This window comes from Mobula hypostoma, chromosome 11 (genome assembly GCF_963921235.1).
Source record: "Mobula hypostoma chromosome 11, sMobHyp1.1, whole genome shotgun sequence".
In the NCBI taxonomy this organism is placed as follows: Eukaryota; Metazoa; Chordata; class Chondrichthyes; order Myliobatiformes; family Myliobatidae; genus Mobula; species Mobula hypostoma.
In genome coordinates, this window is record NC_086107.1 from 60,030,059 (window position 1) to 60,169,334 (window position 139,276).

Sequence of the window (139,276 nt, forward strand, 5' to 3'; positions counted from 1 at the left end):
AACCAGAGAGTATTAAGTACCTGGAACACAGTGTGAGAGTGGAAGAAGATACAACAGCAATGTTTAGACAGGAACATGAACATATGGGGTATGGAGGGAATACAGATCATATGCAGACATACAGAATTAGTTTGAACTGGCATCGTGGTCAGCAAAGGGCCTGTTCAAAACATACAAAATGCTGGAGGAACTCAGCAGGTCAGGCAGCATCTATGGACACGAATAAACAGTCGATGTTTTGGGCCAAGACCTTTCATCAAGACGGGAAAGTCACCTGAATAAAAAGGTGGGGGGAGGGGAAGGAGGCATATATAGAAGGTGACAGGTGAAACCAGCTGGGTGGGGAAGGTAAATGGCTAGAGAAAAAGGTATCTGATAGGAGAGGAGAGTGCACCATGGGAAAAAGGGAACAAGAGGGGGTACCAGCGGGAGGAGATAGGCAAGTGAGACAAAGAGGTGAGAGGCCAGTGTGGGGATTAGAAGAAGAGGGAAGGGAGAGGGAAAAAGAAAACAAAAGAAAACAAATTACAGGAAAGAGAAATCAATGTTCATGCCATCAGTTGGAGGCTACCCAAATGGAATATGAGGTGTTGCTCCTCCACCCCGAGGGTGGCTTCATTGTGGTAAACGAGGAGGCCGTAGACTGACATGTCGGAACAGGAATCAGGACAGGAATAAAAATGGTTGGCCAGCGGGAAATTCCGCATTTTTCAGATGGATCGGAGACGCTCGACAAAGCGGACCCTCAGTTTATGTCGGGTCTCTCCAATGTAGAGCTGGCTGCATCGGGAGCACAGGACACAATTAACAAATTCCCAGGTGAAGTGTTGCCTCACCTGGAAAGACAGTCTGAAGCCCTGAGTGGAGATGAGGTAGGAGGAGAATAGGCAGATGTAGCGTTTCTCTCACTTGCAGGGACATGCACTAGGAGGGAGAATAGCAGGGAGGATAAATGGACAAGGGAATCATGGAGGAACGATCCCTGCGGAAAGCAGAGAGTGGGGGGGGGTAAAGATGTGCTCGGTGGTAGAATTGCATTGAAAATGGTGGAAGTTGTGGAGAATGATGTGCTAGATGCAGAAGCTCATGGGGTGATAGGTGAGGAAAAGTGGAACTCTATCCCTGTTAAGGCGGAGGGAAGATGGGGTGAGCACGGATGACCAGGAAATGTAGAAGATGCAGGTTAGACCAGCATCAACGAAGGAGAAAGGGAAACCCCATTCTTTGAAGGAGGAGAACATCTCTGATGTCCTGGAAAGGAAAGCTTCATCCTGGGAACTGATGTGGCAGAGATGAAGAAACTGAGAAAAGGGAATAGCATTTTTACAGGAGACAGGGTGGGAAGAGTTACAGTCACGATAGCCGTGGGCATTGAAAGCTTTATAAAAGATGTCAGTAGACAGTTTGTATCCAGAGATGGAGACGGGGAGATTTAGAAAGGGGAGAGAGCTGTCAGAAATGGACCGTGAATTTAAGCCAGAGTGGAAGTTGGAGGCAGAGTTGCTGAAATTGACAAGGGCCTGTTCTATGTTCTATTACACTGGAATATTAGTAATAATTAAAAATTTAGATAAAATTGTAAGTAATAAAAATGACGAAGTCAGTAACTGAGAATCCTGCTTGTAAACAACATTGTCCAATGTCAGAGATAAGTACCTTACCAAGCGAACTCCTAGATTACAGCAGGTGAGATTGCTTTGTCAACCATGTTTCTTTAATTACTGTCCTTTTGTAGTGCCTTACCCTTGAGTGGAATCTAGGAGACTAATATGAGCTGCCACCTGAATTAAGACCTTAGATTAAAAATACAGATGCCTAAAACCCCTCTGTCCAATTGTTTAATTCACGGCCCTAAAAAACATTTTTGCACACGTTTGGCTAGGCTACTGATCGTTTCCAGATTGCTTAGAGATAATCAGGAAATTGGCCCAGGCACTTCCGGACATAACTCAAGGCTAAGGGGTGCCTGGCATCAGATCAATTGTGCAGTTAACAGCATCACAACAGAGCACACAAAATAGCCCTCTTCCAAACAGGTATAAGTTGTAGCTTGCAGGGAAAACCTATGACCTTCTTTATTAATTCATGATCTTATAGAAAATCACATCACAGTATTTAGAAGTGAGTTACACACAACCTGACGTATCAACGTTCGATTCATCGCACCTTCCCCTCCTCTGATCACAGATCATTGTTGTTCTTACAATCACGTGATTTACTTACAGTAATTACTGGCCTACTGATCGGCTGCAAAGGCTTGAGACGACTCACAGCTCAGGAGTCAAATGGAACAGAGAGTGAGCATATGCACACTGGAGAAGGTCCTAATTTCTCTCATTTTCCTCACCCTTATGGCAACCTTCCTCGCCACTAAGCTGTGATTCAATGGAGAATGCTCCATAAACTCTGCCTCACTTTCCAATGTGCAACATAGCAATGCTGCAGCAGCTCCAAGCTCTGTAGACTGGACCCAACAGGAGCCACTGAAATCCACTTCAGCACAGGCTAAACACCAGAATGCTATTTTAGCCAACTTCACAAACATTTTGGAATAGCAGAGTGATTATCAGTGCCACTCACAGTACAAGCTTAATGCACCAAAAGAGGATGAAATCGAATTTCTAGTCAATAATTCTCTTAAATTCAAACTTTCACACAAGTCATTTAAAGAGAGAACTGTTCCCTTTCCCAACCTCAAGATGACTCAATGCACATTACAGCCAATTAAATACTTTTGTGTTGTGGTTGTTATCAGAATAAAACAACACATAACGGCTAATATACACACAGCACGAAATTACAAAAAGCAGCAATGAAAAATAACCAAAAGGCATATAGATAGAGGCTCAATACTAAGTATTGGCTCAGGCATATGAGAACTTCCAACCCTTCTCAGAAATGATGTTGATGAATCAATATATCCTTAAAACAATGTCAGTGTTGTTACATTTTCTGACATAGGACTGGTTCAAATCCAGCTCATTTCTCCAACTTTGAACAATTCACGTTTTCTTACTGTCTGTATCAGAGCTTGCCATCATTTTGGGTCAGCTTTCTCCTCTGCAGACTCTCCTCAGTCCACCAATCATTTCAGAATCCTTTCTCACCACTCCCTTTCTTCTCTTCATAATGGCCATGTCATTTCTCTTCTCTCAGTCCAGATGCAGGGTTTTGGCCCGAAGCTTTGACTATTCTATAACTCTCATAGATCCTACTCAACCCATCGAGCTCCTCAACAGCAGTTCATTTGTTGCTCCAGATCCCTAAATCTGCAGTTTCCAAAGAAGGTTAACGTTCTTGTACAACACCACCCCCCATTACTCTATTAGGACTCACTATATGAAATATTCTCTTTGTTCTATTCATCCCTCCTACTGAAAACTAATCCTTCTCCGGATTCTGATGCAATCTGAACCAACACTTTGCCTCCACAGATGCTGCATGACCTGCTAAGTTCCTCCAGCTGTTGTTCTTTTGCTTCAGATTCCGGTTTCTCATGTCTCCTGAAGCACTAGCTCTTTCTCACTTTGAAAAGAGTGTTCCAGTGTTTTGTGTGCTTATTTCAGATTTGCAACATCTGGACTCCTTTTGTTTTTTTTTTATCAATCTGCATCAGAGCCAAGGGCCTTGTAGATCAAACATTGTGCTTCCACAATAGCTGACACATCACAAAACAGAACAATATCTGTGGTTTTCTTTGGTCATTCCTGCCTCGCTATACAATACTTGGTCCATTTATGCAGTCAATTCTTCTTTGAAATGGTTGAAAATGGTTAAAATCCTCAATGGGCATGTTAAAATTGTTAATCACTCATTCAATTAAGAGATCAGGATCATTGTAAACGTACAGTCCTTACTGTAAAGTGGTTGGATAAAGAGAAGATCGCAGTGATTCTGATACCATTAGCTTCATGAAAAGCTTATATTGATTTCCTGCTTTTTATTAATGCTGTTTTGTCACAATATACAATCTTGTCATTATGCATGACCTCAATTAGATCAATTACCTCAATGCGGGGCGGCACAGTAGCGTAGTGGGTAGCACAATGTTTTACAGTACAGGCGACCCAGGTTCAATTCCCGCTGCTGCTGGTATGGAGTTTGTACGCACGGGTTTCCTTCAGGCGCTCCAGTATCCTCCCACAGTCCAAAGACCTACTGGTTGGTAGCTTACGTGGTCATTGTAAATTGTCCTGTGATTAGGCTAGGATTAAATCAGGGGATTGCTAAGCAGCGTGGCTCAAAGGGCCGGACGAGCTCATTCTACACTGTATCTCAATAAATAAACAAATAAATAAGAAACTCCCAAATATAAAAAATAGCTCACATTTTAAACAAGGATGATGTGTTGAGCTGGAATGCAACAGCAAAGAAATTAAACATTTGCTCAAAGTCTACAAATGAAATTCTACACTTAGAGAGGATTAACACCTAAACAAAGTTCTCCAGATCTTAAATTAAATCAGACTTCCGTGGTATTTGACTAATCTTGAATTTATCATTTTCCCCTGAAATGTGTAGGTCATCCCATTGCTGAGTAGACACAAGCCCAACAGGAGTATAAGTGCTGCTCTCACAATTCAATGTTTTGAAGCTTTCTCACTGCTGACTGAAACAGTCCTGGCACTGTTCTGAATCACTTCCTCTCTTTCTATCAGACAGAACATCGGCTTGGCTTAGTATTATGTCCCAGTGGGAAAGCACTGCAGTTTAACTAAAGACTAGGTGCTTCTGAATCATTCGGCTTGAGTTGTGCAAACATTAATCAACATCTCAGCACAGCAATGTCCGCTTTCTTTTTCATACTACTTCCAAAGAACTGAAGAAAAAAAGAAATGCCATTTATGTTGTGGCTTTCATGACCTCAAATCATCCTAATGCATTTTACAGCCAATGAAGTACGTGAAATGTCGTCAATTCTTTACTGCAAAAATGAGATAATGTCTAGATAAGTGTTCTTTTGTGCTGTTGAGATAAATATTGACCTAGATACTGAGCAAAACCCTGCTCCTTCAAAAATACTGCCAGATATTTTTAAATTCACTTGAATTTCTATCTGAAAGAGATTCTTGGCAAGCATTCAACTCAACGTAAGGGCAGATTGGGCCATGTGCTCAATACTCCATTGGGACTTGAACCCACAACCTTGACTCAGGTGAGAGTCCCAATAAATCAACCTCTAATATCAATGAACTCTTTGCCTCCACAGATACTGCCTGACTCGTGCCACTCCACCAGCAGTTTGTTTTTTCTTGCTCTGTTGACAACTGCCCTGTTAATGAACCAGAAAGAGGTAAATGTGATGACAGAGTAGATACACAGAAAGAAGTTCATCAGACCACCAGGAATGGAAATTTCAGACAATTACCAGGCAGAGTAATGGAGTTGAGGGTTAGGAAACACTTGAGAATAATGAACGTACTTGTGCTTCTGCAGGCCATCTGAATCTTCTGTTGTTGTTCAGAAAAGAAAAAATTCAGTGCAGCAGAAGACGGATGTTTAATGCTCCGTGTGTTATTTGCTCACTTCTTGCTGTTTGTGCGAATTGTTCTTTTCAATGAGCGTGGGTGCCCGTTGGTCCTGTGTGGGGTTTTTCTTTACACAGGTTCTATGAAGTTTCTTTGTTTCATGGCTGTCTGTGGGAACCTTCAGGGTTGTATATTGTATACACACTTTGAAAATAAATATACTTTGAATCTTTCACAGTGAAACTAGCAGTTTCATGACTCATTAATTTGTGCAGCAGATTGTATTTCTTTTTCCCTTCATTTGCTTACAGAAACAGATAGTAGAAGATGAACAAACTTCGTGTCTGAAATCAGGGAAGCTTACTACTACTGATATGTGCTTTGCACTGACACAAATTAAATATCATTCACAAAGCTACAGGACACATTAATTTGAAATGATAAAAAGGACAAATATGAGCTATGACAGGATTTGGAGTCCCTCTCTTGACAAAAAAAGGCAAAGAAATAATGTGACAGCATTCTTGTGTAATGATTACATAATCTTTTTAATGCTATCATGAATTGCTTCAGATACAATCACTGTCAAAGCAATGCATTGTCCACCACATTTCTGAATCAATGGCTGTAAAAAAAATTGTCTCCATCCAGTTATGTGAGGACATTAGTTCCATCTGCTGTGATCAGTTCGATCCAGTCTATGAGACGTGTTTATGTTGCAGTCTGAAAACAGTCTTAAAAAACTAACACATCAGCATATCTAAGATATGGGCTGAATGTTTGTAATTATTTCTCGATCTAGGATGGGATTGTTTGTGAAAGTGCTCTACAAGACTCTGAAATTAGTTGAATAAAGACATTAATCTTACTTTCCAGTTTAACTAATTGCTGTTGTAACTGGATGGTCAAGAAACTAATCATTTTAGTCTGAAATAGATGTGGAAGCAGCAGCAAAGTGTCCCAATCTATACTTGCAAATGCCTCTAGCTACCAAAGAGAGTACACAAGTGGAACCACAACAAGCCATGTGAGTACATTTTGTCCAGATGAAATCCATGACTGGTAACCTTGGACTAGTTTAAGTATTTTAGAATGCAGTGGAGAATTCTACCACAGTTTAATTTCTGTTTGTGAGGTAAAAGTTACTCACTGACGATTTGTTTTAGGAAAAACAGTCAATTCCTGTTCTGCAGCCAGGAAGTAGAAGAGTTGAAATTTGAGGTGATTCTGTTTCTCAGGAATTTCAGTAGAGGACAGTAATCAGCTTGCAGTCAGGCACATAGTTCTGAGACCTGCTGTGAGATTTAAACGCAGGGTGGCCCAATAGCCGTGGACACACTCTTTGGGATTTGAAGGGTTGCCCAAGGCATAACTCACAGGACCTCTGTTTGGAGCAATTTGCCATATTATTTTCCTTGTTTACATTACTTTCCTGGCAAAAGTTAAAACTAAACTGTCTTGCAAAATTCTTGTGGGAATAAGAAAAAAACTGCAAGTGCTGGAAATCTAAAATAAACACCACAAAAAAACGGAATCACACTGCCAGTCCATCAACATCTGAAGAAGAAAGAGATTAATATTTCAAAATGTCAAATGTAACTAACCCACTGCTTCAGATGCTTAAAGATGAATTCCCTCTTGAAGAAGATAATTTTTAGTGGAGGTAAGGCATCTGTTGATGAAGGCTTGCTAGTGCAGTGGCTGGTCCTCACAGCCTCAGGGACCCTTTCTCAATCCTGAACTCCAGTGCCACATTCTCTTCTGTGCAACCTTGTGAATCTCCGTCCACGATGCAAAATCTTGCTGATAGATCACCCTTTTAGTGTAGGTTGATGGTGGGAAAATAGAAGTGAAGTTAAGGGCATATGTCAGAGAGAATAAGTTGCAGAGAAAAAAGGAAAAGAGGAAGTGGAATTTATGGGATTGTTCTCCTGAGAAGTGACGAGGATATGATAGACTGAATGGCCTCCACCTGCACTGTTTTATTATATTTAATTAACTAGTGTAATCAGTTTCTATAACTGGGAACCAACATGCATCACCATTTCTTCTGAATGTACGTTAAACATTAGCTATTATATTTTCTGTCACCTGACAGTTTTATTGGTTCACAACTAAGTAGAAAACTATAAGTCCTAGCTGAAGAATAACTTTTTCTGCTGGTTAACAATGTCATAACCACCTCCCTTAGAGACATTTTGGGAGGAGTAATGAAGAGGGAGGCTAATGACCTGTGTGCATGTGTGTGCGTGTGCACGTGAGTGTGCAGTTCATGCAGCAGAGCCTGAATCTTCCTGCCATGGGTCCAAAACCGCACACTGTAAAGACCGGGTGGCATTCTGAGTGCAAGCTGCAACCCACAGGAGAGGAATTCAAGTGCTGGCATTTTCCACACTGTGGAAGCTAGTCATCTCCAAACAGAGGGACTCCCCAAGAAGAAGACAATGAAACTGGCATAGCACCATTGTTCTAAAATAGGCCAAAGTGCAAGAAAATATTGAGGAATGTCAGGCACAAATCAAGTTTCATAAGTCTTCTGTGCTGTTTGGAAAGATACTAGGTAAGCAATATCTTTCTCAGAAGACACCATGAAATCTAAATAACTGCCAACTCGATTCTCTGGATCTTCAAGGTGATTAATCACATTGATGTAATTAGTAAATTACTCTGTAACAAAGTCATTTTCAACTATGTAAAATGGAATTGTTCACAGCTGATAGACCAGATATTGGTTGTAAACTAGCTTTATTAGCACAAGTGTACTAGGTTACTGTATATTAAGGAATAGTTTTAACGTAAAATTTAATTGTTTTACATATTAAATTCAAAGCACTATCCAAAAAAGCTGGTTCATAGCATATTTTATGTTTGGTCACATCCAAATGCATTTGAAACTTGAGAAACTTTCTTCATCCAGATTGCTGATTGAGCCCAAATGCAAGCTGTTGGCTTGATCATTTAACCGACCGTAAATTTGATCATAAAAAAACAAACTGATCATTGTAGGTCAACACGACTGTGACTAACATCCAATATATCTTTTATTTTAGAGATTTATGACTCAAAGAGCAATGGCAGCATGGGCCAGTAATAATATGCTGTCCCATGGGTCATGTCTATCACTTTTCCCACTCTGTAGTGGCTGGTCTCAAGTAGGGACATTGCAGAATGGTGCTCAGCAGGGGCCAAATCCTCACCCACAGGAAGCAGAGGGTAGAAATCAAAGGCAACTCTACAAAGTTCTTTTGTATCCTCCCAGCAGCTGATTTTAAAGTACTCCTGGAATACATCCGGGAATAGATCACCTACTCACAATCCCAACAACAAACATGTGTTACACAAGGTAAGAGGAACCTGGTCAAGCCATAGAAATGTATCAGGAAGACATCTCTCAGCCAAACCAACGACTGAAGAGGACTTTATATCTCAAGATTTAAAAGATACTATAGACAATAACTGAAATGTAAATAACTGCAGTAACCAGTTCAGCAATTATTGACACAGGAGCTCCAACCAGTAGAGAATCATCAGATGGGACCTTAAATTGTAAACACACCCACCTGTTCAGGTGAGTGGAAGATAACCTATGATTTGAAGATCTCCAGCCAAAAGTTATCCCTTAAACACCACTAATACAGATAATCATTTATCATTGCTGTTTGTTCAACAGTGCAGAGTGTAAATTAGCTGGTGCATTTCTTAGACAGAAAACTCCACTTACAAATGTGCTTTGGGACACCGCGCAGATATTAATAATAAGTTTATACGTACAATTTTTTCTTTACTCTTTTGGCTTGAACACCAATGCCCTTGAATAGCAAAATTCTACAAAAAAAATGGATATAGCCCAGTTGATCATGGGTAAACCCTCCCAACCATTGAGCACATCTACACGAAACACTGTCACAGAAAAGCAGCATCCATCATCAGGGACTCCCACTACCCAAGACATGCTCTCTCCTCGCTGCTGCCATCAGGAAAAATGTACAAGAGCCTTAGGACTTGCACCACCAAGTTTAGGAACAGTTATTACCCCTCAACCATCGGGCTCTTGAACATAAGGGATAACTTCACTTGCCCCAACATTGAAATGTTACCATAACCATGGGCTCACTTTCAGGAACTGTTCATCTCATGTTCTCGAGATTTATTGCTTATTTACTTATATTATTGTTTCTTCTTCTTGCAGTTGCACAGTTTGTTGTCTTCTGCACTCTAGCTGAATGCCCTAGTTAGCGGCCGTCCATTGATCCTGTTATAGTTACTATTCTATAGATTTGTTGAATATGCCCACAAGAAAATAAATTTCAGGGTTATATATGGTAACATATATGTACACCGATAATAAAAGTTACTTTGAACTTACAACTGCATATTAACTCTAAGGTAGAACATTTTTACCTAAATATGGTCCCTTCATTTTACTTGCGGTACAACTGTGTGAATGGCATTAAAGAACACTGAAAAATAAGCTCCCAAAAACAAGAGGTCACCCGGATTTTTCTGCTGCCAGTCCTGCATAGAAGCCTCTCAATTCCTTATGTGTGTAGTGATCCAAAATTGACATGAGAAAAACATTTTAAGAAATGAAAGTGATAAAAATCTGGAATGTACTGCCATAATTGGTATTCAAGGTAGTTTCAGGTATGCAGTTCAAAAAGGAGCAGGATAAGTGCCTGAAAGCTGGAATTGCAGGGCCAAGGAGAGTACTCTGCGGTATGGAGCAACTGGATTGCTCCTTCATAGAGATGCCATAGACATAATAAGCCCAATGGCTGTTTTCTGTACAGTACCCTTGCTGGTTTGGGTTTAGCCCACCACTGAAATCACATGTGCATTGTAGAATCTGCCTGTTAAACCTTGTGCTTGAACAGTAACTCCATTCATTGCAATAGAAAGGAACAGCTATAAAGGTGAATTGCACTTGTTTAATTGAACTTAAGTGTTGTTAATTGCAATAATAATTAATTTTAATTAATAGCTTTTAATTCCTTTTCTCTCACAGAAGCGGCTCATCTCACCGAGTTCCCCCAGCAGATTGTTTGTTGCCACTATCCAGCTGAGATTTTCTTTGGAGGCACAAAAGACTGCAAATGTGGGAATCTGGAACAATAAATAAAAACAAACTTCTGGAGCAATTTTGAATTTTGATGCAGGGCCCCGGCCCACAGCATCCACCATTTCTTCTGGGGGAATTTTGAATCTTCATGCAGGGTCCTGGCCAAAACATCCAGTATTTCTTCTGGAGGGATTTTGAGTCTTCATGCCAAGCCCCGGTCCAGAGCATTCATCATTTCTTCTGAAGGAATTTTTTTGAGCCTTGATACAGGGTCCTGGCCCAAAACATCCATTTGCTTCTACAGATGCTGCTTAACCTGCTGAGCTCGTCCAGCAGTTTATTTTTTGCTTTTTTTTCATCATTTATTTATTTTTATTTATTGAGATATAGCGCGGAATAGGCCTTTCCAGCCCTTCGAGTTGTGCCACCAGCAACCCCCAGTTTAACCCTAGCCAAATCACGTGACAATTTACAATGACCAAGTAATCTACTATCAGGAACGCCTTTGGACTGTGGGAGGAAACCAGAGCAACCGGACGAAACTCAAGCAGTCACAGGGAGAACGTACAAACTCCTTACGGGCAGCAAAAGGCATTGAACCCAAGTCACCTGTCCTGTAAAGCATTGTGCTACCACTACCCTACGATTCTCTGAGTGTGGGCTGTTCTGCTCTTTCCCATGACGGGATGTACAGTTAAAAAGGCTTTGTGTCTTATGAGGCTGCACTACTGAGAAGCTGCACTCTGCAATGAATTTCTCCACTAATCGGAACCCATTCAAGAAAAGCCTGTGCCAATAGACATAAGTGGCAAACATATGCAGCTTACTAATGGAAGACATTCTGGACTTCTCTACTTTATTTTCCAATTCTGATAAAGGGTCTTCAGCAGATTCTCTCTTCACAACCACAGATTAACCTATTGTGTTTTCAGCATCTTTCACATTTTCAACTGTCTGTCTATCTAGGTACCATATCCGATGCAGACATTGGTGACCATGGTTTTCCATTTAGACCTATCCCTCGTTCTTTGGATGACTTCCATTTCCTTGATGTGTAGCCACCTGGCTAGGCTTTTGATGTACATAAGCCGAGGTCTTCCTCTAGGTTTGCTCCCCTCAATCTTTCCAGAGAGTATGAGTTTTTCTAGTTCATCTTTCCGCATGATGTTTCCTAGGAATCCGAGTTGTCTTTCTCTTATTGTTGGTATGAGTGATCTACCTGCTTAGGTTCTTCTGATAACTTCTTCATTTGATGTGTGTGTGATCCATGATATTTTTAACATTCTCCTGTAGAACCATAATTCAGCTGCTTCTAGTCTCTTTTCCATTGCTGGGGAAATGGTCCAGCATTCACTTCCATAAGTCAGGATAGCATGGTCATCTCCAGAAAGACAAACATCCCATAATGTGTGATCAAGATTGGAAATACAAACATCAAACAAGTCAACAAATTCAGATATCTTGGCAGCCTAATAACAAGTGATGGCAGGTGCAACACAGATATCAAATACAGAATAGCAATGGCGAAAGAAGCTTTCCAAAAAATGAAGACCATATTAAAGATAGAAAGATGAGCATGTACACTAAAAACTGAATACTGCGGTGCTACATTTATTCTATACTGAAATTTTCAACAGATCTTGAATTTCATACTTTATGTTTCATTGTTTTCAATACGTAGATTGTATCAGGTTATCTCTAGAAACTACCCAACAAATTACTAACCACAATGATATGAACATAATGTAAATAGATATAAATATGTGCTTGTCAAACTATCTGTGCAACATCTATAACTGATGAGCTACATTTTCTTCAAGTTAAACATCAGAAAAGTTGATAGTTTTGCCTTCAGTTTGTCCTCCCTGTGAAGCAGGCTGCTCACATTTGAATCAAACAGAATTTTCGACCATATTTCTTTTCATCACAACAGCAGCCCACGTTCACCTCCAGCATTCCTCATTCTGTTCCTGACATAGCCCACCTGCCATTGTAAACGTAAAACATATGGGTTTCGTTCCTTCAGACTGAACTATTTCAATGCACTGTTAATCAGACCTTCAGCTTCTTCCATCCAGAGCACTTTCAGCAAAGACTCTAATACCCAGAGGTCGAACACACACCAATTCCTGTTCAGTTATCAAACCTGCCATCAGCTCTTCAAATTCTAAATTCACATCACTTTTAAATCCCTCTGTTGCCTTTTTCTGGTACAGCACCCTGCTCTGCAATCTGCCAACAACTCTGCATTGCTCCAACTCTGCTGGCATGCATACCTCCACATGACTGGCAGGTGTATCTATAGTCGTCAAGAAGTAAAATTCTGGAATTCCCAACCCTAGCCTCTTCACCCCTCTTTGCTGCATTAAGATATTTTTTAAAATTCCACTCTAACATTCCTCCAATGTGTCTCACTCAGTCTGTGGCTCTCAAATATCTCAGCACACCTTCATATACTAGTTGCCACTTAAATGCAGGCTGTCATTGTTGGTGCTTAGATATATTGCTTTAATGCCAATCTCTCTACCTCTGACGTAAACAAGGAAAATAAATCACTGGCTTAGACATGATTGCCAAGAAGTCTGAAGCAGCACACAGCAGGTGAACTTGACTAGCTGCTGAACCGCACAGCTCAGTTAGGAACACACACAAAAAAAAAATCAAAGAATGCACTGTCTGGAAGATACATATGTTTAACAAATCCTGCGGCATACAGTTTATAGTGCATGGAGTTGCTGTGTGGTTCTTTTCATGTGCTGCTCTACTCTTTGGGGCCTCAGAGGCGTCTGGACCTGTTTTAGTTGGTTACAAAATGTTCTGGTAATTAAAAATAGTCCTATGAGAATGGTGTCACATTGCTTCAATGCCTGCTAACACAATACAGTTTTTCCCTCTTGACTGTAAAGCACCTCCTTATTTTATAGCACAAATCTAAAAAAGTAATTTTTTCATTAAAATAGTTCAGTGTTTAAAAAAACACAAATAATGTTGATAAAACAATCAATCTGTTCTTTTTAGATTCTTCTTTTTGAATCTGTATGCACTGCACATGAAAAGAACTTATTAACTTAATACTCCAAAAGAATATTGCTGCCCCAAAACTATTTACAAAGCCAAATATCTTACTTGCAAGCACTTTATGCCACATGCTAGCAATGCTATCACAATTGAAGTTTCCTGTATATGTTGATATTTTTTTTTAAAATACCAAAATCTGTCTTTTGGCTTTCATTTTGAATTCTCTTGAACTGCTTTTTCTGTCCTTTTGCATTTACACTTTGGGTGAACTTCTTTGCTTTCTTTGTCAAACTTTCTAGAGCATAGTTGGATAAATAACCACACAATACAGAAACAGCATAGAACCTGCTTTTATCCTAATTCTGATCCAAAGATGGTCCCCAAATTCCTTTGCAGACTTTGGCTGTTAACACGACTTGTCTAACAAATTCACAATCAGGGCCAGAAGCAGATCGGATTCAACTTTCCAATCTGTCTACACCCGATGCACAAAGCAATTCAGGCCACAAATTATACATTGTCTTCCAGCACCACATAAGACAGGTGGGAGAAAGAACAGCAAGTCTGAATAATGTGGAGAACCTCTCAATGGGGGGGACATCTTTGGCAGAACACATTTTTGGCCATTCTGCCAAAAGAGCTTGCTTTTCTGAGAGCACCTGCAGATTTTCACCTCAAATGCCCCTTCCACACAATTAAGGCTTCTCATAAAATGATGTAGTGTTGCTTCTAAACATGTCCTTAACTAACACGATTACAGAGAAGTGACAGCAGGAGAGGAACAGTCAGTATTGAAGGGGGATGCAGTCTAATCCAACATCTCCTCCTCCTCATAAAATAACCTAGCAGTCCACATGCTGGCACAGAGGAAACATGCGCATAGAACTGTTACAGCACAGGAGGGAACTGAGTCTACCCCTGCTCTCTCCCTCTTTCAAGCCACATACTCACTCTCTCTGCATACTTATGCTATTTTCCTCAAATATCTATCCAACTTCTTTCAAAAGTCCTGATTGACTCTGTTTTTAGTATCCTCAGAGCATGACAGATCATCATTCTCTGCAGGAATTTCACAGATTCCACTGTTCTGCATTCCTGAATTTGTTGGTCTACATTTTAAACGTACATCCCTGGTCCCTGCACCATTCCCAAATGGGGACATTTCCCTCCCTTTACCTTTTCTATACACATTGTGAAAATATTAAAAATCCTCTTAAAATTCTTGATTACAAAGGGAGTAATCCAAACTTCTACTAGAAATGCCTCAATCAGGAACACATTCTAGTGCAACCTTCAGCTCCTTCCTAAAGTTCTGGCACCAGAACCAGAGGCAATAAATCAGTTTTGGTCCAATTAGCATCTTGCATTTATGACTGTCATAAAATAGTCATATCCTCAAATGACACGAACACAGAAGAACAGTAACAAAAGGCAGTCATTCTGTCCCACAGCACATTCAGCCAATCAACCTGATATAGATAAAAGCTTGTGCAGATGCTGAAATCTGAAATGGAAAATAACACTCAGCAGGTCAAGCAGCATCTGTGGAAACAAAAGGTTTAAGTCAACATTTTGGGTGAAGACCTTACATCAGGACTGAGAGAGCAGAGGAAAGGAGGGAGGGGGTGAGCATGAGAAGAATAGAGGCTGATAGGTGGAACCAGGTAGGACGGGAAAGATGGAACCAGGTGAGGGAGGTGGGGGTGGAAGAGGTGAACAAAAGAAGAAGAAAATGAGGTGGACAGTCAGCCTGTGTGGGAGGAGCGTACTGGGGATGTGGTTTACCTGAAATTGGAATATCCAATGTTCATACCATCGGGTCGTCAGCTACCAAAGCAGAGTAAGATTTTGTTCTCCCTATCTGTACTTGACCTCTCTGTAGCAAGGAAGTAGACCAAGGACAAATTGACATGGATTGCAACCAATAGTTCAAGTTGGGTTTCACCAGTGCAGAGGAGACCACACTGCCAGCATCAAATGCAGCAGACTAGATAAGGAGAGGTGCCGGTGAACCTCAGCCTCACCTGGAAGGATTCCTGGATGGAGATGAGGGAGCAAGTGAAGTGAAGGTACATCTCCTACAGATGCAGGGAATGGGGTGGGCAGGGTAGGGAGGGATGAGCAGACAAGGGAGTAACAAAGAAACATGAGAAACTGTTTCAGAGTTTTGTTTACAACGACTACGTAAAATAAAACTTAATTGAATCAGCTCACCATATCTTTCATAGTAGATGTAAAACAACACCCACTTCCTCCAACTATCAAAATGATTTTCTCACTATGCTTCATTCAAGTTTAAACACATACAAGCATTTTCTTGCTTTTAAATGAGTTCTTCAGTGCCACCTGTCACAGACCTACTCAAACTGTCCTGTTGCCAAATGGCTCCCCCTGCTGATAAAAGCTATCTTCTTTTTCATTCCCACCCTACCCCAACTAAAACATCTTTCCCATTTCTTATTCTTGGCTGTGATTTTTTTTTTCTTCTTTCAGCATAGAAAAGTTCTGAAGATCTTCACCTCCTTAAAATGGTTCCATGACAGAAAATGCATAATGCTAGTTGGAAGCTACGCAAGTGGCTTTTCACTGGATGAGGTTCAGACTTAATAATACCACAGGACTCTGGTTGCTATTTGTTTTGTGTGTTTTGATAGAGACAGCCAAATATTATAAGTATTGTACTCCATCTTTCAAATAAGTGTACTTTTAATTGCAGCAATGTCACATTTATGAACTATCTATAAAAATGAGGTATAAAAGCTGCCATCCTCTTCACTGCTCCAACAGCTCCAGTCTGTACCACAGCTTAATAATGTGTTCCCGCCAGAGCCTCAACTTGTCACACATTGACACACAATCTCCTTTCAGCAACAAGCATAATCTTTAAGATCTCAACATTAACTGCAGTTCAGTGATTAACAATCCATTCAGTCCCTGCCCCACACCCAACACCCAGTTCCATTGGAGCAGCAGTTCATATAAACAGCAGGGCAGACATTCTAATTCACGGAGGCCACCATGATCACCCCAAACACGACCTGCCGAAAAAAATATATTTTCTATCCACAGCAAGTGAACATTCTTGGAGGACAAACAAGTACCCTGCAATCAACCCAACAACAGGGCTTCATTAGGCCATGGGCAATTAAAAAAAGCAAGGAATATGAATACCTGCTTCCTATATCTTGGCTTAACTGCAAGAATGAACATCCTGTTCAAACAATGGACCATAATATTCTGTCCCAAATAAAAGCTTCTGGGTGACACTTTGGAATTACATTTGTTTTCTGTCAAGGAGCTGGACTGGTTAGAGGGTAAAAATTCAAAACAGTGATGATAGTTGCTGCTTCTAACGTCATAAATCCATTTGTTTCTATTTTATCTGTTTTGTTACTATTCCACATTGATTAAAAAAAGTTCAAATCTAAGGAATACTCGTCCTCTTTGCTCTGCTTTACCAACTCCATGACTATTTTCCAAATTCCATAACATTCACAGATTCTTTCTATTTAAAATGCAGGTCACCATCCCCTTTCTATCCAACTCCTTCAAATTTTCCAATGCAACTCATCTGCAAAATCCCATCCCAAATTTTACCAAGATTCATTTTGTTTTATCAAACATCAAATCTTACTGTAATATTTACTATTTCAGGATGTTCCAAGAATGTGCTGTCAAAGCACATGAACCACACATTATGTTCAAGAACTTAACATTTTCATTTCAAATTTATCAAATCACTGGAAGACCTTTCACCTAAAAACTACTTAATGTCCTCCATTTACCTTCCGTTTCCTTTATCATTTAGCATGGGCCTTAAAATAGGCAAAAGAGTCAACGAGTGAACATGCAAAACCAATGCCACTCCTTCAAGATTAGCAACATTTTGATATTTTGCCTCTGAATAATTGATCAGAAATCCCAGAAAACTAACAAAGTCCTTCCTGATAAGTGCACAGTAATACAGTGCTCTCATGAATTCTGTATTGTCCAGCATATCATTAATATAAAACAGAGTATGCAAACACATATTTAAGTAGAATGACAGCACAGGCTTAAGAGTGCTATAGTAAAGACATTTTGGGGGTAATTTAGATAGAGCAGAAATGACAATTTTGTAATCAGTAGTAAAATGCTTTAAACAAATAACCAAAACTTGGTGAACAGAAATGCGTTCAAACAATGATTTTCTTATTTTAAATGGAAGGAAACTAAGACAGAAATGTGTTCCAAATATTCCACAATATAGTTATCAAATTGGCTTCAAGTGCTTTGGATTAGGACTTACATCACAGGTACATCATCCAAAGTCACCCTCAAGTCCTGGTGGCTGCCTAGATTATATGTAGATGCCTGAACCATTCATCTGTTTTCTGTCAGGTTTGTTGTGTTCTGAAGAGCTACACACACAATAAGTACTTCAGTAGGAAATAGCCCAGCTGATCTTTCACCTTGAGAGAAAAGTTTTGCAGTCAACTTCAATGTTCCCTCTAAACTGCATGAGTGTGCAGCCGCGCAATAACCGAAATGCTCCTATGCACATAACCTTTGTTGCCGCACAGCTGGAATTTTCTTTAATATAATGTGCTACGCAGTTTTCAGGCCATGTAAAAATTTCCTGCTCAGAGCAATGGTTCGTCCATGCAGCTGTAAAAAAAAACAATTGGAGGGAACGTTGGTAAACTTCCCAGCAAACTACTTGACAAACTGGTACTGACCGAATTTCTTCTATATAAATGTTTTCCTGATGTCAAGTTTCTCTTTGTTAATTATTACTTTGACTTCACTAGCCAATCAAAGCCAGTCAGCACTCATTTAATTTTCTAATGACACCATTTATAGATTATTAGTCAATCTGCTGTTCACTGAGATCATAGGCACATGCCAGGCCCTGAGATCATAAATTGTAAAGTCAAGCTGTTCTCAAAGCTTGAGGGGTTATCAACTGAGACTGTCTGATGTTAGACTGAATGTCAAAATCTCCACAACACTCAGCCCTATAACATAATCCATATGGTCAACTTTGGTAGCTGCTGTGGTGGTCGGAACATAGAGAACTGATAAGAGGGAATCCTTTGTAATGAGAGAAGACGGTCACCATGATCTATTATAGTGCATGTTTGTGTATCTCCATGGCAACTCACCACATTAATCACTTCACAATTACTCACTGGCCTTTCATTCCTAATTAAGGGTGTTTGGGAATTCTACCAGTTGTGGATGATGAAGCCAGCAAACATGTCAACCATGTAAAAAATCTTTCAGAATATCTGATAAGCCATTGCAAGACTGCATGAATCATTAAAGGTATTACAGTAACCATATTCAAACTAAAACTTAACCATTTCAAAAATAATAATTGAAGATACTGGCTCTCAATGTTCCTGCTTAATTGTGTGTATGTTATAGGTCTAGTTCTTTATATTTATATAATGTATTTCAATACACAGTTGAATACAGCACTATAAACTAATCATTACTCTCAAATCTCGTGATTCAGTTTTGAGTAAATCTACATTCAATATTTAAGTACGCATTATATTCCACTGACTGAAGGTCTATCCAATTTAAAAGTGTTTTTTTTTGAAAAGGTCATTTGACGACAAGTATTTCTGCCGCATCAAAGCAAGATAAGCAGTATAATCCCTAAAGCCCATTTCAAGAGAGTCTGGACAAACTGCTAAGAAAATAATTGCAAAATTATATTTTAAACTGCTGAACTACCTTAAAGTCTACTGATAGGAAAAAGCCATCCATCTATCGCAGGCTCACAGCAGTGATCAAAACCCCATGTAAGAGTGAAGGCAAGAAAATTCCATCTTTCTAGAGCCTATCATGGTATCAGAATTGCCCAAAGCACTGTACAGCTCATAAGGTAATTCTAAAGGATTGCCACTGTGTATTGTACAGAACAGGAGGTAAGTGACACACACACCGTGATGAGATAATGACAAGATAATCATTTTACATTTGATGATTCAGGCATACTGGCCAAAATATTGGGGAACCCCCCCCCCCCCCCACAACTCAACAGTTCTCCTTCAGAATAATGCTGCGGGTACTTTGACACCTATCTGATAGGGTAGATGGGGTCATGGGTTCAGGGTTTCAGTTGAAAAAATAACATATTTGATAGTGCCAGATTCTAATGCTCGAAAGTGTTAGCTGAATAAAGCAACCATCAATTTAAACAGATTATACAGTCCATTTACACAGTGTTAAAATTATTATTCAGGCATCAAGGCTCCCCTATTCTTCTGATTGAGATAAACTTATATCTATTCTAGAAAGGTGGTGATGAAAGTTCAAAGTAAATTTATTATCGAAGTATGAATACTGTATGTTACCATACACTACTTTGAGATTCATTTTCATGCAGGCATTTACAGGAAATTTATAATCAATATAATTTATAAAAAGCTACACATAAACAAAGACTGACAAACAACCTATGTACAAAAGACATACTGTACTGTGCAAATAAAAAATACTGAGAACATGAGTTGTACAGAAACCTTGAATATGAGTCTGTACGTCATAGAATCAGTTCAGAGTAGTGGTGATTGAAGTTATCCATGCCAGTTCAGGAGTCTAATGAACTCCTCAACTTGGTTGGGTGGGACCTAAGGGTTCTGCACCTTCTTTCCAATAGTCACCAACAACAAGCCTAATAGGATGTCAACAGCATGATTACCAGATCATGTCACAGGCTGGATATTCTGTTTCACCTCAAAGCATTTTTTTACCACTTTATCTGTCAGTCTTTGCATGTTTGTGTATATTTTTATATATATTCTATTGCTTTTTTTTTGCTTGGCGGGTTATGAGCAGTTTAAAACTAATTCAACTTAATTGGCAACTCATCCACCAAGGTGCGTTGTCACTTTTTGCACCCAGGCAGCAGAATGCACCATCTACAAAATTCACTGCAACTGTCTTCTAAAACTGCATTCCCAATAGTTAGAACAAGGGAAGCCTCTCATACTGCATCCTGCAAACTCTCTGCCACATCATTCTGACTAATAAATATATCATGATTCTTTTGCTTCTTCACTGGTTCAAAATCTTCAAATTCCATCCCTTGCAGCAGTCCATGAGAACCTTCACCTTAAGTACTACTCTAGTTTATTGCAGCTCAGCACCAATGCTCCCTCTAAGGTGTATGTACACACATCTTCTGTGACTAGCACACAAAGAAATTTAAACTGTGCACAATAGGTTGGCATGTTAAATATACTTCACGGTCATACTCAATCACATTTCCTTTTCGGTTTCTGATGCAGACAGTGTTGGCAATGTGGAGTTTGCAAATATTTGTCTGCAGATTTTAGAACTGGCGAATTTATACTGTTTATATTCAAGAAATTATTGATTCACTATGTTGAATTCCAAAGATGTAAAGGTGTGAAGTGCAAAAGCACTGCTCGTTCCTTTAACGCGGAATGTCTTAATGGAACAGTAGAAACTGCTACACCAAAAGCTCAAGAGGTCAGGAACATGCAGCTATGAGAAATATTTATGTACAATACAGAAACTGGTGTTACCTGCACATACTGTCACGGTACAAAAGTTGCTGGAGAATTTGCAAGTGGGAAGAAGTGGAGTGATACTTGGAAGCTTAACTTTTTAAAAGTATCATTTAGCAAGCAAATCACATATGGACTGTGTGCAAAAGCTCTGGTGAGAAAGTCCTTCATTACTCACTACAGGTCTGTTATGTATGTTTTGTGAGACAGCAGATAAACGAGAGTGAAAACAATCAAACCCAGAAGAGATCAAAGTCATTATTGACAGTGTTTTGCTAGCTGTTAAAATGAATACCTCTATATGTAAAATTCAGTGTGCACATGTTGTTGTCTCTGTGCAAAAAACTGCACAGCATAAGATTATTGTGCATACAGGTCATTACAAATTAGAGGAAACATTGCTCAGCACCAGCTTCAAGGGCAATTCAAGACAAGTATTAAGTGTTAAGTCTTTCCAGCAATGAAGATTTTTTTTTGACAGAAGCACTAGCTCCCAAAGACTAAAGTACTTCCTGAGCCTCTGGACACCTACAGAAAAATAATGATTAGTTCCAAATCCTCAAAGGTCATGAAAACAGGAATCATGCTCAGCATTGAAACAGCAGCACCTTCACCTTCTCAACTAAGAAAACTGCTTGGCAGGTTCCACCTAGATCAACTTTTATGCACATCATCTACCTATAAAACGCCACAGGTAACCCAGCCCTGCAAGCAGCAAGGAATTCTTCAAAAGAAAAGCCCTAAAAATGGTGCACTGATCAAATGTTACTAATATTCATCTAATATCATTTAACTTTTCCTAACCCACAATCTCTATCTCAAGTGATAAAGGAAGTGAGAATTATGATAACACCACCACTTATAAGTTCTTCTTCAACTTGCAAAACATCCTGAATTGGAAATGTCACATTGCCACCAAAGTTCTCACCAACAGTTGCGTAGAAAATTAATACCTCTACCAGAAGAGCTGCAGTGGTCTGAAAAGCCACTTCAATATTATCTTTTCAAGGGCAATTATGGATGGGCAATAAATGCTGTATTTGTCAGCCATGGCCATACCACAAAAAATGAATATAAAAAGTCAGCCCAGCTACATTACAATTGATTATTATATGCATTATTTTAATCAGACTTAAGCAATAACAGTAATTAAACTTTACCAACATTCAACCAACAAAAATAAAAGCAAGTGCTTCTACACGTAACATTAACCCCCGACCTGGTGCATCTAATGATTAAGTGCTGACCATTGTATTTACCGAGAGTTCTCCTCCATGATCCTGACTGCAGTTTACATATTGCCAAAGGCTGACGTTAAGCAGGCCACAAGGTACTGAAAACTATCATCAGCAAACAAGAAACAGCCTATGCTGATGCTTTTCAATTCATTATCTGGAACTTCAATCAGGTTTGTTTGGAGAAATCTCTGCCCAATTATCAACATATCACCTGCAGGGGTCCTAACACTCTCAACTACTGCTACACTATCATAAGGAATGCCCACCATTCAATTTCTAGACCACATTTTGGGAAATCTGATCATTTGGCTGTCCTCCTTCTACCTGCATACAGGCAGAAGCTAACGATCAAAGCTCCAAAAGAGGTGGCCGCAGAAGGTAGAGGAGCAGCTATGGGACCCCTTTAAGTTGGTGGACTGGGCCATGTTCAAGGACTCATCAGAAGATCTGAATGAATACATTACAGTTGTCAAGGACTTTGTAAAAACAGCCTAGACGAATGTGTTCCCACAAGATCATTTAAACTCTTCCCTAACCAGAAGTCCTGGCTGAACCATGTGATCTGCAATCTGTTGAGGGCCAGATCAGTGGCATTCAGGTCTGACGACTGAGTAAAATATAAGAGGTCCAGGTATGATCTCCAGAAAGCCATGTCATGTGTGAAGTGGCAATTCTGGACCAAATTTGAATTACTGAAGGATGCTCAAGGGCTGTGGCAGGACTTGAATGCTATCACTCCTGAGAAGTGAAACCAAGCGACATAGGTGACAACAAGGTTTCGTTCCCAGATAAGCTCAATGCCTTTTATGCTCACTTTGGCCAACAAAATATGGAGGCACCTTCACAACCTCACACAGCCCCATGATGTGAGTTTTTGTGGCCAACGTGATACCATCCTTCAGGAAGGTAAACTCACAGAAAGCATCCAGTTCAGACATTTTACCTGGCCAAGTACTAATGTCTCCTGCTGATCAACTGTTAGCTAGGATCTTTAAACTCTCACTTCACAGTCTGAGATACCCAGCTGCTTCAAGCAAGCTTCATTTACACCGGTGCCTAAGAAGAACGTGGTATCCTGACTCAATGACTATCATCCAGTAGCACTTACATCTACTGTGATGAATTGCTTTGCGAGGTTGGTGATGAAATACATCTGCCTGAGAAGTGACTTGGATCTGCTCCGATTTGCCTACCATCACAGCAGGTCAACAGCAGATATAATTTCATTGGCTCTTCACACAATCCAGCTGGACAATGAAGATGCATACATTAGGATGCTCTTCTTTGAATACAACTCAGCATTCTACACTATCATCCTCAAAACTATCAATAAGCTTCAAGACCTAGGCCTCAATACCTCCATGAGTAACTGGATCTTCAATTTCCTCACTTGCAGAGCCTAGTCAATTCAGATTGGCAACTTCTCCTCCACAATCATCATCAACGTAGGTGCACCACAAGGGTCTGTGCTAAACTGCCTGTTCCATTCAGTTTATACTTACAACTTTGAGGCTAAGCACAGCTCCAATGGCATACTTTAAGTGTGCTGACAACACAGCTGTCATTGCCCAAATCAAACTTGCTGATGTGTCAGCATATAGGAGTGAGATTGAAAATCTAGTTGAGTGGTGCCACAACAACAACTTCTCACTCAAAGTCAGCACAAACAAGGAGTTAATTATTGACTTCAGGAGGAGGAGAATGAAGGTCCAAAAGCCAGTCCTCAACAGGGGATCAGAGTTAGAGAGGGTTAGCAACAATGTTTCCACTAAGGTGTGCACGTGTGTGCATGCACACACATCTTGTGACATGTTAAGTATATTTCACGATCATACCCAATCACATTTCCTTTTCCAGTTTTTGAAGTAGATGGTGTTGACAACATGGAGTTTGCGATGATTTGCCTGCAGATTTTAGAACTGGCTCAACAGTACATCCCAAAGCTCAGCTATTTAAATGACCATTCAAGACATTCATAGGAACAATGACGAATCCGTGGAAGTCAGCCCGTAATTGATTGTCAGCTGACCAATAGCTGTTGATTGGTTCGGCTCATCATTAACACCCTTTTTACATGCTTTTCCTATCTTCCATTGCACATCCTACAAACGTATTCACTCGCCCCCCCCCCCCCGAAAGTTTTCATGTTGTTTTACAACATTGAATCACAGTGGATTTAATTTGGCTTTTTTTGACACTGATCAACAGAAAAAGACTCCTGTCAAAGTGAAAACAGACCTCTACAAAGTGATCTAAATTAATTACAAATATAAAACACAAAATAATTGATTACATATTCACCCCCTTCTAGTCAATATTTAGTAGAAGCACCTTTGGCAGCAATTACAGCCTCAAGTCTGTGTGGATAAGTCTCTATCAGCTTTGCACATCTGGACACTGCAATTTTTCCCCACAAAACTGCTCAGGCTCTGTCAGATTGCATGGGGATTGTGAGTGAACAGCCCTTTTCAAGGCCAGCCACATATTCTCAATTGGATTGAGGTCTGGACTCTGATTGGGCCACTCCAGGAAATTAACTTTGTTGTTTTTAAGCCATTCCTGTGTAGCTTTGGTTTTATGCTCGGGGTCATTGTCTTGCTGGAAAACAAATCTTCCCCCAAGTCGCAGTTCTCTTGCAGACTGCGTCAGGTTTTCCTCCAGGATTTCCCTGTATTTTGCTGCATTCATTTTACCCTCTACCTTCACAAGCCTTCCAGGGCCTGCTGCCGTGAAGATAGAGGGTAAAATGAATGCAGTCTGATGACCAAGATGCTCAATTTTGGTTTCATCAGAGAATAGAACCATCTTTCAACTGATTCAGAGTCTCCCACATGCCTTCTGGCAAACTCTAGCTGAGATTTAATTTAAGGTTTTTATAACAGCGGCTTTCTCTTTGCCACTCTCCCATAAAGCTGTAACTGTTGAGGCACCCAGACAATAGTTGCTGTATGTGCAGTCTCTCCCATCTCAGCCTCTGAAGCTTGTAACTCCTCCAGAGTTGTCATAGGTCCCTTGGTGTCCTCCCTCACCAGTTCCCTTCTTGCATGTTCACTCATTTTTTGAGGATGGCCTGCTCTAGGCAGATTTACAGCCGTGCTATATTCCTTCCATTTCTTGATGATTGACTTAACTGTATTCCAAGGGATAATCAGTGACTTGGAAATTTTCTTGTATCCATCTCCTGAACTGTGCTTTTCAATAACCTTTTCATGGAGTTTCTTGCAGTCACCTTGACTACACACAGGTCTCCAACACAGATCTCAATTTAACTTTGACTTGAAAGAGTCTTTTTCTGTTGTTCAGTGTCAAATAAAAGCAAAACTAAATCCACTGTGATTCAATCTTGTAAAACAATAAAACATTAAAACTTCCAAGTGAGGTGAATACTTCTTATTGGTATTGTATACTGTTTTTATTGAAGACTATTGATTCACTATGTCGAATTCCAAAGCAAAGGGCATGAAGCACAAAAGAACTGCTAGTTCATTTAAAGCAAAATGGCTTTATGAAACAGTAGAAACTGCTACACCAAAGTTCATGAGGTCAGGAATGTGCAGCTTACAAGAAACATTTATGTACAATACAAAAAATGGTGTTACCTGCATATATTGTCATGACGCAAACGTTGCTGAAGAATTTGCAAGTGGAAGAAATGGAGTGATATTTGGAAGCTTGATTTTTTAAAGCTTCATTTAACAAGCAAATCACATATGGATGGTGTGCAAAGGCTCCAGGGAGAAAATCTTTCATTACCTGCTACAGGCCTGCTATGTATGTTTTGTGAGAGTGCAGATGAATTAGAATGAAAATGATCAAACTCAATGGAGATCAAAGTTCTAATTGACAGTGTTTTGCTAGCTGTTAAAATGAATACCTCATATATAAAATTCAGTGCACACGTTGTTGTCACTGGGCAAAAAATTGCACAGCACAATATTTTTGCACACACTGGTCATTACTAATTTGAGGAACCATCAGTCAGCAACTTTAAATTCCTCAGTATTATCATTTCAGAGGATCTATCCTGGGTCTAGCACACAAGTGTCATTACAAAGAAAGCACAGCAATGCCTCTACTTTCTAAGAAGTTTGCAAAGGTCCAGCATGTTATCAAAAACTTTGACAAACCTCTAAAGATGTGTGGTCGAGGGTATATTGACTGGCTACATCATGACGTGGTATGGAAATAGCAATGCCCTTGAAGGGAAAAGTCTACAAAAAGTAGTGGATACAGCCGATTCCATCACAGTTAAAGCCCTCCCCACCATTGAGCACATCTACATAGAAAGCTGTCACAGGAAAGCAGCATCTGTCATCAAGGACCCCACTCTCCAGACCATGCTCTCATTTCGCTGCTGCCAGCAGGAAGGAGGTCCAAGAGCCTCAGGACCCACACCACCAGGTTTAGGAACAGTTACAGTATTATCCCTCAACCATCAGGCTCTTGAACCAGATGGGATAACTTCACTCACCCCATCACTGAACTGTTCTCACAACCCACAGACTCATCTTCAAGGACTCTTCACCTCATGGTCTCGATATTTATTGCTTATTTATTATTATTATTATTATTTCTTTGTTTTATTTCATTTTATCTGTGCAGAGTTTGTCATCTTTTGCACTTTGGTTGACCATCCTGTTGGGTGAAGTCTTTCATGTATTTACTGTGAATGCTCACAAGCAAATAAACCTCAGGTTTGTATATGCTGACATATTTGTACTTGGATAATAAAGTTACTTTGAACTTTTCAAGTTCTTATCAGCTGTACCATTCACCCAGGGAATGGGTACAGTTTAGGAAGAGTTCATAATCCCAGGGAGAACACGTAGAGCATCAGAAATACAGACTGAACCTGAGTTACTGGCTGACAGGCAGTAATCCTGCTGGGAGCCACTGGACAGCCCCTATTGCCCTCTTAGGTAAGACACCATTTCTGTTTATTCCATCTAAGCCACACATATTTTTAGCATCTCAATCTATTTTCCCCTCAGTACTTGTTCCATAGAAAACAGTCCTAACTCCATTCCCCTTGTAACTATAAATATCAAGCCTGAGCTCTTGTATATCTCCTCTGCACCTATAATTCTGCTACTTCTACCTTGTAATGTGGTAACTAGAATTTTGCACAATACTTTAATAGCAGTCTAAACAGTATTTGACGTGGATGTCAAGCAGTGCTTCCCAACCCTTTTTAGCCCAACTCCCTCCTAAAGTGCCTTCTACTTGCCAATGCCCTCTTACAATATACTTTCCAGTGCTCCTAAGAGTGCAAAAGCAGGTCTACCATATGCTAACATGAGAAAAATGGTTCTGCTTTAAATTTTGTCTTTAAACCTACCTTACTCTGTACCTGTGTGCTGTACAGCAGCTTCAATATCAGTATGATCCTTGAGCTCACCGGAACTCAGCAGGCCAGGCAGCATCTATGAAAAAGTACAGTTGGCGTTTCAGGCCGAAACCCTTTGGTAGGACCTTTACCTGGCATCCATTTTGAAAACAGTAGTGAGCACATCTGATACAGCAGGCATTATTAATCTTTCACCAACTGAATAAGATTTCCCATACTTTGTTATCAATTTGGAAATGTTATAAGAAGCAATGAGACCACCATCAAGATCATTTTTAGCTTTTTTGGCAAATGACTCAAGTGTGCAACATTTTTCAGATGCTCATTCGTCTTCTGGAACTCTGTAATACCCTATGTAGCCTTTTCAGGGTGTCTTTTGCGAAAATATTCCTGCAATCTCGATAGTTTCATGGCTTCATTAGACAATGCAGTACTGCAAATAAGACACATGGGGCGTGACTGCTCTGATAGGAACGGAATAAAACCATACTCCAGGTATGCAACGTTTTGTTGTTTGTTTCTTAGCATTCAAATTAGAATTAGAATAAGATTAGAATTCAAAGCTTCACCACCTTCAGACTCATAGGGATCGCACCGTTGAGGTAGCCTATTGAATGTTGACAACAGAGCAAGTTGACATGGATGGAACTATGGCAGTGGCATGCAAAGGAACGGTGAGGTGAAGATGAAGATGATTACAACAGCAAAAATTACATCGACACGGATTCAGATTGGAATCTGTATGTTAGTCAGGATAGACCTGGTGTTCAGCAAGGTACCCTTATACTATTCCAGTTAGAGTGATTGACCAATCACGTAAGGTTTCAATCTCCAAAGACAGATCTTGACTGCACATATGAAGGTCCTTTTGAACACCTCAAGAGGAATCCTCAGGGTCGGCAGGTTCACTGATTGGCTCTATTTCACTGTTTGGTTCCAGACAGTGCTGTATTGTTGCACGACCTGTTTTCCATAGATCTGTAGGGAAAGTTGAGAGGCTGTATTTGACATACCAACTGTTAAATTGCATGAACTTGTTCCGTGCCACAAGTCAAGGGGAACTGATAGGCACCCTGGTTGCTAATTTATGCATCCCCAATGACGTCTGTTGGTAAGGTCGGATGAGATTACTGAGTTTCAGACATGTTGTGACAATGAGTGCTCACCGCCTGCAAAGCTATGGCTCTTCCTGCGTTTCAGTGCCTCATCCTTTTTTTTTTGGAAGTGTCTGCTCTACTAATGATCGGTCAGGTCTCGGGCCTCAAGTTAGGGTGCTGCTTACTGTCTTCTGACGACCTCTATTTTCCCTTATGCCCCCTTAGGACATGTAACCACCCCCACTGGGAATCACCGATCTAAAATAACTACCCTGTACTTGTAATCTTTGCCTTGGCCAATAAAGACAACCTTCTGTCCTGCACAGTTGCCTTCTACTTCTTTAGAAGTATGCTTGCTTATTCTAGCAAACAACACACATCAAAGTTGCTGGTGAACGCAGCAGGCCAGGCAGCATCTGTAGGAAGAGGTGCAGTCGATGTTTCAGGCCGAGACCCTTCGTCAGGACTAACTCTCGGCCTGAAACGTCGACTGCACCTCTTCCTACAGATGCTGCCTGGCCTGCTGCGTTCACCAGCAACTTTGATGTGTGTTGCTTGAATTTCCAGCATCTGCAGAATTCCTGTTGTTTGTATTCTAGCAAACAAATGGGTTACTGCATTGATGCTCCTGTTACCCATTTATTAGTCCTGAGAGCAGAGGTTCCTCAATTTTTTTTAGTACCTGCTCAAGAGTAAATTGAACAATGACAGGAAGAAAGGAGACACAAGAGTCTGCACCAGAAACAAGTTGTTGGAGAAACTCAGCGGGTCAGACAGCATCTATTCTATTAAAGACACATGCAACCCTGAAATGTTGACTATCCTTTGCCTCCATAATTGTGATGAGACCTGCAGATTGTTGTTTTTCTTTTAATTTTTGCTATTGAAAGAAAGGATGTTGATAACAATGTGACTTCAAAATTCTTATCCTTGTTTTCCAATCCTCCAATGTGCCGGATTTGTCCCTGTGATGGCTCCAGCTCCATAACCCTGACAGATATTGATGCATCACCAGTTCAGACCTGCAGATTATCCTGTATAAAACCACTCCACTATTAATGGCCTTGACATCAGAATTACCTTGCAATATGTTCAGAAAGGCAATTTTAACTTATCAGGTAAATATGTTTCAAATATTCCATAGGAAGATCAAGTGCTCGTTGTATTTCATTCCCCAAGTACCACAGCTTTGGCGAGAACATCTGAAATAGCATGGACTATTGAGGAAGGGAGCACTTGCCTTGTCACACTGTTCAGCAGTGAGATTCATGGGACAGGGTATTTGCCTTTCAAGTGGAAGTAAAAGCCATATCTAAAAGTACAACAGTGTGCATATCCAGCACTACCAAGTAATTGGAACACCATCAAATGTGCCTATTATGACAACTCATGCTGGGATTTAGTACAAATGTGTTCATGCATTTTTGCTTTCAACCTTTATTCAATACTTAAGACAGCTGCTAAAACAAGAATGTACAGATAAAATTTATAACTTGCTTTTCCCTCAAAAATATAGTGTACAAAGTTAGCCAATAAATTCCTTGGCAAGCATGATTTTTTTTTTATAATGCAGCTGATCTTAGAGTAATTTCATTTCTTTTCCATGCACCCCCACCAAATATCAAACTCTCTTCTTAACAAATTAGCCCAGACTGCTGGTGCCCATATACTACCTTACATACACCCATTCACAGATAGACTGTGCTCAATGCATGTATCTTGAGCCAAATTTTCAATAACAGAAATCATCACTCATTCAAAGCCCACAACAGAGCTCAACACCACAGCATTATAAGAATCAAGACCAACTACTTGAGGGTTTCTTAAGCAATATTAACTGAAATGTATAATGTCCACAGGAGTTACCCTTCATGATGAACAGCATCTGAAAAATAATATATTTCTTCTAAGAAAAATGTAAGTACAATTTTCAAAGGGTTGTCTCTCTTAAAGTCCAAACCATTCAGTGACACCACCTCGTCGAGGATCTGCTTTCTGCTTCTGTTTTTCATCTTCCAAAAACTTATTTTGGATTTCTTCCAGAGATCCTGGTTCAGGAGTTTGATCCTTCCGAGGAAAAATGTCTGGAAAATTGAAAGTCTGACCTCCAGCCTATATAAAAAAAAGAAAAGCATTGGAATGTTAAATGGTTACGTAAGGCCAATAGTCGAGTAAATAACAGATATGCAGCAAATTGGATGTCTGCACAAAGGGATTCACATTCCTTTAAGTAGTGCAACCATGTTGATGTCAAAGCCAAGAAAGCTAACCAACACTTCTACTTCTTCAGCAGGCTAAAGGGATTAGGCTTGTCCCTGTCCACCTTAACCATTTTTAATGATGCACTACAGAAAGCATTCCCTCTAGATGCACAATAGCTTGGTACGACAACCAATCTGCATCTCAGTAAAGCAGCCAGCATAATCAAAGACCACCCCACACCACCCCCGCCAGAGTAGAAGATAAAAAAGCCTGAAAGCATGTACTACCAGGTTCAAAGACAACTTCTACTCTGCTGTTATAAAACTAATAAATAGTTCCCCAATACAGTAAGATGGACTCTTGACTTCACAACCTACCACATTATGATATTGCACTTTATTGATTACCTACACTGCACTTTCTCTGTAGTTGTTAGACTTTATTCTGCATTATTATTGTTTTACATTGTTCTATTTCAATACACTGTGTAATAATTTGTTCCCTATGAACAGTGTACAAGACAAAATTTTCACTGTATCTTGGTAAATTTGACAATAATAAACCAATACCAATTCAGGAGAGACAGTACAATAACAATTCCTAATATGGAGGACTTCTGTTTAAGATAATAGAACAAACAACAACACCAACATGGTATGGTTCAGTATTTAAACAGCAGGCACACTGAGGCAGAGATGGGATCAGACCCTGGTTATATTTATTAACACCTAACAACAGAACTGTGTGGACTGAAATCTCACCATCTTAGAAGCCACAAGTGCAGCTACATCTTTTAAAATGACAGCTAGTCAAAATAGTTTCATTCATAAATTCAGTTCTCCATGACATAACTTGAACTGTTTAGACATCACCCTTTGACCTTCAGCTTGCCCACCTACATCTGCCAAGATATGCTCTGGAATTTTCTTTGTAACTTTTTTCAAAAGATCCTTCTTTAAGATAAACTTAAAACGTATTCATATCAATGCTTTTGGCAATACTTCCAAATACTCTCATGGTTTAATTTTTATTTTGGTCAATGACATCTTTGTGAAGTGTCATTGATAAGGTTCTATAAATTAAGTCATTAAAACTATTGACTTAACATATCCAGGAACAGGAGATAGTGTGAAGATTGTTAAAAGTAAACCAAGTAATTTCTGGACAATTTCTTGGGGCCACTTACAAAGCAAAGATAATGGCAAGAAAGTTTCAGAAAATGGGGACACATGAGTGAATTCAACTACATAACTCTGGCAAGTATAACAAATTAAAGGTAGATTATGTTCAGTAAGATCCATCGCCTCACACAAGTTTGCTTAGAGACAGTTCACCTGGAGACATGCATAGGAGGAAAGAGTTAGATTGATCGCAGAGTAATTTTATATAGGTCAGCACAACATTGAAGGCAAAAGGGCCTGTACTGTTCACTGTCCTTTCCAGAAGTGCCTGACAGTCACAATGTATTTTTCCCCCAATTTTAAAGCTGCTTATCCAATTAAATCTGTCTCTTATAATTTATGTTGGTTGAGAAGTGGTCATCTGCTTGCATCTAAAACATATTGAACTAAAAATTAGATATAGTAGCCCACTGTGTAAACTAGTGGATGTGCTAAATAGCACAAAGTCCGGTAGCACTTGTACATTTTGCCAATAGAATTTCTATTCATTAGTAATTCATGATATGTCTCTGCTCCAAATGGGTTTTGGGTAATATTTGCAGTCAGATGCATTGAAGAGGAAGGAATGTTTCAGTGGAACAGAACTTGCCACCAAATTTCGCAAATGCTTTTTATTTCTGGAGTCAAGTAAACTACAGCTATCTTTCATTAATAGCTATAAATCAATAAAAGTTCATCCTGCTGAAGTACATATATTAAAATAGGTTTAATACAGTACATAATACATCAGATACATTTATGTCACTACCCTGTTAATTATACAGCTGTTTCAATATTAATGCTATTGCACAACAGCCTGATTCTGGAACACTTTCCAATTCATTCCAGTAAATATTCATTTTTGCAGTCATGCAAACTCTATTCAACTCTTGAGCATGTGATAAATGTGTTTTGGGAGAATCCACAGAAGCATAAGAGAAAACCAAGTAATTTCTGCACAATTTCTCAAAGCCAATTACAGGAAAACAAAGATAATGGCAATGAAATATCAGGAAGTGAGAACAATTAAGAGTAAAGAAAATCAGCCACATAAAATTGGTAAGTATATCAAATTAACAGTTTATATGTTGAATTATATCCTTATTAGGTGATATTTAAATATTAACCGGCAGCTTAAGAAGTTAAAAACAAAACATGTTCAAGGTCAAATTTACCATGAATGAATTTAAGGAATGTCCTTATTAACAGACCTATCTCGACTTAAAATTACCTTAATTTCACTGTTTTGCATTGTTATCCGAGTATTTAACTAACCTTTCTGACAATCAGAAAACAGGAGATACTTGTGACCTGCTGCTAGCTAATTTGAAAAAGTAGAGATTTTCAAACAACAATTAGACTTAGAAATTTAAATTCTGAGTCCTAAATGCTCAACCAAAACTAGCTAAGTATTGCACTGCAATTTATTTTTTTTAAACTCATCCCGGGCAAGCACGTGGTATTGTCTGATCCTTTAAGTGTTCTGTATTAAGAGCTTGGTGTAATTTTGAGCTCTCAAAAGGATAAGATGAGGGTGAATTAAAATAAACATTGTAGAAAGATCAACTTTACCACCAATCATCATCAGGAGTGGAATGTTGTCCTAGTTTTGTTACTGGACAAGCAAACTGAAAGTTTGGATAAATTTTTCAAGAGTTTAAAATACAAATTCAAGATAATGAATACTTCTTTCCTATTACTCAGTTCCTGTAATAACACAATTTGCCCATGGCAGGTTTAAACTTTTTCAGTCAGTTCAATGGTTAGTTCCCATAAAAACATAATAAATTATAAAAATGGATCATGATTGGCACAGACATGGTCGGCTGAAAGGTCTGTACAATTCTAAGTTCTAAAGTGTGACTTCATAGTCAGATGTTACTAGAAGCATTGGGTTTTAATAATTATCATCTCCTATGTCCCCAGGTTGTAAACTACCTACCACATTTTATCAGAAACGAACAGCAATAGCAGTAAAGCTAAAACCAGCCCAAACACCAAAGCAACTAACATCTCCTCTTGAAATGATTAATGAATAAACTCTGAATGTACTTCTCCTCTTCAGTCATTCTTGAAGGTCACTTTAAGGAGCAGCCAGCTGATCCATAATAATTACCTGTTCTAACAATAACTTCGAGGTAGGGACTTGCAGAGGTTCACTTCATCCTCTTAACTATTGGAGCTAGGTGAAAATAGAAGCCAATGCTTTATCAAAACTTCAAATGCTGTGAAAATTCACCTTAAATAATAAGCCTGACAGACGGAGGTAATTTAACTTAGGAACAGAAAATGTTGGAAATACTTGGGCCAGGCAACATCTGACCAGTTTAACATTTTAGAATAATGCTTTTCATCAGAAATGAGAATATTTATTTCAAGATACAGCATGGAAAAGGACCTTCCAACCGAACTACCCAGCAAGCCACCGACAACGACGATTTAAACCTAACCTAATCACAGTGACCAAACAACCAATCCGGTAGGTCTTTGGACTGTGGAAGGAAACTGAAGCACCCGGAAAAAACACACAAATTCCACGGAGAGGACACAGAGAGACTCCTTACAGAGGGCAGTGGGATTGAACTCCGACGTCCTGAGCTGTAATAGTGTGGCACGAACTGATGCGTGACTGTGACGCTCCACTATAGAATAGTTATAAATAAAACAATTACAACTTGCAGAGAAATGGGGAGAGCTTAGAGAACAAAAGAAAAGTTCTCTGATTTGTTGAACCAAGAGATTCAGTAGTATAAGTGGTGTTGGCACTGACTGGACACAATTGACCTTCCCCTCACCTTTCAAGATTCCAAGCAGAATATTCTCCTAAGATGGTTGAGTCCATTCTCCTCTAATACCCATTCCCCTCTCCACAGCATCTTCCCATGCGACCATAGAAAATGTTGTCTCTTCTATTTCCATCATCCAGAGATCCAAACACTCCTGAAGCTGAAGCAGTTTTGTACCTCTTCTAACATTTACTAATTAGCGTGGTCTCCTCAATACTGGGCAAACAAATGCAGACTGGGGGATCATTCCACAGAACATGACCAGGCAGGGTCAATTGGTGACTCTGAGCTTGTCACCTGTCAATCTATTTTCCACTTTGACCTTTATCTTTGGCCTCTTACACAATCCCAACAAAGCTCAAAGAACAACATCAATGGCGCTTAACAGCGACTCCTTTGAGCTCATCTGCGGAAACAGGTTAATTTCTACCTTTAATGCATCTCTTTTTCCTGTTAAGTATGGATGGAGTTGTATCAGAGACCCTGACAAGAAGTTACATTCAGACTTCAGTTCTTTGTAGTGGTGGGACGCGTTCCCAGGGGCTCAGGACTAGACGATTTTTTAAATCTCAAGAAAGTGGCCTTGAAAATAAACGTGTCTATGTGGTTCAAAGGTTTCAAAGGTACCTTTAATGTCAGAGAAATGTATACAATATACATACTGAAATGCGTTTTCTTCGCAACCATCCACGAAAGCAGAACAGTGCCCCAAAGAATAGAACATAGAACAGTACAGCACATTACAGGCCCTTTGGCCCACAATGTTGTGCCGACCCTCAAACCCTGCCTCCCATATAACCCCCCCACCTTAAATTCCTCCATATACCTGAACGATAGTCAAATGTTAGAAGCCCAAAGTCCATCCCCCCCCCGCAGCTCCCCCCTCCCGCGTATAAGCAGCAGCAAGCAACAATCTCCCCTTCCCCCACTGGCATGACCTTGCGCCCCTGTAGACCAGCTGATTTGATGACGCTGCTGCTGCTGCTGAAACAGTGCATCAGCTGTCGGAAAATCAGACTCTCTCTCTTCAGCAGGTTCATCAATTAATTAAGGTAGCAAATAATACTTGAGCCTTTATTGCAAGGGAGCTGAAGTACAAGGCTTTTGATGAAATCAGACCTGGAGTATTGCCTGCGCTTTACCCATTTGAATGTTCACTGGCTTGACTCCTATGAGGAAGGTTAGAGCACATAGTCCCTATAATCATGCAGTTTAGAAGGATGAAATGAAAAATATGCTTATGGGGCTTGAAGAGGTAGCTGCTGAACTGCTAACTTCCCGAGTAGCAAATCTAATTCTGATTTCAGAAGAAAACCAGAAAACCAGAATTTCAACACTTAGAACTAATGAAGAGAAAATGCATTAAGGTTTTTGAATCTTTGGGATTCTCTAACCCAAATGGTTGAACATGCTCCATCTCTGATTATATTGATTCTAAAAATTAATAGATTTTTGGGCAATACAGGCTGGATTGAGGCTTTTAGCCTTTTGGAGGAAAGTGGAATTGATGTGGAAATTTATTCATGGTTTCACTGAATGGTGAGAAAAGACTGATTGCCTATTCTTGTTAACACTCTCAGCAGCCACTATATTAGGCACACACCTGTACACCTGCTTGTTAATGCAATTATCTAAATGGCCAATCATGTGTCAGTATCTCAATGCATTAAAGCAAGCAGACATGAACAAAAGGTTCAGTTGTGGTTCAGATCAAACATCAGAATGGGGAAGAAATGTAATCTAAGTGACTATGACCATGGAATGATTGTTTGCGTCAGATGGGATGGTTTGAGTATTTCAGTAACTGCTAATCTTGGAATTTTCACACACAACAGTTTCTAGAATTTACAGAGAATCGTGCGAAAAGAAAAAAATCATCTCGTGTGCAGCAGTACCGTGGGTGTAAGCACCTTGTTGATGACAGAAGTCAGACAGGAGAATGGCCAGACTGGGTCAAGTTGACAGGAAGGAGTCGGTAACCCAAAAAACCATGTTTTACAACAGCGGTGTGCAGAAGAGCTTTTCTGAACATGCAACATGTCAAACCTTGAAGTGGATGGGTGACAGCAGCAGAAGACAATGAACATACACTTAGTGACCATCTTATTAAGTATAGGCGATATCTAATAAAGTGGCCACTGAGTAAATTTTGACGTTGTGCATGGATCACACATATAATAATTTCTTGACATATGCAAATTTTAGTATAATAGATGACTCTTTAGGGCATGTGACTTAAACTTACTAAACTATTTTCCGCTACAAGTAGCACACTATTTCTGTGCATAGGAATACATGTACCAAAAAACCTGCAATGCACTTCAGGAAGCGAATTGTTTTGCTCAATGACCCACTTTCCAGATACATCCCTTTCATAAATCAAGGAATGATTGCATTAAAACATGAAGACAAACTGACATGGGAGTTTCAGTAAACAGTGAAGAGGATTAGAAAGCATTCTGTTGGCAAAGCTATAGAAGTTATGTTCTTTAAGGTGACATCACTCTCAAAGGATACAATTCTTTGTTAAAATTTACCATAAGGAAAACTCAAAATAGCCCCGTCATATTAATGCAGCACCTTTTCGCAAAGTGTCCCAGGATGCTTCACCGAACATTACAAGCGACTCCCACATTAAAGGTATTTGGGCCATGGAAATTCAGCATCACAGAATTCATGTCAATATCCAAAAATTTTGAAATATGGTGTATATAATGCACTCTCACAGAATTTATAATGTACAAAATTTATTTTTTCCTCTCTGTTCTTGACATATGCACAGGTGACACTGCTTTGTGTTATGAAAAAATGTGACAAAGACCATTTCCTGAGAAAGCAAAATACATGTGGTGGTTGGATGTACTTGCTAACAATCACATTTAGCTAAGACAGGTCTAAAACACAAGTTAAAGAAAAAGAATGTTCAAATGGTAGAGTGCTTTAAAGAGAGTAATTCCACTACCTGTACTCTTAGTAGTTCAATGCAAACCATGAATAGTAGGTGGAAGAAGGAGATGCACAAGGAGTCTCAGTGGATAAGGCTAGAGGTAGTTTTGAGGACAGCAGACATCCCACCTCTCCCGGAAGTTTCAGGAGTCTCCCACGTATCAATAGTGGCTCCCTGATGCCCGCAGATTATATACAATATCCCGGAAATTGATTTTTTTGAGAGAGAGCGAGCGAGCGCAAGTGAGAGCGGCCACCAGAGAGTGCAAGAGAGCGCGCGCGAGCAAGAAAGCAAGCGCGAGAGAGTGTGACAAGAGAGAGCACGCGAGAGCGAGTGACAGAGCAAGAGCAAGAAAGCATGTGCGAGAGTGAGCGCGAGTGAGAGCGACCACAAGAGAGAGTGTGAGAGCGAGAGAGAGAGAGAGAGCAAGAGCGAGAAAGCAAGCGCAAGAGAGATGAGCGAAAGAGCAAGAGCAAGAGAGTTCCAAAAAGTCAGAGTGGCAGAGTGTTCCAAAAAAAGAAAATATAAAACGTACGTCACCCCAGACTACCCTAAAGTGTACCCTGCCTAATAGGGGTCAAAATAATGACAGTGTTGCTCGCTGCACTGTTTGCAACAGTGACTTTTCTATTGCCCGTGGTGAGTTAAGACTGTAAAAGACATGTTGAGGTTAGTTTAACAGGTGTCATTCGTTCATTAGCATAGCTAACGTTATTTAAACTAGCTGGTTAGCTGCTAAGGAGCCATTCTATTGCAGACATCCCACCTCTCCCAGAAGTTCCGGGAGTCTCCCGCAAAGTGATGGTACTACCTCCCTGAAATGAGTTTTTGCAGGGTGGGATGTCTGGGACAGGATGCAACAAGCCAGAAGGTAGTTCAATCAACTTAATGCATCGACATACATCAGTGACTACAAATGGTTGTAACATCATGGACATTGGCTACAGTTGGGGCTTGTAGTCTGCAATGGAAGTCTGAGGCATACCTAAACCCAGAAGGCTTGATAGATAGCAAACTACAACACTCTAAACCAAAACTAAGTCCTCAGAACTGAACTCCGGGGCAGCCCGGATGGAGTAGGCCCAAAGCCTCGCTTATCAGTTCATCGTATTAGCGGGCACAGAGCATCGCAGCCACAGCAGTCTTCACAGCCTCAGAGAAAGGAGCGACCATTGCGGAGAACAAGCTAAATCAGCTCACACCCCGGATCCCAACACCCGGTCTTTTCCATCTACCTGGGCCAACATTTAAATTGGCCAAACAGAACAATGAAAGGCTCTGGCATGCCAGAGAAGGGAGAGAACATCATGGACGATGAGCGAAAATGCCTCTCATCTCCAATCAGAGCCAGCAGTTAAATTGCCTTAACAGCAAATTGTACCTCGCATGAGGACCAGGCTGCAGCAAACAAATCCACCCAGCGTCTCACCTCACCATCGCTTGCCCCTTCACTGTTTGCGGCGATAATTTAACATAAAATTATCTCAGGAAAGGTATTTTCAGTTTTTTTTTGTTGTATTTCTGATCTTTTTACCGCTAGAAGACCCATCATACGCATTTGGTAGCACCATCTTAACCAGAAGTTTAAGAAGTGTTACTGTTCGCTTCAACTGTTTGCATGATTTGTATTTTTTTCTTTCTTTTGTGCATCGGGTGTTGGTCTTTTATTTTTATCTTTACTCTCTTTTTTTTCTTTAATTGGGTTCTTTTGGGTTTCTTGCTTTGTGCCCACCTGTGAGCAAGTAAATCTCAAGGTTGTATAATTTATACATTCTCTGATAAAAAAATATACTTGAATCTTGAGAAAGCAGTATCAGGAAACTCAGCAAGTCTATGTGAGTGATGGGGTGTGAATTCGCATAAAGGTAACAGAGCTTTGGATGATAATCTGAGCAATTTAAAACAGCAATCTTCCAAGTCCTTCCCATTACAGGTACTTGAACTTCAATTTCTTAGGTTAAAATATGGTCGGGGAGGACAGGGAGGAATGAAGCAGTAAACAGAATCAGAGCAACACACACAAAATGTTGGAGGAACTCAGCAAGCCAGGTAGCATCAGTGGAAAAAAGCACAGTTGAGGTTTTGGGTCAAAACAAAATCAAAGATTTGTACAGCACAAAACAAGTCCTTATGGCTAACCTCAACAATGTCAACCATGATGCCATTATACCTGAACCCCATTTGTCCACATTAATCCAAAATCCCTTTACTCTCTGCCACCCACCCTGATTTGCTCCACTCCTTCTAGCACCTTTTCCTTCGTGATGCAGACATACCCCTGAATATCAGCGTACCCTTCCTTTACCTCTCCAGGATCTTTCTTCCTAGTGAATACCAATGAGAAGTATCCATTTAGAATCTCAACAATACTCCCTAGCTCCGTGCTTAAATTATCCCTCTGGCCCCTTGATTGACCTTTGTTGGTTAATGTCTTGCTTCTGACATCCTCATAAAAGGATTACGACTTCCTTAACCTTTCTCACTAAGATCATTTTGTCTTCCTAATTCAAGTTTTCTCCTACATCCCCTGTAAACATCAAGTTTGAAAACAGTTTAAAAACAATTCCCTACAGCGGACATACAATGCAACACAAAATGCTCGAGGAACTCAGCGGGTCAGGCAGCATCTATGGAAATAAATTAACAGTCAACGTTTTGGGCTGAGACTCTTCATCAGGACTGGAAAGGTAGGGAGAAGAACAGAACAAAGAGAATTGAAAAACAGTGATAGAAGTTTAGTAAGTCCCCGCCATCCACCATGTCATAACCTAACTCAATCAGCAATGGAAAGCATGAAAAGATGTAGCTCACTCAGGTTAGCCAATCGGCGGCAGTTTGATGTTTTGAGCAGCAGTCCATCAGCAACTGGGATTAACAAGAACAAATTAAAATAAGGTGGGGCAAACGAAGCAGCCATTGCTGAAGACGACAGTGAAGAGAGGTTATTTAGGCTTCAGCGAGGAAGATGCTTGAGTGAGAAAAGGTGAAAAAGCTGCAGGTAGGTTTTTTCCTCAGTTTATTTATTGGTTCCTTCATTATATTTGCTCAGTTAGAACGGTAGGGATGTGGGAAAGCAGGGAGACCTCCAGCGTCCTTGATGACTACACCTGCGAGAAGTGCATCCAGCTGCAGCTTCCTACAATCCGCATTAAAGAGTTGGAGCTGGAACTGGATGAACTCCAGATCATTCAGGAGGCAGAGAGGGTGATAGATAGGACATAGAAAGAGGTAATTACACACAAGGTGCAGGACCCAGGTCAGGCAGAGGTAAGGGGTTAAGCAGACTGTGCAGAGTACCACAATGTCCATCCACCTCAACAACACTTTGGATACTGCTGGGGGGAAGGTTGTGAGAGTGTGGAACAAGCTGCCAGTGCAAGTGGTGCATATGAGCTCAATTTCAATGTTTAAGAGACGTTTGGATAGGTCCACGGATGGCAGGGGTATGAAGGGTTATGGTCCAGGTGCAGGTCAATGAGAGTAGGCAGTTTAGCCTGGATTAGATGGGCCAAAGGGCCTGCTTCTGTGCTGGTACTTCTCCGTGACTATTTATTTATATATTTATTAGGATACAGCGTGGAATAGGCCCTTTGAGCCACACCGCCCAACATTCCCCCAATCTAATCCCAGCCTGATCATTGGACGTTTACAACTACCAAGGAAATGACAATTTACAATGATGAAGGAAACGCACATGGTCACTGGGAGAAAGTACAAACTCTTTACAGACAGCAGTGGGAATCAAACTCAGGTTGCTGGCATTGTACTAACTTTTTTTTATTGCTTAACATTCTTCGGAATAGGATTAATGTCTGCAGATCAATGGCTGTCTGTTACATTTGCTAAAGCACTTAAAAATAAAACTAAAATTATAGTTTGCTACCAGTCTCCTTGACGTTCAGTAAAATCTAACCTACAAAGTAATGCTAGTCTTCCACAGCACCTTCAGGATTAAAAAAAAAGTCAATCCACACTACATGCTGCATGATGAACCTGAGCTAAATTATATAAAATTTTGGGGCAGGAAGGTTTAATAGAGCTGTTAGCAAGGGTTTAAACTAATTTGGCAGGGGGATTGGAACCGGAATGATAGAGTGGAGGAAAGGAAAAACAGAAATAAATCTAAGATAGTGAGCAGTAAAGATGTCAGGAAAGACAGGCAGGTGATGGGGCAAATTTGTAGCCATTGGGATGAGTTGTAGTGCAATAAAGTTGCAGTAAAATCAAAGCAAAAAGTACCAAATACTGGTCTTAAGGTGTTATACTTAAATGCACGCAGCATAAGGAATAAGGTGGATGATCTTGTCGTACAGCTACAGATTGGCAGGTATGATACTGTGGCTATCACTGAGATGTGGCTAAAGGATGCATGTCTCTGGGAGTTGAACGTCCAAGGATACACAGTGTATTCGAAGGATAGGAAGGTAGGCAGAGGGGGAGGCGTAGCTTTATTGGTAAGAAATGATACTAAATCATTAGAAAGAGGTGATATAGGATCGGAAGGTGCAGAATCTTTATGGGTTAAGCTAAGAAATCGCAGGGGTAAAAGGACCCTGACGGCAGTTATATACAGGCCTCCAAACAGCTGCAGTGATGTGGACTACAAATTACAACAGGAAATAGAAAAGGCTTGTCAGAAGGACAGTGTTATGATAATTGTGGGGGATTTTAACATGTGAGTGGTTTGGGAAAATCAGGTCGGCCCTGGATCTCAAGAGAGAGAATTTGTAGAATGTCTACGAGATGGCTTTTTAGAACAGCTTGTTGTTAAGCCCACTAGGGGATCGGCTGTACTGGATTGGGTATTGTGTAATGAACCGGAGGTGATTAGAGAGACTGAGGTGAAGGAACCCTTAGGAGGCAGTGATCATAACATGATTGAGTTCACTGTGAAATTTGAAAAAGAGAAGCCGAAATCTGATGTGTCGGTATTTCAGTGGAGTAAAGGAAATTATAGTGGCATGAGAGAGGTACTGGCCAAAGTTGACTGGAAAGGGACACTGGCAGGAAGGACGGCAGAGCAGCAGTGGCTGAAGTTTATGCGAGAAGTGAGGAAGGTGCAAGACAGGTATATTCCAAAAAAGAACGAATTTTCAAATGGAAAAAGGATGCAACCGTGGCTGACAAGAGAAGTCAAAGCCAAAGTTAAAGCAAAGGAGAGGGCATACAAGGATGCAAAAGTTAGTGGGAAGACAGAGGATTGGGAAGTTTTTAAAACCTTACAAAAGGAAACCAAGAAGGTCATTAAGAGAGAAAAGATTAACTATGAAAGGAAGCTAGCAAATAATATCAGAGGATACTAAAAGGTTTTTCAAGTATATAAAGAGCAAAAGACAGTTGAGAGTAGATATAGGACCGATAGAAAATGATGCTGGAGAAATTGTAATGGGAGATAAGGAGATGGCGGAGGAACCGAACGAGTATTTTGCATCAGTCTTCACTGAGGAAGACATCAGCAGTATACCGGACACTCAAGGGTGACAGGGAAGAGAAGTGTGCGCAGTCACAATTACGACAGAGAAAGTACTCAGGAAGCTGAATAGTCTAAAGGTAGACAGATCTCCCGGACTAGATGGAATGCACCCTCGTGTAGCTGTGGAGATTGCGGAGGCATTAGCGATGATCTTTCAAAAGTCGATAGATTCTGGCATGGTTCCGGAGGACTGGAAGATCGCAAATGTGTCAGATGTGTCTGAGGATGTTCTATGAGTCTGTGGTGGCCAGTGCTATCATGTTTGCTGTTGTGTGCTGGGGCAGCAGGCTGAGGGTAGCAGACACCAACAGGATCAACAAACTCATTCGTAAGGCCAGTGATGTTGTGGGGATAGAACTGGACTCTCTCACGGTAGTGTCCGAAAAGAGGATGCTGTCTAATTTGCATGCCATCTTGGACAATGTCTCCCATCCACTACATAATGTACTGGGTGGGCACAGGAGTACATTCAGCCAGAGACTCATTCCACTGAGATGCAACACAGAGCGTCATAGGAAGTCATTCCTGGCTGTGGCCATCAAACTTTACAACTCCTCCCTTGGAGGGTCAGACACTCTGAGCCAATAGGCTGGTCCTGGACTTATTTCATAATTTACTGGCATAATTTACATATTACTATTTAACTATTTATGGTTTTATTACTATTTATTATTTATGGTGCAACTGTAACGAAAACCAATTTCCCCCGGGATCAATAAAGTATGACTATGACTATGTCACTCCGCTATTTAAGAAGGGGGCAAGGAAGCAAAAAGGAAATTATAGACCTGTTAGCTTGACATGGGTGGTTGGGAAGTTGTTGGAGTCGATTTTCAAGGATGAGGTTACAGAGTACCTGGAGGCATATGACAAGATAGGCAGAACGCAGCATGGATTCCTTAAAGGAAAATCCTGCCCGACAAACCTATTACAATTTTTTGAGGGAATTACAAGTAGGCTAGACAAGGGAGATGCAGTGTATGTTGTATATTTGGATTTTCAGAAGGCCTTTGACAAGGTGCCACACATGAGGCTACTTAACAAGAGCCCATGGAATTAGAGGAAAGTTACATATGTGGATAGAATGTTGGCTGATTGGCAGGAAACGGAGAGTGGGAATAAAGGGATCCTATTCTGGTTGGCTGCCGGTTACCAGTGGTGTTCCACAGGGATCAGTGTTGGGGCCGCTTCTTTTTACATTGTACATCAACGATTTGGATTATGGAATAGAGGGCTTTATGGTTAAGCTTGCTGATGATACGAAGATAGGTGGAGGGGCCGGTAGTGCTGAGGAAACAGAGAGTCTGCAGAGAGACTTGGATAGATTGGAAGAATGGGCAAAGAAGTGGCAAATGAAATACAATGTTGGAAAGTGTATGGTTAGGCACTTTCGCAGAAGAAATAAACGGGCAGACTATTATTTAAATGGGGAGAGAATTCAAAGTTCTGAGATGCAACTGGACTTGGGAGTCCTCGTACAGGAGACCCTTAAGTTAACCTCCAGGTTGAGTCGGTGGTGAAGAAGGCGAATGCAATGTTGGCATTCATTTCTAGAGGAACAGAGTATAGGAGCAGGGATGTGATGTTGAGGCTCTATAAGGCATTGGTGAGACCTCACTTGGAGTACTGTGGGCAGTTTTGGTCTCCTTATTTGAGAAAGGATGTGCTGACGTTGGAGAGGATACAGAGAAGATTCACTGGAATGATTCCAAGAATGAGAGGGTTAACATATGAGGAACGTTTGTCCGCTCTTGGACTGTATTCCTTGGAGTTTAGAAGAATGAGGGGAGACCTCATAGAAACATTTTGAATGTTGAAAGGCATGGACAGACTGGATGTGGCAAAGCTGTTTCCCATGATGGGGGAGTCTAGTACGAGAGGGCACGACTTAAGGATTGAAGGGCGCCCATTCAGACCAGAGATGTGAAGAAATTTTTTTAGCCAGAGGGTGGTGAATCTATAGAATTTGTTGCCACGGGCGGCAGTGGAGGCCAAGTCATTGGGTGTATTTAAGGCAGAGATTGATAGGTATCTGAGTAGCCAGGGCATCAAAGGTTACGGTGAGAAGGCGGGGAAGTGGGACTAAATGGCAGAATGGATCAGCTCATGATAAAATGGCGGAGCAGACTCGATGGGCCAAATGGCCGACTTCTGCTCCTTTGTCTTATGGTCTTATGGTCTAAAATATAATTTACTAAAAATGGACTGAAACCAAAGGCCATTTATAAACATTGTCAAGCCCAGGCCTGCCACAGTATGTGGACAGGTGTTATTAAAACTGGGGCTGTTTTGAAGAGGAGGAAAGATAACAGCTAATGAAGCACGTCAAAACAAACTAGTTAGAGATGCGTGACATTCCACAAGACAACTGGTAAGAAACTGTGTATGGTTCGTTACTTAATTTAGTTGTCTAAAAGTCACAAAGCAGAATCTAAATTATTTTAGTGCAAAAAAAAATTGCTCATCAGTTCCATAATGTCACCCAAAATACATTTGTGGTTTGTTAAGTAAATGCATTCCATGTAACCAGGAAAAAAAAACAAACTTCAGAATCAATACCCACTTTGTGTTTGTTAATGCAGGGACAAAAAAACAGGTAAAATTACCAAACAGTGCTGTGCTTTGAAAGTAGGGAATAATAGCCACAGATCTTACTCCTGCTGCCTACTTCATTAAAATAGATGCTACTAAAAGTGTACTTTAGCGGACATCCAATAAAGGCAGGATTGCATTTGCCTCTGACATTTTCTACAGGTCAATAACCTGTCCCTTCACTGTTCAGTTCACAAGTTAATCATTGTAAGTTAAAGCAAAGTACCAGAACTCAGTTTAGCAGCTGAAGTAATATGCTTTCATAATATTCAAAACTTAACTTCTGGGAACAGAAAACAATTTTAAAAATTAAAGATGGAAAAATTGTATGGCTCACAGAAACAAAACTTTTTGGCTCATAGTTTTACTTTCCTTAACTACAGGTTTTATCGATTATCCTGCAGGTTTCCACATATGACTCTGAACAGAAAACAGTGGATTATTTCATAATTTGAGTCACACATTACTGATATCAGTAGCACATCAATAGTATTTTGGCACATCTCTTAATTTTTAAAACAAAATCCTTCTGAAACATGAAAATTTGTGCATCTTAAAAACTCTCCTCATTTGTGCACTGCTTTGATCAGTTAATATCAGGTAAAGCATGAGAAAGGATTCATACTTTAAGACAGCGGTCCCCAACCACTGGGCCGTAAAGTTTGTGATACCGGGCCGCGAGAAAACGATATGAGTCAGCTGCACCTTTCCTCATTCCCTGTCATGCACTGTCGAACTTGAACATAGGGTTGCCGGGACATCCCATATATTGGGCTAAGTTGGTTTGTCCGAGACGGGACTGCCCTTATCCCATATTTAGCCTGCTAAGGTAGAGCGTTCCTATGAAACCTTTTGTGTGGAAATGGCATAAAGCGAAGAAGCAATTACCAGTTATTTATATGGGAAAAATTTGTGAGCGTTCCCAAACCCAAAAAATAACCTACCAAATCATACCAAATAACACACAAAACCTAAAATAACACCAACATATAGTACAAGCAGGAATGATATGATAAATACACAGCCTATATAAAGTAGAAATAACGTATGTACAGCGTAGTCGGGACGATTAAGCCAAAATCGATTTGTGGGAAAAAAATTGGCACGTACGCGCTTGCGCATGTCACATGTGCGTACATCAAGCATGCGCACACAGGTGCCCGCGCAAAGCTTCATGGTCATGGTAGTCTTTTTAGGGTAAACACAAGTGTCCTGTCAACACACACAAAAATTGCTGGTGAACGGAGTAGGCCAGGCAGTATCTATAGAAAGAGGTACAGTCGACGTTTCGGGTCGCGACCCTTCGTCAGGATTTGACTGCTACTTTTGTCCCTTATTTGGAAGTGAGAAAGTTGGCAACTCTAACTGTAAAAGACATGCTGAGGTGAGTTTAACCCTACTTGAACAACCCCCCGCCCCGGTGGGCCGGTCTGCAAGAATATCATCAATGTTAAACCGGTCCGCGGTGTAAAAAAGGTTGGGGATCCCTGCTTTAAGATACTCCAAATTTTTGCAATAAAATAGCCGTTCGCTTATAAGTTAATGAAGAACAGTGAGACCCAAAATAAACTAAATAATTTGATTTAGATGTAAGAGCTCAATTCCCCATTATGTAGAAAGTAGAGAATGCTGAAATGCTCAAGGTGCAGTCTTAGATCTGAGATTTTAAATTGAGGCTCCATCTTCCTTCACTAAATGCAAATAATCAAACAGCACTGGTTTCCGGTTTAAGATGGCGCTGGTGAGGCATGTGGCATTGCTACCATGCAGTCCAAGGGCCTGATATTTGGGTCATCACGTGCACGAGTAGTCCATTAGTTCTGATGGCTTAGCATCACCGAGGCCGGACAAGGGGAGCAACGTTATCCCATAAGCCCAGCGACTACTTATCAGTGGCAAACAAAAGGAAGTGTTATTGATAACTTTTTTTCTGGTAAGATCATAATAAACAATCACTGCAACCAATGGAGAGGTGAATAAAGGCAAAGCTGAGTTGAGAGTTGAAGCGAGCAGGTGCAAGGTGACATTGAGGCAGATTCAAGACAAGTGGAGGTAAGGCAGAATCAAAGCCTGTCCACCTAAACTGAGGTTTAATTGATCTAAGCGCCAGGCTGATTTGGAAAGGTCAGATACAAGCCAAAACATGGCAGCGGAGTCCAGGCCCAAAGTGTACTGAAGCAACAGGACCCAGGTCCCAGAGCAAGGAATGAGCCAACATTTGGATAATTTAAACACTGGGCCAAATGGATTGAAAAGGCAAGGTGTTGGAACCAGAGGCGAGGGTCAGACTGGTTCTACTTGCTGCTCCACGATGTTTACTCAGCTCTGTGCTGAACTGATGCTGAGGTTGTGGCCTGCTCTGGGCTTCGTCTGTGGGTTCACTTTCATTATGAATGCTATTTGCTTACTTATATTGTTTGCACAATTTTTTTTCTTCTCTGCACACTCAGTGTTGGACAGTCTTTGTTTATGGGTTCTTTGGGTTTCTTTGTTTTGTGGCTGCCTGTAAAGAGATGAATCTCAAGGTTGTAAACATACTTCGATAATAAAAGTACTTTGAACTTTGGCCAGTACTACTTCTTCAATGAATATCACTAAAGCAACTGATCTGGTCATTTACTTCACACTTCACTGCTGTTTGCAAAACCTCAATGTGCTCAAATATGTTATGGAGTTTGCTACATTTTAAAGCAAATACATTTTTCAAAAATATAATTTCTCATAAAGAGATCTGAGGTATGTAAAAGTTGTGAAAGATGCTATATAAATGCATATATTTTCTATAATCCAAATTTGTGAAATATATAAAATTTTGCATAATCTCACTGAGTAATGTGTAAAATTAAAATGGGATTTACTAATCCATAAATAATGCCAGTTAACAGAGTTTAACTGCCCTTTCTCAGTTAGAAAAATTGAAATCAGACAAAAAACTACCCAAAGCTAAATCCAGCATATACAAAGAAAGGAAAAAGAAAAATAGAATTAAGTTTCAAAGGCAAATAAAACAGTAAAACAGCAGAACGAGGAGGATAGGGCCCACTAAAGCCCAAAATGAAAATTTACACCTGGATACTGAGGGCGCTGTTACTTTGCCTCTGTCCTTGGAAAAGGGTCTTCCGAAGATAGTTGAGTTACGAGGCAAAAACTGATGGCATAAAAGGTATTAGAGAAGCTGGATAACTTATTATAGATAAATCCACATCATTAGATGGATCTCATCATAGAATTTTGAAGAAAATATGTAAGTCTGCAGACTTATCAGGAGAATGGGCAAAGAAGGAGCAGATGAAATACAGTGTAGGGCAGTATAGGGTCATGCACTTGGGTAGGAAGAATAAAGGAATCATCTATTTTCTAAATGGGGAGCAGATTTTGAAATCAGAGGTGCAAAGGGAATTGTGAGTCCTAATCCTAAATGTTAACTTGCAGGTTGAATAGGTAGTAAGGAAGACTAATACAATGTTAGCATTTATTTCATTCATATAAAAGTACTCTATAGATGTAATACTGACACTTTATAAGGCATTGGGAAGACCGCATCTGGAATATTGTAAGCAGTTTTGGGCCCACTATCTATGGACGGGTGTGCTGGAATTGGAGAGGGTCCAGAGGAGGTTTACAAGAATGAGCCAGGACTGAAAGGGTTGACATATGAGGAACACACGGTGGCTCCCAGCCTGTTCTCGCTGGAGTTTTGAAGAATGAGAAACTAATCAGGTATTGAAAGGCCTGGATACAGTGGACAAGAAGAGGATATTTCCACATGGTACAGCCTCAGAATATGAGGATATTCCTTAAAACAGAGATAAGAAGAAATTTATTTCGCCAAAGGGTTGTGAATCTGTGGCTGTGGAGGCCAAGTTATTGAGTATATTTAAGTGGAGATTGATAGGTTTTTTTAATTACTAAGGGCATCAAAGGTTGCAGGTAAAAGTCAGAAGAATGAAGTTGAGATGGAAAATAAATCAGCAGTGATTGAATGGTGGAACACACTCGATTGCCTCAATGGCTATACCTTATGGTCTTAAACTGCAGGGCACTGCCTAGAATCTTGCAATGCCCTTTACGTGCAGGGGTGACATCAGAGGACACCAATCTTTTTTTGAAACAAAGGAATCAGGATTAATTCCCCAATTACAGACCATTCAAATTAACCGTAGCACTGTGTGTCAATCCTAATGCAGGGTTTCGACCCAAAACGTTGACAGTTCCTTTCCCCCGTCCCCACCCCACAGAAGTTGCTCAACTCGCTGACTCCTCCAGCAAGTTGCTTGTGTTCCAGGCTGCAACATCCGCACTCCACAATCTCCAGTATCCCCACAGATATTTTGTACGTACATGGAGAACAACCAAGGAGAGGGCACAATTCTAAGATTCTAAATGAGCTTCCAGGAACACACTTCAGAAAACTAAGCAATCAATGCATCCATACAGCAAGAACCCAAACACCATCCAAAGGGTGATAAGTAAAAAACTGCACCACACAGAGCATTCAGTGACCACCTCCAACAAGCTTCCCCATCAATAGTGGAATTCCCGTGTCACTTAAAGACACATACAATCTACTGAATTACCTAACACACATCACAATCTGTACCACTAAGGAAGATATAGATATCAGGTTCATAGGAACTGACTTGCAAGTGTATCACTATTTCTTCATAGTTGTTGAGTTTTAATCCTAGTGCTTCCTACCCACACTGCTGGAGTACTTTCATCAGAAGAACTTGCTACAGTTCTGAAAAGCAGCACACCACCATCACCTGAAGTACAATTAGAAATGGGCACTAAATGCTGGCCTTGCCAGTGTTGCCCACTTTCCAGAAATTAACTTTAAAATTATGTCAATGAAAACCATAGTACGCTACCTTACATACAGTATATTTTATGCACTCTACCCCATTATGCAACTAAAAAGGGATATCCCATTATCTTCCTTAGATATAAAACACAAATCACAAGACAATAGTTCCAACTGAAGCTGACTGAAATCCTACACTGTTGCGTTTAACATTCAATATAATGGAAGGGCCTGTTGGTGACTTTAGTCAATTGAGAACTTACTATAATTTATCACAGCTGCCAAACTCTAAACAGACTACAAAAAGCCAGTAGGCTATTTTGTCATAACAACTACTTCTCTATAAGCAGATAAGGGATGATACTAATAGTTAAATAAATCCCCACAGCAAACAGTGACGGCTTTTGTTTTTAAAACTTTTAATAAATTATTTCCACCTTGGTTACTTACAATAAGGCACACCAAAATAATGCGATCTTTTACAATTCAAAGAATTGTCACATCAACAATACGCTGGTCCTGAGGAGTCCTGGTGCCATTATAGGAAGGAAAGCTGTATTTCTCTCACAAAATTTCACACACAGTTTCTATGGTTTTGTACGATTAAAATTCTACTGTAAAAGTTCAACTAAACAATACTATATTCCACTTAAATATCACCAAACTGAATCAAATACAGTACGTTTACTGATGCAGTATGTAAATGAAGGCCAATCTGGCCAAATACTGGCTGTAGCAAGACAGTTAAACCAAAATTTCCAAAATTAAAATGATATTTAATACAAAAGTTTAGCACTTGAAAAGAAAATAAACAGCACTGCAGAATAGAAGCAACTGTAAAATCTGAGAGTTAGGGTGACCTGATAATGTACACAAAGTTGTAATTCAGATCAAAACTTACATCTCCAGTTCTTAATACAGTATATGCTCTGTTTACAATGGCATGCAAAAGTTTGGGCACCCCTGGTCAAAATTTCTGTTACTGTGAATAGTTAAGTGAGTAGAAGATGAACTGATCTCCAAAAGTCATAACGTTAAAGATGAAACATTCTTTTCAACATTTTAAGCAAGGTTAGTGTATTATTTTTCTTTTGTACAATTTTAGAGTGAAAAAAAGGAAAGGAGTACCATGCAACTGTTTGGGCACCCCAAGAGATTTGAGCTCTCAGATAACTTTTACCAAGGTCTCAGACCTTAAATAGCTTGTCAGGGCTATGGCTTGTTCACAATCATCGTTAGGAAAGGCCAGGTGATACCCTGACTCCTCAAACCTTGTCCCAACAATCAGCAGCCATGGGCTCCTCTAGGCAGCTGCCTAGCACTCTGAATATTAAAATAAATGATGCCCACAAAGCAGAAGGCTATAAGAACATAGCAAAGTGTTTTCAGGTAGCCGTTTCCTCAGGTCATAATGTAATTAAGAAATGGCAGTTAACAGGAACAGTGGAGGTCAAGTTGAAGTCTGAAAGACCAAGAAAACTTTCCAAGAGAACTGCTCGTAGGATTACTAGAAAGGCAGATCAAAACCCCCGTTTGACTGCAAATGACCTTCAGGAAGATTTAGCAGACTCTGGAGTGGTGGTGCACTGTTCTACTGTCCAGCGACACCTGCACAAATAGACCCTTATGGATGAGTCATCAGAAGAAAACCTTTCCTGCATCCTAAAAAAAAATTCAGCGTCAGAAGTTTGCAAAGGAACATCTAAACAAGCCTGATGCATTTTGGAAACAAGTCCTGTGGACTGATGAAGTTAAAATAGAACTTTTTGGGCACAATGAGCAAAGGTATGTTTGGAGAAAAAAGGGTGCAGAATTTCATGAAAAGAACACCTCTCCAACTGTTAAGCACGGGGGTGGATCGATCATGCTTGTGTTGCAGCCAGTGGCACAGGGAACATTTCACTGGTAGAGGGAAGAATGAATTCAATTAAATACCTGCGAATTCTGGAAGCAAACATCAGACCGTTTGTAAAAATAAAGCTGAAGATGAAAAGAGGATGGCTTCTACAACAGGATAATGATCCTAAACACACCTCAAAATCCACAACGGACTACCTCAAGAGGGTCAAGCTGAAGGTTTTGCCATGGCCCTCACAGTCCCTCAACCTAAACACCATCGAAAATCTGTGGCTACGCCTCAAAAGAGCAGTGCATGCAAGACAGCCCAAGAATCTCACAGAACTAGAAGCCTTTGCAAGGAAGAATGGGCGAAAATCCCCCAAGCAAGAGTTGAAAGACTCTTAGCTGGCTACAGAAAGCGTTTACAAGCTGTGATACTCGCAAAGGGGGTGTTACTAAGTACTGACCATTCAGGGTGCCCAATCTTTTGCTTGGAGCCCTTTTCCTTTTTTGTTATTTTGAAACTGTAAAGGATGGAAATAAAAAAAAGTAATCTTGCTTAAAATATTAAAGAAACGTGTCACCTTTAACTTTATGAGGGGTGATTGATAAGTTCATGGCCTAAGGTTGACGGAGTCAATTTTAGAAAACTTAGCACATTTGTTTTCAACATAGTCCCCTCCTACATTTATACACTTACTCCAGTGGTCATGGAGCATACGGATCCCTTCTTTGTAGAAGTGGTCCACAGAAGGGGTGATTGAGAAGTTCGTGATCTAAGGTAGAAGGAGATGAGTTATACAGCTCTCATTACATGCACATGCAGTTCAACTCTTTGAGTGAAAATGCAGAAAGCTTGAAGTTAATAATAAGCAACACACATCAGAGTTGCTGGTGAACGCAGTAGGCCAGGCAGCATCTCTAGGAAGAGGTACAGTCGACGTTTCGGGCCGAGACCCTTTGTCAGGACTAACTGAAAGAAGAGCGAGTAAGAGATTTGAAAATGGGAGGGGGAGGGGAGATCCAGAATGATAGGAGAAGACAGGAGGGGGAGGGATGGAGCCAAGAGCTGGACAGTTGATTGGCAAAAGGGATATGAGAGGATCATGGGACAGGAGGCCCAGGGAGAAAGAAAAGGGAGAGGGGGAAAAAGCCCAGAGGATGGGCAAGGGGTATAATCAGAGGGACAATTTTCTCCCTCTGTCCCTCTGACTATACCCCTTGCCCATCCTCTGGGCTTTTTCCCCCTCTCCCTTTTCTTTCTCCCTGGGCCTCCTGTCCCATGATCCTCTCATAACCCTTTTGCCAATCAACTGTCCAGCTCTTGGCTCCATCCCTCCCTCTCCTGTCTTCTCCTATCATTTTGGATCTCCCCCTCCCCCTCCCACTTTCAAATCTCTTATTAGCTCTTCTTTCAGTTAGTCCTGACGAAGGTTCTCGGTCCGAAACATCGACTGTACCTCTTCCTAGAGATGCTGCCTGGCCTGCTGCGTTCACCAGCAACTTTGATGTGTGTTGCTTGAATTTCCAGCATCTGCAGAATTCCTTGTGTTTGCGAAGTTAATAATAACTCATCTCCTTCTACCCTAGGCCATGAACTTATCAATCACCCCTGCTGCCGACCACTTCCTGGAGGTCCAAGATGCTGACTTCTACAAAGAAGGGATCCACATGCTCCACGACCGCTGGAGTGAGTGTGTGAATACGAAGGGTCTCAGCCTGAAATGTTGACTGTACCTCTTCCTAGAGATGCTGCCTGGCCTGCTGCATTCACCAGCAACTTTGATGTGTGTTGCTCGAAAAATAAATGTGCTAGGTTTTCTAAAATTGACTCCTTCTACCTTAGACCACAAACTTATCAATTACCCCTCGTATCCCTTTTGGAAATCAGGTCATCTTTTATTCGCTTAGCTATTCACAGTAACAGAAATTTTGACCAGGGTGCCCAAACTTTTGCATGCTACTGTACATCTAATTTTTATGACCTTTGCTAGCATTGGGTAAGGCTGGATTTTAAAATGATAGGTCCAGTGGTGCGCTACCCTACCATTGTACTTTGATTCCAACCCAAATGAAGTCAAAGTAATTGCTAATTAAACTATTCTGGTATGGGTTCAGAATGATTATACAATAGGAAAACAATTTCAGTGATGTGTCAGACAGCACAGTGGAATAAAAGCTAAGAGAGAGTATCAAAAATGAAATTGTAGAGTAGGACATATTCACGGGAAGCTTGTATCATTTGCTTCTTTGCTCTACTACAATGAGCTAGAAGCGAAAAATGTTAACGTGTATCTCTGTCTCACAGTTTTCAATGAGAATCTATCTCTCACATTCTGTTTAGCAAGCTGCACTGAAAGTTCCGAGCACATAACTGGATTAACATTAATTATTCACACAGGAACGGATAATCAGCTTCCAGAAAAAGTACAAAAAATAACTAAGAACTGGCAAGGTCATCATTGTTTACAAAGCGCATTTATCTTCCTTTAATTTTAAGCTGCCAAACCAATGCAGTGCCACATCTTCATGTATTGGAAGACAGAAGGCAAAGCCAAAACAGAGTGTAATTACTATAAGTTTTTTAATTGTTGAAAGAGAGGGGTGAATGAAAACCCATTTCCTTAAACATAGGGTATTATAGAACATAGAACAGTACAGCACAGTACAGGCCCTTCAACCCACAATGTTGTGCCGAGCCTCAAACCCTGCCTCCCATATAACCCCCTCCCCACCTTAAATTCCTCCATATATCTGTCTAGTAGTCCCTTAAACTTCACTAGTGTATCTGCCTCCACCACTCACTCAGGCAGTGCATTCCATGCACCAACCACTCTCTGAGTAGAAAACCTTCCTCTAATATCCCCTTTGAACTTCCCACCCCTTACCTTAAAGCCATGTCCTCTTGTATTGAGCAGTGGTGCCCTGGGGAAGAGGCGCTGGCTGTCCACTCTATCTATTCCTCTTAATATCTTATATACTTCTATCATGTCTTCTCTCATCCTCCTTCTCTCTAGAGAGTAAAGCCCTAGCTCCCTCTTATTCACCCTCTTCTCTGATACCTCACTCACAGAATCCTTAAGATGACATCCAACATTAGAGAATGGATCATCTTGCACCAGTTTTTGGGCTCTTATCCTTTCCAATATTGCTGTAACACAGAGTTGGTTACACTGGAGATAGAGCCCAGATCAAACAGCACTACATGTTTATTTGAACACTTCTGTGCACTATTCATATTACAGTGCTTGACAGGTAAATGACATCCGAATGAAATGGAACTCCAATTTCAGCCCTCAACAACAAATGCAAGAGCACCAGACAACGGGGGAGATGCCTCTGTAAAACCAGGAAAACACCACGCTAATCTGGTGCATTTTTCACAAGATAACGGAACAGCTTACTCAAATCACAGAACCAGACTGGCACTTTCATTACTGACAACTAGAATCAGATCAATATATCACCAGCATATACTGTGAAATTTGTTAACTTAGCGGCAGCAGCACAATGCAATACATGATAATATAGAAAAAAAATAAGTAAACCAATTACGGCAAATATATGTATGTACAGTGCCTATAAAAGTATTCACCCCCAAGCTTGAAAGTTTTCATGTTTTATTATCTTACAACATTGAATCACAGTGGCTTCTTTGACACTGATCAACAGAAAAACTTTTTCATGTCAAAGTAAAAATATATCTCTAAAAGTGATCTAAATTAATTACAAATATAAAATACAAAATAATCGATTGCATAAGTATTCACCCTCCCCTCCCCCTTAATATGACACACCAAATTATCACTGGTGCAGTCAATTGATTTTAGAAGTTACATAATTAGCTAAATAGAGATTTGCCTTTGGAGAGCTTTGTGCAGTTAAGGTGTTTCAATTGATTGTAGTGAAAATAGAAGGTCCAACTGCGAGTGAGTCAGTATCTGGCAAAAACTACGTTTGTACATCATGAAGACAAAAGAACACTCCAAGCAACTCCGCAAAAAGGTTTTGAAAAGCACAAGTCAGGAGATAGATACAAGAAAATTTCCAAGCAAAATACAGGGAAATCCTGGAGGAAAACCTGATGCAATCTGCAAGAGAACTACAGCTTTGGAGAAGATTTATTTTCCAGCAAGACAATAACCCCAAGCATAAAGCCAAGGCTACACAGGAATGGCTTAAAAATAACAAAGTTAGTGTCCTGGAGTGGCCAACTCAGAGTCCAGACCTCAATCCAATTGAGAATTGGTGGCTGGACTTGAAAAGGGCTGTTCAGTCATGATCCCCATGCAATCTGACAGAGCCTGAGCACTTTTGTTTAGAAAAATGGGGGAAAAAATTGCAGTGCCTAGATGTGCAAAGCTGATAGAGACCCATCCACACAGACTCAGGCTGTAATTGCTGCCAAAGGTGCATCGACTAAATATTGACTTGAAGGGGGTGAATAATTATGCAATTATTTTGTGTCTAATAATTGTAATAAATTTAGACCAACGTAGAAATTTGTTTTCACTTTGACATGAAGGAGTCTTTTCTGTTGATCAGTGTCAAAAAAGCCAAATTATGAAATACATGGTCACCGGGTGCAGAATGGATCTTCACAGTAGTATAGTCTCCATTTCAAAGCAGGGCATAGAAGGTGTTGAGCTCTTGTCTCACAATGAAGCATCGCTGCCATTCATGCTATTGGGTTTTGCTTTGTAGAAAGTAATAGCCTGCAAACCCTGCCAGAGTTGACATGCATCTATCTCCAACCTTGCTCAAAATTGTTTCTTATACAGACCTGGGTCACCAGACTTTAAATGTTGCAGATCTTGCCCTCAGCAGATGACAAACCTCCTGGTCCATCCATGGGTTTTGGTTTGGTACTGTACAGCAAGTTTTCATAGCTCAAACACCTTCCAAAGATCACAATTATGCTACAACTTTGAACACTTAGCTGCTTTGCTACTCGTCCAAAGTGTACTTTAGTGACAACTCCACTAGCAGCACTTCATTCAGGGTGGATTGGGGGCATCAGGGCAAAAAGCTTAGTTCTTAAGGAACCAGAGACATGATATTCTACTTTGACTTCACTAATGAATAATGAATTTTCAAGTTCAGGTTTTCCACAATTCTTCGTCAATTGAGCTATTTTACATTCAAGTGGGTAAAATCTTCAGCCACACTCATACTAGGATACTCTCTCTGTAGAGGTCAGGGCCCTTCAACTTCCCAGCCACAGGATGTTTCTACATCTCCCAAATAGCAGATCCCTGTCATGTCTCCCAATTTGCTACTTACTGATGAATCAGATAGGTATCCATGTACTTTATTAATAACAAAAGTATTTCACAAAATCACACAAGCTCTCTAACAAAAAATGAGTCAGAATAGCAGCCAATTCTCCGACTCAAATGCAAGCAGAGTAGAGGAGGAACGCACAGGTTCATCCAGAAAAGCAAAAGCCATCCAACCATAACCGAAGCCCATAACCTCATGGTCTATTAGCATTTGTGGGTGAGCAACAGCTAAAAGTACCAGGTTATGCCACTCCTAAGGAGCAACTAGTAGAAATGTAGCATACGTGAATTTAAGTATCAGTAAAAAAAAATTAACTGCTATCTGATTAACTAATAACAGTGGGTAACAACAGCAGTAAGGTAATTTAAGGTAGGATTACACTGAAATCGAGACAAGGTGGTGTGCTGCCACCTCCTGTAGGGAAAGAATTTGAGAAAGAAAAATGGGAAGCAGCTGTTAGGGCAACACTGCCATCCAGAGGATCATCGGTTTTTGAGCAATTTCAGGTCACATAAACAATCCAGGTAGCAGTCAACAAAATATTTAATTATTGAAAAAGTAAGTAAAACTATTGCAATTTAGATTGAAAGAACATTGATAAGAGCAGAGAGAAGGATAAACAAGAGACTACAGATGCTAGAGAGATTCAATGGGTCAAACAGCATCTGTGGTGGGAAATGAACAGTTGCTATTTTGGTTTCATTTTTCTTCACAGATGCTGCCTAATCCACTGAATTCCTCCAGTATCTTTTTTGCTGATATTAACAGACATTTACTTTTTGTAAATAAAAAATGCCTGAAAAATAATGATTATTCACCACAATGATCTAGTACACAAAATATCATAGAGTGTGCTGTAATAACCAATACGCATCATTAGAAATTTACACTGTATTTATCATTTTATTCCTAGTTAAAGAAAAAAGCCAAAATTAAAATTTAAAAAGAGTGAATACCAGCCATGGCGTTCTGAAGCTGGTGACCATGCATTTTATAATGTGGTTGTCTTGAAAATGAATCATCAAATCTGGAAAGGGCTGGGGCAGGCTCTTGTAGAACAATGAAGTTCAAAGTAAATTTAATATCAAAGTACAAACTGTATATGTCACCATATAAAACCCTGAGATTCATTTTCTTGTGAGCATACACAGTGAATCCAAGAAACATGATAAAACCAATGAAGGACCTCACCCAACTGGTCAAACAACCAATGTGCAAAGAGCAAAAACTATGCAAGCATGAAAGAGAAAAGAATATTAATGATAATAAATAAATATTATAAATAGAGCAAGGAACAACCTGAGGTTTGAACAACTTAAGTTCCGGGCCAAATTGAAAAGGCCAGGCTGTTGGGGCCAGAGGCAAGGGATGGGCCAGTTCAACCGCTGCTCTGGGAGTTTTACTCGACTCTATACTGAACTTCAGCTCGCTTCTCCACAACGTTCACTCATCTCTGCACTGAACAGTGGCTGTGGCTTGCAACGATCAAAGTGTGGACTCACTTTTGTGAACTTTTATTGCTTACTTTTATTGTTGACACGTTTTTTGTTTTTTCTTCTGCACATTTCAGGTCTGACATTTTTTTTAATGGGTTCTATTGGGTTTCTTTGATTTGTAGCTGCCTGTAAAAAAACAAATCTCAAGGTTCTATAAAGTATACATACTTTGATAAGAAATATACTTTGAACTTGAACTTGAAATAAGCAATAAATATCCAGAACATGAGATGAAGAGTCCTTGAAAGTGAATCCATAGGTTGTGGGGCAAGTAAAGGTGAGGGAAAGTGGTTCAAGAGTCTGACGGTTGAGAGGCAATGCTTGTTCATGAACCTGGTAATGTGGGTCCTGAGACTCCTGTACCATTTTTCTGATGGCACCAGAGAAGAGTGCATGGCCTAGGTGATGGGGATTCGATGATGGAAGCTGCTTCCTGCAACAGTGCTCTGTGTAGATGTGCTCAATAATGACAAGGGCTTTACTCATAATGGATTGGGCCATATCCACAACTTTTTGTCAGATTTCTGTTCAAGGGCATTGGTACTGCCACAGCAAACTGTGATGCAACCAGTCATTATACTCTCCACCACACGTCTACATAAGTTCGTCAAAGTTTTAGATGTCATACCAAATCTTCACAAACTTCTGAGGAAGTAGGTGCTACCATGCTTTCTTCGAAATTGTACTTACATACTGGGCCCAGGACAGAGCCTCTGAAATTATTACACTAAGCAATTCGAAGTTGCTGACCCTCTCCACCTCTGATCCTCCGAAAAGGCCTGGCTCATGAACCAATCTACTCCTCCTGAAATCCTCGGGCCTGCTGACATTAAGTGAGAGGTTGGTGTTGGCACCACTCAGCCAGATTTCCAATCTCCCTCCTATATGCTGATTCATCGCAACCTTTGATTTGACAATTACAGTGGTGTCATCAACCAACTTAAATATGGCATTGAAGCTGTGCTTAGCCTCACAGTCATAAATATAAAACGAGAAGTGCAGGGGCTAAGCTCTCAGCCTTGTGGCACCCCTGTGCTGATGGGGATTGTGGATGAGATGTTGCCATCCAAACTGACTGGGGTCTGCAAGTGAGGAAATTAAGGATCCAATTGCACAAAGAGGTATCGAGGCCAAGGTCTTGAAGCTTATTGATTAGTTTTAAAGGGATAATGATGTTGAATGCCGAGCTGTAGTCAATAAAAAGCATCCTCATGTCTGATCCAATGAAATGGCATCTGCTATGAACCTGTTGTGCCAGTAGGCAAATTGGAGCGGATCCAAGCCACTTCTCAGGCAGGAATTGATATAGTTCATCACTAACCTCTCAAAGCGCTTCATCATAGTGGACGTAAACGCTACCGGACAATAGTTATTGTGGTAGGTTACAATGTTCTTCTTAGGCACCAGTATAATTGAAGCCTGCTTGAAGCAGGCAGGTACCTCAGATTGCCAAAGCAAGAGGTTAAAGATATTGGTGAACACTCCATAATATAAATACATAAGATAGCTTATATACTTAGATTGATTGTATGTCCATAAAGTAACACTAGGCACAGGAATATCTGTATATAAGGTGGCTGACATAAAACAATCAAATAGTGGTGGGGGTGGGTCTGTGGAGGGATGGATTAAGTGAGTTGAAGTATTGATTAGCCTTACTACTTGGGCCAAGTTTACCTTGTATTAAAGTTACAGTGATAATACTTAAAAGTCAGGGTGATGTGTGACTTGGAAGAAAACTTATAGTGGCAGTGACAATGTGCAAACTACATTAGGTGGAGAGTCTGATGGCTTGGAAAGTTCAGTTGTAGCAGTCTGAAAGTTAAGTAACATTGAGGTTAAGCAAGGGAAAGAAAAAAAATAATTATCTCCATTCAAACTAGGCAATGCCATTTAAATCCAAAACCCCACCAGATCCACAAATCAAGACATGACACCAGAAATGGAGCAGGATGTTACATATCTCAGCATCTAACTACCAGTTAATTCCAGATTTTCTGCTCTACAAGAGCACAGTGTAAATGTCAGGAACAAGCTGACCTGGTCACTACAGTCAGCCAGTATGCTCTACAGAACAGCAGGTTAGTAAGCTGCACAATCAAGCCCTATGGCTTCCAAAACAGAATTGGCTAAGTTATTGAATGGAAAAAAGAAATAAGGTTATGGAGAAAGCAAAGTCTTATAAGGAATCAGTACAGGCAAATGGCAAAATGGGTACCTATTGTGCTGAATAAATTCTTTGAATTATTTTATTCCTATTTGAGACACATTGCAGGAGAATCATGTAATCAAATATAATCAACAATTACAAAATGCTGGGAGTAACTCAGCAAGTCAAGCAGCATCTATGGAAGGAAATAAACAGTGGATACTTCAGACCGTGACGCTTCATCAAGACTGGAAAGGAAGGGAACAAAACCCAGATTAAGAAGGTATAGGGTGGAGGAGGAGGAGTAGTAAAACTGGCAGGTGATAGGTGAGACCAGCTGAGTGGGAAGGTGAATGTGGAGAGGATTCATAATGAAGGATCTCCGCCCAAAACATTGTTTATATTCCTGACCCGCTGATTTCCTCCAATGTTTATGTGTGATGCTCAAGATTTGCAGCATCTGCAGTGTCTCTTGTGTCTCTAATAAAATATCATGTTGACCAAGAATCACTCTGGCAACATCTGTGAAAGATGCTATATAAAACTGCTTTACTTTTCTACACATGCCAACAGCAAGGCTCCTCATTTAAATCATGACACTGTTATTAGCAAAGATTGCATTTTGCAAACTCAGTAGAAAAGAAGGATTACATTCACTGGGGATATTGTACCTAATCTTTTGCATACCCAAATAAATTATATAATGCAACAAACAAACTGATACAGAAACAATGCTAAGTATCCCAAAGTCTCAACAGTAGACACTGAGGTCCCGACAGGCAGGAAATGGAAGGCTCAAGACGCAGTGGAGATGACTGAGTCACATCTGAGGCATAGGGATCTGGAAGGGACAGTGGCAACTGGTCCGGTGGGACTGGGCAGCTTCCATTAACCAACTTCAACAGGGCTTACAGCAAAGTAGTCCAGGAAAAGGTGTAAGCAGATGTTGAGGAAGTGCGTACTTCTAGGATGGTAGGAATGGGGCAGCAGGAAGCTTGGACAAGATGTAAGGATATGCTGAAGCAGAAAATCTCCTGGTCCAACGTCTAGCAGGCAGAACCCTAGTGCATCAAGTTCATGATCCAGACCATGTACAACATTCTGCCTAATTCAGCAAACCTTTCTGCTTGGGGCAAAAGCGAGGCACCATCATGCCCTCTCTGCCCTGGAACACATCTTCAGAAGCTGCCCAAAAGCCCTGGGAGAAGGCTGCTACGGCTGAAGGCAGTGGCAAAAAATATGTCCTTGGCCATCAACAACAGTGAACACCTCTACCAACCCAGAAAGCCCATAACTTTGTCAAAGCTGGAGACCTACCTCAGCCTCAGCCCAGGTCACCAGCATGCTTGCTCACCACTGTGTCTGACTGGTAACTGAGAGTAGATCTAGGTAAGCAATTAAAGTTCTCAAACTTATTGCATCATCATCACTGAGGCCCAACATGGTCATTCTATCAGAAACCTCAAAGCAGGTGGTCATTGTAGAACTAACAGTGCCTTGGGAAGACCAACTTGAGGAAGTATTCAAACAGAAGGCGGCCAAATACCAGGAGCTGTTAGAGCAGTGCCAGACACAGGGGTGGAGCCTACAGAGGTGGGGTATAGAGGCTTTGCTGGCTGCTCACTCTGCAGAACCTAATCTCTCCTTGGCATTATGGGGGCTGCAAAGAAAGAAGCGATCAGGACTGTCACAGATGCTGCTGAGTGTGCTTCCAGATGACTACAGATCAAGAGGTGTGACCTGTGGACCTGGACCAATGCTGCTGGGACACAAGCTGGGGCCTGACCCCTGGCTGGGTCAACTAGGCAAAGGTGTCTGATATTGGAAGACCCGAAAAACCTGATGACCCCAGATTACATCATTGATGATGTGTCCCAGCTTATCCTAGGATGCATCTCAGCATCAGGTATACTTCCCTTCAACCCACTTCAACAGGGCTTGACAATATTGGTATACAGAAGGCACAAACCTTCTCAGAAATAGCCAAATGAAAAGATACGTCTTCCAAACCAGAACCACATGACTTACGAGGAACAATGTGACATCACAAAAAGGTCATTGTTTGTGGATATAGTTACATTATTTTTCATTAGGATAAAAGTTGGAGAAGATTGCAGTAAAGTACATTATTATGCCAAAATGGCACTTACTAGTCAAAAGCAATTAAATACAGGGGATCGGTGACTAATAAAAGTCCTGATAAGAATTTAGTCGTTTAAAATAAAAATCTATGAAAAGTAATATGGTTATACACGATTCAGGTTATTAACAAATATCCCAGGTTTAACTCATTGGTAAACAATTAGTATGGTGCAGACGATAAATTTATATTGAGTGAGCAATACAGAATAAAAGACTGACTTTAGCCCAGTGGAAATGTTTTTACAAGGGCTCTGCATGGAGCTGAATGTGCATCAAGGGCTGCTGTTGAGAAGACTGGCTAGTTATTAGACACGACTTCTTTCAGATGGAACATTAACCTAGGCTCTGCTTTCTCCCACCGCCCCACACCCCCCATTTGGAGGGATATCCAAGGAATAAAAGATTCAAGGAATAAAATAAAATTGAATCAAAGATCAAGGAATAATGGAAATTTTTTATTCAATATTTGTGACTCAAACTATACTAATCATCTCTTTTACCTCATTGCTTTCTTGAATCTCACTAAGCAAGAAGTGACTGCAATGCTTCCTCACATAACAACAGTGACAACACTTCAAAATAATTCATTAGCCATAAAACACTGCAATATTCTGAGAACATGAAAGATATTACAAAATATGCTTTCTTTTTTCTCATGGTCATTCTCTTGATAACAATAGTTCCCTAAACTTCAAAGCAGATTGCTGCTTGTAGAACTCTGGCAACATCAGAGTAGCTAGTATAAACCTTTACAAAAAATAAAGCAAGTTTTCATTTTCCCCTACTGTGCAAATGCCTGACCATGCAATTCCTTGGGTTTACCCTATTAAAGTGCACAATTCAACAGTCAATAGTTCAGGAAAGAGACTCATTTTGTTTCCCCATCAGCTTTTCTTTCCTTAAAACGTTGTTGACCAAATCAGCAAGTTGGCGGTTAGGAGCTATGAGAAACCTTGTACTCAATGCAGTCAATGAAGACTAATGACTCACTATGCTGACTTAATTCTTCAAAACTTCTCCCTCTCCTTTTCACCTTATTGTTATTTCGTGGTCTCTGAAACTCTCCTACTTCACTGTTTGTTAGCTTGTAAACAAGTGAACAAGCATAACATTACGCCATGCTCCAGCTAGCTCAGTGCATCTTTATCAAAAATGCTGATATAAAACTTGTAATATTTCCTTGAAACCAAGAAAAAGCTGATTGTGTGATGCCTTAACTATTCATTTGCCTCTATTTACATCTGATTTATCTGCCAAAAATATTTAGCACTATCTTTTGTCCAGCAAAACAGGTCACCATGTTCCTTAGTCATGTGCTCTCTTATCCACTTGATATGCAGGAGTTCCAAACTACTTCTCAATTTATCTACCGTGTTTCCTTCATTCTCTAACATCTTCAGCTCTTTTTCGAAATGGTTGCACCAACAATAATTCATTAAGAAACTACTTATTTTAAAAACTGTATTAATTTTAATTATTTTAAATACCATAGAAAGAAAACAAAACATTTAAATATTCAAACTGGTTAGATAAATTGAAGAGGAACACAGTGCTACATTCCCTTGGAATAAGACCATCATTAAGTAACTATACAGCTGCAAAGGGTAGTCATCACATCATTCCTGTATTATCTCTTTAAAATTATCCCCTCTTATCCTATGGTATTGCATTTTTTTTCTGAAGTACTTATCCAACTCAACACATGAAGCAAAGCAAAAAAAAACACTCCATTATCCTACAGATTAAATCTTAGGACAAATTAAATGGAGTAATATCCTGCAACATATTATTTATTTGCCCCTGTCATACTTTGGAACATAGTCTGAAGATCAGCTTTTCATAGACATACCACAAGCAACCAACCATTACTTAAAAATATGAGCCAATGCCAACTCCCATAGGCTAAACATCTGTACAAAGCCTAGCACACTGGTTCACTCTTGATTGTGATTATTTCTAGACAAAGCATGTTATCAAAGCTAGGTAGGGATGATCTACTTTTGATATTCTTTGGCATCAGCTATGATTGACAAGTGCCCCTACCTATAATGGATGCAATTTAACCATTTTAATGGTAAGAGGAACGTTCAAATTGAAACCCTACTTCCAACAGATAATGAATATACAAACCCACAGATGTTATTTAAAAATCATATACAGGTGCCCCCCACTTTTCGAACGTTTGCTTTACGAAACCTCACTGTTACGAAACGAAAGACCTACATTAGTTACCTGTTTTCGCTAACAGAAGGTGTTTTCACTGTTACGAAAAAAGGCAGCGCGCGCCCCAAGCACCTCCCCTGGAACTGCATTCTAGCCGGCATTGCTTAAAAATGTGCCTGTGAGCAGCCGTTAGTAAGATGAGTTCTAAGGTATGAGAAAAGCCTAAAAGAGCTCATAAGGGTGTTACACTTAGCGTAAAACTAGACATAATTATGCATTTTGATCGTGGTGAACAAAGTAAGGACAAAGTGAGTTTGGCTTGTGGAAGTTGACGAAGATGATGTTGAAGAGATTTGGAATCCCATGACCAAGAACTGATAGATGAAGAGCTGGTGCAATTGGATGAGGAAAGGATAACAATCGAAACCAAATGTAGTAGCGAACGGACCGAAAGTGAAGTCGTCCAGGAACTGAACATGAAGCAACTGCGTGAGAGTTTCGCTTCAATGATTGCAGAAAAGTACGACTTTAATCTTGAAAGGGTACGTCAGTTTAGGGCATATTTGCAGGATGGTTTGAGTGCTTACTAAGAACTGTATGATATAAAAATGCGCGAGGCTAAGCAGTCAAGCATACTGTCGTTTCTCAAGCCTTCCACATCAGCCACAGCAGACGATGAACTTCGACCTTCGACCTCGAGGTCAGGCAGACGTAGAAGATGACCTGTCTGCCCTCATGGAAACAGATGATGATGAGATGACACCCTGGTGTCCCACCACCCCAAACCCTGGACTGCAAACCGATACATTGCCACGGAGAATGCAGCAGTAGCGGGACGCACCCAGCACACCTTTAAGAAAAAAAGCCGAAATAAACAAGCTAATTAATTAGGTGCCGCCCAGCACGTAAATGTCAGCCGAGATCAGAGGCGATGCAATCGGCAATCGCCTCTGATCTCGGCTGACGTTTACGTGCTGGGCGGCACCTAATTAATTAGCTTGTTTATTTCGGCTTTTTTCTTAAAGACGTGCTGGGTACATCCTGGCCACTGCTGTACCACTGCATTCTCCACGGATCGGTATCAGTCGGTGGCCTGGAGGGTGGGGGCCACTGCACCACCCCAGCCTCCGATGACTCAGCCTAACACACCATCATCAGTGTACTCGGTGCTATCTTCCCAATTCCGGTAAGTGATACTACACTGTACATACATTATTTCTACTTTATATAGGCTGTGTATTTTTATGTGTTATTTGGTATGATTTGGCAGCTTCATAGCTTGAAGGTTACTGGAGAGAGTGTTTTTGCCAAGAGCGCTTGCACCACGTTTTTGCCGAGAGCGCTTGCGTGAGATTTCCGCTACGGAGAACAGTGCGGCAATGATTGTAGAAAAGTATTTCTACTTTATATAGGCTGTGTATTTATCATATCATTCCTGCTTTTACTATATTTTACTGTTATTTTAGGTTTTATGTGTTATTTGGCATAATTTGGTAGGTTATTTTTTGGGTCTGCGAATGCTCACAAATTTTTCCCATATAAATAAATGGTAATTGCTTCTTCGTTTTACAACATTCCAGCTTACGAACTGTTTCATAGGAACGCTCGACCTTCCGTTGGCGGGGGAAACCTGTATATTACATGCATTTTCCCACAATTTCAATGCATATAACATAGAATCATAGTCACAGAAAAGTACAGCCCAGAAACAGGCACTTCAGCCCATCTAGACATGCCTACTACCATCGACCTACACCAGGACCATAGCCCTCCATGTCCCTACCATCCACATACCTATCCAAACTTCTCTTAAATATTGAAATTGAGCTTGCATGCACCACTTGTGTTGGCGGCCCATTCCACACTCTCATGACCCTCTGAGCGAAGATTTCCCTCATGTTCCCCTTAAACTTTTTACCTTTCCCCCTTAATCCATGACCTCTAGTTGTAGTCCCACCCAACCTCAATGGAAAAAGCCTGCTTGCATTTACCCTATCTATACCTCTTAATTTTGTACACCTCTATCAAATCTCCCCTCAATCTTCTACGTTCCAGGGAATAAAATCCTAACCTATTCAATCTTTCATATAACTCAGGTCCTCCAGTCCTGGCAAAATCCTTGTAAATTTTCTCTGTACTCTTTCAAACGTACTTACATCTTTCGTGTAGGAAGGTGACTAAAATAGCACACAATATCAACATCTTATACAACTTCAACATAACATCACATCTCCTGTATTCCATATTTTGATTTACCAAAACCAATGTGCCAAAAGATTTCTTTACGACCCTATCTACCTGTGACACCACATTCAATGAAATATGGACCTATATTCCCTGAGTACTATAGATCCCTTTATTCAACAGCACTCCTCTGTGCCCCACCATTCACTGTGTAAAACCGACCATGGTTGATTCTACTGAACCTCGCACTTGTCTGCATTACATTCCATCTGCCATTTTTCAGCCCTTTTTTCCAGCTGGTCCAGATCCCGCTGCATGCTTTGATAGGCTTCCTCACTGTCCACTACACCCTCAAATTGGTGGCATCTGCAAATTTGCTGATGCAGTTAGTCACATTACCATCTATGTCATTGATATACAAACGTTTGTAGATGACAAACAATAACAGACCCAGCAGCGATCCCTGTGGCACTCCACTAGTCACAGGCCTCCAGTTAGAGAGGCTACCAATCTCTGGCTTCTCCCACAAAGCCAATGTCGAACCCAGTTTGCTATCTCATCTTGAATGCTAATCAACTGAACCTTCTTGACCTACCTCCCATGCAAATGCCTTGCTAAACAACATCCATTGTCTTGCCTTCATCAACTTTCCTGGCATAACTCTATAAGATCTGTAAGATTATACATGACCTACCATAAACAAAGCCATGCTGACGATCCCTAATCAGTCCATGCCTATACAAATACTCATACATCCAGTCCCTAGAATACCTTCCAATAACTTTCTCACCAGCCTATAATCTCCTGGTTTATTTTTAGAGCCTTTCTTAAACAGCAGTACAACATTAGCTATCATCCAATCCTCTGCAACCTCACTAGTCACCAAGGATGATTCAAATATCTCTGCTCTGGTTCCTCCAATTTCTGCACTTGCCTCCCACAGGATCCGAGGGAACACCTTATCAGCCCTGGGGATTTATCCACCCTAATTTGCCACAAGTTTGCGACAATTTGTGGCGCGTGGCCAAGTGGTTAGGGTGTTGGACTAGCAATCTGAAGGTTGTGGGTTTGAGCCTCGGCCAGGGCAGCGTGTGTGTCATTGAGCAAGGCACTTAACCACACAATGCTCCAGTCTACCCAGCTGAGAATGGGTACCGGCAAAAATGCTGGGGGTTAACCTCGCGATAGACTGGCAACCTATCTTGGGGGGGAGGGGAGTCTCGTACTCTCAGTCGCTTCACGCCACGGAAACTGGCATAAGCACCGGCCTGATGGGCCACAAAGGCTCGTGACAGACTTTAATTGCTACAAGACCTCCTCCTCTATAATCTGTATAGGGACCATGAACTCAGTGCTGCTTTGCCTCACTCCTATAGACTCTGTGTCCATCTTCCAAGTAAATACATCTACAATAAGATCACCCCATCTCTTTTGGCTCCACACATGGATTACCCTTCTGATCTTCCAAAGTACTAATTTTGTGCCTTGCAATCCTTTTGCTCTTATATTATTTGTAGAATCCTTCAGTCCTTCAGGGTTCTCCTTTATTTTGTTTGCTAGAACAACTTCATGCCTTCTTTTAGCCTTCCTGATTTCTTTCCTAAGTGTTCTCTTGCATTTCTTATACTCCAGAAGTACCTCATTTGTTCCTACCTGCTTATACTGCTATGCACCTCTTTTTATTCAACCACAGCCTCAGTAGCTCTTGCAAACCAAGGTTCCCCACATCTGTTATCGTCACCTTTTACTCTGACAAGCACATACAAGTTTCGTACTCTCAAAATTTCACTTCTGAAGGCCTCTGACTTACACCTTTGCCAGGAAACAGCCTGTCCCAGATCCTTTCTGATACCATCATAATCTCTAAATTATGATCTCAACCGGTAGACCAGACCAATCTTTTTCCATATTTACTCTGAAACTAATGGCATTACAATCACTAGGTACAAAGTGCACCCCTACTCAAGCATTTGTCACCTGCCTTGTCTCACTCCCTAATAGCAGATCAAGTATCACACACACTTTTGTTAAGATTTCTATGTACTGATTAAGGAAACTTTCCTGAACACATTTGACAAACGCTATCCTATCTAGTCCTTCTACAGTATGGGAGTCCCAGTCAATATGTGGAAAGTTAAAATCATCTACTACAGGTGCACATTCCTTTATCCGAAATTCTGAAATCCAAAAAGCTCAAAAAACCGAAGTTTTTTTCGCCAACAGCTAACATCACTCAGGTGTGACGTGGCAGCACTAGCAGAGGCCACCAGACATCAGTTGTGGCTCAGCGCTCGTACTGGTTACACGTGCATTTGCTGTTCGCTGATATTTTGTGTTCACTGTTGACTTTGTGTTTAATTTCACTGTGAAAATGTCAAAAAGAGCTGCAGATACCCCTATGGGTAACAATGAGAAAAAGAGAAGGAATCTTCTCTATCAATAACGCAGAAAGTGGAGCTATTGCAGAAGCTTCATCGTGGTGTGTCTGTGCAGCGCCTTACTGAAGAAAATAGAGCCGGAACTACCACTGTATATGATTTAAATGAACAGAAAGACAAGTTACTGAAGTTTTATAGTGACAGCAACGTTCTACATTTATTCCAATAAGTCATTTACCATGTGTTTGATTCGGTTCATTTGAAGCTGTATATTTTTATGTTTTATTGAATGTTTTTGTTGGAAATAAAATTTCTTCTTGTCATTATTCCCTAAACAATACAGTATAACAATTATTTACATAGCATTTACATTGTATTAGGTATTATAAGTAATCTAGAGATGATTTATATGGAATGATGGGCATAGGTTTGGTGCGCCTCTGGGTCTTAAAAGTCCACCACAGACAGGTTAAATAAGGGACTTGGGCATACGTGTTTTTTGGTATCGGTAGGGGGGGGGGGGGGCGGGGTCTGAAATCTGAAAAATTCTGAATTCCGAAATGCAACTGGCCCCAAGGATTTCGGATAAGGGATTGTGGATCTGTATAACAACATTACGTTTCTTGCAACAGTCTGTGATCTCTCATAAATTTGTTCCCCTCAATCCAGCAGACTGTTGGTAGTCTGTAACATAGCCTCATTAACACTGTCATACCTTTTTTAGTCCTCAGTTCCACCCATAAAACCTCTCTAGACAAGTTCATCAATCTGTCCTGACTGAGCACTTCCGCGACATTTTCCCTGTCTAGTAACGCCAGCCCTCCTTCTTTAATCCTTCCTGCCCTGTCACATCTAAAGCAATGGAATCCTGGAATATTGAGCGGCCAGTCCTGCCCCCCTTGCAACCAAATCTCACTGATGGCTATAGTACCAGAATTCCATGTGTTAATCCATGCATACCCTGAGGTCATCTGCCTTTCCTACGATACTTCTTGCATTGAAATATACACAGCTCAGGACATTAGTTGCCCCATGCTCAACCTTTTGATTTCTGACTTTGAGTTCTTAACAATATCTGTTCCCGCAACCTCTCCACTAACTCTGCAACTTGTTTAAACCTCACCATACAGCACGAGCAAACATTCCCACTTGGATATTAGTCCCCCTCCAGTTCAGATGCAAACCATTCCTTCTCTACAGGTCCCACCTTCCATGGAAGAGTGCCCAATGTTCCAAAGATCTGATACTTTCCCTCCTACACCAACTCCTTAGCCTCCCTAACTGAGCAAATTTAAAGAAGGAAAAATAATAAATAAACTGTGGGAAAAGAAATCTACCTACAGCTTTTTGCTTTCTCTGACTGAAGCCTCATCTTGCTGAAGCCTTGAAGAGCTAAGGTATCAAAATCTCCATCCTAACACTGTTCACTCCAGTAATGGCCATTCGCTTGCCCCTGCCTTATTTTAATTTATTCATGCCAATCAATTCCGATCGCTCACTGGCCGCTACTCAAAACACCAAACTGCCTTATGTACTCAATGTGTGAATGTGAGTTAGCTACGATTTCTCACACTTCGGATTTCTGATTGGCCACTGCTCAAAACACCAAACTGCTGTTAGTCGAAACGTACTCAATCGGCGAACGTGAGTGAGCTACAGAACATTTTCACAATAAGGTTAGCCATGGACAAAAAAGCTACAAATTTAGTTCCCATGATGACAATTAAACAAAATATTTAGATAAAATGTAATGTATATCATAGATACACCGAAGGACAGTATAATCATTTATTTGGATGGTAAATGGAGGTGATTGGGAAAGCATGCCAAGAAAGAAAAGCAAAATTTTTACTTCTGAAGGAAGAATGCACACAAGGTTCCTTCATTATCAAGGGAAAAAAGTGAGAAGTTAACCTGTATGCTTTAAATAATTAACAAGAGTAAAACATATTGGAGATTAAAAGCTAAAGAGATGCCAATCATGTGTAGTACTTGAAAGTTGTAACAAATATGATGAAGTGAAATTGGATTGAACTTACTAACTGAACGTAGGCAACTTTATAATCAGGCCGTTTCACTCTCTGATTCTTATGATTTCGCTTCTTGCTAGTACCTAAAAAAAGTTATGAGATTGTGAACAACAAATAATCAAAGGTTCAGTCCTTGCATTTTGCTTCTGATGAGGTTACTCATATTATATGATGTGTTGAATAAGAAACAGCACCTTTGTGCTTGACAGTAAGTGTTGCTTTTTTTTTTGGTATCTAACTAAATCATTATTGCGTCAATGAATTATCGTTCCTTCCAGGCAGATTTCCCAGCTTCCTCGTCTAGTATTGCCACTCAACTATTACAACTTGTTAGCTTCTTTTATGCTTCAAGCTTCTGGATGCCCTGACCGGTTTTCCAGCCTCTGACTTCCTTCCTTCATTTTACTCAACATTCACAATATTCCTTTCCATCTTCCATTTAAAGGTAGTCTAAGTAAGAGAACTCAGTAGTATAAAGAAGAGTAAACTGCAGTGTACTCTCTGTCTTCCAACAGCATTATTCTATGCTTAGCCTTCATTCCTGTAGCAGTCTATTAAGAAACAAACTTAAAGCTGATCTTTGGGGGGGGGGGCAAAAATTAATCCTTCAATAGCTTATTTAGCTAATTCGCTGAACAATATAAGACTGAAAAACAGGGAGCAAGAAATTCTCAGTTTTAAACCCTTACTAAATCAGCTAGCCTCAGCAACAGGAAAACTAAAGCTGGTCTCCATTCCATGAGCAGGTAAGAGGATGAAAGCAGCAAATATTCACACTTACTGACTCAATTAAGTGGCCAACAAAAAAAACATCAGATGTTGAGTGGATTCAGCTGAATAAGCTGAGTCACTATCTTCTGAGTAGTGACCTTGTGGTAGCAGGCTCTCATGGGCATGTATCACAGCACAAAGCATTATGGAAATGAGTAGGAAAAAGACAAAGATCTTTTTAAAATCTTTCACACATCAAGTGACCAGAACTGGTCAATATTAGAAGTGAGACTCATCAGCCCAGCGGAGGGGGGCAGGGGACTTTGCTTATGAACAAATATTAACAGTTACTTACAAAATTGTATTCTGGTCCTTACTGCAGCCACTGGGACATTGTAGATGCCTTGTAGATAATTTTTCACATCAGGTTTTGTCATTCTGTAAAATTCAGGTTATAATATTAAAATGTTAATGCTTAGAGAAACGAATGTCAAGGGGTTTTGCCCACCCAGGAGTCACAGTCTGACCATTATTTGACTTTGAAACAGACAATAAGAATTTCAAAGAGACACAAGAGCTTGCAGATACTAGAATCTGGAGTAAAAAGTAAACTGCTTGAATCTTAAGGGTCAGGCAGCATCTGTTGACATTTCAAGTCAAAAGCCTTCATCTAAACTGAAAGACTTTTTTTTAGAAAGTGGAAAGAATCAAATGAAAATCTGTTTAGTTAAGCACAATTTTTGACAGACAAAGTAGAGCTTTAGCAGAGGGAAATTGGATAGATCCATGTACTAGAAAGAAACAGACAGCCCTACAGCCTTCCTTATAGGGAAACAGGTCTGCTCTTTCAGTCCTGATGAAGGGTCTCAACCTGAAATGTCCACTGCTACTTTGCACCGCCGACGCATCAAGTTCCTCCAGCATATTGTTAGTTGATATTATCAGACATTTATATGCATTCATTTTGTAAATAGATAAAAATTGTTTTATAAATCACAATCTAAGAAAGAACTTTTCCACTTCAATAACATATCACACAAACCAGCAACATCATCTAGTCCATGCTCCATCATGACAAACTTACATTATTTTTATCAATTTCATGAAAACGAAAAGCAGTTCCTCCAGCAGTTTTTACTTTGCAATAAATATTTAATATTGTTAGCCAACTATGGCCAGCTGGATATTATGTTTACCAAAGCATTGCATTGAATTATCGGATAAATTTATTGGCATATCATAAAAGCGATGATCTGCTTATATCCAAAGACTTCCAAACTAGCTCTATCTTTCAGATTCCAGAAACTGAAGCCTAAAATTCCCCATTTTCAATATACACTCAGAGGACATTTTATTAGGTACACCTACTTGCTAATGCCAGTCATGTGGCTGCAACTCAGTGCACAAAAGCATGCGGACATGGTCAAGAGTTTCAGTTGTTGCTCAGTCCAAAAATCAGAATGAAGAAGTAATGTGATCCAAGCAACTCTGACTGTGGAATGACTATTGATGCTAGACAGGGTGATTTAAATATCTCAGAAACTGCTGATTTTGTGGAATTTTCACACACAATGGTCTGTAGCATTTACAAAGAGTGGTGTGAAAAACAAGAAACATCCTGTGAGTGGCAAATCCGTGGGCGAAAATACCTTGTTGATGAGATAGCTCAGAGGAGAATGGCCAGACTGGTTCAAGCTGACAAGAAAGTGACAGTAACTCAAATAACCACACGTTACAATAGTGTGTGCAGAAAAGCATCTCTGAACGCACAACACACTAAACCATGAAGTAGATGACATACAGCAGCAGACCGCAGAGTGTAGATAAAACTACAACTCTTGCACAGCTCTCTTGAGCCCTCTACTGGATAAAATAAAGTACCAGGAAACAAAGAAAATAACAGGATACAAGAGATTCTGTAGATGTTGGAAATCTACAGCAACACATACAAAATGCTGGAGGAACTCAAGCAGGTCATGCAGCATCATCAGAGGAAAGTAAGCAGTCGAAATTTTGGTCCGAGACCCTTCATCGGGACTGCAATAAGGCTGGTCCTGGACTTATTTCATAATTTACTGGCATAATTTACATAATACTATTTAACTATTATGGTTCTATTACTATTTATTATTTATGGTGCGACTGTAATGAAAACCAATTTCCCCCGGGATCAATAAAGTATGACTATGACTATAACAGTAAGCTGGCTAAATTGATTTGGTTACAGCTAACTCATGATTCCACTCCAAGTTGGTGACTTTCAAAATTACTATAAGCCCAGGACAAATGCTGATGCATCTAGCACTCTGTTGTTGGGAGCCCCATTTGCAGGGATATACTGGGAAACATTCCTCTGACCGTACACTAGCCAAACCTACCACATGGTCAGAATACCCATTCATTTGATTATGCGCCTCGAAGCCTACTTGCCAAATGCTTCATGATCACTCTCAGGACATAATTGGTCAATACAAATGACCCTCCATATTTTGCCAGATAAGTACAGAAGGCCGTGTTCTGAAGACTGAATCCTGCTTCAATCAGACCAGTATTTAAAATTTTACATCATGTTGGAACAATCAGAAAGCATTAACAAGATACAAACTTCTTTTTTGTTCCAATATGATGCAAATTTTTAAATATTAAGCCTCCTAAAAGCACCCCAAAAAGTTCAGGTGTTATTACAATGCACAATTGGAAGAACAATTTCAACTACGAGAAATCAGCTTAATAGCTATGTCATGTCTGTTTGAAGACACCACAGGGCCAAAAAGGTAGGGGTTGATGACCAGTTTTTCCTAGATACAAGACTGAGAGCTCCAGGGAACCAAAGAGAATAGTAGATCCAACTAATTTCACAGAAAAGCCTGGAGCTTTGCTGTGTAGATCCATCCCCTCCTACTTACTCCATGGGAATCCTAAACTGAACTGTATTCTCCGGTTGCTCCTTCCCAGGTCTCACAAGGGTCATAAAAAAGTTGGTTCGAAATATCCTGAGTTGAGGGTTTCCATATTGATACAGTGGATAGCTGTAGAAAAATAAAAGATATTTAAGTATATACAAACACTTTGCCATTGGGCTTATATCAATAAATCATGTGCAAGTCTACATTCTTGGTCCACCTTTTGATATCTCTGTAATACTTCCTTGGTTTTCCAAAAAGGGAAAGCTAGGGGGTTTCTTCTCCTTTCTTGACCAATACTTATCCAACAAATGAAATCCAGTCATATATCTCATCTGTGTTTGTGGAGATTTACTTACTTGCTAAATGCTATATTTCTGTAGACTACAACTGCAGCTGCATTTCCAAAATACCTTTCTGACTGTGAAGTGGTTTGGGACATCCCAGGATCTGAAGCATACTTTATAACCACATATGGTTTATAATGCATTGCCATGTGTATAACGATAATGATGTGGTTGCAGCCTGCAGTCCTCACTCCTCAGCAGACAGAATGGAACAAGTTACCAATTCTGAAAATTTCCTTGACATATTTCTTTTCCCATATCAAGCATGTTTTAAAATTTAATAGTCTGCATATTTTTCTAGACAATCTCTTCTCTTTATTCTGATGTATTTAATCATTTTCTCCTACGCCTCATAGCTACTACTGCCAAACCCATTCGATTTAGAAGCACAGCAATTTATTCAGTAACCTGTTTGGGAAAAAGACTGGTAGATGACTAAAATTACCATGTTTAATATTGTGGATAGAAGATATCCAAGGATCTACTGAAGTGCTCTGTAGCAAATGCCCTTTTCCTTGGAACACATTTTGCAAATCATTATGAATCAGAATTAGGTTTATTATCACTGGCATGTGTCATGAAATTTGTTAACTTAGCTGCAGCAGTTCAATGCAATACATAACATAGAAGAAAAATAATAATAATAAATAAACCAATTACAATATACATGTATTGAATAGATTAAAAACCATGCAAACACCAGAAATAATATATATAAAAAGTGAGGTAGTGTTCATGGAATCAATGTCCATTTAGGAATCCGATGGCAAAGGGGAAGAAGCCGTCCCTGAATCGCTGAGTGTGTATAACACAATAAGCCATTGTTTTGATAAAGTCTTCAAACTAAAATATTACGTTTCTTTATCCACAGATGTTGACATTAATTAAAAACTGAATATGCTGAAAAGAGTTGATGTAAATATATATGCAGCCATCCCACACTCAAACTTACCTGGTCAGGATGCAGAGGGCCTACTTTCCTGGGACAAACAAATCCCTGACACCAGTGTCAAGACCTGAAAAGTGGCAGTGCCTCCAACAGGGCACTGGAGAAGCACTGACACTCACATGAAAAGCTTTGACACATGGAAAACCCTGAACACAGGACCATTATCTGGTTACATCTATAAACTTATTTTTAAAGGATGGAGAATTAAATACAAGAAATTCTGCAGATGCTGGAAATGCAAAGCAATGCACACAAAATGCTAGTGGAACTCAGCAGGTCAGGCAGCATCTATGGAAATGAATAGATAGCTGACATTTCGGGCCGAGACCCTTCTTCAGGGCTGGTGAATTAAATATTTTTTTTATTTCAAAATATACTTTATTCAAAAATATAATTATATACAATACACCATTCAATAACTATCCATCCTTTACATACGTTTCCATAACAGTCAGTACATATCCGAACTTATAGCCACCCACGTGGCACTCCAGTTGTTCACCTTACCACACCATTGTTGAGGGGTATACTCCCTGCCACCCGACCCCTCCCACTCCCACGGGTGGAGAAACCTATAACGTGGTCCCTCCCCACTGGGCTCTTGCGGTGGCTGCACCGAGTTCCCTCAGCACGTACTCCTGCAGCCGAGAATGTGCCAGCCGGCAGCATTCTCCCACGGACATCTCCATGTGCTGGTAGATCATCAAGTTTCGGGCCGACCGAAGAGCGTCTTTCACCGAGTTGATGATCTGCCAGCAGCACCAGATGTTGGTCTCCGTGTGCGTCCCCGGGAACAGCCCGTAGATCAGAGAGTCCTCTGTTACGCAGCTGCTGGGGATGAAACGTGCCACTAGCCCGTCCATCCTCCTCCACACCCTCTTTGCGAACTGACAGTGTGCAAAGAGGTGGGTCACAGACTCCTCCTCACTGCAGTCCTCCCGTGGACAGTGGGGTGTGGAGACTACGTTCTGGGCATACAGGAGGGATCTGACTGGGAGGGCCCCTCTCACCGCCAGCCAGGCGAGGTCTTGGTGCCTGTTGGTGAGATCTGGCGATGAGGCATTTTGCCAGATGAACTGGACAGTCTGCTCAGGGAACCACCCCACTGTGTCCATCACGTCCTTCTCCTGCAGTGCCTGCAGGACATTACCTGCCAACCACTGCTTGATGGCCCTGTGGTCAAAGGCATTCCCCTGGAAGAACTTTTCTGCGAAGGACAGGTATGGAGGCAACGACCAGCTGACTGGGGCGTTGCGCGGGAGTGGGGCCAGACCCATCCTTCGTAGCGAGGGCAACAGGTAGAACCTGGGCACATTGTGGTACTTGGTGCCCACATACCTGGGTTCTACACACAACCTGATGCAGCCACATACGAAGCTGGCCATCAGGGTGAGGGCAACATTGGGGACGTTCTTGCCCCCGTTGTCCAGTTATCTAGTTATAGAGGAACTTGCCTTGGACCTTAGTGCCCCTGTTGAATTCAACTGGCTTGTAGATGTTGCACCACAGCTAACTTGTGTAGGACCTGACAGCCGGTTTTCCAGTGTAAAAGCTGGATGTAATGTCAGTACAACGGAGCTGAACTCCACAGGGCAGTGAAACATTGGAATAAATGTAAAACAAAATCAACCATCACTAAGCAAATTTGGGTCTCCTACCGCCTTTAACTAGATATGCTTATTCGTACTCGTCACTTACAAATCAAGTACATCTCAGCAGTTACATTCAGAACCTCAAGCAACTATTGCCAAAAGCTAACCATTCTACTGTAACCCCTGCATAACTGCTAGGAGCTGCAGTAGAATGGTTAGCTTGCTGGATGCAGTAAAAAATAAGGAGCCACTCAGGCTGGCAAAGGATGTAAAGGCGAAGTCCTACAAAGTCAATGTCAAGTCCATGAAAGTTCACAGCTTTTATTACTGGTATAGATACACTTTAGAATTAAAGTCAATTTCCAAACTTAGATTTAGTAACTGGTCAAAACGGAGGAACATTGCTACACAATGGTCATAAGAGAAGCAAATGAATTTCAACATAACTCATGTTTCGGTGAGAAAAATATGGTCAAAAATTATTTAGAAATAATATAAATGGGACAAAAGAGCAAAGGGATCTGAGAGTCCAGATACACAAATCACCAAAAGGAGTGACACAGTTAATTAGGTCACGAAAAAAACAAACCAAGAACAAGGGGGATAGAATAAAGTAGATGTTATGTTAAACTTATACTGAACCTTAGTTAGACCACACAGCACTAGGTGCAAGTTGAGATCACAATATTTAAGTAGAAGAATGTAGAGGCACAGGAAGGATGCAAAAAAAAGACTTCAGAGTACAAGGTCATACTAATCAGGAAAGAGTAGACAGTCATTTTCCATACGAGCTAGAAAACAAAGATTAACAATCATCAATACAACAGCCACCAAGAGAATTGAGAAGCAAAAAGTGGTGAGGAAGTAGAACTCACTATTGCACAGAGCAATTTGCATGAATGGTATACTTGCACTCGGATATAGGAACATGAAAGGGAAGGCATCGAGGTATGTAGTGACAGAACTAAATGTGCAGTGAGGGAAGAATCATGAATTATCAGTATCAGAATGTACTGTATCTTTGCAGTCTACAAACATATAAATTACACATTACATAATATATAATTATATAATTCAGCTCCACCCTGACATGCTCCATTGATCCTCCATGGATCGCACCATGTCAATTGTAAAAATATTCCATCTGTCATCTGCAGAATGCCTTTTAACCTTAGTTTAAACTACAGTAGCTGACAGAGCCCTCAAAGCCTCATACACTCTTTGTTAATTGTTCATTATCTTGGTATTCAGCTCCTTTCGACCATAATCATAAGACCATAAGACATAGAAGCAAAATTAAGCCATTCAGCATATGAAGTCTGCTCTGCCATTCCATTCTGGCACATTTATTATCTCTTTCGACCCCATTAATCTCCCTTCTCCCCATAACCCTTGATGTCCTTACTAATCAAAAACGTAACAAACTCTGGCTTATTTCCCCCCCAGGTGTCTTGCCTCTAGATCCATCACTGCACAATCCATTAGACTTTGATTCCCAGTTGGTAGCTTCTATGACAATTACAGTACTAAACAATTCTCATAACGCGGATGGTCCCTTTGACACGACCTAGTTCAGTGCTGCTTCTTCCTCTCTGCTGTTTATTTCCAGCTTTTAACCTCAGTCTAGCCCTCACCTCATCTACATTCTCTTTCCTATTGCTGTCAATTGCCCTGTTATGATAGTCGTAATTATTTAAAACATAAACTTCAGAATTATTTTTCTGCAGTACCACTATAAATTTTCATTGAACTATGGAGAATTTTTTTTCCATGATGAACGAGGTCTATGACAAAAGGCTGCGCCTGTGCAACCGTCAACTCGACACAATGGAATACAACTCACCTACGGGCCAAGTTATGGATTTACAAGGAGGGAGCAATCACAGGACACGTGAAGAACACTCAGCAAAATAAGAGTGTGGCAGCAGAGGGGCACAGTAATACTAAAATGATGAATGCAATACTTCAAATAATACTGTAAACATCAGTTTAAAGTAACAGGCCACAACACACAAGGTGAACAAGATTAACCAATGTGAATAGAAACAAAGAGTCATGAAAGACTGCAGATGCTGGAATATGGAACAACACACCATCTGCTGGAAGAACTAAGTGCTTCAAGCAGCATCTGTGAGAGGAAAGAAGTTATTGGCATTTAAGTCCGAAACCCAGCATCAGGTATTCCTTCTGGGAAACAGTGAGATTCCCCTGCTGACTGTACCATACGACCCAGCATTTGTTGGCTAAAATGAAGAACACAAAAGGTAAAGAAAACACAATTAAACAGAACAGAACTTGGGTAAACAGAACACAATAAAAAAAAAGTAAAAAGATATAATATACAAAGATACGCAGTAACAAATAGTGCAGAGAAGACTCACCAGATAATTCATTGGTGATAAGATAATTAAGGAATGGGGGCGATGGGAGCTGAGTGAATGCAACTGACGTATTCGAACAGCATGTATTTGTCTTAACGGAAAGTGTTATTTTTACAGAACTGAACCTGGGTACTTTGAGTTATCAAAACTAAATGCATTTGAAGTCTCCCTTCACATCACATCCTACTCCTGATAAAATACATATATGCCTTACCTCTCTCAGTTTTCCTACTTTGCCCACCCTTCACAACTTCTCAGCCAATGAAGCAAGTGCCACTTACTGCCCCTTCACTGAGAAAAACTTCAATCTCTTCTCCTTGACTAGAATTTCTCAATCCAACCCCTAGCTGTCAATTCCTTCACTGTTTCCCACCAATTAGTTTACCTTTTGTTGGATCCAACTGTTAAAGTGTTTTTTTCCGCAGTTTGGCAATTAATCGTCTGCTTATATTTTATGTAGTTTGTATATGCATTTAACAGTTTAATGTTTCCTAGTGGCACGGTATGTATATGCAGTTGTTCAATGTGTCCTCTCGTGGTTACATTGGCATAATTCTGTAAAGTTCTGGATACTTCTCTTGGTGCTGCATTACTTGAATAGCAGGTATCTCATTGGTTGACTTTTACCTATGAATCCGAATGGAATTTTGCTTACCTATCAAATATAAAATTAACTAACCACAAAACAACGGCATCTCAGTCTATTAGTCCTTTGAAGTCTTTGTTCTGCCTTCTGCTACTAGCTTCTGCTGTTACTGTCCATTTCAATGTCAGTGTTCTATCAATGCTTAATAAAATGATCATGAAGCAACAAGTTTTGATCCTCTTTCCCAACTTCTGAAAGAACCATAGATTCAAACATCAAAATCCAACACTTTGCTTTTCATTATTCCTTTAGTAACCACAAGGGAAGGTAAACTAGTAATTAGTTTATTTGAAGATGGTTTACTGTAAGTTTTTAAACCGATTACAGCTCAGGGGTTTGCTTAGGCAGCAGATGTATTTAACACTGCAGGTAGAGATTTTATAAGAACAATAAGAACTTGTAATCTCTTACAAAGAAAACAATGATCTCTTTCTCCACCTTCCATACATTGAGAAGCCGGTTATTAATTTTTTTACACAGCACTAAGATTTCAGATTTTAGGTTACGATGTAGTTAAGATAGGGTAGCACAGTAGCACAGGTAACCCCAGTTCAATTCCCACCGCTGCCTGTGAGGAGTTTGTACATCCTCTCCGTGACAGCGTGGGTTCCCTCCCAGTGCCCTGATTTCCTCCCAAAGTCCAAAGACAAACTGGCTGGTCGGTTATTTGGTCATTGTAAATTGCCCCATGATTAGGCTAGGATTAAACTGGGGGATTGCTGTACGATGTGGCTCGAAGAGCCAGAATGGCCTATTCCGCACTGCATCTCAATAAATAAATAAATATTCAAGTCATCATACCTGCATTGGCCCTTTCAAACAAAAAACTACATAGTTTATCCTATTCCCTCATTTGGAATACTGATACTATTGTCCTCCTTATCTAGGGAAGGATGTTGGACACATCAGAAACAATTGAGGAGTTTTATTCTACTGATACCTGAAAAGAGTAGGTTGCCTTAGGAGGAAGATTGGACAGGTTAAGCTTGTATTGGCTAGCATCTAGAAGAGAAGCAACTATAAATGCCATATTTAAAGGGGGGTTAAGTGCAAAAAGGAAAATCTAAAGATATGTAAACAGAATGATAGGACCCTGAAACATGCTGACCCAAGGAGGTGGTACAAACAGAATACAGAGCAATATTTAAGAGGCATTTAGAAATCACATGAACAAGTCAGGAATAGAGGGACATGGACCACGTACAGGCTAATAGGATCAGACTGGCTATAAGACCGGTGATATGGTGGACTGAGGGGTTTGTTCCCGTGCTGTACTGTTCTATATTCAGTGAAACGTGAACGATCCCAAGGGTTCTTAACAAGGTGTATATGGAGAGAATAATTCCTCTTGCAGATTAATCTAAGATCTAGGAGTCACAGTTTGGAGACAGAGGTGACATATTTATGATAAAGATGCGTTAAAATTTTCTTTCTGTGAATCATCAATCTTTGGAATTCTCTCCCTCAATGGGCAGTATAAGCAGAGTCTTGGAATAATGTTAAGGTTCAAATAAAATTCTTGAAAGCAAGAAGGTGGAAAACTACTCTTGACAGATGGAAATGTGGAAAACATAGTTACAACCATATTAGCTCTGATCTTGCTGAATAACAAAGCAGGCTTGAGGGGTGTCATGCTTTCTTTCTTTCTAAACTTTTCCCAGTGTATCCCAAATTTTTTTTTAAAGTTACTATAAATTAGCTTCTACTATTCCTTCCGCCTCAGATCACTGCATGGTAACTACCTATCTATTAACAGTCTAAATGAACATTATGTATCTGTTAAAAAGGAGCACTAAACCAATTCCCTTTACTATACAGATTGAGGCCAGTATGTTCAGTTCATACACAGTTTAATTCAGAACAGTTGGCAGATGGAAAGCTTTTTTTGGCAAGATTCCACTTGCAGCAATGGCCTCTCACCATCTGGATTCTTTTAAAAAGTTAGAGTTTTGTTTAATTATTAACTTCAATATCCATTTTTCACCTTAAAGCGTTGAAGGAGTGGGTTGGAGTTGAAGGCAACATGATTGGAAAAACTGACAGCACAAAATTAACTTCAATTAAGATTTGTAAAAATTGCCTTGGTATCATGCAAAACCACTGAAATTTGTGCGCAAACTCTTCAGGGGCACACCACTAAACTAATATTCATTCAATTAATTCCGAATTACAGGCTACATATTTAACATTTTGTATAAAACCACAGCCTTAGATAATTAATGCAATATTTGTGACAATAGCTGTTGCAGAAAAGTTAAACTTTTATACATTATTATTGCACAAAAGCACAACTTCTAAAAGTTCAAAATTCTAGAAGCAACAATACTTCTAAATATTGGAACAGTAAAAACATTGTCCCTGCTTTAATATAATTCCTTCATATCATCAGCCTGTAAAATCACACCAATCCATGTCGTCTCACCAGAATTAGAGAACATAAATCCTCAATCAGAGATCATGGTTAGGGGGTAAAAAGTGAAAAGTTTAAAGGGAACACGAGGGGAAACTTCTTCAGAGGGTCATGAGAGTGTGGAATGAGCTACCAGCAGAAGTGGTGCACCTGAGCTCGATTTCAACATTTAAGAGAAGTCTGGATAGGCACATGGATGGTAGGGACGCGAAAGGCTACAATCCCAGTACAAGTCGATGGGAGTAGGCAGTTTAAGTGGTTTCAGCAAGGGTCTGTTTTTGTGCTGTACTTCTTTACGACTCATTCACACATATGGATACTACATATCCTGTACATGGGCATTACATTTTATAATAAATAGAAACCCAACTTTCAAACGAAAAAAAGTAGTCTTCGATTCTTCCAATATGAACAGAACCCTTCCCCCCTCCCCCCCATTGCAACTATCGTCCTTGCTGACAACATAACTAACCACAGGGTCAACTGGCATATCTGTATGGTAGTATCAACTACCATAGAGATAAGGAATGTAGTGGTAAATTTTCTTGACTAACCCCCAAAGTTTTAGAGAAGTATTTGAATCTCACAATGGCAGCTGGGGAATTTAAATTTAACTAGCTAAATCTGGAAATTAAAAACTATGCTGAATTCAGTACCGAAAACATAAAACGTCCTTCTTCTTTGTGACAACCATATATTCGGTCTTCTTGTAGTCTTCTTTGCACTTTCTTCGATGACTTTATCTAGTACTTCTTGGGGCTCCTCTTTAGAAGTAGCTCATGCCTGGAATACTGCTAATTTCTCTTAGAAACTTCTCACTATAAACGGTGAATAGGTTGGACAAGAGAACACAACCCTGTCTGACACCCCTCTTAATCTAGACAAAATCACTTGGTTCATTTGAACTCTCATTCTTGTTCTTTGTTCCCAATACAAAGAAGAAATACAGAAATGTGAATTGAAAGTGGGCAGCGAAATAATTCAATTACTTAGGGAGCACAATCTGACAATAGGGCTGATGTTGAAACTAGGAGGATTGGGATTGCTAAATGCAGGCTCAAGCAAGGTATTAAAGAATAACAATTTCTATGGGTACGAAACTCAAGAGTGTTGAGCTTGTACATTCACTAACATATGGAAGCAAATGTTGGCCAATATCAAAGCAAAATAAGGGAAGACTCGACGCTGCAGAAATGTAGTTTTTGAGAAGAATGATGAAAATTTCAAGGAAGGACAGAGTAACAAACGAGGAAGTGTTGCGAAAAGCCATAATAAGAAGAGAGCAGATATCAATCAAGATACGGCAGCTGGAATTTCTAGGACATGTTCTGCGGAAAGAGAAGCTCGAACAACTTTACAGGAAAAAACTGACGGAAGAGGAAGTCATGGTCAACAGAGTACGACACAAGTTACATCAAGGGATGGACAAGCGGAAGTTCTGAAGAGCTGACTGGAACTTCTCAGATTAAAGACAGACAGAGGAACGTGATCACTCACGTCATACAACATGGCACATAATGACAATGACAATGATGACCTTGAAATTAATGAACTGCTGTAAAAACCATCAGAGTCACCAATTTCTTTCAAGAAAGGAAATCCGCTATTCTCACCCACTTTGCCCAATCACTTTACTCTAGATCTTTAAGAAAATGGTTAATTCATAAATCTGTTCAGGGAAGACAGTAAGTGCCAGTGATGCTCACATCATGTGAAAAAGTAAAAAATATGCAATGTCAGCTTTCAACAAGTTCAATTATTAGACCTGTGTTAGTGATCTATTTTCTGAGAACTTTAATTCATTCTTATCTCTCCACACTTTCCACACCTAACAACTCATTCCCCGGTCAAACTACATATTAGGAATCGAGGCTTGAATCAACAAGAAATCCAAATTCAGTATCAGAACAGCAAAGCCACAATGTTCATTCCTTGTCCAACACTACCAATGACCAGTTCTCACCCTACACTAACGATTGACTCAACCTAAAGCAGATTGCAAACAAATTTAACCCTTTGTTTACCACAAACTGCACTTCCAATAAATCTTCTATTAATTGCAGATTCACTAACTTTCATTTTTGGAACACTGTTCCTAACCCACACTTTCATCATCTTTGAATCCATCCTATTTATTAGCTTCCCATCTGTCAACAGTTAAGTGGCCCTACCTTAAACAGACACAGACATCATCAGCATCCTTGTAAATCGACACTTACTTACAGACGCTCCACCATTTCATCTAACTTGAATTTATATAATGTGAGCATATGGAAAATTGTCTCATGATAAACATCATTAAACAATAATCAATGCTACCTAGTAGGAGAGAAAACTAAAAGACTTTGCTGAAAAAGTTTTTTTATAGAGGAAGGAGAACCTTAAAAGAGGAGGGTCAGAAAACGTGGCGAGACAGGGAGGATTAGGTCTGGGATGCCTTTGTGACCCCTTGTGTGGCCAGTGATCTGAGCAGTCTAAGTGGGTGAGTATTTTTTAAATTAGCACTCACCCCCTTGGACCTGTACGGGTCAGTGACTACGGGATTGCTTGTATCAAGAACATGGCGGAGAGCTGAACTGGTAGACATAAAAGTTGTATGTGCATGTGTTTATGTAAGAGACTAAACTTTCTGTGTTAATTTGGTGAGACAGGGCCACCAGTTGTGAAGGGTAGTTACTGAAAGTTCACGACACCAGTGGGAGCATGTATACTTGTGTCCGGGAACTGCAGACAGACGTGTTTGTGAGTGTGTGTGCGCTTTAGTGTAACAGTTAGATGCACAGGAATACTGCAAGCATCAGGAGTTCAGAGACACATAAATGGCAGATTGCAGAGTACATACTCTGCGATTTTAAGTGTGTACTCTTTAACTTATATCCGTCATTTATGTTTTGCCTGGTGTAGGAATTAGTGTCGAGGTATTTCAGGGAGAAGTTTTACCCAGATGTATGTCAGGTTGGCACCTACTGAGGTCAGGCAACGTCAGGTCCAGAACGCTGAAGACCTAAGCCAGCACTTGACCCTGATTATGACCCTTCACCCCCATTTTTGTCAGAGCTGACCTCATATGCATGTGGGAATTCAGAACTCTGGCAAAAGCTTGGGGAAATGGTTGAAATTCACTATATGCATGCTAAAGAGATATACATGTTGCTAAAAGCAAAGTGCCCAAGGAATATGTGGGACAGTATGGCCCAGGGGGTGCAAGGTGGTACATGAGCAACTACCGGGAATGCCAGCAACAAAGAGAAAAACCATTTCAGAGCAAGAGGTCTACTCATCCCAACGCTACATGACATTTTCTGTGCTAAAGATTAAAGGATACTTTTACGGTTCATCCACAATGCTTCCTTTGAACTAGACACAAACCTCACACTTCCTGCTTTGCACCCACACAACAGACACCCAAATAACAAATTTAAATCAGCATTATCTGGTCTTCCAATTAACTGTGGTTCACGGTTCTTAGGAACACATTGTTCAGAGCTGCATTTTAGATTTACTTCACAATTCATATTTCAATCTGAAGACTAGTGGCTGAAGACAGTTGATGAAGTTATTTGCTATAAGTGCTCATGCCAAAAACGCTCTAACACTACCTAATAGAAAAGAAAACTAAAATCTTTGTTGAAAAGGCTTTTCTGGAGGAAGGAGAACCTTAAAAGAGGAAAGTCAGAAAGTGTGGAGAGACAGGGAGGATTAGGAAATGCAAAACTGAGAGAAGTTGGAAGTGAAAGAGGAATGAAAGATTAAAGAGAGAGTCATGCTGATCTGATGGCTATTAGGTTGCAGGAGGTTCCAAAAGGGTATGAAAGACTTTGAACATAACTTAAATTTGACCTTTTGGAGATTAATACAAGCACAATAATTATGGTTGCGCAAGGAAATTTTTAGCCTCAGATTTAAGTTAGGGATCTCAATTCAGAATTCCAATCTATACTTATCTCTCTACATTTCCCATTACTCAAGACAACAGCCAAACATAAGCTAGCAAAATAGCTGGGATACATTCTGAGATAGGTTGGGAAGGGTGTCGGCCCGAAACGTCGACTGTTTACTCTTTTTCACAGATACTGCTTGGCCTGCTGAGTTCATCCAGCATTTTGTGTGTATTGCTTTGGATCTCCAGCATCTGCAGATTTCTCTTATGTGGGATATTTTGTTTTGTTTGAAATGAATATATGCAGCATGGAGGACAGAAGCTAGAAATCATTTCTGATCAAGGTTGTCAAACACAGTAGAATCATAGTACACCGAAGAAAAGGGTCATAGTGGGCTGGGGAGGGAAGGAGGTTGACAAATGCTGGTGGCTAAAATGAAACTGATTGCAACATATGGAACAGACAGAAGTGAATTTCAAGTTTCAAGTTTTGATATTTAACTAGTGAAAAATGCAGCTCATCTAAGAGTGAGCACCCGACAAGCAGTCTGACAATATTAAGATAGTGGAGGAGTTCTCAGCAGTGGAGAGATATCCTTGGCATGATCAGCACTAAATGGAATTTGACCCCCAAGTCTTTGGGCGGGTAGCATGCAGGAAATGATCAAGGTCAGCACTGTTGGAAATGCACATATACACTATTTAATAAAGTTCCAAACAAAAGTTTATAAGCTAAAATCAAAGAAATACATTTTTTAAGAAAACAATAAGATCCTAGATAAGTTGTATCAGGAAAAAGGATGAATTTAAAATCTTCAAATCTTTTACTTCAGAAAGGATAGATTTAGAATCACAATAAAAATTCAATGAAACTTGCAAATATCACACGCACAGAAGTTAGCAACTTACATAGAATATAGAATAATAGATCATAGAACCTGACACTCAACGTCAGTAAGATGAAAGAGCTGCTTGTGGACTTCAGGAAGGGTAAGATGAAGGAACACATACCAATCCTCATAGAAGTGGAGAGAGTGAGCAGTTTCAAGTTCCTGGGTGTCAAGATCTCTGAGGATCTAACCTGGTCCCAACATATCGATGCAGTTATAAAGAAGGCAAGAGAGCGCCTAGACTTCATTAGGAGCATGATGAGATTTGGCATATCAACAAATACACTCAAAAGCTTCTTTAGATTGTGACAAGAATACACATAGATTAAGATGTTAGCTGCCCTGTGCTGGCACCAGTGGGATCAGTAGTTGGTCTGCCACCTATCTTCAGGAGAGAGAGAGATAAGGAAAACAATGGAGCAGCATTTGGAGATGTGTAATGAAGGGACGGGAGAGAGAGTAACAGAAGGAGAGAGCTGTCAAGATCGGCTCCCCCTTTGAACCCTGAACTGTTTGAAGTGATGGACAGGTGATACCCCAGCAGGGGGATAAAAAGGGACAGGTTCGCTAAGGCAGGACATTCACGACACCTGAGGTAACCAGACCCTGGAAGCGGTGTGTCTCTCACAAGTCGGTGGGAAGTACCGGGCCATAGGCGCACAGGGTGGAAAGGCACGATCGGTGGGAACCTGGTGTGTATCCACCCTTGCCTGGGTGCCAGGTTCAGCACAGGGAAAAGATCGTATCTGGAAACGGAGGGGTCACGGTCGGTGACCTCAGATGACATCACAAAGGACTCGCCCGAAAGCTGACTGCGAAGGTCTGTGTGTGGAAGCCGTTTTGAATATTCATTCGTTTTGCTCTCTCTCTCCTTCCCCCCCCCCACTGTCCATCGCCACGGCAGCGATTACTGCGAACTGAACTGAACTAAATTGAACTGAACTTTGCGTCACTTTGAAACTGGTCATTTACCCCTAGACAACGATAGAGCTTGACTGATCCTGTTATCTTAATTCTGTGTAAATGTGTGTTTATCATTGCTGAACTGTTGCATTTATTATCCTTTTGATTAGAGTACTGTGTTGCTTGTTTCTTTAATAAAACTTCCTTAGTTCTAGTAATCCAGACTCCAACTGAGTGATCCATTTCTGCTGGTTTGGCAACCCAGTTACGGGGTACGTAACAAGATGTACCATGGAGAGCATTCTGACAGGCTGCATCACTATCTGATATGGGGGGTGGGGGGGGGGCTACTGCACAGGAACAAAAGAAGCTGCAGAGGGTTGTAAATTTAGTCGGCTCCATCTTAGATACTAGCCTCCAAAGTACCCAGGACATCTTCAAGGAACGGTGTCTCAGAAAGGTAACGTCCATTCTTAAGGACCCCCAGCACCCAGGGCATGCCCTTTACCATCAGGTAGTACAGAAGCCTGAAGGCACACACTCTGTGACTCAGGAGTAGCTTCTTCCCCTCTGCTATCCAACTCCAAAATGGACATTGAACCCGTGAACACTACCTCACTTTTTAAATATAAATTATTTCTGTTTTTGCATGATTTTTAATCTATTCAATATATGTATACTGTAATTGATTTACTTATTTTTTTATTGCTTTTCTTTTTTTTCTATATTATGTATTCCATTGAACTGCTGCTGCTAAGTTAACAAATTTCACGACACATGCCGGTGATAATAAACTTGAATCTGATTCAGTCCCGGCCCTTTGACACACAATGTTGTGCTGATCTATACAAATCTATTCCATCATCAATCTAACTCCTCCCTTCTACACAGCCCCTTAACCTTCCATTTTTCTTACATCCACGTCCCTACCAAAGAATCTTTTAGAAGTCCCTAATGTATCTGCCTTCCAAGAGGATCACAAACTTTTCAGAGTTTGGAAGCTTGCGTGCCTCAATGACCTGGAGAGCTGTTAGCTAGAGTCAGGGCCTTGTGCTTTGGCTCTTGGTAGGATCACACATGCCAAACAGGTCAAAGGGTAGAGGCTAGACTAAGAGTGGTCCACCAGTCCTCCAGGTTCAGGGGTTCAGCTCAGGGCTAACAACCCTGACTGGTTGGAAAAAAATCATTACAGCAATGAAGAATTCTTCTATATCTATGTGTGACTGTATTGACAGACAGAGATGGCGGACCTTCATTGCTACCCGAAACACCAGTGGCGTAATGGGCTGTAAGCATGTGTCTGCCTTGAAACATCACCCCCGGAAGTGCATTCCAGGCAGCCACCACGCCCTGTGTAAAAACCCTACCTCCGACATCATTCCATTCACCTTCAACAGCCACCCTCCCACACTTTCAAGTCTTAACAAAAGAAAAATGTCCTTTATGGCATCTGAACCACACATTAGTCTTGCTTTCTGCTGTACTTCTTTTAAGGTTCTGTGAATATGCACTCCAAGGTCCTTTAGTGCTACATGCATTCCCTGGCATTATTTGCTCTTTGAAATACTTTCCTAAAACTTCAGATTCTGATGACACTCTTCTTATTGCCTAGCAAGTCCACTGATACCTTCCTGCATTTGAAAGCTTTTTCATTTGCCACGGCAACAAGTCAATTTTTGTTTCATTTGAAAGCTCCCGAACTATGACCACTACAGTTATATCTTCACCATACATGTAAGTCACAAAAGGAAGGGAAATATGAACATCTTTCAGTCAAAATGGCACCAAGCTGTAATGTCTATCAAGACTCAGACCTAGCTGCTTTTTTTAAGGTTTGTAGGAATGATTTTGGGGACAGCGCAGGGAGTTAGGCATCAGGTGAGGATTTAGGGACAAGGATGAGGGGGAGTTGGAGGTCAGAGGCAGTAAACGAAGAGACAGGGCAGGAGACAGTAGTCAGTCCAGGTCGGTGCACTCCACATACAAAGATCAATAATTCTGGAGATCAGGTCAGCAGGCACTGGGGATGGAGACCAGTCATCCTCAGGTCAATGAGTCCCGAGTTGAGGGTCTGTACGGGTGGGAGGCATAAGGTTTGGTGACCCCGAGGTCACTAGGGTTGGAGATCAAAGTCCCACGGTCGGTGATATCCTGAGGTTGGCACAGTCCAGAGGATGAAGGCAAAGGTTGAAGTTCAGAGGTCCATAGGTAGAAGCCCAAAGGTCGAAAATCAAAGTAAGTCGAGATAGAAGCCAGAAGGTTGAAGCCCCTGGATTAGCTTCTCCAGAGATCAGAGACCCGAGTCTACTGTTAGCTCATTCTACAAGTAGACTTCTGAGCTGGAAAATTACCTCCGAAATCCTATGCTGAGTTAGACTGTGACACAATTCAAGACTACATTGACTTTATGAGGGATTATGAGACAAGTAGAAGGCAAAGGAACCTACTTCTTTAAATTATTTGGCTTTATTTTAAAAGTTTGTAGTTAACTTTACAACAACTAGGTATTTTTTAAATGTCTTCAAATGCAAGAGGTATTAACAGAAATAATAACGCTCCTCTATTCATATATTCTAAGTTAATAGAAAGGATTTGGAAAAGGTCAAACTACGTCATATGAAAATGTTGAATAAATGGCTTCCAACTCTCTTCAAATTTAACCGAAGGATCAAAAATGACACTTCTGATTTTTTTCTAAATTTAAACATGATATAGTTTGAGAAAACCATTGAAATGTAGTAGGAGGATTGGTCTCTTTCCAATTCAATAAAATGGACCTTCTGGCCATTAATGTAACAAATACAATCACAGACAAGCTGAAGAGGATAAAGAGCTATGTTCCATCATTGGCAAACCAAAAATTGCCATAATAGGATTGGGTTGTAAATCGAAACACAAAACTGTTGAAATGCTATCAAAGATATCTTTCCAAAATTTTTCCAAGAGAGGCCTTTTCCGAATCCTTTTTATTAACTTAGAATATATGAATAGAGGAGCGGAGCTGACGACATTAATGAATATATTCGATCTAATAGATTGGTTCAGCCCTGTTTTGTTCTGTTCGATTTTTTTGGGGGGGGGGTTTCTTTGTAATTTTTTTTCTCTTCATGATCAATTATATCTAGAGTTTGGAAGTTTATTATACTTCTACTATTTGTAGTTTCTCTTGTATATGTTTATTATCAATAATGTAATTCCAATCTCTTTATATCGCTATTGTTATTACGTTTATGAACTTGAAAAATAATAAAAAGATTAAAAAAGAAAGAAATAATAACGCCACATCCAGAGAAGTACTTGAACTCTGGCTTGATGGCAACAGTCACTGTACAGCACCACTTACCAGCCTGAGCCTGATAGTGAGACATAAAAACAAGCACTGCCTGAAGATGTATGAAAGTAGAAATGAAATTGACGCCGTACAAGCACGAGCAGTTGCTGTATTTTTTTTGAAGGCGACCGATGAGGCACTTACGATAGGCAAAACTCAATCACGGTTTCAATTAACTTCCAAGGCAATTAACTAGCTATTTTTATTCAACAATACAGCACCAAGTATGCCCTCCTGGCCCTTCGAGCCATGCCACCCAACAACCTCAATTTAACCCTAAACTAACCATGAAACAATTTACAGTGACTGATTAACCTACCCGGTACACCTTTGGACTGTGGAAGGAAACTGGAGCACCTGGGGGAAAACCACGCATTCCACGGAGAGGACGTACAGACACTCCTTACGAGGACGTCGGAATTGAACTCCGACATCCCAAGCTGTAACTGCATCGTGCTAATTGCTACACTACCGTGGTGCCTTATTGCTAAATACAATGTTATGGCTTTTTGGTGCCACATTCAGTAAAGTGCTACCTTTGTGTCAAGAAAAAAAAATCAATCTAACTCCACTATTGCTTAATCCACAAAATCCACTATTGCTTATGTTTGAGCAAGTGGGCTAAATTGAAGAAAAGTTGACTGTCAGGTACTCCATCCAGTTCTACTCCAGTGGTGTATCCTCGAACTTTGACAACCAATTGCCTTGCTAATATATTTTAAGACACCAATTTAAGGAGACAACATGTTCCAGACTGGGTTAACAGCAGGAGTTTACTACCCATAAAAAAGGGGTACTACCCCATTTGGTTCATCATCTGATATTCTTATTTGTCTGTACAGAGCAAGGGCATGCTGGACTTTACACATTGCCAACAATCGCTGCCTCCATTGCCTGTACAGGGATAGATGGACTGAGAGTTAACTCATAAAATGGATTGAGCTCCAGAAGGCAAGCAGGCCTCAGGCAGGACATTCCAAGGCCAGTGTCTGAACCTTTGACAGCTCACAGATTGTCAAAGGCTCTTAAAATTATTTTTAGCTGTCATTATCTTCAAAGACATTGAACAACAATTTAAATAGTTATCAAAATGATTAAAACTAATAAGGAAATCATTAAATTAACTAAAAATTAAAACAGAGTAAAATAATTCAAATATTTACACACAACTTTATCCAGTAGCTTAATAACACCATTCAAATGAATGGTAAAACATTAAAGTAATTCAGTTTTCCATTTCTGATGGTCACTGATCTGAAACATTAACTGTTTCCCCCTTTACAGACAGGAGAAAATCTGCAGATTCCACAGATGCTGCCTGCCCTGCTGAGTCCTTCCAGCATTTTGAGTGTGATCCCCCTTCAGAGATACTGTCTGACCTGCCGGGAATCTCCAATGTTTTCTGCTTTTACTTCCTACTTTCAGCATCTGCCATTTCTTGCTTTTCAAATGAAGTGATTCTAAATTGCCATTAACTGCTCAACACAATGGTGTTGTACCGTTTGGGCTCAAAGGCGAGTGAGCTCAGCAGAAGACTAAACAACTGGAGAACGCCGCTCCACATGACAGCATCTGCAATCAGCTGCAGGTCAGACAGCATCCGTGACAGAAAAAGAATTGCCAAAGCCTTGGGTCAAAAATCTGCATCGTGACCCGAAGCATCATCAAGAGCTTTCCTCCCATAGATGTTGCTCGACCTATACAGGTCTTTGAGGGCGTAGTGTGTAATTACAATATTTATAATAGGTTATTCAAATTGAGTTTTTGCGAAACATGAAAAAATTCAATTAGGGTAACTAACTTGAAGCTGAAGGGAGGGGTTTTGCACGGAGGAGAGAGTTGAACAGGAGGGTGGATGATTAGGAGGATGGAGAGGGCGAGAAGGGGAAAAGAGGGATAGAGGAGTTTGTAAGGGTGAGGGAAGGGAGTTCCGAGGAAGAGAGGGAGGGGTTTGTACGGTGTTTGGGGCGGGGGCAGAACGGAGTTATAGGGGTGACGGGAGTAGAGATTGAGGTAGTAAAAAAAATAAAATGCAGATTATAGTGTTGCAGTTTGGGGTGGCGGGAGGGGAAGAGAGGGAGATCGGTGGATTGGGGAAGCCCTCCCCCCGCCGGTTGCTGGGTCGGGAGACCGGAGAGTTGCCTCCTCTAATTTAACCTTCGTCACGCACACGGGGCCACGACGGGTCGGGAAGCGAACGCCGATCGCCACTTAAATCCGGCAACCACGGCAGCCACAAAATCCAGGAGCCGTCCGCCAACCCCCCCCGCCCCCTCAAACCCGCCCCGTTCACTCACATCACTCTCCGCGCCATCGCAGCACCGGCCTCGCCGCGCAACACTCCACACCGCGGCCCCACAGCGACCCCTTACGGCACCAGATGGGAGCAAGGCCGATCAAACGGACCGCGGCCCCGCAGCGACCCCTTGCGGCACCAGATGGCAGCAAGGCCGGTCAAACGGATCGCGGCCCCACAGCGACCTCTTGCGGCACCAGGTGGGAGCAAGGCCGGACAAACGGACCGTGGCCCCACAGCGACCCCTTGTGGCACCAGATGGCAGCAAGGCCGGACAAACGGACCGTGGCCCCACAGCGGACCCTGACGGCATAGTCAAGCAGTACTTTCCTCTTTTACTCTTGGTGAGCACCTCTTCTTTTCCTGCCCCCTAATTTAATTATTCTACACATCCTTTTTGTTAACGGTCCCCCTTTCTCCCTCCAACCTTTTAGCTCTCTTTTTCTTCATTCTCCCCTTCTCTGGACTGGCACGGTCAGCACTTACTTTTCTTGAGAAAGTGGAGGTAACGATCTTCTTAAACTGTGGCAGCCCTTCTAAAGGTACTCTGCTTTTCTCTTTGGCAGTCCCTTGGTAATTACATCTTCTGCAGTTTTCTGAGTTCTCATAAAGTCATAAAGAGAGATATAGCAGAGAAACACAAACATGAGAAAATCTGCAAATGCTGGAAATTCAAGCAACACACACAAAATGCTGGTAGAGCACAGCAGGCCAGGCAGCATCGATAGGATCCTATAGATGCTGCCTGGCCTGCTGTGTTCTACCAGCATTTTGTGTGTACAGCAGAGAAACGGGCCTTTTGACACACCAAGTTGAGAATGAAGATTGTGTGGACAGACTGTTCTAACTCCATCTACATATTTGCAATTTCAATGAGTTGGAATACAGGAAAGAGCATAGTAGCATGATGTCATGTAGTTTTTCAGGGAGCTTACCTAGAAAGTTGATGACGGAAAGGCAGTGGGTATTGTCTTTGTGTACTTGGGCAAGTCCTTTGACAAAGTCCACGTGGGAAGCTGACCAAGAAGGTTCAGTCGCTTAGCATTCAAGATGAGACAGCAAATTGAATTAGACATTGGCTTTGCCAGAAAAGCCTGAGAGTGATAGTAGATGGTTGTCTTTCTGACTGAAGGTCTGTGACTTGTGCAGTGCCACAGGGATCGATGCTGGGTCTGTCGTTGTTTGTTGTCTATACCAAACATCTGGATGATAATGTAGTAAACTGGATCAGCAAATTTGCAGATGACACCAAGATTGGGGGTGTAGTGGGCAGCGAAAAAGGCTATCTAACCTTGCAGTGGAATCTGGATCAGGTGGGAAAATGGGCTAAAATATGGCAGATGGAATTTAATGCAGACAAATGTGAGGTATTGCACTTTGGGAGGACAAACCAGGGTAGGACTGGTAGGGCCCTGACAATGCAATAGAACAAAGAGATCTGGGAACACAGATCAATAATTCCTTGAAAGTGGCACCACAGGCACAAGTAGAAGGGCTCGGAGAAGGAGTCTTCGCACATTGGCTTTCATAGTCAGAGTACTGAGTACAGGAGTTGATATGTTGTAATTGTATAAGAGGTTGCTGAGCCCTAATTTGGAGTAGTATGTGTAGTTCTAATCACCTACCTACAGGAAAGATATCAGTAAAATTGAAAAAGCAGATTTACAAGGATATTGCAAAAACTTGAGGACCTGAGTTATAGGGAAGGGTAGAATAGATTAGGACTCTTCCATGAAGCATAGAAGATTGAGGGTAGATTTGATAGAGGTATACAAAAGTATGAGGGGTATAGATAGGATAAATGCAGGCAGGCTTTTTCCACTGAGATAGGCCAAAGGGACTGAGGTACTCTTATGTTCTATGACACTATGACAATAACCTTTCCTTCGCACCTGTCCGTGGGGTCCTCCTCATCCGCAATGGTTATTCTCTGATTGCTGAAGAGTCATCACCATTACATATTTGGAGCTCCTGACTCTTATAGTGTTCCTCATCAGTTGAACTGATGCATCTCGCTCCCACTAGTTCAAAGTCATCCGACCTACCTGGGTCACCTTCTTACTGGCTCTCATCCAGGGCTACAACCAACATTGTTCTATGCTTTCTGCTCCCAGCCTCATTCCTTTCAGCTCTGACTGGTTCAAACCAGTCAAAACTTGAGACACTGTTGTGCTTTTTTTCACCACAGTCCAGGTGAGATCCTCAATGATGTGATAACAAGGAACTTGAAACTACTCACCCTCTCAACTATAGTTCCATTGATGTCAATAGGGGCTAGCTAGCCTGTCTCCATTCTTCCTGTAACTCATGATCAACTCTCTCATTTTTTCGACATTGGGGGTGAGGTTGTTTTCTTGGCACCTCGGTGTCAGGGTGTTGACTTCTCCTCTGTAGGCTGGCTCATCATTGTTGGAAAAAAGGCCTATCATTGTCATGTCATTTGTAAATTCGATGAGCAGATTGGAGTTGTGTGTGGGAACACAGTCAGTGTGGCAACATGGGTGTATAGGGCGTAGGGGAGAGGGTTCAGGACACAGCCCTGGAGGGCTCCCGTGTAGAGGGTCAGAGGGGCTGAAGTGAGGGTGCCCATCCTTACCACCTACCGGCGAACTGACAGGATGCCCAGGATCCAGCTGCACAAGGCAGACCGACATTAGCTATTTTTTAGTGGGGTTTTTTTTTGAGCTTATGATGATGGTTTTGGGGACAGAGAAGAGAGTTAGGTGTTAGATTCGAGTCCAGGGACATGGATGTGGAGGAATGAGAGGACAGGGTGGACAGAGTCTTAAGTCTCTGCTCCACATTTAAAGGCCAGTGACCCTGACTTGGACGTGCGTAGGCAGAGTGGCGTGTCTGGCAGAATGTCAGACCAGCAGTCCAGCGTGGATGAAGGCTGGTGCACACCCCTGCCCCCACAAGGTCCACGAGTTGACAGTGGGTTCCAGAGTCAGAGAATTCCGTGCAGACAGGAGCAATTAAATCAGATGATTTCCCCCCCCCACCCCCCAAGGGGTTGTAGCGATGTGCTACACACAGCGCTAGAATAACCACACGGAGTCGGTGAGTTAGAGTTGCGATGAAAGAGATTTATTCAAACTTCGCGGCCTGCTTTAAAGCTTTCCCGTTCCCGCCCTCCCTGGGGCGGGACTGCTGTGGGGAATGCATATTCCCAGACCCTTTCCGCACGCGGGATTTTCCCCCTGCTGGTGAAGATGGCCTGGCGCCCCTTTTTGCTGCCGGTCCTCTGCCTGTGCGCGCTGTTGTGAGCCGGTACATGTGTGCCAGAAAGTGGGTCGCCACATAACCCATCCCCGCAGAACCGGCGATACCTCCCCCAATGTCCACAGTCTGGATCGGTCTCTGTTTGGGAGGTCTGCCCCTGCGCCGCGGTGCCTGAGCCTGGACCGGTTGCGCCAAGTCCACATGGGCCGGTTTGAGTCGGTCCACCGTGAAAACCTCCTCTCTCCCCCCAATGTCCAGCACGAACGTGGACCCGTTGTTCCTGATCACCTTAAACGGCCCCTCGTAGGGCCGCTGTAGCGGTGCCCGGTGTCCGCCCCGTCGTACAAAAAGAAACTTACAGTTCTGCAGGTCTTTGGGTACGCAGGTCGGGCTCTGTCCGTGCTGTGAAGTGGGGATGGGGGCCAGGTTACCGAGCCTGTCCTGTAGTCTGTCCAGGACTGCTGTGGGTTCTTGCTCTTGCCCCCTTGGGGCTGGTATGAACTCTCCTGGGACGACCAGGGGCGCGCCGTACACCAACTCGGCCGACCAGGTGTGTAGATCCTCTTTGGGCGCCGTGCGGATTCCGAGCGGGACCCAGGGAAGCTCATCCACCCAGTTAGGCCCCTCCAGGCGGGCCATGAGAGCCGATTTCAGGTGACGGTGGAAGCGCTCCACTAGTCCGTTCGACTGTGGGTGGTAGGCAGTTGTGTGGTGTAGCTGTGTTCCTAAAAGTCTGGCCATAGCCGACCACAGGCTGGAGGTGAACTGGGCGCCCCTGTCGGAGGTAATGTGGGCCGCTACCCCATAGCGTGCTACCCAGGTTGCGATCAGTACTCGGGTGCAGGATTCGGAGGTGGTGTCGCTGAGCGGGACTGCCTCTGGCCATCTGGTGAACCGGTCTATCATAGTTAGGAGGTACCGTGCTCCTCGTGACACTGGCAGGGGCCCCACGATATCCACATGGATGTAGTCGAACCTCCGGCGGGTGGGTTCGAACCGCTGCGGTGGAGCCTTGGTGTGCCGCTGCACCTTGGCCGTTTGGCACTGCATACACGTTTTGGCCCATTCACTCAACATACATCAAAGTTGCTGGTGAACGCAGCAGCCCAAGTAGCATCTATAGGAAGAGGCGCAGTCGACGTTTCAGGCCGAGACCCTTCGTCAGGACTAACTGAAGGAAGAGTGAGTAAGGGATTTGAAAGCTGCAGGGGGAGATGCAAAATGGCCCATTCACTGACCTGTTTATGAAGTCCATGCCACACGAACCTGTTGGAGACCAGCCGGACGGTTGTCCTGATGGAGGGGTGCGCTAAGTTGTGAATGGACTCGAACACCCGCCAGCGCCAGGCTGCTGGGACGACGGGGCGGGGTTGGCCGGTAGCTACGTCACATAGTAGGGTCCTCTCACCTGGGCCTACAGGGAGGTCTTGAAGCTGCAAACCGGAGACTGCAGTCCTGTAACTGGGGATCTCAGCGTCTGCCTGCTGTGCCTCTGCCAGCGCTGCATAGTCCACCCCCTGGGACAGGGCCTGTATGGTCGGTCTGGAAAGTGCGTCCGCCACGACGTTGTTCTTTCCAGATACATGCCGGATGTCCGTCGTGTACTCGGAGATGTAGGACAGATGTCGCTGCTGGCGGGACGACCAGGGGTCGGACACCTTAGTGAACGCAAAGGTAAGCGGTTTGTGGTCTGTGAACGCGGAGAAGGGCCTACCTTCTAAGAAGTACCTGAAATGCCGGATTGCCAGGTATAGTGCCAATAGCTCCCGGTCGAAAGCACTGTATTTGAGTTCGGGTGGTCGTAGGTGTTTGCTGAAGAACGCCAGGGGTTGCCAGCGACCCTCGATGAGTTGTTCCAGCACTCCACCGACTGCTGTGTTGGATGCGTCCACCGTGAGGGCAGTAGGAACGTCCGTTCTGGGGTGCACTAGCATCGCGGCGTTTGCCAAGGCTTCTTTGGTTTTAACGAAAGCGGTTGCGGCCTCTTCGTTCCAGGTAATGTCCTTGCCCTTACCCGACATTAGAGTGAACAAGGGGCGCATGGTTCGGGCTGCTGAGGGGAGGAAACGGTGGTAGAAATTCACCATACCCACGAATTCCTACAAGCCTTTGATTGTGTTGGGTCGGGGGAAGTGGCGGACCGCGTCTACCTTGGCGGGCAGAGGCGTTGCCCCGTCTTTAGTAATCCTGTGGCCAGGAAGTCGATGGTGTCGAGTCCGAACTGGCATTTGGCTGGATTGATTGTAAGGCCGAATTCACTCAGGCGGGAGTAGAGCTGGCGGAGGTGGGACAGATGCTCCTGCCAACTACTGCTGGCTATGAGGATGTCATCCAAATAGATGAATGCAAAGTCCAGGTCGCATCCCACCGCGTCCATTAGCCGCTGCAAAGTCTGTGCGGCATTCTTTAGACCAAATGGCATTCGGAGGAATTCGAAAAGTCCGAACGGGGTGATAAGTGCTGTTTTGGGGATGTCGTCCGGATGTACAGGGATTTGATGGTATCCCCGGACGAGGTCTACCTTGGAAAAGATCCTTGCGCCGTGTAGGTTTGCTGCGAAGTCTTGAATGTGCGGCACAGGGTAGCGGTCTGGCGTTGTAGCCTCATTCAGTCTGCAGTAGTCACCGCATGGTCTCCAGCCCCCCGTTGCCTTGGGCACCATGTGAAGGGGGGAGGCCCATGGGCTGTCGGACCATCGTATGATCCCTAATTCCTCCATCTTCTTGAACTCCTCCTTCGCCAGTCGGAGCTTGTCCGGGGGAAGCCTTCGAGCATGGGCATGGAGGGGTGGTCCCTGGGTCGGAATGTGGTGCTGTACTCCGTGTCTGGGCATGACTGCCGTGAACTGCGGTGTCAGTACTGATGGGAAATCCGCCAGGACCCTGGTGAATTCATCGTCGGACAGCGTGATGGAGTCCAGGTGTGGGGCTGGCAACTGTGCTTCACCCAGGGAGAACGTTTGAAAAGTCTTGGCGTGGACTAATCGCTTCCCTTGCAAGTCGACCAGCAGGCTCTGGGCTCGTAGAAAATCTGCCCCCAACAGTGGTTGGGCCACGGCGGCCAGTGTGAAGTCCCACGTGAACCGGCTGGAGCTGAACTGTAGCCGCACCGTGCGGGTGCCGTAGGTTCGTATTGTGCTGCCATTTGCGGCCCTCAGGGTGGGTCCCGGTTCTCTGTTGCAGGTGTCGTAACTCGTTGGAGGTAAGACGCTGATCTCCGCTCCGGTGTCGACCAAAAAGCGGCGACCCGCCTGCTTGTCCCAGACGTACAGGAGGCTGTCCTGATGGCCAGCCGCCGTAGCCATCAGCGGCGGCTGGCCCTGGCGTTTCCCGGGAATTTGCAGGGCGGTCTGCAGCGGCGGGCCTCCATGCCCCACCGCTGGTGGTAGAAGCACCATTGTTCGTTGGGCTCCACGGCCGGGCCTGGTCTGGTCTGTCGTTGGGCACGCGGCTTGGTGATCTGTGCGACGGATGCCCCTCTCTCTTTCCTGGCATTCCACAGCACATCTGCTCGGGCCGCCACCTCCCGGGGGTTGCTGAAATCTGCGTCGGACAGCAGCAGGCATATGTCCTCGGGCAGTTGCTCTAGGAACACCTGCTCAAACATGAGGCAGGGTTTGTGTCCTTCAGCCAGGGCCAGCATTTCGTTCATTAATACTGACGGCGGCCTGCCTCCCAAACCATCCAGGTGCATTAAGCGGCGTGCTCGTTCGCACCGTGAGAGTCCAAAAGTCCTTATGAGCAGGGCTTTGAATGCTGTGTATTTGCCGTCCTCCGGGGGCGACTGTATAAACTCCTCAACTTGTGCAGCAGTCTCCTGGTCGAGGGAGCTCAGCACGTAGTAGTAGCGAGTGGACTCCGAGGTTATCTGCCGAATGTGGAATTGTGCTTCTGCTTGTTCGAACCATAAATGGATTCGCAGCATCCAGAAGCTTGGCAGTTTTAACGAAACTGCGTGAACAGATGCAGCGTCGGTCATCTCTGATCCAAATATCGTTTGGGTCGTCGGGGTCACCAATTGTAGCGATGTGCTACACACAGCGCTAGAATAACCACACGGAGTCGGTGAGTTAGAGTTGCGATGAAAGAGATTTATTCAAACTTCGCGGCCCGCTTTAAAGCCTTCCCGTTCCCGCCCTCCCTGGGGTGGGACTGCTGTGGGGAATGCATATTCCCAGACCCTTGCTGTGCGCGGGATTTTCCCCCTGCTGGTGAAGATGGCCGGGCGCCCTTTTTGCTGCCGGCCCTCTGCCTGTGCGCGCTGTTGTGAGCTGGTTCGTGGGTGCCAGAAAGTGGGTCGCCACAGGGTCATGAATCAGTGAGACCAGAGTTCAAGGCCTAGTGTCATGGGTGAGGCCTGTGTTTGAGGCTTGGTGTTTGGAGAACCTGCCGAGTGTCAAATAGGAAATCCGGAAGTCGATCTCCAGGTGTGCGAATCTCTACGAGTCCGTAGGGGTAGCTGAAGGCCAAATGTCTATATATCCTAGTCAAAATCTGAGTCCACTGGATGCTGGAGGCCGAAGAATATGGCCTGTCTTGGGGTTAAAGGACTGTACACATGTGTGGGTGGGAGGGGGAAATGGGGCTTGTTTTGTTGTTATTGTTTTGTTGCTTGTTGTGCTCTGTTTTGTTGTTAGCGTGGGAATGCATGGGGACACTTACGGGCTGCTCCCAGCACACCCTCAGCTCTGTTGGTTGTTAACACAATTGACACATTTCACTGTATGTTTCCGTGCATAAGTGATAACTGAACTTGAATCCTGGATATCAGGATGCATCATAGTTTGGCATGGCAGCCGCTTAGCCCATGATTGCAAGAAACTGCAGAAAGCTGCGGACGCAGCTCAGTACAACACTCTCCTGCCCTCTGTGGACTCTGTCTACATTTCTTGCTACCTCAGTAGAATAACCAACATAATTGAAGACACCGCACAACCCAAACGTTCTCTTTTCTTTCCCCTCAAATCAGGGAGAAGATAGAAAAGCCCGTAAGTATGTAGAACCAGGCTCAAGCACAGCTTCTATCACCCTGTCATAAAATTATTGAACAGACTCCTAATGCAATAAGATGGTCTCCTGGCCTCACAATTTATCTCATTATGATCGTGCACCTTATTGTCTACCTGCACTGTACTTTCTCCATAACTGACATGCTTTATTCTGCAATGTTATAGCTTTTTTTGTTCTACAACAATGCTCTGTGTAATGAATTGATCTGTATGAGTAGTGTGCAGGACAAGATTTTCACTGCACCTTGGTGTAAGTGACAATAATAAACCAATTTATCAAATCTATGCCAATCATCGACCACCTCTTTACATTAGTTCCACTTTCCTCACTCCCATCAATTCTTACCAATTCAGCACAGGATCTTCCGTTCGACTGCACACAAGAGGCAATTTACAATGGCCTGTTAGCTGACCAACCCATTGGCCTTTCAGAGCGCGGGAAGGAAATCCACGTGGACATAAGGAGAACTTGAAAAATCCACACAGAGAACATGCCAGTTCAGAACTGAACCCCAGTCTCTGGCGCTGTCAGTCACTAGTGCCTCTGAACTGCCCAGTTCTGAAGTGATGTGGGGCTACAGTGTCCTCCAAACAGAGGCCAGGATCAGAGTGACGAGGAGGACCGGAAAAAATTTTCTGAGGTGGTATGTTTCTTTCCTGTACTTACACAGAGTTCCTGTGTGCACCCAATGGCTCATTGTTCCCAATAACATACTAAGCATTCCCTCGAACAGTTATGGATTAGGGACTCCAAGGAGGTAGTGGGCAGTTTGGAATTCTTCAAGGAGGCTCTGAAAACATCCTTGAATCTTTTCCTCTATCCAGCAGGTAATGTCTTCCTGCATCAGAAAAGAGTAGGTTTTGAAGTTTTGGTGTCAGGCATGTATGCAATATTATTTGCCCAGCAAACTAACTGAGTCAAATAATGGCTTTAATATTCGGATTTTAGCCTAAGAAAAGTCTTGGAATTGAAATTGGATTACTATTAGAATCCATTATTTATTAGTGGATTTTAATGATGGTTCACTAATTCATCAAGTGAATTTGAAGGATTTTGCAGAGGTAGTATTAGAGTTCATCTATTGCCTTGAGATGCCTGACCTAAGTGATCCAGGTCTCAAAATTACAGAGGAGAGCACAGATTGCTGATAGCCATTTGATCATGTGTTTGAAATGCCAAATATGAATATCAATCTTCAAGCCTTCTTTTCCTCAATCAGCTAAGGACTGCAACGTTGAAGGTGATGTCGAATTTCAACTGCAATGTCAGACTTCAGCAAGGGATGGCTGCTGAGATATGGAAAGTGGTCTGAGTTTTCCAGAGTTTCACTGTGGACACTTGTGGACTATGGCACAGTATGGAGAGATTGGTAGAGGACTTGTGGACAGGGTGTAGAGAGCCCATCATATTTCCTTGCAACACAGAAGGAGATTATTTGGCCCATCATGTCTATGATGACTCCTGAAGTAATCCCATGAATTCCATTTCCTTACAGATTTCCACACTGTCGATTCCTGTTAACACCCTCCATTGCTGATCTGCCACTAGGTAATTTACAGTGGCCAGGTAACCCAGCAATAAGCACCTCTTTGAGATGTGGAGGGAATCCAGAACACCCAGGGAAAATCCCAGGGTATTGTTTACATAGGGAAACACTGATTAATCTGCTGCAGCAATTTGGCAGATGATAATCAGGAGGAAGTTTCCTTGCTCATGTTTGACGTGATACCACAAGGTTGTATGGAGTCTGAAGTTAATGTTGAGGACTCCAAGGGGTACTCCCTCGCCCCCATATATTCTGCCCTGGAATATTGTGAGCAATATTGGGCTCCATATCTAAGGTGCTGATCTTGGAGAGCGTCCAGAGGAACTTCACAAGAATGATCCCAGGAATGAAAGGCTTAACATATGAGGAACATATGAGGAGCATTTGATGGAGCTCAAAGGATGAGGGGAGATCTCAATGAAGCCTATGAGACACTGAAAGGCCTGGATAGATTAAACATTGAGAGGATGTTTCCATTACTAGAAGAGTCTAGGATCTGAGGGCACAGCCTCAGAATAAAAGAATGAGCCTTTAAAACTGAGAAAAGGAGGAATTTCTTCAGCCAGAAAGTAATGAATTGGTATAACTGGTTGCCACAGGGAGCTATGGAGGCCAAAACACTGGGTGTATTTACGGCAGAGATTGGCATTAAGGGTTAGTGGAGAATGGGACTGAAATAAAAAAGATCAGCTTTAATTAAACAACTCAATGGGCCAAAAGATCTCATTCTGCTCCTCTGATTTACGGTGCTATGCATACTGTTGTGTCAGCACCTTTGGTTGATCTGTCCTGCCAGTGGGACTGAGAGAGCTCAAAGACTGAGATGAAGGAGCCTGGCACATGAAAGGAACTAACCTTCAGAGTACTCAGCATTAACATGAGCAAAGAACCTCCTTGTTGTCTGCATCCGGGCTCTCCTTCCCACACCACCACTCTCCAACCCTGAGTCCCTCAGGGTCCCCCATCACCTTTTGGTTCTCAGAGCATCCATCTTCCTCCCGTTCTACCTTCCTTGAACATCCCAAACCCCCCCTCTGACACCACCCACTCTTTTCCCCCCTCTGATGCAAGTTCCACCATGGATCATCAGGCCACCGTCTCCCGCTCATCAACTCTGGAGATCTGCTATCCCATCCACTGCCATACTGCTTGTTTCTACCCCCTACCCAAGATCCACAAACCTGACAGTCCAGGTAGACATGGAGTCTCTGCCTGCTGCTACTCCCCTGAACTCGTGTTTGCATGGCTCAACCTCTTTCAATCGCCCTTGGTTTAGTTCCTTCCCACCTACTCCTGCAACACTTCACATGCTCTCGATCTCTTCAACAACTTTCAATTCCTTGGCCCTGATCACTTCATTTTGACCATGGAAATCCAGTCCTTAAACACTTCTATCCCCCATCAATAAAGACCTTAAAGCTCTCAACTTTTTTCCGGACAAAAGAAGTAACCAGTTCCCTTCCACTATCACCCTCCTCCATCTGGCAGAATTAGTCCTCACCCTCGACAATTTTTTCCTTCAGCTTCTCCCAATTTCTCCACACACAAGGGGTAGCCATGGGCACCTGCACGGACCCAGGCTATGCCTGCATTTTCCTTAGCTATCTGGCACTGTCCACATTCCAAGTCTTCCCAGGTAATACTCCCAAACTCCTTCTGCATTACATTGACGACTGCATTGGTGCTGCTTAATGCACCCATGCTAGCCTCATCAATTTCATAAACTTTGCCTTCAACTTCCACCCAGCTTTTAAATTCACATGGCCGTTTCTGACACCTCCTAACCATTTCTTGATCTCTCTCTGTCCCCATATTTGGAGGCAAACTGTACATTGATACTTTTTAGAAACCTGCCAGTTCCCATGGCTATCTTGATTATACCTCTTCCCACCCTCTTTCCTGCAAAAATCCTATTCCCTTTTCTCAGTTTCTTCAACTCTACTGCATCTGTTCCCAGGATGAGGTTTTCCTTTCCAAGACATCAGAGATGTACTCTTTCTTCAAAGAATTGTGGGGGGGGGGGGGGGTTCCCTTCCTCCACCATTGATGCTGCCCTCATCCACACCTCTTCCACTTCCGAGACATCCATGCTCACTCCACCTTCCTGCTGCCTTTAACAGGGATAGAGTTCCTCTTGTACTCACCTACCACCCCATGTGCCTCCACATCCAACACATCATTCTCCATAACTTCTGTCATCTTCAATAGGATCCTACTGCCAAACACTATTTCACTCATCCCCCCACTCTCCACTCTCTGCAGAGGTCATTCGGTTCATGATTACCTTGTGCATTTGTTCCTCCCCATTAAACTCCATCCTGACGCATAGCCCTGCAAGTCATCAAAGTACTACACTTCAACTGCAAATCTGTTGGGGCTGTCTATTGTATCTGGTACTCCCAATGCGGCCTACTCTACACTGGTGAGACCTGACGTAAAATAAGGACCACTTTGCCAAGCGTCTTCAGCCAAAAGTGGAATTTTCTGGTGGCCAACCATTTTAAATACCATTCCCATTCCTGTTCCAGCATGTCGGCCCATGGCCTCCTGTTCTGTTGGGATGAGGCCACTTTCAGAGTGGAGGAGCAGCATCTAGGTAGCCTCCAACCTGATGGTATGAACATCTATTTATCCTTCCAGTAATTTTTTTTCTATTCCCCTCCCCCTTCTTCCTCTATTCCCCACTCAAGCCTCTTACCTCCTTTCCTCACCTGCTTATCAACACCTCGTCCTGCCCTCCGTTCCCTTTTTCCCATGGTCCACCCTCCTATCAGATTCCTTCTTCTCCAGCCCTTTACCTTTCCCACCTTCCTGGTTTCTGCTATCACCTTCTGGCATGTCATCCTTCCCTGACCACCCCCCCCCCCCCGCCCCATCCCAAACCTTTTTTATCCTGGCATCTTCCACCTTCTTTTCCAGTCCTGATGAAGGAATTTGACCCGAAACATCAATTGTTTATCATTTCCTTAGATGTTGCCTGACCTGCTGAGTTTCTCCAGCACATTGTGGACGTTTCCTACACTGTTCCACTTTCCTTGCCACCTTCCTAATTCTTTTAACTCCTGATTTCTCTCTCACTGCTTCTTCCTCCCCTGAGAAGATGGTACAGGGGGCAGGGTTTTAAGTTCTTAGGTCATTGAAACATTTTCTGCGCGAGGGGTGACCTGTACAAGTGGGACGGGTTGCACCTGAACTGGAGGAGAACCAATATCTTGGGAGGGTGGTTTGCTAATGTTATTGGGGAGGGTTTAAACTAGATTTGAAGGGGGTGGGAGGCAGAGCATGGGACAGTTGGTGCACAAGTAGAGTCAGCTTGTAGGGAGTTTGTAAGGAAGGATAAGCAGATGATAGAGCAAAAATGCACTTCACCAGATGGCTTCAGATGTGTCTATTTTAATGCAAGGAGTATCATAAACAAGGCGAATAAACTTAGAGTGTGGATCAATACAGACATCCCACATCTCCCGGAAGTTCCGGGAGTCTCCCACATATTAATAGCAGCTCCCTGATGCCCGGAAATTATATACAATATCCTGCAAATCGATTTTTTTGAGAGGGAGAGGGAGAGGGAGAATGAGCATCCTGATTGGTCTCTCTTCCTGCTAAGGAGACCTATCAGTTTTCTCTGTGGGCTGGCTTTACAGTCGACCTCAAAAATAATGACAGTGTTGCTCGCTGCACTGTTTGCAACAGTGACTTTTCTATTGCCCATGGTGAGTTAAAATGTAAAAGACATGTTGAGGTGAGTTTAACAGGTGTCATTCATTCATTAGCGTAGCTAACGTTATTTAAACTAGCTGGCTAGCTGCTAAGGAGCTACTCTATTGATGTCCTACGTGATGACACCAAACTCCCTGTAGACTTGCTTAAAGTTGTAATAGAATAAACATGAGAATATAATATAATATATGTATATATTTTAATGTCACATTTTCTGCATATACCCAACTTGGTTTACAGATTAGACAAAATCATTAAACAAAGTATTACATACACCCTTGGAGATCGACCCGGGGGGTGGGGGAAGATATGGGGTTGCGGGGGGCGTGGGTGCTACCTCCCTGAAATGAGTTTTTTGCACGGTGGGATGTTTGTCAGTACATGGAACTATGACGTTGTGGCCATTACACAAAACTTGGATGTCTCCGGGGCAAGAATGACTGCTGAATGTTCAGGGCTTTAGGCGTTTCAAAAGTGACAGGGAGCGAGGCAAAAGAGGAAATCATGGAGGGATTGTCTACTGAGTCATTGTGGGTGGAAGTCAGATACAGAAAGGGTTATTTTATAGACCCCCCGCAATAGTAACAAAGACATCAAAGAGCAGATAGAGAGGCAGATTCTGGAACGGTGCAATAATAATAGTATTGTTGTGGTGGGTGATTTTAACTTTCCTAATATTGGCCGGCATCTCCTTAGAGCAAGGGGTTTAGATGGGGTGGAGTTTTTTTAGGTGTGTTCGTGAAGGTTTCCTCACTCAATATGTAGGTAAGCCAACCAGAGGAGAGGTTGTACTTGATCTGGTATTGGGAAATGAACCTGGTCAGGTGTCAGATCTCTTGGTGGGAGAGCATTTTGGAGGTAGTGATCACAACTCTATCTCCTTTACCATAGCGCTGGAGAGGGATAGAAGCAAACAATTTGAGGAAACATCTAACTGCGGTAGGAGGGAAAATAATGCTATTAGGCAGGAACTTGGGAACATAAATTGGGAGTAGATGTTCTCAGGGAAATGCACGGCTGAAATGTGATAAGCGTGCAGGGAACATTTGCATGACGTTCTGCATAGGTATGTTCCATTGAGGCAGGGAAAGGATGACAGTATAAAAGAACCATGGTGTACAAAGAACGTAGGAAATCTGGTTAAAGAAAAGTTCACAAAAGGTTCAAGAATCAAGGTACTGTTAGAGCTTTAGAAAATTACAAGTGTGCCAGGAAGGAGCTCAAGAATGAAATTAGGAGAGCTAGAAGTTGCCAAGAGAAGGCCTTGGTGAGCAGGATTAAGGAAAACCCCATGGCATTCAACAAGTGAAAAGCAAGAGGATGAGCCATGTGAGAATAGGACCAATCAGGTGCAATAGTGGAAACGTACATGGAGCCAGAGGAGATAGCGGAAGTACATATTAAATAGTTTGCTTCAGTATTCACCAGTGAAAAGGACCTTGGCAATTGTGGGGATGACTGAAATACTTGAAGCAAAGTATTCATTAAGATATACCCCAGGCTACTGTAGGAAGCAAGGGAGGAGATTGCTGAGCCTCTGGCGATGATCTTTGCATCATCAATAGGGGTGGGAGAAGTACCAGAGGATTGGAAGGTTGCAAATGTTGTTCCCTTGTTCAAGGAAGGTAGTAGAGATAACCCAGGAAATTATAACCAGTGAGTCTTAATTCAGTGGTGGGCAAGTTGTTGGAGAAGATCCTGAGAGATAGGATTTATGAGCATTTGGAAAGACATAATCTGATTAGGCTTTGTCAAGGGCAGGTCATGGCTTTCGAGCCTAATTCTTTGAGGAGGAAACAAAACACATTGATGAAGGTAGAGCAGTGGATGTAGTGATATGGATTTCACTAAGGCATTTGATAAGATTCCCCATGCAAGGCTCATTCAGAAAGTAATGAGGCATGGGATCCAAGGAGACCTTGCTTTGTGGATCCAAAACCGACTTGCCCACAGAAGGCAAAGGGTGGTTGTAGACGGTTCGTATTCTACATGGAAGACAGTGACCAGTGGTGTTCTTCAGGGATCTTTTTCTGGGACTCCTCCGCTTTGTGATTTTTATAAATGACCTGGATGAGGAATTAGAATGGCGTGCTTAGAAGTAGGTACAAGGGGGATGTCAGAGGTAAGTGTTTTACACAGAGAGTTTTGGGTGTGCAGAATGCACTGCCAGTGGCAATGGTAGAGGCAGATACAATGGGGTCTTTTAAGAGACTCTTACATGGAGCTTGGGAAAATAGGGGGATATGTGGTAGAGTAATTCTAGGCAGTTTCTAGAGTAAGTTACATTGTCAGCACAACATAGTGGGCCGAACGGCCTATAATGTGCTGGAGATTTCTATGATTTTATTTTTCTTCCCACCTCACTGCCTCCGTGGCACAAGCTGGTGAAGTCACTAAGCATTTTGTTTCCATACTACCATCAAAAAATGATATGTGAGAAATGAAAAGACATTCATGGAGCCATCCATTCTGACAGTCAAGGATTAGCATGAAATCATACGTCACCTCTCACTGTCTCAAGATACCCAAAGTATTTTACTACCTCATCCCATTAAAGTGTCTTCATCACCAAAGCATTACTAAAGTGTCCAGGGGTGTGTGATGACAATGCTGAGTGACAACAATCAATCTAATCCTGATCTCTATAAACTCAGTGGTTGACACCTGAAGTGTTGTATGCAAGCATAAAAAATTCCACCGGAAATTGGTATTGGGATTTTCCAAGAAAAGTTGGATATTTGTTTGTAAATTTTGAGCCATAACAACTGCTCCATGTACTCACCATGATGGAGCTTCTCCAGTGCTCTTAAACCGTTTCCATAGCAGCTCACAGTGTTGCTATGGACCAGCCTTTCTCAAATTTTTGCCCTGGAGGAACCCTTGAAATAATTTTCAGGTCTCAGGGAACCCCTACATAAAAATTATTATATCTACAGCTCACAGTATGTTAGCTGATCAGTAGGTGGTGATATAATAATCCAAAAATAATTGTCAATCCTCTTTTGTAGAGAGAGATGAGGTAGAGAGTGAATTTTTAGCCATTCTTTCTTGAAAAAAAACAAATAGTTAAGCATAGCTTACCTTTCTTGAAATTAATCTCTTTCTTTCCCTTTCATAAATTGTAAATTTTATGAGAAAAACATAATAAATTTCTCAAGCAACACACATCAAAGTTGCTGGTGAATGCAGCAGGCCAGGCAGCATCTCTAGGAAGAGGTAGTCGACATTTCAGGCCGAGACCCTCCGTCAGGACTAACTGAAGAAAGAGCTAGTAAGAGATTTAAAAGTGGGAGGGGGAGATCCAAAATGATAGGAGAAGACAGGAGGGGGAAGGATGGAGCCAAGAGCTGGACAGTTGATTGGCAAAAGGGATATGAGAGGATCATGGGACAGGAGGCCTAGGGAGAAAGAAAAGGGGGAAGGGGGGGAAGACTCAGAGGATGGGCAAGGGGTGTAGTCAGAGGGACAGAGGGAGAAAAAGGAGAGTGAGAGAAAGAATGTGTGTATATAAATAACGGATGGAGTACGAGGGGGAGGTGGGGCATTAGCAGAAGTTAGAGAAGTCAATGTTCATGCCATCAGGTTGGAGGCTACCCAAACAGAATATGAGGTGTTGTTCCTCCAACCTGAGTGTGGCTTCATCTTTTCAGTAGAGGAGACCGTGGATAGACATGTCAGAATGGGAATGGGATGTGGAATTAAAATGTGTGGCCACTGGGAGATCCTGCTTTCTCTGATGGACAGAGCGTAGGTGTTCAGCAAAACGATCTCCCTGTCTGCGTCGTGTCTCGCCAATATATAGAAGGCCACATCGGGAGCACCGAACGCAGTATATAACCCCAGCCGACTCACAGGTGAAGTGTCACCTCACCTGGAAAGACTGTCTGGGGCCCTGAATGGTGGTGAAGGAGGAAGTGTAAGGGCATGTGTAGCACTTGTTCCGCTTACAAGGATATGTGCCAGGAGGGAGATCAGTGGGGAAGGATGGGGGGGACGAATGGACAAGGGAGTCGCGTAGGGAGCGATCCTTGCGGAAAGCAGAGGAGGGGGAGGGAAAGGTGTGCTTAGTGGTGGGATCCCGTTGGAGGTGGCAGAAGTTACGGAGAATAATATGTTGGACCGGGAGGCTGGTCGGGTGGTAGGTGAGGACCAGGGGAACCCTATTCCTAGTGGGGTGGCGGGAGGATGGGGTGAGAGCAGATGTGCGTGAAGTGGGGGAGATGCGTTTGAGAGCAGAGTTGATGGTGGAGGAAGGGAAGCCCCTTTCTTTAAAAAAGGAGGACATCTCCCTTGTCCTGGAATGAAAAGCCTCATCCTGCGAGCAGATGCAGCGGAGACGGAGGAATTGCGAGAGGGGGATAGCATTTTTGCAAGAGACAGGGTGAGAAGAGGAATAGTCCAGATAGCTGTGAGAGTCAGTAGGCTTATAGTAGACATCAGTGGATAAGCTGTCTCCAGAGATAGAGACAGAAAGATCTAGAAAGGGGAGGGGTGTGTCGGAAATGGTCCAGGTAAACTTGAGGGCAGGGTGAAAGTTGGAGGCAAAGTTAATAAAGTCAACAAGTTCAGCATGCGTGCAGGAAGCAGCGCCAATGCAGTCTTCGATGTAGCAAAGGAAAAGTGGGGGACAGATACCAGAATAGGTACGGAACATAGATTGTTCCACAAAGCCAACAAAAAGGCAGGCATAGCTCGGACCCATGTGGGTGCCCATAGCTACACCTTTAGTTTGGAGGAAGTGGGAGGAGCCAAAGGAGAAATGATTAAGAGTAAGGACTAATTCCGCTAGACGGAGCAGAGTGGTGGTAGAAGGGAACTGATTAGGTCTGGAATCCAAAAAGAAGCGGAGAGCTTTGAGACCTTCCTGATGGGGGATGGAAGTATATAGGGACTGGACATCCATGGTGAAAATAAAGCGGTGGGGGCCAGGGAACTTAAAATCATCGAAAAGTTTAAGAGTGTGAGAGGTGTCAGGAACATAGGTAGGAAGGGATTGAACAAGGGGGGATAAAACCGTGTCAAGGTATGCAGAAACAAGTTCAGTGGGGCAGGAGCAAGCTGAGACAATGAGTCTGCCAGGACAGGCAGGTTTGTGGATCTTGGGTAGGAGGTAGAAACGGGAAGTGCGGGGTGAGGGAACTATAAGGTTGGTAGCAGTGGATGGGAGATCCCCTGAGCTGATAAAGTTGGTGATGGTGTGGGAGACAATGGCCTGGTGCTCCTTAGTGGGGTCACAATCGAGGGGTAAGTAAGAGGAGGTATCCGCGAGTTGTCGCTGTGCCTCGGCAAGGTAGAGGTCAGTACGCCAGACTACAACAGCACCCCTCTTATCAGCGGGTTTAATAGTAAGGTTAGGATTAGTGCGGAGGGAGTGGAGAGCAGAGCGTTCGGAAGGAGTGAGGTTGGAACTGGAACAAGGTGTGGTGAAGTCGAGACGGTTGATGTCTCGTCGGCAGTTAGCAATAAAGAGATCCAGGGCAGGCAGAAGACCAGAGCGGGGTGTCCATGAAGAGGAGGAGGGTTGAAGACGGGAGAAGGGGTCATCGAGTGGCCACACATTTTAATTCCACATCCCATTCCCATTCTGACATGTCTACCCACAGCCTCCTCTACTGTAAAGATGAAGCCACACTCAGATTGGAGGAACAACACCTTATAAATTTCTCAATTCTGGATCAAACTTGAGATAAACACATACGGATTTCACTTTCAACTGAAATCAGATGATTTCCATCCTTGCTCTTGATGCTTGTTAATCAAGAAAAAGCTTGCTCGCACATGTAAGAATGTGAAAATTGCAGCAAAATGTTCATTGTTTTCCTAAGAATGGCAGGATACTCTTCTTTCACAGAAATCCAGAACTTGTCCGGGGCAGGTCAATAAATCTCTTCTGGAGTGCATGATCAGAGTGCAGCTCACGAAGTTCTTCCTCTTCTCTCAAAGTCGAGTTCTCAGGCTGATCGGAAGATTCAAAGAAAGGGTTGCTCACTCAGTCATACACTTGAGTTGAAAGGGAGGAAAAATACTTTTCAATTTTGTCCTGTAGTTCTTCCAGGTGATTTTCAATAAGACACAAAACTTTCTGATATCCTTCCTCACTCCCAAGCTCAAGCAGCAGTGGAAACATTTCAAGATTTCCTTTTGCAGCATGACTTTTCCTCCAAAGATTCAGTTCCCTTTTAAATCCAAGAATCTTGTCACTTAAGTCAAAATGTTTTCACCAAAATCTTGCAGAGATTTATTCAACTGGTTCATGTGATGAAAAATGTCCATTAAGTAGGCTAGTTTCTGCAGACCTTCTTCATCTTCAAGGCACTTAGCAAATTCTGACCCACTATTTTCTTGAAAGTGCTCCTGCAATTCACCTTTCAGCTCAAACACCCTGTTGAGAACTCATCCTCTGCTAAGCCACTGAATTTCTGTCTGTAGCAGGAGATTGTTGTGCTCTTTGTTCAGGTTTTCACACAGATTTCTAAACATTTTCAAGTGAACTGGTCTTAAAGCTACTAAATAACTTGTTTCCTGAATCCTTTTACTGACTGTGAATTTATTTTCAAAAGCTTTAATCTGTTTGTTTTGAGATTCCAATAATCGTTTAAAATAATCAGCACTTTTACATGTCATATGGCTGTGATTTGTAGTTAAGTGTCTTTTCAATTTCGCTGGAGCCATTGCTGCATTTCCAAGTTGTTTTCCACAGACCAGGCACAATGGAATAGGACAACTTGGATCACCAGTCCATGTAAAACCCATTGATAAGTAGCTTTCATTGTAAAGACAGAATGTTTTGTGTCCATTGTTGCACTAGTGCAGTGAAATGACTCAGAAGATTGTAATTCTTCATCATTAACCTTATCGGAATTGCTTGTAGGCTAGGTCTAGAATCCTCCTCTTCCATCTTACACCTCCTCTTCAAAATTCACCACACTGGACCATCTTTAGAATGAAAATTTCCCACTAATCTTCTACTACACCAGTAGAGCTTGTTTACTTCCATAAGTCATTCAGCAACACATATGGGGAAGTTAGAGAAGGTAATTTGGGAGGGAGAGGCTGATGTCACAGCCCAAGTTGGGCGAGTCCACTCAATGCTTGGAAAACACACCACACTCCACATCAGCCTATCATCCATCCCTCTGTGCAATACAGCGCTCACCAATTATCAGACAACCGTCCTCCCCTCCATGCAATACAGTGCTTACCAATTATCAATGGCCTCCCGTATCTCACATCAAAACCTGAGAATGGACTCAACCAAATAAACACAGTCCTATTGTGCACTGCCATACTGTGCTTTGAGAGCTCTAATGAGATTGCAAACTGGGCTACTCAGTCACTGCCCATCACTGGGACTGCTAGCATCACGCATTGCGTGAAGTTCAAAAAAACGATGTTTATCTTTTTAAATCACAATCTCTCACAGATCCCCTAGCGACCTCTCGTGGAACCCCCAGTTAAGGAACCCTGCTGTAGATGCTTAGCAACAGCTTTGGAAGCCAACGTTGGCAGGTGCTTATAGTGTTTCAGCATTAATTTTTACTCAGTCATCCTCTGGAGTTGGAGGGAAAATGCAGCAGAATCTCTGGAGGGTAACCCTGGCTACTCAGGAGAAGTTTCTACTGCTTTGTTTGCTTGGGTCAAATACGCACATCATCTTGTCTGTGATCTCAAATCATCTGGAATTTAGAGGGAACAGACTCCAAAATCTCAATGACAACTTCCACATTAGAAAAACTGCAGAGCAGATACCTCCTGTACCTAATAAATTGGCACTGATTGTATGTTTGTGCTCTTCAGCAGCCGTAGCCTATCTACTTCAAGGATCAATATGTTGTACATTCAGAGATGTTCTTCTGCACACCACGGTTGTAGTGCATGGTTATTTGATTCCTATCAGCTGGCCATTCTCCTCTGCCTTCTCTTATTAAAAAGGCAGTTTCACCCACAGAAGTGCTGTTCACTGTTCACTGGATGTGTTTTGTTTTTTTTTTCACCATCTCTGTAAACGCCAGACACTACTATGTGTGAAAATCCTGGCAGATCAGCAGTTTCCGAGATACTCAAACTACCCCGTCTGGCACCAACAATCATTCCATGGTCAAAGTCATTTAGTTCACATATTTCCCCATTCTAATGTTTGAACTGAACAACAATTGAGCCTCTTGACCATGTCTGCATGCTTTTATGTATTAAGTTGCTGCCAAATGATTGGCTGATTAGATATTTGTATTAACAAGCAGGTGTAGAGGTGACCTGATAAAGTGGCCACTGAGTGTATACAGAAGGAGGAAATCCTCCTCAAATTTCACTCATTCTAATACGATGACAGTCAACTTTAACTGACAGTTAATTCAGACCAAATGAAATGTATGTATACAGTATTTCATATTATACAAAGCAATTTTGACGGGTGTTTAAATGTACAAATAAAAGGAATCTCTTTGAGTGACAAGTGTGTCACAGGATATAGTATCTTGCCTAGTTTTCATAGGTGGGGGTTTATAGTTTATTTCAGCTGGACATTGTTTATGGTGTTTAAAAGATATTAAACTAATTTGTAAACTTGGTGATTTCCTCCACTAGCAGATAGTATGCTAATAATTAGTTTCTCTTCCATCTCCGCATTCATTTGCCACACTATCTGTGTAGTGTTGGTTGTAACATGTTGCTTCTATAAAAACTATAGTACAGTTATTCACATGGGTTAATAAAATAGCAACTCCTCCCTATAGAAGGATATACAGTAGATAAGAGGTTCTTTGAGGTTCGTCCCCAGGTCATATATCATCAGGTTTTGGAAATGCATGACCATTATTGCACCCTTCTGTAATTCCCTCCCTGGCAAAACAATGGGTGTACCATCACTCGAAGGCCCTCACCATTTCTCAAGAGCAAGCAGTCAGCCTTGGAACCGTTCCTTTTCATTTCATATGTCAGTGATCTGGATGACAGAATTGATGGCTTTGTGGCCAGGTTTGCGGATGATAGAAAGATAGGTGGAGAAGCAGGTAGAGTTGAGGAAGCGGGGAGTCTACAGAAGGACTTGGACAGATTAGGAGAATGAGAAAAGAAGTGGCAGATGGAGTAGAATGCAGCAAAGTATATGGCCATGGAGTTTGGTGGAAGAAATAAAGGTGTAGACTATTTTGAAAACAGGAAGTAGGTTCAGAAATCAGAAATGCAGAGGGACCTGGGAGGGAGAATAGACTTATACCCTATATTCCAGATAGAGTTTCAACAGAACCTTAAATAATTTCAGTAATATATTGTAACTGTTGTCTTCAAATCCTCTTGCAATAAAGGCTAACTAACCATTTGCCTATCTAGATAGTTTATGAGCGTCAATGATTCACATAGAAGAATATCTAGGTCCGCAGAACACCACCACATTTTAATCTCCAACCTTTCATAAAATATTACTTTTTTCTACCAGAATGGATGACCTCACATTTTTCCATGGTATATTCAATCTGCCATCTTCTCACATTTTCAATTAACCTGCCTCTATGCATCCTCCTCATAATCCGCACAGCTACCCAATTTCATATCAGTGTGCCTTCCCCGGAAACAGTCCGTAGATCACAGATTCTTGTGTTACACAGCTTCTTGACGTGAACTTCAACGAAGACCACTGCAGTCCTTTCCAGTCCTTCGAGACAAACAGACAATTCTCAAGCAAGTGAAAAGTAGTCCAAATGTGGCAAGCCTAATCAAACATCGTTGCACAGGTACAAATCCAAAATAGGGTTTTAGCAAATCTGGAGACTGCAGAATTGAAGTTTGAGTCCTGATGAAGGATCTTGGCACACAGTGCTGAGTGTTTATTTCCCTCTACAGAATCTGTCTTGCTGAGATTCTCCAGCATATTGTGTGGTTGCTCAAGATTTCCAACATCTGCAAAATCCGTTGTGTCTTTCAGGATTGCAGGGACTCCCTCTTCTATGTAAGCATACAGTATGTCAATGGATCTTTTAGATAATTCCCACTTTTCTCATTGCTCCCTAGTATTTGATAATATCAATAATAACAAGTTCAAGACAAAGGGATGCTTCACTTATCAGGAGCAGTCCCCAAAGAGAGTGTTCCTAATTAACAAGAGTCCCTCATCCATATCTGAGAAAGCAAACAAAACTCAAGGGAGAAGTGCTGAGGAGAGACAGGTGGTTGGCCAATATACAAGCAGAATGTCTCCTCCTTCTCCCTTCAGTCTCTTTGTGATAAAGCCTCAGAAGGAAAATGGCCGTTTTGTTTTTGTTTGGAACGCTCCATAGACAGTCTCCCAGGGGAAAACAGATGTGGGAACATTATTAACAAAAAACTTTTCTAAAGCACAAGTCTTTTTGGTACTTCACAGCCTGTGAGGCAGAGTGATATGGACCAATCACAAGCAAAAGGGATTAGATTAGAATGGAACCTTGGCCAGCAAGTAAAAGTTCATGTTGAAGTTTATTGACATTCAACCACAGACATACAGGCAAACGAAACAATGTTCCTCTGGACCAAGATGCACAACATTGTATATATAACTAAAACACATCAGATAAAGTAATATTACCACAAATATATTCACAAATAATAAGATGTATTCCAGAAGATCAACGTTTACGTAAAGTGCATTTACAACACGAGTTAAAAGTGAACAGTATAATGCTACGGGTGCTTCCAAAGTGATGAGAACTGGGTGGAGTCTCCCAGCCAGGGGAAAGAAGCTGTTTACCATCCAAACAGTCCTTATCCTAATGCTACAGTACTGTCTGCCTGATAATGGAATGGATGGAAGGGATCCTTAATAATGATAAGGGCCCTGCAAACATGGCACTCCTGATAATTATCTTGAATGGGTGGAAGAGTGACCACAATGATTCTTACAGCAGTCCTTGCAATCCTTAGTAGCATCCTGTGGTCCATAAGACCATAAGATATAGGAGCAGAAGTAGGCCATTCAGTCCATTGAGTCTGCTTCACCATTCAATCATGGGCTGATCCAATTCTTCCAGTCATCCCCACTCCCATGCCTTCCCCCCATACCCTTTGATGACCTGGCTAATCAAGAACCTATCTATCTCTGCCTTCCATCCTGAAGTCATGCCCTCTTGTCCTAGACTCCCCTACCAATGGGAAATAACTTTGCCGTATCTAATCTGTTCAGGCCTTTTAGCATTCGGAATGTTTCAATGAGATCCCCACTCATTCTCCTGAACTCCAGGGAATACAGCCCAAGAGCTGCCAGACGTTCCTCATACCATAACCCTTTCATTCCTGAAATCATTCTCGTGAATCTTCTCTGAACCCTCTCCAATGTCAGTATATCCCTTCTAAAATAAGGAGCCCAAAACTGCATACAATACTCCAAGTGTGGACTCACGAGTGCCTTATAGAGCCTCAACATCACATCCCTGCTCTTATATTCTATACCTCTAGAAATGAATGCCAACATTGCATTTGCCTTCTTTACCACCGACTCAACCTGGAGGTTAACCTTTAAGGGATCCTGCACAAGGACTCCCAAGTCTCTTTGCACCCCTGCATTTTGAATTCTCTCCCCTTCTAAACAATAGTCTGCCCGTTTAGTTTCTTCCACCAAAATGCATGACCCTACACTTTCCAACATTGTATTTCATTTGCCACTTCTTTGACCATTTCCCTAAACTATCTAAGTCACTCTGCAGGCTCTCTGTTTCCTCAACACTACCCACTCCCCCACCTATCTGAGTATCATCGACAAATTTAGCCACAAATCAATGAATCCCATAGTTCACATGGTCAGATGCCTTGCAAATCCCATACCAGATGATGATGATGATGCAGCTGGTTAGGACCGTCAGTGGTGCACCCGGGGAGGGGTCTGTGGGAGCCTCGCTTGCCTCAATCACCTCAGGAAGTGGAAACACTGCTGTACTTTTTTGACTAAGAGGTGGTGTTGAGGGACCGGGGACCAGGTGAGATTATCCATTATGTGCACTCCCAGAAACTTGGTGCTCCGTAACTTCCTCCACAGAGGAGCAGTTTATATACAGTGAGGAGTGGTCAGCCTGCACCGTCCTAATGTCCACAATCATCTCTTTAGTCTATTCCATGTCGAGACTCAAACTGTTGTGCTCGCACCATCCTACAAGTTGCTGAACCTCCTCTCTGTGAGCCGTCTCGTCGTTGTTGTTGATGAGGGCAACCACTGTTGTGTCATCAGCAAACGTGATGATTCAGTTTGAACTGGAGTCATTAAGACAGGTTACCAATGCCCTGTTAAATATATTCACAACAGCCTGCACAACCACCTGTATGATCACCACCCACTAAGTGAAGAAATAAAACACATAAAAGTTGCTGCCTGGCCTGCTGCGTTCACCAGCAACTTTTATGTGTGTTGCTTGAAATTCCAGCATCTGCAGATTTCCTCGTGTAATGTGAAGAAATAACTTTCTTCTCAGTCTAAATTATTTTACTCCACGTTCAGACCGCACCATTGGTTTGAGAGACCCCAGTGAGGAGGAATACATTCCCTGTGTCCGGCCTGTCAATCTGTAAATTTCAATTGCATTTTCTCCCATTCTTTTAATCTCTTCAGGCATGGTCAACCAAATCCCTCCTCATACAAATATTCCTGTCATCCAGGACCAGCTTAGTGCTTATTTATGAATACAATTTCTTAAGTGAGAAGAGCACAACTTTAAACTGGTCTTACCAACTCCCAGCATAAATAGCAAGACATCGTTGCTCCTGTCCTGAAATCCTCTTGAAATGAAGGCGACTATATCACTTGCTATCTTAACCGTTTGTTGTGTCTGCACAGAGATACAAGAAACTGCGGTTGCTGGAAATCTAGAGACACTCACAGAGATGCTGTTGGAAGCAGCTTAGCAGTCCAGATGAAGGATCTTGACCCAAACCCATCTGCTGCCTGTTTCCCTCCACAGATGCTGCCGAACCTGTTGAGTTTCACCTGTGCATTTCTGTGTTTGTGCATCTGCTTGTCTGCATGTTCAGTGACAGGTATACAAAGTAAGGTCACCCTTTTCACCAATATTTCCCAGTACCTTATATTTAAATGATTATTTGACTCTCTGTTTTCCTTGCTGAAGGACTAAAATCACAATTCAGTTTGAGCTGGAGTCATTAAGGCAGGTTACCATCTCCCTCTTAAATATATTCATAATAGCCTCCACAACCACCTGTACGATCACCACCCACAAAGTGAAGAAGTCGCTTTTCTTCTCAGTCCAAATTATTCAACTCTTTGCAGGGAAGCACGAAGAGAGGAATATAGAAAGAGTAAGGATGGCCTCTGGCATGGAGCTGTGTTATTCCTTGATTCTGGGCATGCCAAGGTCTCAGCTGTGGGTGAGAAGACAGCCCGCCACATCACATCTCTGCTCCCTTTCCTGTGGCTACACCAAGAAAACCCAATACAACAAATACATTGGTTCTCTTTTACGTTTTCTACCATTTAAATCCTCGAAAAGCTCCAGCAACTGCATCAAATGTGATTCACTTCTCATAAATCCATGTTGTCTAATCCAACAGGTATTTTCTAAATGTCCTTATATTTTTCCACTACTTCTGATATTAAGATGAACTATTTGTAGATTCCTCACTTCCGTTTCCTCCCCTTTTTTAAATAAACTGGTACTCCTCTTAGCAAAACACAGATATGCTACCCTGCTCTTGATCCTGCAGCTATGTAAGCCCACATACTTTAAACAAGAGACATCCAGTCAGCGTGGTACCATAGTCTCACAGGAATCCAGTGGTCCAGCTGTAGCAAAATGCCGATGTCATCGCAGCACAGCCTGGAGTAGACTGAGACACCAAAGCAATGGGCCATGGCCAATGTCAGGTAGCCCAGGGCACAACAAGGTTCCAACAACAACATTAAAAATGTTTGGGTAATCTAATCAGTGGGAGATGAGCACAAACCAGATTCTGTGGAGGATTCTTCTGTCCTACTTTTAAGTAATTATTTATCAGGACTTTGAGGAGACTTAGTAAGACACCAGATTCTCACAAATTTCTACAGATGTACCATGGAGAACACTCTAACTGGCTGTACCACCGTCTGGTATGGAAGGGTGACTGCACAGGATCGGTAAAAGTCACAAAAAAGTTGCACACTCGGGCAACTCCATCATGTGCACTAGCCTCCCCAGCATCGAGGGGCATCGAAAGGCAGAATCCATTATTAACGATCCTCATCACCCAGGACATACCCTTTTCTCATTGCTGCCATCAAGGAGGAGGTACAGGAGTCTGAAGGCACACACTCAATGCTTTTGGAACAGCTTCTTCCCCTTTGCCATCAGATTTCAGAATGGAGAATGAGTCCACGCACACTACCTCATTATTTTTACTCTCTTTTTGCACTACTTACTTAATTAAAAAATATATATTTTTCTTGTTTTTTTTATTATGTATTGCAAAGTACCTCTGCTGCAAAACAACAAATTTCACAACATATGCTAGTGATATTAAGCCTGATTCTGATTATTGGCACCCAATGAGGACACAGTTTAAAGTAGTATTTGGAAAATGGCAACAGATGTTGAAATCAGGAGCAACAAACAATCTGGACAAAGTGCAGATGCTGGGATTGGATAGCTATATGGACAGGAAAGGAATGGAGGGTTATGGGCTGAGTGCAGGTTGGTGAGACTAGGTGAGAGTAAGCGTTCAGCATGGACTAGAAGGGCCGAGATGGCCTGTTTCCATGCTGTAATTGTTATATGGTTATATTAGGGATAGTATCAATTCCAAAGAAGAAGCATACAAATTAGCCAGAGAAAGTGGCTCACCTGAGGACTGGGAGAAATTCAGAGTTCAGCAGAGGAGGACAAAGGGCTTAATTAGGAAGGAGAAAAAAGATTATGAGAGAAAACTGGCAGGGAACATGAAAACTGACTGTAAAAGCTTTTATAGATATTGTTACGAGAATACACATAAAATTAAGATGTTTGCTGGCCTGGGCTAGCATCAGTGGCATCAGCAGTTGGTCTGCCACCTGCCCTCAGGGGAAGGAGAGATAAGGAACAATGGAGCAGCGTCTGGAGATGTGTAATGAAGGGATGTGGGAGGGAGAGCTGTCTGGAGCGGCTCCCCCCTTTGAACCCTGAACTGTTTGAAGTGATGGACAGGCGATACCCCAGCAGGGGGATAAAAAGGGACAGGTTCGCTAAGACAGACACACACGCCACCCGAGGTAACGAGACCCTGGAAGCGGTGCGCCTCTCACGAGTGGATGAGAAGTACCAGACAACGACAAGGGTGGAAAGGTACGATCAGCGGGAACCCGGTGTGTGTCCGCCCTTGCCTGGGTGCCGGGTTCACTGCAGAGGATCGACCGCATCTGGAGGAGGGGTCACAGTCGGTGACCTCAGGTGACATCACCAAGGACCCGCCCAAAAGTTGCTTGTGAGCCATCCCGCTGGTCTGTGAGTGAAGCCGTTCTGAATGATCAGTTGTTCCTGTTCTCTCTGTCTCTCTTCCCCCACCTTGTCCATCGCCATGGCAACGATTACTGCGAACTGAACTTTGAGTCATTTTGAAATTTGGTCATTTACCCCTAGACAACGATAGAGCTTGATTGATGCTGTTATCTTAATTCTGTGCACATGTGTGGTTATCATTGTTGAATTGTTGCATTTATTATCCTTTCGATTACTGTGTTGCTTGTTTCTTTAATAAAACTTTCTTAGTTCTAGTACTCCAGACTCCAACTGAGTGATCCATTTCTGCTGGTTTGGCAACCCAGTTACGGGGTACGTAACAATATGTAAAAAGGAAAAGACTGGTAAAGACAAATGTAGGTCCCCTACAGATGGAAACAGGTGAATTGATTATGGGGAGCAAGGACATGGCAGACCAATTGAATAATTACTTTGGTTCTGTCTTCACTAAGGAGAACATAAATAATCTTCCAGAAATAGTAGGGGACAGAGGGTCCAGTGAGATGGAGGAACTGAGCGAAATACATGTTAATAGGGAAGTGGCGTTAGGTAAATTGAAGGGATTGAAGGCAGATAAATCCCCAGGGCCAGATGGTCTGCATCCTAGAGTGCTTAAGGAAGTAACCCAAGAAATAGTGGATGCATTAGTGATAATTTTTCAAAACTCGTTAGATTCTGGACTAGTTCCTGAGGATTGGAGGGTGGCTAATGTAACCCCACTTTTTAAAAAAGGAGGGAGAGAGAAACCGGGGAATTATAGACCAGTTAGCCTAACGTCGGTGGTAGGGAAACTGCTGGAGTCAGTTATCAAATATGTGATAACAGCACATTTGGAAAGCGGTGAAATCATCGGACAAATACAGCATGGATTTGTGAAAGGAAAATCATGTCTGACGAATCTCATAGAATTTTTTGAGGATGTAACTAGTAGAGTGGATAGGGGAGAACCAGTGGATGTGGTATATTTGGATTTTCAAAAGGCTTTTGACAAGGTCCCACACAGGAGATTAGTGTGCAAACTTAAAGCACACGGTATTGGGGGTAAGGTATTGATGTGGATGGAGAATTGGTTAGCAGACAGGAAGCAAAGAGTGGGAATAAACGGGACCTTTTCAGAATGGCAGGCAGTGACTAGTGGGGTACCGCAAGGCTCAGTGCTGGGACCCCAGTTATTTACAATATATATTAATGACTTAGATGAGGGAATTAAATGCAGCATCTCCAAGTTTGCGGATGACACGAAGCTGGGTGGCAGTGTTAGCTGTGAGGAGGATGCTAAGAGGATGCAGAGTGACTTGGATAGGTTTGGTGAGTGGGCAAATTCATGGCAGATGCAATTTAATGTGGATAAATGTGAAGTTATCCACTTTGGTGGCAAAAATAGGAAAACAGATTATTATCTGAATGGTGGCCGATTAGGAAAAGGGGAGGTAAAACGAGAGCTGGGTGTCATTATACACCAGTCATTGAAAGTGGGCATGCAGGTACAGCAGGCGGTGAAAAAGGTGAATGGTATGCTGGCATTTATAGCGAGAGGATTCGAGTACAGGAGCAGGGAGGTACTACTGCAGTTGTACAAGGGCTTGGTGAGACCACACCTGGAGTATTGTGTGCAGTTTTGGTCCCCTAATCTGAGGAAAGACATCCTTGCCATAGAGGGAGTACAAAGAAGGTTCACCAGATTGATTCCTGGGATGGCAGGACTTTCATATGAAGAAAGACTGGATGAACTGGGCTTGTACTCGTTGGAATTTAGAAGATTGAGGGGGGATCTGATTGAAACGTATAAAATCCTAAAGGGATTGGACAGGCTAGATGCAGGAAGATTGTTCCCGATGTTGGGGAAGTCCAGAACAAGGGGTCACAGTTTGAGGATAAAGGGGAAGCCTTTTAGGACCGAGATTAGGAAAAACTTCTTCATACAGAGAGTGGTGAATCTGTGGAATTCTCTGCCACAGGAAACAGTTGAGGCCAGTTCATTGGCTATATTTAAGAGGGAGTTGGATATGGCCCTTGTGGCTACGGGGATCAGGGGGTATGGAGGGAAGGCTGGGGCGGGGTTCTGAGTTGGATGATCAGCCATGATCATAATAAATGGCGGTGCAGGCTCGAAGGGCCGAATGGCCTACTCCTGCACCTATTTTCTATGCTTCTATGTTTCTATATGGAACCTGGTACAACAATCTGCTGGAAGAATATAGCATCTTTGGGAGAAAAGGATTTATCAACATTTCGGGCCAAAACTTTGCTTCAGGACTGAAAAACGGCATTTTCTCAGCAGTGTGGTACTCCCTCTATAGTGCACTGTAGGGGAGTCCTTGACCAAAAATATTTAACGTTTCCACAGATGACACATTACCTGCTACTTATTTTTAACATTTACAATGTTTATTTCAAATTTGCAAAATCACTTTTTTTTCTAATTCATAAGTGTTAAATATGGGTAGATAGTTACTTTCAGCTTCTTTTCTTTATTTGTTAATGAGGCCGAGTCATTAACATTTGTGGGCCAGAGGCCTGTTCCTGTGCAGTACCATTCTATGTTTTTTGCTTTTGCGAGGTAATTTGAGTCATCTATTTGAACCTCTGTAGTCCATGTTCTAAAGATCTTCCCACAGTAGTAATGGACGAGCCAGTGAAGATGGAATAACAGCAGAGTTGGAATGCAGTGTGGACTTCAATGGGGAGCTGCTGATAATTGCGTGTATCTGCTGCCTCTGGCCCTCCGAGCTTTCAATGTTGTGGGGTTGGGAGTTACTAGCAAAGGAGATTTAGTGAGCTTCTTTTGTGCATCTTGCACATAGTTTGTACTGTTTGTGCACTGAATGTACGACGTGGTAATTGAGTAGATGTTTTAATGGTGGAAAGGACAGCAATTTAGCAGTTTAACCTGATCTGCATGGTGTCTACCTCAGAGGAACCAATTTGGCCCATCTTGTCCATGCCAGCTCCCAGAGAAATCCCACAATCTCCTTTCCCCTGTTCTTTTTTCCCAGTCCCCCTGTGGCATTCTCTCTCACCAGCCCCCTTTTGAATCTTTTGCCACTTACCTCCACCAAGTGGTAATTTATAGTAACCAACTAACCTACCAGCACACCCTTGAGGTATAGGGAGAAAGTGGAGCAACTGGTGGAAATCTTCATTTGCACAGAAAGATCATGCAACCTCCACAAAGGCAGTACCTGTGGTCAGGATCAATCCCAAGTCCATGGGACCATGAAGCAGCTATGTCATGTATGTTACTGAAGCTGACTTCATCTAATAATCACACTCCTTATTAGTGCCTTGTAAATTTTCAGTGAGTCAACCAATGCAGGATACTCGCCCTATAGTTAGTTTTGGGACGTTCCTGTTAAATTTCTGATCATTTAGAAAGATAATGGTAATGAGTTCATAATGGCAATGTCAGTGACTATAAAGAGGATGTGATTACTGAGAAACAGTTACTACCTGGCATTTTATGACGCTAAGGTTAACAGCTTGAGAAATGAAAGTCAAAAATTATAAAATGCCAAGATGCCAGAACTCTGAAACAAAAATGATATGAAGGGTACCAGACCTGAAACATTATCTATTTGCTTTTTCACAGACACTACCTGAGCTGCTGCGTGTTCCCAGTGTCTTCTGTTTCTGTCACACATCAGCCCAAAACCTGGAGGCAGCACATTACATTTAACTTTCAGAAATGTTATTTTATTTAATCACATTCCTTAGAGTAATCGGGTAACCAGACATTAAAATCTGACCAATAGTTTATTATGTACAGAATAAAGAATACTTCATACACATACAGCACATCTGTTAGGCAACCTTACTGTCCACATAAAAGCTGATACAATACTTAAAATAACAGTGTCCAGAGTATATGAATAAAGGAGGGATGGGTACATTAGCAGCAACCTGGGTCACAGCTACTCTACCTAGTATCAACTTTCAACTAGTAATTTGTTTCTTTTTAAACATAACTTTTATTGCATGTATACGCTTGTATTAAGTCAAAGTAAATGTGATACCATTATTTGAATTAAATACTATTGCGGGCCCAAGAACAAATCACACAGAGAATCTACTATTAAATTCTAGAGGGAATGAGAGTTGGGGGTTATCGTGGTTTTATTGCTTTCGCCATGTTTTCTTTTCACTGACAGATTTGAAGCTTCTGTTCATCACCTCGATCCAATTAAACGTATTTTGTTTGGTATGGTTGCTGAGACTGATGATAGTAGCAAAGTCGAGTGAAAGAGGGATGTGCGTACGCAAGATGGGCCCGGGGGTTAAAACTTGTCCTACATGCTGCTGAAATGCATCTTATTTATTCGCTACACGAGAATGGAATAGCTTTACAAGGCCTCCTACTGGATAAACACTCAACGCTTAGAGGGGAGGAGATCTACAGTGTGTGAAAATTTTAAGTGGAAAGCTAGTGAGGAAACAAGTGTGGCCCAATTAACACTGGCATACGTTCTGCCAAGAGGTGGGGCATGGAGGGCTGGGGGTTGAGAGTCAACTTTTACAATATACAAGTTAATCCAAATTTTTGCAATGCACATGGACACTGTGAGTTAAATACAATTACGTTAAACCAAGATTATAGTGGTGAGCACAGTTGTACCAGTACTGGTTCAGGAACTAGAAGATATTACTCCAATGTACACACATGCATAAAATAACCAATATCAATATACAGTTTTATACATTTTCTTTATTTCTTGTGTAGGATGAAGATCACACCAATTAGGACTGCAAGAGTTGTGATGGCAGCCCCTCCCAGTATATACGGCTTCATATTCTCAAACAAGTTGCTGGACTGCCCTTCGGGTGCATCATCCTTGTTACCCTGGGTTTCTAGCTGGGGGTCTGCTGCCTTGTTGCTTTCCGAGCCTGCAGCGGGTAGTGTCACTGAACTATCCCCTGCGGGCTTCGGTTCATTCACTGCAGTAGCCTCAGCAGCTGGCTTCTTGGGAACATTGGTGGGCTCAGGTTGCTTGCTGGGAAATTCCTTCTTATCCCCAGCACCAGCATTTGCCTTTATCGTGGCAGACTTGGGGGATTCTTTAGCTTCTGCTTTCGACCTGATTCTCGGTTCCATGGCTGCCTTGCCTTCAAGCTTCCTAGCGTGCTTCCCAGTTCTTTCCAATCTACAAAGGCAAAATTATCAGATGGTCTTTTTAAAATGCATTCATTGTAAATGAACAGGTCTCCTTTTCTTTTATCTCTTCACTTCTCGTATTCCATTGTCTTGATGGAACAACCTTGAGAGAAGACAGAACAATCAATCAGCACGCGAGTTTTCTAGGAAGAGGAAAATAAGGGAAGATTTAATAGAAAGGTTCAAAATCACAATGGGGGGGAATTTATAGAAAAGCAAGTGAAACCTTGGGCAGGTTGGTAATCAGAGGATATATTTAAAACATTGGCATAGCTTTGGAACAGTTTTTCATTAAGTTCTTGAATATTGCACCTGAGAGGATGGTGAAAGCACACTTAATAGTGACTTTTCAAGGCAATTGGGAAAGTGCAGGATTAATTGGAAAGTTTCTGAAAAGATTCAGCACCAGGATTATGAGCTGAATGATCACTTTCTGTAGTGTGTTTCTTTGATCTCATGATTAAACATTTTTGGTAAGTAAATGTAACTTTTATTGATGATTTCATTGTACTAATCATAATGGTTTTTAAATATTCTCCAGCTCTGTCTTAAGTCCAGCATGCCAGTCCGCACCCTATGGACCAGTACCAATCCAATGCAGGTGTTAAGGAACCAAGATTTGTGTGCAGTTCCAAGACTATCTCACTGAAATAATGGCTCTGTTTCTTTCTCTGCAGATGCTTCCTGACTGTATCCAAGCTTAGGTAATAGAAGCTGACCAATTAACCCAAATAATTCTGCCATCCCTTCTGCTACCCTTGTACAACATTCTGACTGAGATTATCAGTGAGAAATCAACAGCAGGTACTGTGAATGATTTTATTTACAGGGATGTTGAAGTTTATGAAACTGATGGATAATCAGCACAGACCAGGAAACAAACTAAGATCTCATCTGATCCGTGTATCACACCAAGCACTGCATTTATCTACAGAGCACAATGTGCAAGCCAGACAAAGGGGCCTTGTCAAAAGGTGAATCACCTCAGCCCACATTATGTATAAACAGCTTCTCCCAGCTTTTTTAAATTTGACTTTGTTTTCAAACCAAAGCTTTCAAAATGATATAAATAGTCTGACTAGAGAGCTTAATTTTAAGATGAGTTTCAAAAGATTTACATGTGAGTTTAGAGGAAAAAAAATTTACTTTACTAAAATGGTTCTGAAGTCATGGAACATACCACCACTAATAATATTGGAAGCAGAATCCTAAAAAGCTTTCAAAGGGAAATAAATAGCGTGTAAAATAGAAAATAACGAGAGTACAGAAAAGGTGAATTGGATAGTTCTTTTAGAGAGCGTGCTGAGTGGTATAAAAATTCTTTGATACATAGTAAAGGAAGTGTTCAAAGTTATGGGATGTGGGGGGAGAAGGTGGAGCAGGGAGTAGAGAGAACTTGTAGGAGGAGGTATTTCCAATAGCAAGATGATCAGTAACTAGAGGATATAGTTTTCTTTAAAAGTTGTTTATAAAAGCAAATTAAGTTGGAGTCCAATTTATTTCCATGGGAATCAGATACAAACTTAAAAAGGAAAGTTTTGCTAGACTATTGAGAAAGAGCCTTGAAAGGATTAGTACAGGGACTGTGGGCTGAATGGATTCCTTCTGTCTTTTAGTAGGAAAAATCTATAGTGGAAACATATAATACTAATCATTACAGTACTAACATTAATGTTATTTTATTAAAACTGATGTCAACCAGATTGTATGTGTTTACTAATTAGTTAATTAAGTACTGTATTAGTTCAGCTATTTTCTACCTACTTGATAGCAGCATTAACAATAAAATTACTTATTTGTATAAAATTTAACCATCTTAAGGCATCCACTTTTGTGTGCAGTTCTAAAAGAGGGCCACTGACCTGATATATTAACTGTTTTTCTTTCCACAGATGCTGGCCAGCATTTTGAGTATTTTCAGCATTGCTGTTTTTTCTTTATTTTGCATGTAAGGTTATCATTTAACTATTTAAATAAAACCATTAACATCAATCAACAAAGAGAGGCAGGGGAAAAAATGATACTGCAAACTCAATAGATTTGTAAGTGACTAACTTGAAAATTACTTCTAAAGCCAGTTACTGACAGATCCCTACTTTATGAAAACCACTTTGATCTGAAGGCCCTGATCTCTCCTTCAGCTATCATATTAGAATTTCCCATTACTCATTGAAATGGTCACTCTTCCTCCCTTTAGAGGTGCTGACTCCTGCTGGCAGGCACCCCTCAGCACTACCAATGGCTGTTCTTCATGTTCAGTCTTGAGACGAATGTGATGGCCAACTAATCAATCAATGCTGACTCTCCTAGATCAATAAGAACCAGAATTCTAATCAATTTTCACTCTTCCATTTGCAATGACTTGACCCTTGTACAAGGTGAGAGCACGTCACTACCTTATGATGTGAAGGGTGACCACGCTGAATTATCAAAATTTTGAAAGTTGCTTCGTGATCATAAATATATTTCAAACACCCAAAGAGAATAAAGGTCAAATCTCTGCCTTTCTTGGTCTTTACAGCTCTGTTTCACGTTTACCCACCTGATCTTATCTTATGATTGATCTCCCAACCATAGTCTAGGGAAAAAGTCAAATAAGTTCCTCAAACTGACAAGGAATGCAGATCTAAACATAAGTTTACATAGTTCAAACAAATTGGGTTAATCTGGAATAGAATAAATTTGCACTCCATTTGCGGATTACCAAGAATCCACCAGGAATTTCACTTTATTATTCAACATTAATTCCATTTTCCCTCACAGTTTGTTTGTAGCATAACCTCCCTTATTTGGTGACAACAGTAATTCAATAGACAAACTTCATTTCGACAGAGACTGCCAACCTCACTGGTCTGAAAAGTGACAATTCTTATTTACACAGCACAGCTACACCATTTTCCCTAGAAATATTTTATTTAAAGGGCCAATACTTAAACTGCATTTTTTGTCCCCATGAGATGTGTAACCTCCTCCAAAACTAAATACTACCTCACACGTATGTCTTGCTCACGGACGCAAAAGTCAGAGTCAGCGTCACCCTCAGCTTCCTCTCAATATGATCATTCCAGCTGTTGTTTGTTCACAATCTGCTGCGTGCTACTACAGAGAGGTCTTCCAGCCCTGATGAAGGCTCTCAGCTCGAAATGGTGGCTGTTCATTTCCCTCCATAGATCCTGCCTGACTTGCTGAGTTCCTCCAGCATTTTCCTGTCAGTTACTTAAAATTCCCAGCACCAGTAGTCTCCCTTGTGCCATCAAATCGCTATACTCAAGGAAAGAAAGCTTTCTCTGCTTTCCCTTTGGCCTGCAGCAGTGAGCACAGTGATTTTCAGCATGGCAGGCTTCACCGATGTACAAATAGTTAAGGGCTTCATTTACATCCTTACGGTGACTCCCTGGCAACTACTTACAACGTATTCCTGACCCTGTGTCTCCCTCACAAAGAACACGTGTCATGCATGAGCTGTTCCTCACTAGCTTCATAAGGTCTCTATGATGCTCCCAACCCTTCCGGTACTGCAGCATCCGTGTTTCCGTTGCAGCACTTCCTTGTGGCTGGAAGGGTGCTGCTTATGTCATAGTATGTCCCTCTAAGAGCTGTTACGTTATTACATCTGGGAGAAGAACCAATGGGGGATCACTGTACCAAAAATATCAGTTCAAGTATGGCATTTCACAGGGAAAATCAATAATTTAAATTCTTTATCATTGCGGGTGACCACAATACTGCTCCTTAAATGCCTTGTAGTGGCCCACAATGTAGTTTTAATCCCAAGGAAATGGCTTGGAACAATTTGCAGGCCTTAGATTATTAAAAATGACAAATATAATTTATGAAAAAAGATATTGGAAGAACAAAGGAATGAACAATGTGACTTTTATTTGGCCCTTCCTGCTGAATAGTAAATATTACCTGATTATGGATCTGCCAAATGTCTTTGGAAAATGAACTCCTTCTGACTGGAATAGCAGCTTTTCAATCAGTGAAGTGAAATGAGAGCTTGTCAACATTCACCGTGGGCGTAGTTCACATTATGCACCCAGGCTCCTGCCTTCTAACCAGGCTTCTAATAAGAGTGACTAATGCAGAATTATTCACATCCCACAAGTACTGAAGGATCATGTGATGTGCAGTCAGCTAAAATGCTTTGTGAAGTTCTTGGAATGCATAAAAGGGAGTTTATATGGCACAGCCCAGTAAACATGGAGAACTGATCCCAGTGATGACTGTCAATAACAATTAGGGGTATAGCAGACCTGTTGATTTAGGTTCCATGCCTACTGATGAATCACCTCGGTTCCTGTCTCCTCTTGCCATACATGTCCTCAAAGATTCCTTAGTTACCTCCCCCACAGGAGCAGTCTCTTTTGAGGCATAGCACACAACAGCAATGCAACCAGCAGCATTTGCAGGTAACCTAGGATGTTCACGACTAGACTGGATCACAATTACCCTCCATGACCAGAACCAAATCATCTTCTGACCTCTGGTCTGATGATTGGAATTGGAACCTCCTTCCCTTTTAGTGCTTCTGCTCCACCTCTAACCATAACCTTCATCCCAGCTCAGAGAACCCAGGACTTCAAATGGGACTTCCATCTAAACTGAAGGATAAACAAAATCCATGAAAACTAATAAATTTGTTCCTAATAATTAAATATGCTTCTACCATGGATTCATGAACATAAAGTGTCAACCCTCAGAGCAGAGGGAATTGGGAAATAATTAGAGACTGGTCCCCTAGCAATCAATCCCACTTTGGATTTTCACTGGTTGCTAACAGTGCTTCTTAACAAAGGGAACAGCTGCCGGAGGAATCCAATAAACCAGCAGATAAGGCTAGAGTCAGCCTGTCGGCCAACGCAACAATTTGTAGGAGACAACATTTTAGTTTTGCAGGATGAGCATTTAAAAACTAAATGTGATTCAAGGCTTGCACCTTGGGGACAGGAAAGGTACTCAAAAGAATGTTTTGAAATGAGTCAACCATTTGGACTATCATCTACATTACCAAATATATATGCCCAACCCTGGAATCAGGGCCACATAAAAGCCATTATTCTAAAATCTCATTCACGTTACATGATCAGCTGATGTGTTAATGTTTGCGTAACTCTGAGAAACTGCAGATGTAAGATTCCTGGTGTGGTCCATTAAGCAATTCTCCCCATGAGCCACAACCTTCAAACATCTGCAACAGACACAAAGTCAGAGTCCCTCCTGTGCCCATCGACATTCATTATTAATTGAGTGAAAAAGAAGGGATCTCCATCATTATCTTTTATTTCTTACCCTCACTTCCAGTAATTCCCAAATCTCCATTAAGGGAAATAGAACGGGCAGAGATACTGATCTGAAATTGCCCTTAATGATGTAGCCCAGACATTCAAGGTCAAGATCAGAAACAGTAAGGACAAACACCTCAGCAGATTTTAAATAATTTCTTTTCAACATATTCTGAAAAGCTTCCTCTCTGTGTGTAACAAAGGGAAATGATTTATTTTTTACTTCAAATGAAATCAGCTGAGTATCCTCCCAAAACCACATTGCTTAAATAAAACTGCCTAAAATCAGCACAGTGGAAAAATATAAGATTGCCACAAAGTCATCTCGAACAAGTAAATCATCTGCAGAATGAATTGCATTGCAACAATTGTCCTGGAGGACCTTGCTTCAGTCTTTATTCAGAGTGATTTTACCTTTTATTTGAAGCTTAATCCACTGCACGCTTCCCCCAGCAGTCCAACTGCTTCTGTGTGAAAATAAAGCAGCCTGACCTCTACTAGCTAAATCACTTCCATTTAGATTTGAAGACAATGTAGTGCAGTTTTCCAGCATTGCCAGGCATCAGCAGATGAAGACTTTTGAGGATTATTTCTAATTAAGTCATCCTACCTGCTAGTTTGTGCTTAGCCTTTCCTTAAGGCTCTCTGGAATCAAACCATCCGACTTGTTCTCTGCAGCAACCCTGTGACGTCCACAGTTGTTCTATCTCACTGCAACAAAAAAAGCTGGCCTAACATCAGAAGATGCTGCAGCACCAATATCGTCAAGACAGTAAGGAGGCAGGATATTGGAGAGCCAGCTATGTGCTGGAAAACTGGAATCTACCATTCTCAGACTAGTGTGGGTGACTGCAACACCACCAAATTTGTTAATAACATTTCTAATTATGTCGTTCTGCATATTAAGTATGTAATGGTAAAAAGTTATGAAATGCATCAATTTGACTGCTGCTTTCAAATACAGTATTGAACTTTATTTTAGGCCTCTGTTTGCAATTTTTCAAGGTCACTGTGTACACTGCAGAAGTGCAGTTATATCACAGTTGATTTCTGGGATACAGGATGAGTCATCCCACAGGCAACGATTTGCAGGCAAGAGTGCAGTATCTTCAACAGGTTTTCACAAATGTCTTGCACAGCATCGTACACCATCATCTTTAGTTGTCACATTCAAAGGCAAGGATAAGGCCAATTAAAAACATCACAGATATTGTGTAAGTGAAATGATTTAGTCTGATGAAAAAAATTTGTCAGATGGAAAATCTAGTTTGAATACATTCATAAATTTCTGCCAATAAGTGTTTTAAATCTCCCTTTTTTTTACCATAGAAACAGAAAATGCTGGACATACTCCGTAGATAAGGAAACCTCTGCAAAAAGAAACAGACATAATGTTTCAGGAAGAGGACTGTTAGAACTGAGACCCGAAACTCCATTTCTATTTTCACAGATGGCATTAGACCTGCTGTGAGTCTGTAGCATTTTCTGTTTCTATATTAGATATCTCGGATCTGCAGGTTTTTAAAATTTTCTATTATTTGCATATTCATACTTTTAGGAAAAAAGCACAACAAATTTTCATGTTTCCTTAGGTATTTTATTATTGCAGTGAAACTGGTTCCTCCCAAGGATCGTTTAGTTCTATGTATTTTTAAAAATTTATTTGCCAGATTTAACCTGCATTTCTTTTTCCCCTTGTTTGTGGCCCTTGACACGGTGGTGGAGAGTAGCCTTCGTGAACTTTTGCAGAACCTTTGGTGATGGACATAGACACAGCAGTGGTGGAAGAATGGCGGTGAGCCAGATAGCACTTGGTCCAGACACAGCCTGAACTTGCACCTCTTGTTATTCAGACAGATATATTTATTTTTTGGACTCTGGCAGTCCAGCCATGCTACAAAGCTTGAGCAGTGCATGGTGGGCGACCATGCCACAGATAGTGATCCTTAAAACCCTCCCCTTGGATAACACACTGCCATCAAAGGCCATAAGACTTCGGAGCAGAATTAAGCCATTTGCCCCGTCAAGTCTGCTCCACCATTCCATTATAGCTATTCTCTCTCTCAACACCATTCTCCTGCCTTGTCCCATAACTGTTGACACCCTTACTAATCAAGAAACTATCAACACTCACAACACGCTGGAGGAACTCAACAGGTCAGGCAGCAGTGGAAACGAACAGTCAACGTTTCGGGCCGGATCCCTTCGTCAGGACTGAAGAGGGAGGGGGCAGAGGCCCTGTAAAGAAGGTGGGGGGAGGGTGGGAAGGAGAAGGCTGGTAGGTGCCAGGTGAAAAACCAGTAAGGGGAAAGATCAAGGGGTGGGGGAGGGGATAGGCAGGAAAGGTGAAGAAGGAATAGGGGAAAGCACAATGGGTAGTAGAAGGAGGTGGAACCATGAGGGGGGTGATAGGCAGCTGGAGGAGGGGCAGAGTGAAACTGGGATGGGGGAAGAGAGGGGGAGGGAATTACCAGAAGTTGGAGAATTCTATGTTCATACCAAGGGGCTGGAGACTACCTGGACGGTATATGAGGTGTTGCTACTCCAACCTGAGTTCAGCCTCATCATAGCAGTAGAGGAGGTCATGTGTGGACATATCCGAATGGGAATGTGAAGCAGAGTTGAAGTGGGTAGCGACCGGGAGATCCTGTCTGTTGTGGAGGTGATCGATGAATCGGTCCCCCAATCTGTGTCAGGTCTCACCGATGTAGAGAGGGCACACCGGGAGCACCGGATGCAATAGATGACCCCAGCAGACTCACAAGTGAAGTGTTGCCTCACCTGGACGGACTGTTTGGGGCCCTGAATGGTGGTGAGAGAGGAGGTGTAGGGACGGGTGTAGAACTTACGCTTGCAGGGATAAGTGACAGGTGGGAGATCCGTGAGGAGGGACATGTGGACCAGGGAGTCACGGAGGGATCGATCCCTGTGGAAAGCAGAGAGGGGTGGAAAGGGAAAGATGTGCTTAGTGGTGTGGTCCTGTTGAAGGTGGCAGAAACTGCGGAGGATGATGTGCTGGATCCGGAGGCTGGTGGGGTGGTAGGTGAGGACAAGGGGAACTCTGTCCCTGTTGTGGTGGCGGGAGGATGGGGTGAGGGCCAAAGTGCGGGAAATGGAGGAGATGCGGGTGAGGGCATCATTGATGACGACAGAAGGGAAACCACGATCCTTAAAGAAAGAGGACATTTGTGATGTCCTGGAATGGAACCCCTCATCCTGGGAGCAGATGTAGTGGAGACGGAGGAACTGGAAATAGGGAATAGCATTTTTGCATGTGGCAGGGTTGAAAGGGGTATAGTCAAGGTAGTTATGAGAGTCAGTGGTCTTATAGAATATGTCAGTGGACAGTCTGTCTCCAGAGATGGAGACGGAGAGATTGAGAAAGGGGAGCAAAGTGTCCGAGATGGACCAAGTGAATTTGAGGGCTGGGTGAAAGTTAGAAGCAAAGTCGATGAAATTGACGAGCTCAGCATGGGTGCAGGAAGCAGCACCAATGTAGTCGTCAATGTAGCGAAGGAAAAGTTGGGGAGCAGTACCAGTAAAGGTTTGGAGCATAGACTGTTCTACATAACCAACGAAGAGGCAGGCATTGCTGGGGCCCATGCGAGTGCCCATAGCTACACCCTTGGTCTGAAGAAAGTGGGAAGAGCCAAAAGAGAAGTTATGAAGTGTGAGTACCAGTTCCGCCAACTGGAGGAGGGTATTGGTGGTGGGGAACTGGTGAGGTCTATTATCCAGAAAGTAGTGGAGGGCTTTGAGGCCTTCTTGATAGGGAATGGAAGTGTATAAGGATTGGACATCCATAGTGAAAATGAAGCGGACGGGACCAGGGAACTGGAAGTCATTGAAGAGGTAGAGGGCATGGGATGTATCCTGGACATAGGTGGGGAGGGGCTGAACTATGGGTGAGAAAATGGACTCCGGGTAGGCAGATACAAGTTCAGTGGGGCAGGAGCAGGCAGAAACTATGGGTCTACCGGGACAGTCAGGCTTGTGGATCTTGGGGAAGAGGTAAAACTGAGCACTGCAGGGTGTAGGAACCATGAGTTTTGTGTCTGAGGATGGAATGTTTCCGGAGTTGATAAGGGCAGTGATGGTACGAGAGGGAATGATTTGAATTTTTTTGGTGGGGTCCTGTTCCAGGGGTAGGTAAGAGGAGGTATCAGGGAGCTGCCTTTTGGCCTCAGTGAGGTAGAGGTCCGTCCGCCAGACTACTACAGCACCACCTTTGTCTGAGGGTTTGATGATGAGGTCGGGATTAGTGCGGAGAGAGTGGAGCACAGTGCGT

General features: G+C 42.0%; 1 protein-coding gene across 2 annotated transcripts; it reads right to left on the reverse strand.

Moving 5' to 3' along the window:
• Nucleotides 1-30,171: 30,171 nt before the first annotated feature.
• Nucleotides 30,172-95,703, reverse strand: mrpl23 (mitochondrial ribosomal protein L23). 2 transcript variants are annotated; one of them, XM_063063230.1, is made up of 5 exons: nucleotides 95,622-95,703; nucleotides 75,999-76,121; nucleotides 73,448-73,530; nucleotides 72,391-72,464; nucleotides 30,172-30,865 (listed from the first exon to the last, which is right to left on the reverse strand). In XM_063063230.1, exons 1-5 carry the CDS (start codon nucleotides 95,636-95,638, stop codon nucleotides 30,701-30,703), a joined length of 462 nt encoding a protein of 153 aa, XP_062919300.1. In that variant the 5' UTR covers nucleotides 95,639-95,703; the 3' UTR covers nucleotides 30,172-30,700. The 2 variants fall into 2 exon arrangements, with proteins under 2 accessions (XP_062919300.1, XP_062919301.1); XM_063063231.1 differs by lacking the exon at nucleotides 95,622-95,703 and adding an exon at nucleotides 95,495-95,571.
• Between the last annotated feature and the right edge of the window lie 43,573 nt (nucleotides 95,704-139,276).

Coding starts and splice junctions, on each gene's coding strand:
- mrpl23 (XM_063063230.1), bottom strand. Junction 72,465..73,447: donor AAGGACCAGAATACAATTTT/GTAAGTAACTGT, acceptor AACTTTTTTTAG/GTACTAGCAAGAAGCGAAAT. Junction 30,866..72,390: donor AAGTTGCCTACGTTCAGTTA/GTAAGTTCAATC, acceptor TTTTTTATATAG/GCTGGAGGTCAGACTTTCAA.